This window comes from Panthera uncia, chromosome C2 (assembly GCF_023721935.1).
Source record: "Panthera uncia isolate 11264 chromosome C2, Puncia_PCG_1.0, whole genome shotgun sequence".
Lineage (NCBI taxonomy): Eukaryota > Metazoa > Chordata > Mammalia > Carnivora > Felidae > Panthera > Panthera uncia.
Window position 1 is genome coordinate 42,491,006 of NC_064810.1, and position 144,179 is coordinate 42,635,184.

Here is a 144,179-nt window from a genome sequence, read left to right on the forward strand (position 1 = left end):
CCTGAACGGCTTGTTAAAACACAGATCCTGGGTCCCACCTGCAATCTCTAATTTCTTATGTCTTGGGTGGGCCTTAAGTACTTGCATTTCTAGAAAGTTCCCAGATAAAGCTGATGCTGCTTTTATTAACTCCTTTGAGAGCCATTGCTTCAAATTGTGATTCCATCTTCAAAACTTTATTTTTATACACAACTTTACCTAGAATATTAACAATGGGAATTTGTGGACAATCTAGCACAGCATTCTAGATGTACCCTGTAGTGATACCTTTTAGAGATTAGGGAACTGAGGCACAAGAGTATCAAGTGACTGACTGTATAACTCCTGGCACTTTACACTGAAAATGAATTTGAAGATGTGTGGGAAGATTCATGACTTTACGTGCTTATAACAGCGGCAAGATTTAGTAGAAGATATGAGATTCTGTGAGAAAAAAAAAAAATTCAACGTACCAGAGTGACCACAGATGATTAGCAAATGCATCCTAAATTCACACAAAAAATATCACTGGAAACCAACTTCAGTTCTAGCTTCTACATGTTAAGGAGATTGGAAGCAGTCATCTCCATCTTTACTAAATAAAAGCTGAACAAACTCAGGCTTTGACAATCTCCACCCATTAGAGAACTGAAGTCGATGCAAACCACTGGCTAGGACTCTGGAGAGACAGACACAGACAAAAAAAAAAAAAAAAAAAAAAAAATCAGAGCTGAGATCAGCTGCTGTGGACCAACAGCCACTGAAGTCATATACTGACAGGAATACTTCAGTGATGAGGATTGTGGACTAACAAAGTGAGAAATTTCTAGAGACCTCAGTCTGTCTTAGGGAGCCCTCACACTCTCATGAGTTTACTTACAGGAACCCCACCAGGTTTTCAAGGTAAAGAGCCAAGAAAAATCAGAGGCACAAAGATGGAAACAGTAACCTTTGTGAAATACAGTCAGTATGTTTTCCTTAACAAAGGCCTACTCTTTATTGTAAAAGATTTTATAAGAGCCTTCTCTCACAGAGACTGAGAACAATTATTCTGCCTATCATACTAACAATACCAGTTGCTGGAGAAAATTAGCTCAGTGTTGGCGGGAATGCAAAATGGCCCAGCCACTTTGGAATACAGTATGTAATTTTTTACAAAAGTAAAGAAAGTCTTATCATAAGTCTTGTAATTATAGTCCCAGGTATTCACTTAAATAATTTGAAAACTTATATTCACACAACACCTGTACAAGAATGTGTATGGAATCTTTACTCTTAAACACCATAATTAAAAGCAACACGAATGTTCATCAACAGGAGAATGAAGAAATATAGTGTGATATATCTGTTCTACAGCATATTATTCAATGATGAAAAATATGAACTACCAAGCCATGAAGACACAGATGTACCTAAATACATATTTCAAAATGTAAAAGCCAGTCTTAAAAGTCTATGTACTGTATGATTCCCATCATATCACATTCTGAAAAGGAAAACTATCGAGACACTAAAAATTTATGGTCACTGGAGGCTCTGGAGAAGGGAAGGAGGGTGACTACGTGAAGCACAGGGGGTTTCTAGGTGACGGAACTTTATTATACGATACTGGGATGGTGGATATGTGGTATGCATATATCAAAACCCATAGAACTTTACAAGATATGCCCTACTATGTGTAAATTTGTTAAAAATCATTTAAGAGATGGGAGATCACCGGATGGAGTGCAGAATGTGACAAAACAAGCCAACTGTATCACAAATGCATGAAACAGTTTCACTAAAGGGGATGGACGGAAAGATGCAGCCTTAGAGAAACTTTGGAAATGAGTGCACACGGTGAGATTAAAGGCAAAGGATGGCAGATAAGCATTGTACTATGGTTGAAAACACGGTTTATTGGATCCGCAGGTTAATTCTGATACTGCTGTGTGTACATACTGGAAATGAGCAAGTGAGTAATGGACGGTAGGTTGTGAGCCAGGTTTCTCACAGTTTGCAGATAAGGAAGGGGAGGAGGCTAGAACGATTCATAGGTAATGAATTATAGGTGGAGACAGTATAAACTTACAGCTTAATAGATACATATATACATATTTGAATATAAATTATACTTCCATTGGGGCCCCTGGGTGGCTCAGTCGGTTAAGCGTCCGACTTCAGCTCAGGTCACGATCTCGCGGTCCGCGAGTTCGAGCCCCGTGTTGGGCTCTGGGCTGATGGCTCAGAGCCTGGAGCCTGCTTCCGGTTCTGTGTCTCCCTCTCTCTCTGCCCCTCCCCTGTTCATGCTGTGTCTCTCTCTGTCTCAAAAATAAATGTTAAAAAAAAAATTAAAAAAAAAATAAATTATAGTTCCGTGTATATACATATGGAGTAGTGTATATTTTCTTGCTACTTAAGCTAAAAGAGCTTGGAAATATCAACACTCCAGTTGCAGTGTGGACACCAATGCACATATCTTGGTTTTGAGTACGATTATCTAAAACACAAAACAAAACAAAAAAGGAGTCAGAGCTTCTTGGAGAAACGTCTGATTTTAGAAATATAGAATGGACATATGGAGCATAAACTATACAAAATGAACTTGGAGCATCTTGCGTTGCCAGAAATAACAGAAACGTTCAAAAATAATAATAATAAGGAGCGCCTGGGTGGCTCAGTGGGTAAAGCGTCCGACTTCGGCTCAGGTCACGGTCTCGCGGTCCATGAGTTCGAGCCCCGCGTCAGGCTCTGGGCTGATGGCTCAGAGCCTGGAGCCTGCTTCCGATTCTGTGTCTCCCTCTCTCTGCCCCTCCCCCGTTCATGCTCTGTCTCTCTCTGTCTCAAAAATAAATAAATGTTAAAATAATAATAATAATAATAATAATAAAATACCTACATGCATGGGATTATATCCAGGAGCCAACTGGAACTCCCAATTGCCAAAACTGGAACAATTTAAACAATAAAGTACTCTTGGGTTATAACCCAAAGTGTAAGAATTTCATATGATACAAATAAATACTTTTTGTAAACAAATAACTGGAAAACATGATCCTCTCTTATAGGATAATTCCATGTAATTTATGTAAATACTTCACCCTCTTTAAGTGTGAGCTGTGTGTGGTGACTCTTTTTTCAAAGAGTACAATATGGAGACATGGGAGGAAAAGGTGACTTTGCAGTAGAGTGGAGAAACCTGGCAAACACTATCCCAACCAAGTAATCAAGGTCAACATCAACAATGATAACTCATACTGATAGTATGTAATGTACCCTTGATACGATGAGAAAAAATGACACGTTAACAGCTATAGTCTTCTCCCCAGTAAATCATAACCTCAGTTTGATTATGAGAAAAACATCAAAGAAATTTCAATAGAGGGAATCCTGCAAAGTCCTATAAAATCACATGCAGAAATAAATTCTGAGAAACTCACAGGCATGAAAAACCCACGGAAACATAACAAGTAAATGTAATGTTGTAGTCCGGAACAGAAAAAAGACTTTAGATAAAAACTAAGGAGATCTGAGTAAAGTATGTAGCAGTACTGTATCAATATTTGGTTACTAAATGCAACAAACATTCCATCCTAATGTAAGATAGTGATTACAGGGAAACTCAGTGAAGGAGTATATGCCAGTTCTTTGTACCATCTTCTGATTTTGTCTGCAATTTTGAAACGACTTAAAAATAAAGTCTAGGGGAGCCTGGGTAGCTCAGCGGGTTACGTGTACAACTTCCCTTCAGGTCATGATTTCACGGTTTGTGAGTTCGAGCCCCACATCAGGCTCTGTGCTGACAGCTCAGAGCCTGGAGCCTGCTTCAAATTCTGGGTGTTCCTGTGTCTCTGCCCCTCCCTGCTTGCACTCTGTCTCTCTGTCTCTCAGAACTAAATAAACATTAAAAAAGTGTTTTTAAACAAAGTCTATTAAAAAACATTTGAAGCCTTTATTAAACAGTTACATTACATAAAAGATGCATTTCCATATCTGAAAAATCTTATTATTCATGTGATTGTTACATCAGAATCAGAATCTTACCCTTTCCCTAAACACCTGCCGTAAATGATAGCAAAATCTACACCCAGATTCTTTAATGCATCTTTAAATTCTGCTGTGTGCGGGAATGAATGGTTAATGGCTTTGCATTGTGTGTCTCTGAGTTTTAAAATCTTTTTCTCCTTCATACCGAGTCCTCTAACCCTTTTAGAAGCTAAATTTTGTCGTTCTAATATGACTGTAATTGCTGTATGCTACTCTACTCAGTATCCTACAGTATCGCCTCAGGGAAAGAAAGAGGTAAGTGCCCTATTGAGTTTAAATAGATTTATTCTGCAGATATGCCAAACTACATTTTATTTAAAAAAAAACTGTAAAATGAATCTGAATGTGTTTCAATTGCTCCATTTTTCTGATGGTGAGACTTTTGAATGTGATTGTGTGTGTGTGTCTGTGTGTGTGTGTGTGTTATATGGAATATCGCGAAAAACAAATAACCTTTTGGTAAGAACTATACACATCTGTCTCTGATTGTACTGAAAAGTTTATTTAATTAGGCAGCAGCTCTGCAATGCTTTCCCAGGAATAAATTGTGATATCCACAAGAGAAACAGCTATATGACGATCTGTAGCACCTTCTTGTCTAAAGAAGTAAACCACACATTTTAACAGTACATGGGTTGCGATCATTCAAATTTTATAATACATTATTTTAATTTTACCCATAAAGCAGATATATGTTCTTTGAATAGTTGAAAATAGTATGAACAAGGACATGTAATCAATTGAATATATCATTTTCTTTCTTTTTTTTTTTTTAATTGGCTAAGATTTTTGGAAAAAATCTAATTCGAAGCTTTCAAATTTAATTCCAGGGTGCTTCCATCGAATAGGATCTTTGAAATGTATAAATAGCAAACTGTTCAGGTGAGAAGGAATGGAGGAAATGGAGAAGAAAAGCCCTTTATTCTTGTTTCTGACCGCTCCATCTCCTCCATCACAGGATCTGTGTTAAAATCAGAGCATGGACTTGAAATTAATGATAGATCCGGTGACTTCATTTATCAATATGCTTGTAAGGGGATCCTTTTGAAGAAAAAGGAACGTCTGAAGGGAGGAAGAAATTCTAAGCTGTTGAGGGACTTATTGGCGGTCTTATGGTGGATGGCAGAAGTAAGCTTGATAAATATCCAGAAATACTCGGAGAGAATAGAAACCTTGAGTCCATGGCTGCTTCTCTTTCCACTACGCCACACATCTTCAATCATAATTATGATTATGAAGGAAAAAACTAAAAACTTATTTAAAATATATGACCTCACTTAAAGGAACTGAATTGCATAGATACGTTTGGGAAAGTAAGTCTTCAATTCAAAACCTCAAACTGTTCGATTACTTTATGTTAAACTTCCCAAACCTCAACTAATATCACAATGCCTTTGTTACTTTACCAAATCTCTGTATCAGACCCACCTATTCTGTTATTTAACATTGTTCTTACGTTAATAACTTACATCAATGACTTTTTACAGTTCAATAAATTTATTTTAAAAGAAACATGTATTCAATACCAATTGTCAATAATAGAAGTTAACTGTCAAAATAAAACTCATTGAAATCAAGAAAATTCTCTCTAGAAACTATTATCTGTCAAAAGCTGCCCTTGCTTTGTTAAAAGCAAGATCAATATAGTCATCATTCAAGATTTTTTAAAGCAGCTTTGAACCAAGCTGAAATTTCATTTTGGATGATTGGAATAGAAGATTAGACAGTGATCTTTCTAAGGTATAACGTGCTAATTTTCTTTCCCAGTCTTCGGTTTTTCCACTTTTTTCAACTCCTCTAATACTCTAGCCACACGCTGTTCCCTGAAAACATGTATCTTCACTGTACCTTCTTCCAGGTTCCAGGAAGAATGACAACATTTCCTTCTCTCTGAAGCTGCTTCTTTTTCTTCTTTTCTTCTTCTTCTTCTTCTTCTTCTTCTTCTTCTTCTTCTTTCTTCTTCTTCTTCCAACATTCATTTATTTTTGAGAGATAGAGACAGAGCACAAGCAGAGGAAGGGCAAACAGAGAGGGAGTCAGAATCCAAAGCAGGCTCCAGGCCCTGAGCTGTCAGCACAGAGCCTGATGCGGGGCTCAAACTCACGAACTGCGAGATCATGACCTGAGCCAAAATCGGATGCTTAACCAACTGAGACACTCAGGTGCCCCTGAAGCTTCTTCTTTACTCCAGACAGAGAACAAAATTGCAATTGGGTTGTGGCATTGACTTAGTTTTGTAAAATTTATTTTTTCCTTAGTTTAAAGCAATTTATATTTAATATGAAAAACAAAAAAAAAACCTAATAATATGATTTTTTAAAAATTATCTCAGTGTGTTTAGGTGACTCAGTTGTTAAGCATCTGAGTCTAGTATTTGGTTCAGGTCATGATCTCGCCATTCATGGGTTCAAGCCCCACATCAGGCTCTGCACTAACAGTGCAGATCCTGCTTGAGATTCTGTCTCATGTCCACGCTGTCAGGGCAGAACCTTTTGAGATTCTCTCTCTCCCCCTCTCTCTCTGCTCCTGCCCCACTCTCCTCCTCCTCTCTCTCAAAATAAATAAATAAACTTAAAAAAATATATTCTATGCAAATATTGTTTCAATTTTGTAATGCAGCACCTCGGTATATGTACAAAAATGTTCACACATGTCTTTTACATACTATGAGCCTATGTACATTAGCATTTATCCTAAAACATGCAGTGAACATTTTGCTATATCAGTGTTGATCTTATTTATTTTTTCGATGAATGAATGAATGTGTAAATAAATACATAAGAAAATTCATGATCCTGGACTTTGATACCTTTCAGAATTAAGAGCAATCATTGATCCAGGGACAAGGCAATTTAGCCACTCTGTCAATAACTACTTCTATTGCTATGATCAGAGGTTTTAAACTTTTGTTACCTCAGATGGTAATCTTGAGGTCCTGAAGGAAATGAGTTGGCCAATAAAGGTTCTTGGTGGCAAGCAATAGAAAGCAGTACTGATAATTAAGCAGAAACTTAATTTTAACTGGAAGGATAGCAAGAAGCTCTGAGAAGTCACGGATAACTGGAGTGGTCTAGAAAAATGGACCAGGACTAATGAAAACTTGTTAGCAAGAATTGTAGTTAAGATCACACAACTGAAATTTTGTGTTCGGGATCCACTCCAACCACTGTCACTATCACTGGATTCTTGCTACCCCTGGACTCTCTCAGTGCTGCCTCTGTGAATAATTGCTCTATTTTGACAGTATCTTTGTGTTAGCTCAAGAGAATTTTATGTCATAGGAGAGAACGTATGATTGGCCAAGCTTGCATGCCCATACTCAAGAACTAGGAAAACAGAATGTAGTATATTCATGTAATGGGATACTACTCAGCAATGAAAAGGAAGGGAAAAGAAAAAAGAGAAGAAAAAAATAGGGGAAAAAAGGGAAGAAATACTAACATACAAGAAACATAGATGAAACTCAAAAATATTATATTAGGTAAAAGAAGCCAGACACAAGACAATAAGTACTATATGGTATATTTTTATGTGAAATTCAAGAACAGGTAAAACTAATCTGTTAGTACTAGAAATCAAAGCAATGGTTTCGTATGAGAGGCGGATATTGCCTGGAAGGGGTCATAAAGAAACTGTGGCATTGTAGATATAGTCTATATTTGGTTGCAGTGGTGGTTATAAATACTGGTAGTTACTAGGAACAACAACAAAACTTGATGTGTGTTCAGTTTTTTATCCAGTTGTTTTCCACACTTTGCATTATTATTTTATCCTGATATGACATATTTACCAATACCAAGAGGGTTGAAATGGGGACTTATTGCAAAGCATTACTAAATTCTTTAATTTCCAAAGATCTTGACAAAGTTCTTTTGATCCCTTTTAAATAATTATACACAATTATTCATCTCCATAGTGTAGAAGAAGTGAGGGATGGGGATTCTGCCTCAAACTATCTGGGTTAGAACTCAAGCTCTGCTACTGACCAACCAGGCAATGTGCCTGAGTGTCTTAACTTTTTTAGTCCAGGCTCTTCATTCACAAAAGAGGCAATAATAATAGTACCTACCTTTTATAATAAAGTTAATACCTGAAATGTGGTTAACTGCTCCATGTGTATTAGCTATTATTATTTGAAACTCATCAGTCAATTTCTAAAATGTCTTTGACCCTTTTTATATTGCCATCTGATTTGACCATAAAAATGGAAAGAAAATGAATGAATTTATGAGGGGTAAGTCATTGTAAATCTCTTCCAAATGAGGAGCCCAAGGTAAAAACTGATTTTAGAAGAACAGCCAGTTTGACCTTGGCCTGAATTTCCTTTTAGAATCACTTCTCAATGGGTGCTGCTGGGAAAAACTATCCAGGAAATATTGACTGGTGTTTTGGAGAGATTTTGTAGTTGAATGTACTTTAGCAGGGCAGAGAATGAAAGCTTGTCAGGGGAATTCCTGACACAAATTAGCAAGATCGTCAGAAGCAATAGCAACAATATTTACTTACTTGTTAAGTAAGAAGTGTATTTACTCATTAGCAGGCATTTTGATCAACATACATAATAAACACCTTATTGGAAATTGGAGATTTGAGTTTTACATATAAATAAGGAAGAATAAAGGCACTGACATTTCATTTTTGGTTGATGAGTAGAAGGAGATTTTCAACAAACAGCATTTTCTATAAATGCAATCCAAAAAAAAAAAAACATTTAAAATTAAAGCTGTAGTTAAAAACCCTAGAGTAGCTGAAACGTCATTAAAACTTTCTTCCTTTCTTGAGTTATTTTAGTTCTTCTCATCAGTGATACACCATTTTTATTTTTACTTCCTATCTCCCATCTTCATGTATATATACTTCGTCACCTAGACACCTTATATATTTATAGTGTAGTCCATTGTGTTCCTTTCCTTCGGGGAAATGTAATTCTGAGTGGTCCCTGACACCACAGAGAGATTTTAAATAATACATGCTGGCTTTTTTAATATTAGGTTTGTGACCTTGGACAACTTAACATCTTGGTATTCCAGCTTTTGTGTCTGTAAAATTGGGAATTTAATAGTATCTCCTCCTATTTATTGCCATGATTAAGTGAATTCATATATGCAAAGTGCTTACGACAGTGCCTAGCACATAGTAAACATTATAAAGGTGTTAGCCATGTCATCAGTCATCACTGTTTGCACCACAAGCAATAAGTATTATTATTATTGTAAAAATTCCTATGAGTATTTATGTTTTATGGGAGACTCTCATGGAAGGGAACTTACAGGATCCCATGGATAGCATCAGGACTTGAACACAATATTTGGTAGGCATTGACCTGGCACAGAATCCCTCAACTCCTATCACCTAGTCCATCCATTCACGAAGCCAGACCTTCACATAATAAATGTGTTCTTTATTCTGCATACAATGGATAGGATAAAAGAAGGTGATCTTTATAGCCCTGCATCGGTAAAGTCAGCTATCGCTATTTGTTGTTTCTTTCAGGTTACCTCAAAGAATATTTTAAAAATTCATATTTTAGACTTCTTTCAATCGTGTATTCAGAAGCCATAGGGAGGCTATAAGATTACGTCAAAAATGTTACTGTACAATATTTAAATTTCTTTTTGTTCTACTTTATTTTATCCTATTGTAGAGACTATACAAATAGTGGTAAATTTTGAGGCAAGTGAAGATTAATTTATATCCACTAGGAAAAGGGTATTCGTATGTTTTGAGCGTCTCCTTTGGTTCACACATTGTGATAACAGCAAAAGTATCATCCAAAGTGATCATCACTTTTGATCATCAGGTAAAAAATTTCAGGAGTCTGAATGTCTGGCATGTTTAATGGTCAAGGATACGAGATGACAATTAATGTAAGAATCATGGCTTACCCTGTATTCAGGACCAGTGATGTTTTAAGACCAGCCACTGAAAACCCAGAAGTAAAGTCTTTATTATGAGATAAATGGCCCATATTCTGTAGCATCTGACTTTTAATGTTGTAGCATCACAGATTGAAAATACACAAATGGACAAGCAAACACCAACTTACCTCTCATCCTCCCTTCCTATCTAATCCTATCATCCTAGTATGATTCTTCCCAGACACTATACCTTATAGTACACCTGCCTCCAGTCTTTTCAAATTAAGTGTAGGGTTCTCAGATAAGACCATCTGGTTACATTTCCAGATTTCAAAATATGAAAGTGCCTTCATGATCAGCAGATTCATCCTATTCACATCTCCAATTTTCCTAAGACTACTGACTATATCTTTCTCTTTCTATTCTGATCCAAAAGTTGCCACAGTGGATAGCCTGTGTTATAACAGGCCCCAATTTCATGTTTGACATTCATTTGTTCACTCATACAGTCATTCATCCCTTTCATAAATAAAGATTTATTGAAAGCCTACTCCATACCAGGTATTGTTCTAAGTATTAGAATATAAGAACAGTCCGAGTTACTTGCATATAATAATGCATGCAAGAGAGAGGAGAGAGGAGAGAGAGGGAGAGAGAGAGAGAGAGAGAGAAAGAAAGAGAAAATAGAAAGAAAGAAAGAAAGAGAAAGAAAGAAAGAAAGAAAGAAAAAGAAAGAGAAAGAAAGAAAGGGAGAGATGTTGTATTTGTTTTGAGGGGCTGGAACAAACTTTTTAGGATTAGACATATGAGAGAATGTAGGGTGGTGTGAGATGGTAGAAGTAATTGGTAAAGAATCTTAGGGGTCAATTTCAGGTTTGATAAAGCAAGAAATTTTGGAACCAATTGTCAAACTAGTTCGCAGGCATCTACTCTACAGGACAAAGATGCTCTAAGATAGATGATGTAGATATGATGACAGCATTCTAAAAATTAGAAGGTGGGGTCTTTGAGAGGTTATGAGGGCAGAGCCCTCAAAAAGGGAATTAGTGCTCTTATAAAAGAGGGCCCAGAGAGCTCCGGCTCCCCTTACTCCATGTGAGGGTACAGGAGTCTGCAATCTAGGACTCTCACAGAACCATACTGATACCCTGATCTTGGACTTATAGCCTCCAGAACTGTGAGAAATAAATTTCTATCATTTACAAGCTACCCAACTTGTGCTATCTTATTATAGCGGCCTTGACAGACTAAGACATATGATAAACTTTTTGTCCTCATATTTTTCTTTTTCCATTTAAACAGGGTACAGGTAAAAGTATGAGATATAGAGTTAAAAAAAGAGGCATGTGAATACTTGATAATTGTTTTTTCCAAAAGTTTAGGCCCTCCATATTAAAAGGCTATAACATGGAGGGGGTTTGGGCACAGACAATACGTTGCAAAACACATTAAGGGAGAATAGTTTTGCTTTGTCTGGAGTGAGAGTCTTAGCAGTAAAATGGCAATGAGTGTTCTGTGCATATTTACCAGTGTTGAAACTCCAGAGCAGAGTATGATGAATCTAGAGAGATGAAATCACGGGCCTCCTAAAAGTTTACTAGGCAGTAACCAAAGCAGAAATAAAATATATATGTATACAAAAATATTTGAGCCTCAAGCATACTCATTTACATTAGTATCGAAGGTAATGTAAATTTTGTCTTATTTGATAGAAAACTCTAATTTCATAGCCTACATTGTGTGACTCTACAATATTAATATTTCCGTTTCTCAATTAGTTACTTCTTTCCTTTTCTCTCTTTTTCTTTTTTTCTCTTTTTGCCTTTCTCCCTTCCTACCTCTACCTTCCACTCTTTCTTTCTGTGAGGACTTTTGCAATGCTTTGAAATCAGTACCTCTAATACTGTTATTTTGGGAAATACTAATGTAGAACAAAAGCTTAACAAGGAGACATTGTTCTTTTCCATTTGTTATAACAATAGTTATATTGTTTTATATCACAGTACAAATTTTGTTTGAATGTCATTAGTATTTGAAAATAGTATTTGATCTAATTTCTGAGTCGTAGTCTGGCCATTAACATTGAATCATTCTTTTTCTACTTAATAAGTCAATAATCCCACTTTAGACAAATTTCACTTTAGACAACATTGAAAGCCAGTTTTTATTTTCTGTTCTTAATAAAACATCCCTTTCTAGTTCAGGAATCTGAAAGCCTGCACAGCGCCAAACACCGAGAGCAATATTATAGCATAGAGGGTAATATTTCTTTTTTTCATCCTTTGGAAGGGAAGCCACACAAAAGCACAGTGGGAGAGCCCTTTTCTGCATACACAGAGTGCTGCAATCCTGGTAGCCTCCCATTTACAGTAACTGATGAAGGACTGAAAAGAGGATCTTGCTGAGATCACCTCCTTCGTGCTCACCTGATTGATTAACTGTAATGTGTTTGGTTTAATTGCTCAATAATAAAAGCAAAGTATGTCATTACACATTTTGCACTTTCTGATTAGTAATTTTCTCAAAAAAAATCGGGAAATAAAGTTTTCTTTTTCTAAAGCATTGTCAATATGCTTCAAGCAGGTGAAATCTGAGCTTCAAGTGGGTGAAATGTGAACACCAAGAAGCATTTAAGCTAAAGGCGGATTAAATTTATGTTTCATATATTATATATATGAATGTATGTATGTATAATTTTCTTCTATCGTCCATTTTAGAAATTGAAGACCTGTTTCATGTGGATTTACCTTCTCTCTCAAATACAAGGTTCATAAAGGCAGAGACTACACTGTGTGTTTTTAGCGTATTTGTAAAAGAAGTTAGTGTAATGGACCAGGCTCATAACCGTTTCTTCAAATAATCTGAATCTGTCTCTCTGTCCCTACCCTAAATCCTCAGTTTTCTGAGGATATTTTTTCCACCCGAGAAAGGACTGTAATTTTTTTTTTTTTTTTTTTGTCCTTTGGTCTGATAACAGAAGGGGCCCTGATCCCCTTCTCCAGGCACTTGGGACTGCCACGTGACCATGTGGCAGCTGCCTTTCCTTCTGCCTGATGGTGTTCCACTATTCCGCGGGGAGGCAGAGACTGAAATGGTACTTACTTTTGGCTCTCAGACTCAGACATGCTTGTCCGGAGTCCTCCAATTAGAGAGCTTACACAGCCTGTGGAATTTTCCACAACTTGAATTTAGACCACTCTTCTCTAAACGTGTAGAAGTCTGACTCCTTATTTACATAAAATTCTACATCAGTCTTTCCACATTCTAAATCGAGTGACAGATTATTTATTTCCTTAGTGAAAGAGATAGAAAGGTATTTGGAAGAAATCAGGTCTCATGATATAAATTCATGTTTTCTGTTTTGTGTTACCCAGTACTTTTCTTTTTCAATTTGATTTTTTAAATGATAAATTGTATGTCTCCCAAATCTGTTTTCTTCCTTTACCCTTTTGCTTTTAGTTTTATACACCTGCAAAATTATTAGCTTTGTGAAAAAGGAGAATTATAGTTTTAAATGCATGCGATCATTCATATTTTCATGTATTCATATTTAATTATCTACTGAAGACGGATTAAAAAATGTGATAGAAACACAAAAGTTCCCTTTACAAAATATTAGTATGTTTAGACAAAGTCCTGTTATATTTTCATTTAAGATAACTTTCAGTGACATTAGATATTTCAGCAGGGTTTTGTGTTCATAATGCATTTGCTATCATTTTAAAATATAGCCTTTAACAGTTAAAAATTATGATAGGGGCGCCTGGGTGGCTCAGTCGGTTAAGCATCCAACTTTGGCTCAGGTCATGATCTCACAGTCCGTGGGTTCGAGCCCCGCATCGAGCTCTGTGCTGACAGCTCAGAGCCTGGAGCCTGCTTCGGAGTCTGTGTCTCCCTCTCTCTCTGCCCCTCCCTTGCTCATGCTCTGCCTCTCTCTGTCTCAAAAGTAAATAAAAACATTAAAAAAAAATTTTAAAAATATGATATAAATTCAAGTATAAATCCCCTGCTAATAATTGTGAAATAAAAACATATTATTGAAAATAAATCTCAATTCTGTGATCAAGGTAATCTCAGAAATATCAGTTTGCCATCAGCATGTTTTTATTAAAACACACTAAGTCAGTAGTGCAGAACAGATTCCCTGGCCTAAAGAATTAATCTAAATGGGCAGAAGCTGCTACAGGTGATCGAGAGGAATAAAAAGAAGCAAGAGCACAATAAAGCCCCCGGCACAAAAGGAATGTAAAATGTTGTAATCGCTGATCCTTATGTGCAGAGTCTTGTTATCTACAGAAACATAGAGATCAAAATTTGCTACTAGTGAGTGGGAAGTTTACTGCAGTGTCAGCAAAGCATGCCACAGTTGCCAGAGGAAATGGGGTATGAGCAAAAGATTATGGTTAATTACTCTTGCTAATAAGAGGTTGTCTATGTTGTAACGTATTTCATATTTCATAGGGGACCGACTTGAATCCCTGGTACCAACATTCTTGTCTACATTGTTGTTGCCTCTTACACCTGCCTGGATAGAGGTAAAAAGATGTGTTTGTGTGGGAGGAAGGAGGTCAAGAGACAGACTCTCCAGAGTGAATCTCCCCATTTGTAACTAATTGTGAAACTTACGTTTTGCATGTAAATGAAAAACAGGTGGAAATCTGTCTAATTATTTTTCTTACAAAGATTCTCCCTTGCACAATCCTTGTGATTCTTTGTCAAATCAGTAATTTAAAATACTATTATACAGATACAATGAGACTTCATTCTAGGAAGAAGACTAGAAGCTATGAGTTTGGAGAAATATATATATATTTCAAAATACTCCTTTATACAGGGTCATAATAAAATATTAAAATGCTATGAATTTATAATCAAGTCAGGTACCAAAGAAAATCACTGAGGAAAATACTTCTGTTTGGCTTAAAATATAAGGCACAAAATATTGGTATTTAACTCTGTTATTTTATTTTTATTTTTGTTTTTTTAAATGTTTACTTTTGAGACAGAGGGACAGAGCATGGGTGAGGGAGGGGCAGAAAGAGAGGAAGACACAGAATCTGAAACAGGCTCCAGGCTCTGAGCTGTCAGCACAGAACCTGACACGGGGCTCGAACCCACAAATTGTGAGATCATGACCTGATCTGAAGTCAGACTCTTAACTGACTGGGCTACCAGATACCCCTAACTCTATTATTTTAGATACTAACATAATCACTATCTATTCGATTAAGACATCCAATTGATCTTGTCTTTTTATGATTTGTGTATCAACAGAACTGACTGGTTAACCCTATCCACCAAATAATTCTTTCTTAATATTCTATGCTATTTTATCTCGTATAAGTATTATCTTCGTCTATTGACATTAATAACACTAATCTTTTGGGGGGTGACTACTGTATTGGGAAACACACTTTCCAGAAATGTTCTCTAATTCTTAGAGTAGTCTTGTAATGTAAGATATATTAGCATTCGCATTTTTCAGTTGAAAAAATGTGATGAGGGTTGCCTGGGTGGCTCAGTCGGTTGAGCGTCCGACTTCGGCTCAGGTAGTGATCTCGCGGTCCGTGAGTTCCAGCCCCGCGTCAGGCTCTGTGCTGACAGCTCAGAGCCTGGAGCCTGTTTCAGATTCTGTGTCTCCCTCTCTCTGACCCTCCCCCGTTCATGCTCTGTCTCTCTCTGTCTCAAAAATAAATAAACATTAAAAAAAAAGTTTTAAAGAAAAATGTGATGAAAATAGTTTGCAGGTAAAGATAGTTCAATTAAGTTTCTCAATATTTCATATTACAGTTTCTAAATGGTAAAGAGAAGATAGAAACCCACCTGTGTCAGATTCTAAAAGTCTTATTTTTTCTTTACACCAGACTGCATTAGTTATTGAACTTCATGGTTTTAATTCTTGACTAAACAAGATGACAATGTCTTTCACCTCTTCAATTTTTTAAAAAAAGTTGAAAAAAGATACTAATCAGTTAATTTTATATCTTGACACCATTTTCCATCCAGAAATATCTGAATAAAATTTTGTTGGAAGAATCGAGGAAGGCTTCAATGGAGCCTAGAACCAGCAAAAGGTGTCATGGCTATATATATGTGAATGATATGCATTATACTTTCATGGTCTAGACTCAAAGATATTTGAATTCACTAGTACAGTCTTAATCTAGTGTTGTAGATATTTGGATTTGAAAATCATTAATTATAAGTTACTGCCCTGCATTGGTAATACCAAGATTGCTGACTTATGGAAAGAAGGGTAAGACAAGTTAAGGACTGGAGTTATACATTTAGCAAAAAAGAGCCTGCATGAAGAAGAATCCAGCTAAATATCAAGCAAGGTTCAGCCCAATTTGTGAAATTTTTAGTATGTCTGCCAATTCAATCATGGGTATCCTTGAAAACATTAGGCACATTCATTGTTTTCTAACCCTAATATTCCAATGTCCAGCTAGACTAGTGGGGTTCTAATGAACCCCACTTCCCACTTAGGAGCTTTGATGGCTTCTATACTTAAAGTCACCAAAATGAACTCCAAATTGGAATTGGCTCTAAGTAGACATATAAAAAGATTAACAAAAGGCAGTTATTTAAGAATTCTCACTGGTACATTCTAAATGGTTCGCAAGGTTTTAAATGTGCTTGCAACCAGAACTCATACAGACTGAACCCTTTGGTAGAAATTAAATACCACTATCCATCCAAAATTTCTTGCATTTTGAGCTCTAAAATCGCCATTCACAGCAAATTCTATAGCTTATTTGAGAGACAATTTCCAATTTGTTACTGGGTGTTGAAAGAGTAACAACTGTTCACTGCCACAGAAATGTATCAGATAATTTTGAGAACTTTTAGCTATCATGTCTCAGGTAATGTTGGAGACATTCCATACAGAGAGCAGTGTAGCAATGTTCACAGATCAAGTGGAGTTGATAGATCCAGAACCATGATCAGGAAAGCGTCATTATGAGTTCATGCAGACCTGGTTTCTTCACTGCCTGCAGAGTCCTATGATAGAGCCCTTGATGGATCTCCCTTTCCCCATCTCAGTACGGTCTAAACCCTATGTTTCCCTTTCAGCGAAGCCCATTATGCTGTTTGGTCCACAATTAGTGTTCTAGAACTTAGGGTTGAATGGCGGTTTTGGAAATTGGTTGCAATATAGTTGAGAGACAGTATAAAACCCTGGGGGGGAAGGAGAAGAAACAGTTCACACTAGGTGAAGCTGGGAGCAAGTCATTTAACAGACACAGGTGGAATTAGGCTCACACACAGAGAATACCCTTGGACATTTGCAGACCTTGTGCTATAGCCAATGGCCTTAGAGTATAATGAGACAGAGAAATTCTAGCTAACTAGATGACAAACTCCACTGCTGTTTAAGTTACTCAGTTATGGATGTCTCCTTGGGAATTTACAGAAAGATTCAAGGTAATTCGTGTAGAAATCCTTGAAAAAAAATTTTTTTTTTTTTTTTTTTGCCTGCCGAGAAGAGATGCTGAGAACAGATTGGAAATCATCAGAGATACCTTAATCAGATCCCTAGAATTAGTATCCTGAGTTCATGAAATGAGCATGCATAGGTATGATCAGGCTGTGCAAAGTAAAACCTCAAATCAAGTAAAACCACTAATGTGGTAAGAGACTCCGCTTTTTTGCTGGTACCAACAGGAAAGAAATCTCCTTAAGATGGCTCTAGATAATATTCTTATTACTCAGAGGCCTGCACTTCGCTGGAATTTCTGGACTCCTGCCAGTAGCCACAGGGAGCTAAACATGGGTATTGTTTAGAATTTAGAGTTGTTTTGTTTTTGCTTTTCATGTGTTTCTTCAGTTTCAGAAGCAACTGTAGAAAATACAATTGAAGTTTGCCATAGCAAACAGGCTATCAATTTGGACTGCCAGTTTCTTCTGATCAACATACACACTTTACAAATGTATGGCTGTAAGCAGGAAAATATTTTAAGCAAGATATGTCATGTTCCTTAATACCCTCTGAGTAGAGGTTTCACTGAATACATAACACAATTATGCAACTTTTTATCTCTCCAACCTTGCAAAATTTTTCTTTTCATCTACTTGACTTGGTGACCCTAAAACAACAGCTGCATTTGCCTATGGCCAGACAGAGAATGATATTGATACATAAGATACAATACCTATTAGATAAATTTTTCAGCGAAAATTTCTAAATGAACTCTAGAGTGGGTAACATTTTGGCCCTGGTAGCTAATTTCGACATAATTATGATTATGTCCTCATTACCAAGTGGCAAGGACAGTCTTATAACTTTTTACCTATCAGGTCCTAAGACTTCTTCCTGGAAACAGGATAAAGACAGGGCCTATGAGACAGATATTGATGTTTTGTCTGTCTATACGTAAGAATTATGAACAAACAGAGCACCCAACCAAGGAAGGAAGGATATGTTAAAACAGGTAATACAATGAAGTTTATAGCAATGAAGTTATAGCAAATGAAGTTTATAGCAAATGGGAAGGGCACCTAATATTTGTTTTGTAATTCCAGGGAAAGATGCAGTAATTTTATTCCCATAAGGGTATTTCAGAGCAAGAGAATAATATTCAGCTATCTAAGATCCAGTATTAACTAATGGAAAATATGGGAAAAGTCATCTGACCTGTTTCATACAAAGAATGAAAATTGACTTATGCTGATTTATGGGTTCTGCCTAAAAACTTGATCTGGATTATCTGGGGAGAAAAGATAACAATGCACACCTAAGATTCAACCAGTTAGAAGTAACATCGGGTGCATGATTTGTGGACTATATTTACTCCATTGGTTATTTTTAAATATATCTTGAGAGGCGCCTGGGTGGCTCAGTCGGTTGAGCGTCTGACTTTGGCTCTGGTCATGAGCTCACGGTTTGTGGGTTCGAGCCCCGTGTCGGGCTCTGGGCTGACAGGTCAGAGCCTGGAGCCTGTTTCGGATTCTGTGTCTCCCTCTCTCTCTGCCCCTCACCACGCTCTGTCTCTCTTTCTCTCTCAAAAATAAATAAACATTAAAATACATCTTGAGATGATTATTACACTTGAATTATGCTGCTTAGCTTCTGCACATGGTATTAATTTGAAATGTGATGACAAATAAATGCAGCTGCCTCAATGTGATAGGAAGCCAATTGCTACTACCCTTCCGGAAGGTCAGCACTTGACTTGCCTCATTGAATATACTAAAATGTGAATGTAGATTAAGTACCTTTAAGAAAACTGGCATGGAAACAGGGTAACCTCAGGAGAAGGGGATACAGGTTTATATGGCAGTCACACATCACAAATAACTCTATTTTGAGGTGCAGATGTGGCATTTATGACAACCCATCCTGAGCTGTTTTCAGAGTTAGACTCTGCCCAGTGGAGAGTTTAATGGGCTACACAGTTCTTCCGTCTCATGCCAAAACACCCCATGGTAACAACATGTGGTGACTTCATGACAACTGGACACGTTAGGCAGGATGCGATATGGGAATTTTAGTTGACTTATGATTCTGGGATTTAATGGACCCTCTATTTGAGGAGAATGGCATCAGCAGTCATTTGGGAATGATGAATAATTTGTGAGTTGGCTAGTCATGTCATTAAACTGATGAAACACCAAACTCATTAAAAGGACAGTATGGGTTCTGGTATATTTAGAGATCTATAGTCAGTAAGGTTAATGACCTAGGATAAGGTGGTATGTATTAGGGGATGCTATGGATAACATCAACTATGATGATGCCCCAGCAGAGTAAGGCATGATTGTCACTCCCTAATATCTCAGATTCCAAAGATGAAAAAAGAAACTCCTCCTGTGATTCAACTGGGACTGGGCACATAAAGGATCAACACCATTTTGTTCTTATGTGGGGAGAAATGGGTAATGTCATATAATATCTGGGAAACTATATCTGTAAAAGCTTATATTATGATATCCTGGACATGCACATACCCATAAACCAGATAGAATCTGCAATTTTACTGACTAGTGGCTTCGGATAGCTATCCTAGTCACTGAAAGCATGGGAACAGGTAATTTCTACTGGGAATGAACAGAACATGATAGTGTAACTTTTAAATCTCTAATGTCACGGCAGTATGATGTAATGAAGAATTTGCATATCCATTAATAGAATTAAATAGAATGAAACCTATTTATATGGTACCCTCTATCCCCCCACCACCAAATGAGAAAACATTAGGCAGACTGATTTGAAATCCACCAATGATATACAATTATTGGCCAGGAAAAAAAATAAAAAGTGAACTTGGCCTCAAGAAACTGACAATACCACTACTACCTTTCTCAGTGCTAAGGTGTGAAAGATCGATCTAGGGTTCTACTTCCTTATAAATACACTGCGATGTTTACTATGGAAGGACAAGGGTGGTATTCTCTACTGAGAAAGAAATGGCTTTTTATTAGGATCTGCCTGTATGCCTAGGTTGCTACTTGTATACACTTGAGACTTTATGGATTCTTTTGGAGAATAGCTGCCTGGAGAATAGGAGGCAGGAATGTAAACATCTTTTATATGCAAAGCTGAGGAGCCCCAAAAGCAAATGACTTCTTTGGGAATGTTTCCACACACATTGTTTATACCTTGTTCATTAATCCTCAACCACAATGCATAGTAAAGTGGGAGTGATGATTTTTCCTTTTCTGAATCCATGTCTGAAAGATCTGGGTTATTTCACATGGACTGTATTTAATCCAATCAATAGAATCTTTGTCTTTGCTGATGGCTAAAAATGGTGATTTTTATGAGTCTTTGATAATCAGTCTTCTGTGTTATCACATGATGAATTTAAATATCTTTATATATTGAATAATCTCACTTTTTTCCCAGTGGATACCTATGTTCTGAGCTGCAGACTCATAAATTTGTTTAATTGATATATCCACTTAAATCTCTCACTTATCTCAAAATTGTATCATTTGATTGGTATCTCCCCAATCCATGTCAAATCAGATAGTTTCTCTTTCTTCCCATTTTATGATGATTCACCCTCTCATTTATTTTTCCCTTGCCATTACCCAGAGAACATAAAATCCCATAGAATCTCCATTAAATTATTTTTATCATGTCTATTTTTTTAATATCTCAGTTTCCTATACCATAAGTGCAAATATGAGTTTCTCTCACATAGATGATCACAGATCACCAAGTTGGGCTTTTCTGAGTTTTCATTTGTCCCTATGTCTATACATTGTAATAAACATCATTGGAAAATGTAAAAGGTGTTTAACAATTTGGTAACTATGGCTGACCTGAAATAGCAACCACCATATCTCTGCGATTGAAGTGGCATCATTAATCTTAGGTGAAGGTAATAAAGAGGGTAAAAATTCAAGATGAGGAAAGCCAGTATGAGAACAAGAGCTTTAAACTTTTTATCTTAGTCCTCGCCACACTCAATCCTATTAAATACTATTATTATCACTATTTTGTAGATCATGAGACTGAGGCACCTAAAGATCAATGGTACCAGAATTCAAAATCATAGCAAAGGCTACTGCAGGGCATGACGATGAATGGAAGATGGAAAGAACAAGAGAAAGGGAGGCAGAGAGACTCAAGAGTCTAAAGTAGGAAATTGAGTAACAGAGAAGCAACAAATGGAAATATATGGAACAACAGTTTACAAGACAATGGGCATCAGAGAATGACCCCTGAAGATGGGAAACAAATGAGGTGAATCCTGTGATTGTCCTGGCTAATAACTGCCTCGAGAGAAAATAGGTTACAGTACAGGGAGGGGAAACTCAGGCGGAGCACAATGGACTCCCCGATTTGAAGAAGTGATGGTCTAGGAAGACAAAGACAACTAGAATTTGCAGCATAGAATACAAGATAGGCGAGAGATACATTGCTAGAGAACTCCAGTGTATTCTCCGTAGATCATTTTTTGGTGCCTTATTGAAGAAATCTTTGCCTAACTGAGGTCACAAAGATTTCTCCTATGTTTTCTTAAGGAAATTAACTAGTTTTAAATGTTACAATTAAGTCTGTAATCCATTTTAAATTAAGTAATTGTGTGTGGTGGGAGGTATAGATTGAAGTTTGTCTCACATATGAATATCAACTGTTCTAGTACCATTTGGTAAAAGATTACACTTTGTCTACTGAATTCCTTTTTTATCTTTGTCAAAATCTGTTGTCCATACGTATGTGAGTATATTTCTGGACTCTGTTCTGTTACACTGATCTATTTGTCTATCTTTAAACTACACCGTCTTTTTTTTTTAACATTTACTGAGATATTTTGACAAATAAAATCGTAAGATATTTAAAGTGATTTATTTAATGTGATTATTTTATATGCAGATAAATTGTGAGAGGATTTCCTACATTGAATTATTTAACCCATCCATCAACTCACATATTTATCTTGAATGTGAGCACAAATGTGATATATCACTCCTGTGATAAATTATAGTTTGAAAGGAATTTTTGCCAATATAATTAAGGTTACTAATCAATTGGCTTTAGGTTAATCAGAGGTAGATTAGTAGGGTAGTTTTTACCTAATCACATGGTCTACAGGTCGGAGAAAGAGCAAGTCTAAGTTTGAAAACAACAGAAATACTCTCTTGCTGACCTTGAAGGAACAGATGCTATATTATAGAGAAGGTCACATGGCAAGAATAGTGGGTACCCACTGGGACCCCAAACCAATCCTTGTTTATATCCAAACAGAAAACAGGGGCCTCAGTCCTACATCTGTAAGGAACTGAATTATGCCAACCCTCTAAAAGAGCGTGGAAGAGGATCTTGAACTTCAGATGAAACAGAAGCCCAGATGACACCTCAATTTCAATCATATGAGACCCTAAGCACAGAACTCAGCCATGACATGCCAGACTCCTGACCCATGGAAACTGGGGGATAATAAATTTGTTATTATTTTGAGCTGTTAAGATTGTGGTAATTTTTATGTAGCAATAGAAAACTAATATATATCTATATATATCTATATATATCTATATATGAATGATGGGTAAAGTAAAATAGTTATAACTTGTGATCATAGGGCCCATCAGAAGGTAATATCACATGCTAAGTGTCCCCTTGGACTGTCCCAGGTATAAAAAAACTAAATTCTCAAAATGTTCAAAATATGATTTTTATATAAATACTTACTATATGGCTAAATTCTACTAAACCTGTTAAGCATGGAATCAGAATGGCAAAAACCTTGGTTCAAAAAAGATATAAATAAAAAGCAAAGGATGACAGAATAAGATTGCTCACTGACATACAAAACTGGTCTGTATCCTCAAAGAGAATTAAATCGTAACCTTTGGAAATAACTTCGCCAGATGAGGAATCATTTTCACATGATTGATTGTCTACAAATTAACCACTAGAGTTTGGTTTCCAATCAATAGCAAATACAAGTCAAACAAAATTAGGTTCTTCTAGACGATTAACTCTGAGGTGATTTTGTTAGGTGATGTTCTAGATGATTTTGAAGGGAAATGCAATCATTTTCCCCCTTTATTCCCAAGTTTTGCATTTTTTTTTTAATTAATAGGTATTATTGAATGTGGGATAAGGTGATGACTGAGGGCCTACTTATTAACAACTTATGGATCTGACCATTAAAATGATTTCAGAATAGTGCAGGCTAGATGAAGTCTAGGAGTATTCAGACCTGCAATAATCAATAAAAGCCACCATATTAAATAAATGTATTTGTAATACTTAAATATAAATGTCACTAAAATAAAATTTCTTCTGAAATTTGTTTATCTGTTTATTTATATTATATGCATATGTATTAGAAAAATAACAAGGAACAATTTCTTTTTTTTTTTAATGCTTGTTTATTTATTTTTAAATTTTTTTTTCAACGTTTTTTATTTATTTTTGGGACAGAGAGAGACAGAGCATGAACGGGGGAGGGGCAGAGAGAGAGGGAGACACAGAATCGGAAACAGGCTCCAGGCTCCGAGCCATCAGCCCAGAGCCTGACGCGGGGCTCGAACTCACGGACCGCGAGATCGTGACCTGGCTGAAGTCGGATGCTTAACCGACTGCGCCACCCAGGCGCCCCAATGTTTATTTTTGAGAGAGAGACAGAGCACTTGCAGGTGAGGGGCAGAGGGAGAGAGAGGGAGACACAGAATCCGAAGCAGGCTCCAGGTTTTGAGCTGTCAGGACAGAGCCCGATGTGGCCCAGGAACCTTGAGATAATGACCTGAGTGGAAGTCCAATGCTTAACCAACTGAGCCACCCAGGAGCTCCGATGAACATTTCTCTTTAAACTCTTAACTAGTTGAATGAGAATTTATGCAAAAGGTTTTTTTCCCCCAAAACTATTTGCCTTAGCATTACAATGAGAACTTTTGGTCCCTTTAGGATTTTAAGATTTCTGCCAATTAACTCATTATTCCCTCCTGGGACAGTCTCATTTTTATCTCATTTCTTTCAATGTCTTGGTTATCTCAACCTGCTCCACTTAATATAATCTAAGGTTGGGTCCAGCAATTCAGCGACAATTCTCTGGTCAAGTTGCCAACAATCAATTGCTAAACCCCACCAAAAGAGAAAAGAAACAAAACAAAACACTTCTTAACCTACTTTTCCTTTTTACTATCATACTATGTTGTACTTACCTCCAAGAGGATGCAAAAATACTTGCAGGTTTCCTGGAGAATATTTCTTGGAAGGAAGGAAATATTCATTACTTTTTGTCATTATCTCAATCTAACACAAAACTGTTACCTTAGTTGGCATTTATTCAATGAATATAGGTAATTTTAAGAGATAGGTTAGTTAAGGATGAAAGCTTATATCTTGTGGGTTATTATTGGCCACAGGTATGAAGGAAACAGTTTCTTGAGAAGATTGGAACACTCTGCATTTGAACTAACTAGCTTTAGCATTCTAATTTAAGATTTTTTAAACTTCTGGAAGCTCTCTAGTGTTCTCTGTTAAGTCTATCATTTCAATTATAAGTTTTTCTATGGTCTTGGCACTCTGTTTGGAAATCAAATGCATATAATTAAATGGAGATTGTGGAAGGAAAAACATTACACTTCCCTTTATTTCTTTTTTTTTTTTAAGATTTTATTTTTAAGTAATCTCAACACGCAACATGCGGCTTGAATTCACAACCCCTGAAATCAACAGATGCCTGCTCCACCAACTGACCAAGTCAGATGCCCCTAACTTTTGTTTCTTAATCAAAATTTGTCATTGTAACTCATACTAATACCAACTGAAGTGTATTTTATAGTCGTGGTTTAAATATTATAAATGAACAATATATGCCTGTGTATTCTAATAGAAATCTCAAACGTGATATAAATTAGTCACTTGCTCAATATGTGACCAGTTACCACAAAGAACGTAAGGTAGAAATTGTGGAGTTTTGTCTTTGTTTACAAGTAAATTAATATAAAAAATTTATTCTGGGGTAATTTGAACCAGTGTCAATTTTTAAACCTCTTTTCGTCTTATCCTAAATGAGAACATCGTCCCTAATATTGCTTTGCTACTCTCTATTTTCTGTTGGTTGAATAAGCCTACCCTTTTTCAAATATGATTACCCTCTTCTTCAATTTTACTATTCCTGTGGAATTAGATCACCTTATCAAGTACAGCAGTTCAATAATAGCCTTCCTTAAATAGGTACATGAAGGTCAACTTGAGACTTCCTTCTCTACAGGGATCAAAAAGAGGTATGAAACGCCATTACAGCCTAAATTCTGATTGTCTCTAACCAAGCAGAAGGTGTTTTTCTAAATAAATCTAAGTTTATAACAGATGGCTTAGTGCAAGCAGAAAGAAAATCAATAAGAAATGTGAAAACAACTATAAACCAATGAATATTAACAGCTTAATATTAAAAGGACCATATTAATACATGGCAATTGTATATATTATTATTTCAGAACTCTTATTTTTAATAAAGGGTATATTATTGTCATGCGATGAAGTTTGTTCTTTCAGTACCTACTAATCTCTAACATCTGTTTTCATATAATTGTACACTAAAGCAAATTACAGTATGACTATAAATAAACGGCATGCTTATATTTCTGCATGTTTTCTAAGCCCTGTGAATATACCATTTATTGCTCTTATAACTATCAGAATGTCAAGAGTTTTCAGCTCAACCACCTGCAATAGAATTTGTGTAAAATGATCTTTATAATTTCCCAGATGGTAGGATAGAGAAGTCTTTTTGCACATGTTTATGAATTTTTATACCCTCTGATGTTTTTTTTTAAATGAATTGAATTTTTCTCTTTTTATTCAAAATCTTATTGCCAGCAAAGTGCTTAATGATAGAAAATCTCCCCTGAAAGTGAATTAGAATTCAACCATTTTCAATCTCATTTTAACGTGTAGATTATGCTAAGCTTTAGGTAAAAATATGACTTGTGAGGTGATCATATGTTTCCTTTGAACCGAATTTTATATTGGACTGACTTCTTTTGTCATCTGTGAAGACAGTTGCAGACATACTCTCGTTCCTATTCTCTCTGTTTGCCTCACATAATAAACTAGTGAAAGTTGACTCTATCTCTGAAAATGTCTGTGACATGATAACTCCACAGCAAACTACATGCAACTGTGGACTATGGAGCCATAGTTAAATGACTGGCCAGATCCACTAAGCCTATTCTCAACAATGCAGCCTGAGTAACACATTTCAAATAGATCGTTATCCTACTTTTCCCCTCAGAAACAACAACGGTGTCCTACATCATTCAAGCATAAATATTCAAAGAGGCTCTCTATGATTGAGTGTTCATTACCTCTCCAAACTCGTCTCCTATTCCCCACCTTGCTCCTTTAGTTCCGGCCACATTGGCCTTCATACTCTTCCTGGGTTAAACAAGACATGCCCTGCTTCAGAGTTTTTGCCCTTTGTCATTTTCTTTACCTGGAACGCTTGTCTCCAGTACACAGCTAAGCACATGGCTGGATGCATCTCCTCTTTTCAGATCTTATGTCAAATATTACCTCCTCAGTGAGCCCTTTCCTGTCCACCATCCTACCTAAAAAGGTAACTTTTCTTCTCACCCTGTTATTTAGTTCTTTGTTGCTTTAAGTTTTCTTATCACTTATTATCTAACAGTGTGTGCTGTGTGTATATGTGTTACTACAAGTAAAGGAATGTATACCTTCCATTTCTTATTCTCATTCTCTCTCTCCCTTCTGTCTCTCTCTCTCTTCGTCTCTCTCCCTAATTTTCACTTTCCTAAAACTATGTTCCAGTCCATTAATCATTCCTGGTTTACTTCACAAGTATAGCAAGGTCCTAGGCATCCTTTAACACTGTCTGATACACTAGATAAATTTTAGTTTTTTTCATTTCCCTGTTCTAGTGTGGGATACCAGGGTGTTGCTTCACAACCTTGGGAGCTTTCTGGATGTAATCTGAAACCAGCAGGGGAGACTGAAGAAAGATGCAGACCACTTTAGATTGATAGGGGGCAGTTTTAATAAGGAAGGGACCTTACTTGGGTGACCACAAGACAAGTAGCTCTCCAAATCTACCTGCCATAATCTTAAAAGTTTACATAGAGGCCTTTAACTAGGTTCAGTCACAGACATTGTCCAGATAGTCTCATCATCACATTACTATCTCAAGGCTGCATCTTTGGAGCCCAGAAGGCAAGTGGAATGCTCATTCCAAGAACCAGGGAAGGAGTGAGGAACCTTCAATTTCCTGGGTCCAACCTGAGGGACAACTGGTGACCATGTCTTCCTGATGGCCTCCCCCAACACAGGGCTTTATATATTTCCTGAATTTGGTAGTTTCAACATTCCCTTCAGATGGATGCCACATGGAGCCTGCCTCTCTGCCGTTCACTGTGGTTTCCTCTCAAAACACCGCCTCTTGCACGCTTGCAGATGACTCAGATTCTACCAGCTCCACCCTGAATCCCACCTGTGTATTCTTAGTTTATCATAAGTGTGTTTGAACGTTAGATGAGGGGGTGTCAGATTATTGGCTAATATGCTGAAACGGAGTGGGGCAAGGATAGTGCTTTTCTGAAAGACGTGCGGGTTGAGCCTGTAATCAGTTACTGGTAGTGAAGACACGTGCCTCTACACAGCAGGCAGCTGAGACAGCAGCCTTCGGTATCCTCAGGATACCCTAGTAGTGTGTCAGAACCACTTGTGATAGAGACATGGGAAGTAATATTTCGTTTTATTTTTATTTGGTTACCCCCAACAAATATTTTACAGAGGTAATATTTCTTCGGTCATTCAGGTACGTGATTCCCATTTTCAATGGATTCAGTCCTTCAATTAATCTTTAAGACATGACATTGACTTTAAGCTTCAGAAACACTAGAAAAAATGTATTGTGGGGAAAAAAAGTATCACTTTAAGATGTTCAGATTTGCCTAATATTTTTTTTTAAAGTTGTAAGCCTCACTTTTCATTATTTAGATTTTGGCATTATTTGAACACATTAATCAGGGTAATACACGTTACCTGAGACCAAAATATAATTTATATGTAGTTTAAAGTATTTCACCTGCATATTTGGTCAAGTGATTTTGAACGAGAGTGCTGAGACTACTCAATGGAGAAAAAAACTTCAACAAATAGTGTTGGGTAAACTGGATCTTCACATGCAAAAAAAAAAAAAAACGAAGTTGGACCCTTACCTTACATTATATACAAAATAAATTAAAAATGTATCAAAAATCTCAACATTTCTGGTAATTTCTTTTTGGTGGAGTCTATCAGGTTTGCACATGATAGTGTCATATCATGTGCAAATAGTGAAAGTTTTACTTCTTCCTAACCAATTTGGACACCTTTTATTCTTTTTTGTTGTTTGATGGTCATAGCTAGGACTGCCAGTATTAGGTTGAATAAAAGTGGGAGAGTGGACATCCTTATTTAGTTCCTGACCGTAGGGGAAAGTTGAGTATGATGTTTGCTGTGCGTTTTTCATACATGCCCTTTATTAGGTAGAGGTATGTTCCTTGTAAAACTAATTTGTTGAGGGATTTTATAACAAATGGATGCTTTAATTTGTCAAATGCTTTCTCTGCATTTATTGAAATCATCATACGTCTTTTATCCTTTCTCTTATTGATGTTATATATAATGTGGTTTGCTTAGTGAATATCAAACCACCTTTGCAACTCAGGAATAAATCCCACTTGATCATAGTGAATAATTTCTTTAAATGTATTGTTGGATTTAGTTTGCTAGTATTTTTCAAGCAGTTTTACACCTATATTCATCAGCTACATTGGCCTGTATTTCTCTTTTTTGTGGTGTCTTTATATGATTTTAGTATCAGGCTAATGCATGCTTCATAGAATGAATTTGGAATCTCTTCTATTTTTTGGAATAGTTTGAGGAGAATAGGTATTAACTCTTCTTTAAATGTTTGGTAGAATTCACCTGAGAAGCCAGCTGGTCCTGCACTTTTGTTTGTTGGAAGTTTTTAAATTATTTATTTAGTCTCCTTGCTCATAATGTCTGTTTGAATTTTCTATTTCTTCCTGCTTCAGTTTTTATAGGTTATATGTTTCTAGGAATTTATCTATTTCTTCCAGGTTGTCTAATTTGTTGACATATAGTTTGTCAGAGTATTCTCTTACAATTGTTTGTATTTCTGTGGTGTTGGTTATTATTTCTCCTCTTTCATTTGTGATTTTGAGTCCTTTCTCTCTCTCTCTCTCTCTCTCTCTCTCTGTCTCTTTTTGATGAGTCTAGCTAGAGGCTTATCAGTTTTGTTGAAACTGATTATATATCACTTCACACCTATTACAATGGCTAAAATAAAAAAAAACATAAGAAACAACAAGTATTGATGAGGATGTGGAGAAATAGGAACGCTTATACACTATTGGTCTGAATGCAAACTGGTGCAGCCACTCTGGAAAACATTATGGAGGTTTCTCAAAAAGTTAAAAATAGTATTATTCTATGCAGTAATTGCACTTCTGGGCATTTACCCCAAAAATACGAAACACTAATTCAAAGGGATACATGCCCCCCTATGTTTATAGTAGTATTATTCATAATAGTGAAATTATGAAAGCAGCCCAAGTGTCCAACAGATGAGTAGATAAAGAAGAGGTGGGAGTGCCTGGGTTGCTCAGTTGGTTGAGTGTCCAACTCTTGATTTTGGCTCAGGTCATGATCTCACTGTTCGGGAGATTGAGCCCCATGTCAATGTCTGTGCTGTCAGCACAGAGCCTGCTTGAGATTCTCTCTCTGTCTCTGCCCTTTCCCTGCTCATGCTCTCTTTCTCTCAAAATAAATAAATAAATAAACATTTAAAAAAAAAGAAGAGGTGATATATATATATATATATATATATATATATCGAGAGAGAGAAACCAAGCAACAGACTTGTAAGTATAGACAAGATCATCAGAGGGGAGGTGGGTGGGATGATGAGTGAAATGGGTGATGGGGATTAAGGAGGGCACTTATCATAATGAGCCCTGGGTGATGTATGGAATTGTTGAATCATTATATTACACACCAGAAACTAATATAATATTGTACGCTAACTATATTGGAATTAAAATTAAAAAAAAAACTAAACATAAGATCTAAAACTATAAAACTCATAGGAAACAAAGAACAGGGAAAGGCTTTATAATGATTTCTTGGCTATGACAGCAAAAGCACAGGCAAGAAAAAAATTGATAAAGTAGACTACATCAAAATTTAAAACTTCTGTGCATTAAGAATACAACTAACAGGTTGAATAGGCAACCCACTGAAAGAGAATATTTGTAAATCATTTACCTGTTAAGGTTATAAATCTAATAACATGATAAGGGGTTAGTATCCATAGTATATAAAAGTCAGCAACACAAAACAACCCAATTAAATAATGAGCAAAAGATTTGAATAAACATTTCTGAATAAACATTTCTCCTAACAAGACATACAAATGACCAATAAGTACATGAAGAGATACTCAACATCACTAATAATTAGTGAAATACAAATCAAAATCACAATGAGATATCACATCACATCCATTAGGATGACTACAGATAACAATAGAAATAACGAATGTTGTCAAAAATGTGTAGAAATAGGAATCTTGTGCACTTTTGGTAGGGATAAAAATGGAAAACAGCATGGTAGTTCCTCAAAAAATTAAAAATAGTAGTATCATGTAACATAGCAATTTCACTTTCGGGTATATACCCAAAAGAATTGAAAGCAGGGTCTTGAAGAGACGTGAGTTTATATGTTTATAGCAGCATTATTCACAATAGACAAAAGGTGGTGGCCACCAGGTGTCCATAAGTGCACAAATGGATAAGTAAAATGTAGTATATACATACAACGGAATATTATTCAGCTTAAAAAAAACAAAATCTGACACATGCTACAGCATGTATGAACCATCAGAAAAAATGCTAACTGAAATATACCAGTCACAGAAAGACACGCACTGTATGATTTCACTTATATGAAGTACCTGGAACTGTCAGATTCATAGAGACAGAAAGAACAATGGTTGCCAGGGGCCAGAGGAAGGAGTTGTTTAATGAATATAAAGTTTTGATTTGCAAGTTGAAAATATTCTGGAGACTGGCTGTGCAACAATTTAAACGTCTTTAACATTACTGAATCATATGCTTAAAAATGGTTAAGATGGTCACTTTTTTGCTATATTTATTTTACCACAATTAAAAATAAAAAAAAATATTTCACTGGGTTGCACACTTGAGATGAGACTGCTGGCAAATTTCACAAATTCTTTTACTTAAGAGAAACATCAGTTTTACATTTACTAATGTGAGAGAAATCTCTACCCTGATTATCTAGTAATTCCAAGGAGTCAGCACTAGAGAAAACAGGGATAAGTAAATCAGAGAATACTGCTCAACTTGGGAATCATGGTGTATTTCCTAGCGTGTTCTTATTTGCACGGAAAGCTAATGCTTGGGATATTTTAATGCAAATAGGTATGTTTATAATCTAGAGAAGCTAAATGAGAAAAATGCATAAACAGGGATGTTCAAGGTACATTGATAAATGTTTTGCCAGTTGTTTTCCTTAGAAAGGTGATTAAATATCCAAAATAAGAGCGGAGCAATTAATTCAGCATTACTTGGTAACACACTTTGATAATTAATGAAAAATTTGGTGCCTCTTGTTCCACTGCTCTATTCAAATAAGCTATGTTTCATGGTGATTTTTACCCTTCTTTCCTGTGGCTTAGATTTTAGGTAATGGATGAAAGTTTTCTTTTTTTATTTTGTTGTTGTTTTAAGAATTTTACTTAAGTTTAATGGTACTATTACATTTGGTATGTGGCTAAACATAAATGTATCTTGAAAAGATTTGTCCCTTCTTTAACTAAATATATCATTCTTGTAAATGCATTTTTACTGATTTTTACTGATATTTTCTAGAATGTGGACGTTTTTCCTGATGCCTTATGAACTCCTGCAGATTTAAGCTACTAGGGAATCCTGAAGATATATGCCCCTCTCGCCTGAGGCAAAAAGGTAATGAGAGGTACTATAATCCCATGTGAAAAGTCTAAAATCAGTTGTACCCATCCAGGAAACCTAAGGCAGCTTATAATGAAAGAGAAATCTGATGGGAGGTAATATTCCTGGGGCCATTTTAGCATATATTCAATTCTTAAAATGTGAACAGGATCCCACTCAGACCTTATTCACTTGTTTTTCTTCCTTGATTGTTACTAGATATCCCTAAAGCTGACCCCTTTTTATCATTCAGGTCACAGGTTACATGCACCTCCTCTGAGGGCCTGTTCATCTTCTCTAGTGAATAACTTGTCAAAGGACTTTGTTTTATTTTTCTCATGACATTTATCACTTTCTGAGGTTATTTTATATTTGAATTTATCCCCCTCCCCATCTCTCTCAATGGAATAGAGTTTCATGAATTCTGTCCTCTTGAATGTTGTATCCCTCATGTTTATTCACTTCCTGGAACAGAGGAAGTGATGCTGTATGTGTGTGTGTGTAAAATCTATAAATTACTACAGGGCAATTGGATGTCAGTAAATGCCACATGGTAAAAATTATTTTAAATCATTCTAAATTATTCTTAATTAATTAAGTTTTGAGAGAGAGAGAGATGGAGGGCATAAGAGAAGCAGGACCCACCCGAAGCTGGGCTCCAGATCACCCAAAGCAAAACTTGTGCTCACCCAATGTGGGACTCAAACTCACAAACCATGAGATCGTGAGCTGAGTGAAGTCAGATGCTTAATGACTGAGGCACCCTGCCGCCCTCTAAATTATTTGAAATTCTTACCAATATTGGCAATAATCTAGTATTTGTCATTGACAGGATCTCTGTCTCTATCCATTGTGAAATACCAGAACCAGAGGCTTATGTAGCCCTAGGAAAACGGTGGAGAATCTACTTTTACATATGTAATATTAGAAGTGTGGTGCCTTCTTGCCCTGATCTGGATGATCCATTTCGAGATGATCATCTCCACACTGGCTCTGCAAAGCTCAGACACATGGAACCTCATGAAAACTGTACAATCACTACACCAAGTGCCTCCTTTTCCCCTTTGAGGTGTCACCTCCTACTGGCACTCACTTTCGGGTCCTCATCACTTTCAGGATCTCCAACCTTTCTCAATTTTCAGAGATCCAAACTTGGCCATTAATATTGACTGTTTTCAATTCTCTAAACATAAAGGTTTATTTTTTTTAACCCCTCTGGGTAAACCGGTGGCTCTTCTGAAGGCCCGGATGTTCTATGCAACAAAACCAATGTTTTAACTCATAGATTATCTGCTCTAGAGCTGAAAAACAACCAACCAACCAAACAAAAAACAAGCAACCAGACAAAACATATTTACCTTATCCATAAGAGTATGAGAATATCTTAATCACTTTTATGAATTATGTTACATTGTCTCATATATAATCAAGAAGAAACGCAGTGAGATGGTGTGGTGACACCAACTCATTCTAAAAATATGCTCTTTGGAAATTTCTTAACAAAATACTCCTTTCTCTGGTAAATCATTAACATCTTTGAACCTGAATAAGATTTCTGTTTAAAGTTGTTGCTAATCATTAAAAAAAGCAAAGACACATTGTATATGAGGATTTAGAATACAAGTTTTAGCTAACGTGGTCAATTCATAAATGAGAGAAAAGATAACATTTTCCAATGTCTTTCTTTAGAGAAAGTGCAAGATTTAACAGAAAAAAAAATGCTGTGTATAGTTTCTACTTCCTTCTTTCTACCCCTTAGAGAAAGATTATAATCTGACATGCATGAGCAGAGGAGAAATAATGAAGACTCTATACATAGAATTTTAAAGATGAGGGAGTCTCTAGATAAAAATCTAGTTTGGCATCCTTTATGCAAGTGACAACAATCTGAAGCTTCTGAGCAATAAAGCTAGTGAGTACCAGGTGCAGGTCTAAAATTCAACTACCCAGACAGCTTGGTCTTAACATTTTTTTTTTAAATCTGATAAAGATAAAATAAAGGAGCTAAAGAAACAATTCCCTAACTCAACAGTGAAAAAGTAACAGGTTATACATTTTTTGTTTGTTTGTTTGTTTGTTACTGTTGGCTGGAGGCCCTAGAACGGAGTCAAAGTCATTGAAGGTTTCGGAAAATAAACTAATTGGGGACACAACAAAGAATTCTATTGGATGGAGAGCCATCTTCCAAAGTACAACAAAAAGCAATGATAGGGAAGTATAGCATTTATCTTATTGATTTTATATTTTTCTTTCTCTTTTTGTTAAAAATAGTATTCATTCTTTGCTTGGTGTGAGTTTTATTTTAGGACTTTAACAAGTGTGTAATGTGATTTTTTTTAACCTGTGTAAATATGGATCTAGAATCAATACACAAACCTGTTCCAGGTACAGCCAATGAGTAAATTGCAATTCCATCACAGAATTACACCAGGCACCAATTTGACTATCAAATTTTAAAGCTGTATGAATTATTGTAAAGGTAGAATCTGTGAAACAAATTTTGATATAAAAGTCAATGTCCCAGATGTAATTTTACCTATTTAATTATTTCAAGTTTTTATTTAAATTCTAATTGGCTAAAAGCATAAGAGACTGTTAAAAACTGAGAACAAACTGAGGGTTGATGGGGGGTGGGAGGGAGGGCAGGGTGGGAGGGAGGGCAGGGTGGGTGATGGGTAGTGAGGAGGGCACCTTTTGGGATGAGCACTGGGTGTTGTATGGAAACCAATTTGACAGTAAATTTCATATATTAAAAAATAAATAAATAAAAAATATATATTAAAAAATAAATAAATAAATAAATAAATAAAAAAAATTAAAAAAAAGAAAAAAAAAAAGTGCTTAGCTGGAGAAACTAGGAGGAAATATGGACAGCATGGAGATCAGATTAATCTGGCCTTTTAAACACAAGGAAAGAATTTGGCTGAGTGTTGAAAAAAGTTGTAAAAACAGATTCCCTTTGAACAAGAACAATTTAATCACTACCCAAAGCAGAATAGTCTGTATTTGGGCATCCATGGCTTTCAGTGAACTCATGAAGAACTGTGTATTTTGTAGATTGTGTGTCTTACCTCAAGTCTGAACTGGCAAATAAAAAGTCCTGCACCTTCAAAAAAAAAAAAATAAATTCTAATTGGCTAACGTATTTCCCAGATGTAATTTTAAATTTTTAAAGTTTTTATTTATTTATTTTGAAGGAGAGGGAGAGACAGAGAGCAAAAGCAGGGAAGGGGCAGAGAGAGAAGAAGAGAGAATCTCAAGCAGGCTTCTCACTGTCAGCATGGAGCCTGATGTGGGCTCGAACTCACAAACCATGAGATCATGACCTGAGCCCAAAGCAAGAGTCGGACACTTAACCAACTGAGCCACCAAGGTGTCCCCCACTCCGGATGTAATTTTAAATGGAAAATAAAAAGTAGATCAAAATCCATTTACAAGTTTATTTAAAACAGAACAGAATAGTTTTAGTCAATATGGAAGGGGGGAAATTGGTTAGAAGAAGTATTAATTATGTAGATCTTCACATGACAAGTCATAAAAACGACTATATTATTTTAATTTATTTTCAATATAAAACTGTCCTATAGATTCTAATACCTTTTAAATGAAGAAACTAATACATGAAAGATTTATATCAATTATACAAATTTATACATCTAATCACAACAAAGATAAGAAAAATATTTCACTATGGATCCTATTTTGATGAATTCTCATATAAAACTATGCAGATGTATAATTTCACATCCAAGATTTAGAAATTAAAAAAAAACACAAAATTTAGAAATTTCTAGGCTTTTGTATATCTGATAAATTAAATTTTATCTTTCTCAATAACTTTTTGAAAACCTTAATAATTTCTGACAGCGACCTACCTAGTCAATTATTTGAACTCTTTTGGTAATTAAGTTATAGATTTATTTAAATCCATTTACGAGTCTTCTTTTTCTGTAAAACAGGGAGTAGGTGACAGAATGTGTAGTTCATTCATGTGGTTACTATTACAAATCTAAATGTGGATTTGTTTCACGTAGAATAATATATCTACATACTTTTCTTGGCTCACTTCAAAAGTTCACACCAAACATGTGTACATGGCCATTCTTTTAAATTTATATCTCAAGTGCTAAAATGACAGGAAATCTGGACAATGAGATCTGTTTTAGGTGAATTCATAGCACTTCTTGGGTAACCTTGCTAGAAGAACGACTTCTATTTTTCCAGGTACTTGGGACTTTCTACTTTTGTGATTTAGCATTGCCATTTAAACACAGGGAAATGGCACCGCTCTTTAAGTATTTTGTAGTCACCCATGGAGGTAGGCTCCTTCCCAATTAACAAGTTGAATGTTGGAGTCTGATGATACTCCGCGCAGCAAGATAATTTGTTACTCCTACAAGGGAAACCTGGGGAGAGCATGGCAGGCTCAAGATGGTCCCAGCTGAGTGAGCCAGAGAGTGAGTTTGGCGAGAGAGTACACCTGGGAGAAGTTCCCCCTGGTCAGCCAGGCATTGTCAGGTTTGAATTTGTTTTCAGAGGCGAAACAGGGAGCTCATGGGCTTTCTTATCAGCTCACCCAGACCTGAGGTAGAAGAGTGTCTTGGTTCATTTGAGCTGCTGTAACAAAGCGCCACAGACCGGGTGGGTTATAAACAACAGGAACTTACTTCCCACAGTTGCGGAGGCTGGAAGTTCCAGATAAGGTGCCCACATGGTCAGGTGAGTGCCTGCTTACTGGTTCTTGGGCGGCGGCTTCTCACTGGGTCTGCCTGTATTATGGAAGTAGCTAGGTTGCTGAGTGGGGTTTCTTTTATAAAGCACTAATCCCATCCCTGAGGGCTCCGCTCTCATGACTTTAGCATGTCTTAATGGCAGCACGTCCTAAAGCCATCATCTTTGGGGTTAAAAATTTCATCATAATGAATTTCAGGGAACACAAACATTCAGACCATAGCAAGGAGAGAGGCGAGGTGGGGCTGGGAGGCCATCAGCTGTCAAATAGTAAAAAATGAAGTCAGACTATGTCATAGATATTAATATTTTAGGATAAATATGCCTCATAAAGGCATAGGAGGTAGACAACCGTTATTTTGTAGGAACTTTCCTATGTCTGCCAATAAAGCAATAAGTGTGTTTTGCAAAATAAATAAAAAACATATTCAAGATCTCTAACTTGCTGAAAAATTACTCATGTACCTCATTCTAAGTCCAAATATATCATGATGCCCAGAAACAAATAGAGAGGTTGGAGAAAAAATGTTACAGATGTTGAAAGGCAAGAGGCCATCTGCATGGCATCTAAAAAGAGTAAAAGGTGAATGCAGTAGGCCAGTCAGGAGAAAATTGAATCTAACTGAAAGTAACACAAGAGGCTTAAAGTTTATTCAAGAAACTCTAAGAACTGTTGATTAAAATTGGGACAGAGAGTATATGCAAAAATTCGGGAATAAAAGAAATTAGGAAATAAAATAAAATAAATGAGGTGCCGTAATATTTAATCATGGCTTTCTGAAGGTTGGAAGCTCATAGGTTCTATGAAAAGAGTGAAGAAAGAAAACGGTTTATTCTTTATGCAGCAAAATTCAAATGCTAAGTTTTTTCTAATGGCAAATGACTATTGCAGTGTTTTTCTTTTGTTTCGTGTTTTAAAATCATGATTGAAAATCTGCAGTTGTGTTTGCTTCATGTTTAAAGCAATCAGCTGACGTATGAATTTACTTCCTGAGTAGAGCTAACAGAGGGATGTGTAAGTACCTAACAAAGTGATTCTTGACCCAGGCTTATGAATAAATTTGCTATGAAACAGTTCAATTTCATGTGATTTTCAGTAGCAGAAACACATTCTCTAGAACCTGACCATCACTAGATGAGGAAACTGTAAGATTCTGGATTTCCTGGTTGAAAGCCTATGTCCTACTCTATGGTGACCTTACTGAGCTGTGTCAGCCTTCAAAACTGGGCATCACAAGGGGTGCCTGAATCCTCAGTCGGTTAAGCATACGACTCTTGGTTTTAGCTCAGGTCATGATCTCACAGTTTCATGGGTTCAAGCCCCACATCTGGCTCCATGCTGACAGTGTGGAGCCTGCTTGGGATTCCCTCTCTTTTTCTCTCTCTTTGCCCCTTCTCTGCTCGCACTGTCTCTCTCTCAAAAATTAAATAAATTTTTAAAAAAGTTTAAAAACAAAAACTGAACATCAAAAATATCATAATGTATTTTTATATTAACTTGCTTTAAACATACTAAATATAGTCCAGGATTAGACCAGGTCTACTTGAATAATTACTGTTAACTTTTTTTTTTTAATAGAAATGACCAGTAAAATCAGGGAAAAACTGAAGTTTTATAGTTACTTACCATGATTTAGGAACAAAACCTTGTCATTTAGTCAGTAGAAAATAAATGGAAGCCATGAAATGAAAACAAGAGGACATTCTAGCTTTCATAAATTAGATTGCTATAATGAGACAATAGATAAAATGCTATATTATGTTTCAAGCATTTGGCTTTTGAGCTAGTAAGGTGTCAAAACTGCTCCATGATTTTCATGCAATGCACACGAGTCCAGGTTCCCCAGCTCTCATTTCAATAATATGTAACTGATGTTATCTGAGTCCCCAAACTTGAGTAAATGCAGAATTTTCAGTTTTTGTCCTATCCTTCTTTAGCATAGCTGATATCCCTAAGAGATTGTTCACAAGTTGCAGAAATGTATCACGGTTTCTCCTTTGTCACATCCTGCTAGGGACCCCTGCTTCACATTTCTCACTTCACCTCTTGCCTTCTAATAACTAGGCTCTTTGCTCTATTTTCCTCCAACCTCACCCCCTAATGCTCAGCTAACTCCACACTGAAGCATCATGCAGAAAGAAGCATGCAGAACAGTTTAGGAAAACTGTAAAAAACATACACTACTGTTACAAAGTCCAGAGTATTTACATGCACACACACCTGCACCATTGGCATTGTTATCTCTAAAATTTGAATTCTTTATCTCTTTAACAACATACTGTCAACACTTCCCAACCAGTAAATATGATTCAAAACCGTGATTTAATGCCTATGAATTATTTCATGATATGGAAAAATCATAATCTTCTTAACCATTTTCTTTTTTTTTAATTTTTTTTTAACATTTATTCATTTTTGAGACAGAGAGAGACAGAGCATGAACGGGGGAAGGTCAGAGAGAGAGGGAGACACAGAATCCGAAACAGGCTCCAGGCTCTGAGCTGTCAGCACAGAGCCCGACGCGGGGCTCGAACTCACAGACCTGCGAGATCATGACCTGAGCCGAAGTCGGACGTCCAACCGACTGAGCCACCCAGGCGCCCCTTTAACCATTTTCTAATAGGAAGACCAATTCCTTTTTGTTATTATAACTAACACTGAGATGTGTATTGCATACTTTAGCCATTTATTGTTTCACCTCTGATGATTTCAGAAAATCTACTTGGGGTAGAGATTAGATAAACGATACATGGTGGGAAACGTGTTTTGGTCAGCTATGGTAAAATATTTCATTTACTACATTTGAGATCACCAGTTTCAATCCTAAAAGTAACTACAATTAGAAGTCAAGGTAAGCGTGAATTTTTTTTTTTTTTTTTTTTTTTTTTTTTTTTTTTTTTTTTTTTTTTAGAGACTAATTGGTGTACCGGCTCTAGTTCATTTGTGTAGGAAGAATAGTAAGTGGCAGGAAATGTTTCTATGTTGACAAGCATCCACACGCAAAAGCAATAGCTCACAAAAACAAATGTGCATTTAGAATCCCTGTTCATTTCTCTGGCTATACTTATGTACATAATATGTAAATGCAGAATTTCACAGAAAGTTAGAAATGACAGATATCTGATAGGCAGACGAAATTGAGCCCTGCTGTCCCATTAGTGGCAGAATCAGCTTTCCTAGCTCCCGGTCTAGAATTTTTGTCATTATACCACCGTTAGGATATCAAAATTTTGGTTACATGTGCCTATGTTTGATCAACATCTAATAATTCAGAGTATCTGGGGATTTGCCTCAGTTTTTAAGGATATGTTGTTTTTATGAAAACCATCCATTAATCTAATTTTTCTTATCCAAAAGATTGTCTCTGAGTTTCATTCTGTTGCAAGAGCCACAACAACTTAGCAGGGAAGATTCCATGACCGATTTGATGCAGAACTGATTTTCATGTGGAGATTTCTCTAGGCATATTTTTTTTAATTATCATTTTTTTCATAAGTGCATTTATTTCAAATATGAGCTTTTGTTCTGAGGAATAATGTTGGCTGGTCAATGTTGTTTTGGAGTCATTATACTGGATTTTATTTCTTGTAAAATTATTTATCATATGTTATTGCTTATTACTATCAAGAAGTTTGTCAAAAGACAGGATAAAATTGAGTAAATGACTGTTTACAATTTTAAGATATCTAAGCTTACTTGAAGCAAAAAAAAAAAAAAATATAAAATCCCACTGTGGTTACTAGGATGAGATGAGACTTGGTGTGAAAGTCATTTAAGAAAAGTGAAAAAGCAATAAATTTCCAGCTGTTTGGTTAGGAAGGGTTTTTTTCAGAACTGCTTCAAACCCAGCCAAATAGTCAGGGTTCTTCATGGAGCTAACTGTGGCTGATAATTGAAAGATTATTTCCGATGTATATTGTCCATTTGAAAAGTATATGTGAAGCCAACATCAATATTCCCCATCCTCCATGTGATGGTATATAAAACATAAAGACTTCCAATATTCTTAAATATTAAACATACTGTATTTTTTTATCCTCACTTTTTCAGAATTGCATTTAACCACGCAAATGCTGCTTAAGAGAGTACATAGTATAGAGTCCATTATTTTGCACCCTGCACTTGGAATTGGAGAGAAAGTTGCAGTTTTGAGTGGGAGAGAACATGGCTGGGTATAACAAAAGCCAAAAGAGTGACGGCAGACCTGTCTACACGGTAGAAAACACAGATTTTTAAAAACTGCTGTTGTTCTGGTTTCAAAAGAAAAAAAAAAAGACACATATTTATTGTTAATAAACACTTTAGAGAATAAAATACTTTAGAGAAGAAATTTTATCAATTTTTGCTCAGAAACTCCCTATATTCTTTGATGTGGAGAAATGGGAGATTTCTTGCAGTATCAAGTATTTTGAACAGAGGAAGACTAAGCAAGGATTGGGAAGGAGAAACAATTGATAAAGGAGTTATTGGGTGGGAGTCTTGGTTTCTTATGCTCTCAGGTAAGGCGATCCAGTTTGCACTGATGTTTTCACTGATTAGGAAGTATCCTTTGAATGTGACACCAAAGTTCACATTCACTATGTACATAGTGACAAAGTCTGTAAGGAATCGTTTCTGTCATCTATACTTGTTCAAAGGTACACAAATCCAACTGATCATAATCGGATCAATCAGTGATCAAAAGAGAAAAACAGCAATATTAAAATCACATACCATAAACACACCGATGCAGGGTTCAAAAGAGAGTTTTGGTTTTTTTTGTTTTTTTGGTTTTTTTTTTTGGATTGTCAGGTGCAGACGAAGAAAATAAAATAAAACTTTAATACCAATTTGCTTTAGTGAATGCATTAATTTGCATTCATTTTCAGGACCTAAAGGAGACATAATCTATCACTCAGCTGGAATTATTGAAAAACTCCGAAGTCAATGTGTTGTATGCATATTAAGATTGAATTCTAAAGTTCTCAAAGTCATTTATTTAAACCAGTGTGTGTGTGTCCATGTGTATGTGTCTGTGTGTGTGTATGTGTGTTTGAATTTTTCTGTGTAATTGGAGACATCTGCTACTCAATGATTTAAGAACAGGGAATGTCACAATAAATCTATATACTATTCACACAATTGTATAACATTTCATTTGATTGCACCTTACAAAATAAATAAACCATTACTTATAATCTAATGTCATCTGAACTACCAACAATTAGCTAACATACATATTTTCACATTATCGGAGGTGAACAGTACATTATGTTCTGCACTGAGTTATCTTCTGTGGTTGGTCAAAGGCAGATATTTAGAAGCATGCATATATGAAAACAACTACAACAACTAGAAGAAGCATGCATATCTAAACCTCAACCAGCAATTGGTTTAACTTATACAGAAAAATAAATCATTTTAGGTGGTGTACAAAGAGATGAATTATACTGCTTAATTCTTACATAGAAAAGTCAATGACAATAAATTTTTCAGGTGAGGGAGTCAAGCACAGGTTTTTATTTCAAATACCAAAAGGAAGACATTAAGAGCAAGAAAGACCAGGGGGTCATTTTTTAATGAACCATGTATTATGGTTGACATCTCTAAAACAAGGGAGTAACTTTGTTATCAATTCAAGAATCACCTTAAAAGTGAAACACGGTGCACTTAACCTTTACAAAAAGTATATAACGGAGAGGACATCTTTTTTAAAAGATATTTTTGTGAAATATCAGCTTTAAAGTATTAGCTGTGCAAAATGCCAACCTGAAGTGTTGGGTTAAATGACTTAGCCAAACAGTGTATCTCAACAGCATTTCCCTTTGCAACACCAGATGCACAGCTAAGCATTAAAATCTCTAAACAGGATCAAAAGAGTAATGAAATATGAACTCTTTCCTCAGGGTTATTTACTTCTGGACAAGTAACATCAACGTTACATTGAAAACTAAATTGATTTATTGGAATATTATGTATGTTAGCAGTTTTAGAAAATTAGTAGCAGAAACCTTTCTTGAAAAGACCTATGCAATACCCCGATACATGGTTGAGGTAGAATTTCAAAAGACCCACTGGCTCTTTCCTCTGCCCAGTTACTTTTCTCTTCAAACACCAATGGAACATACTTGGGAACCCCTGAGACTCTACTGATACCAATGAGAGTTAACTCTGATTTTAAAACTTCCTCAATGTCCCCAGCCCCCAAGTCTTTTTCTATATTTCTATGAAAGAAAATACACTTCAGTTCATATTGATGTTAGATCCATGAAAGCCATTCAAGACACTGTAGTAAAGATTATTGGGGAGGTTGGAGGGAGACTGAGGATCCTGGTGGATGTCTCTTGCAAGATGTGATAATGATGGAAAAGAGACTCTGGACTTGAAAGGGAAGGCAATGCTTCGTTCTGAGCCTAATGGTCTCTGGCAAAAAGTCTAAGGTGCTGAAGCTGAGAGAAGCATTGACCACCGTGCACCCTCTTCCAACTGACTTAGAAAAGAAAGTAGATAGTTTACTACTAAGTTTAAGACTCAATTTGGAGGAATAGAGTCTTAAGTGACTCTTCTCCATGAATCCAGCTATAAAAGGCAAATAACTATTAGGAGCCTCTTAAAAAGCTTCATCTGGAGGAATTAAAATATGGTGTAAGAAGAAGGAATATTTTAAGATCTTGGAGAGATCACATATAGGCACTCTGCTTGATAGCCTGGTTGAACTGCCAGTTCAGAATAAATCATCTTGAAAGTCCAACCAAAGCAAACTTTCAGATGGCAGAACCATTTACAACAGATAACAATCCTATACAGTCTTGCCCACTTTCCTTAAGTTCTGCTCTATACAGTTTTGAGCTAAATAAAGTGGTTATAAGGCACTGAGTTTTTAGGTAATTTGTTTTACAACATGAACCATTGGAATAGCATTTTCCATAGTTACATCTGCTTATATAAGCATAAAATCAAAATAATAATGATATATACATATAAAACAAGGTAAATAATGAGGAAATATTTGATCATGAACTTAAGTTAATACATACCTTGAATTTCATGATTACATTTCATTTTAAACCCCTTGGTTGATAAGAAAAAATGATGTTATGATGTCAAACTTAGTTTATATTGCTTGATTTATGGGAACATACCTTTAATTCAAGAGGGACAAAAATCTCCTTGTTCTATATTCTGAGGGAAATTGACTTTACATCAATCCATAAATAATAGAATTTTAATAATGTACATACACTTATTAAGCGAACATTTTAGATGCCTATTAAAAGCCAGACATTATTCTAGTAACTTTGTTTCTTTCCATTGAAGTTTACAATCTTGGGGTTATGGAAGTAGGAATTCAGTTCTCCCATCCCTTATTTTAAAATAATTTATATGTACTAAAAAATTGAAAGTATGGTTCGGTGTGCTTGCATGTATTTACTTACCTCCTTTACCTAGGTCTAGAATTAGTATTTTGTCCAGTGTTTTCTTCTTTTCCTTCTCTTCTTTTTCTTTCCCTTCCCTCAATCCTGCCCCCCACCCTGCTTTTGAGGATATGGAAGTGCCTTCTAAATAGGCTGCTTATATCAATTAACAGGATAGACATTTAAAAGTAATATCAAATATTAAAATATGTCTACAAAGTACATTAATTTTCAGTATATTAACAAGAATATAAAATGAGAAGCTAATTCAAATTGTGTGATCAGGGGAGCCCTGTCTGGGAAATCGGAAAAATACCAACATAACTGAGCAGGCATCCAGGAAGAAGAGGCAAGGGGGGGATATGAAGCATGCCATAATGAAAGATTAAGAAGGTAATTTCAAACATAAAGAGCAAAATGGAAGAATGGCTTGATATATTGGAAAGTTAGGTTGAAGTCAGATCATATATGGCTCTAATAATTATTTTATGAAGATTGTATTCCCTTCTAGATGTCACTAGAAGTCATTGAAATGTTTTAAGCATCAATGTGATGTGATTTAATTAAAATTTATTTAGGGGCGCTGGGTGGCTCAGTCAGCTAAGCTTCTGACTTCAGTTCAGGTCATGATCTCGGGGTCTGTGAGTTCGAGCTCTTCGGCAGGCTCTGTGCTGACAACTCAGAGCCTGGAGCCTGCTTCGGATTCTGTGTCTCCCTCTCTCTCTGACCCTCCCAGTTCATGCCCTGTGTCTCTCTGTCTCAAAAATGAATAAACATTTTTAAAAATTTTAATTAAAATTTATTTAAAATGCACTCTTCTGTGTAGTGAGATCATTGGGGTAGGCAAAATATAAGTAAAAGAAGATGTTACAGGGATAATACAGTTTTAAGTAAGATAGGATAGTGGCATGGATTGTGCTGTGGATAGAAATGTAGATATATTTAATATGTATTTTTAGCAAATTTATTGAGATACAATTTGCATACTTATAATTTACCAATTTAAAATGTACAATTTAATTGTTTCTAGCATATTTGCAGATATGTGCAACCATTACCAAAGGTAATTTTTTCCAAATATTTTCTCCTATTTGGTAGTTTACCATTTCTTTCTTTTTTTATTTACCCCTCCCCATCTCTTAAAAATAATTGGAAGTGGGACACCTGGGTGGCTCAGTCGGTTGAGTGCCCGATGTCGACTCAGGTCATGATTTCGCGGTTCGTGGGTTCGGGCCCCACATCAGGCCCTGTGCTGACAGCTCAGAGCCTGGAGCCTGCTTTGGATTCTGTGTCTCCTTCTCTCTCTGCCTCTCTCTCTCTCTCTCTCTCTCTCTCTCTCTTAAAAATAAATAAACATTAACAAACTTGTTTAAAAAATAAAATAATAATTGGAAGCTTGTATTTCTTAATCCCTTTCACTTTTTTTTGCCCATCCTTGCCCTCTCTTCCTGCCCAGTAACCACCAGTTTGTTCTCTGGCCTTATGAATATGTTTCTGTTTGTTATTGTTTATTTTGTCATTTATTCATTTGTTCTGTTTCTTAGATTCCATATATAAAGGAAATAATACTTTATATTTTTCTATTCTTCTAAGCTTATTGAAGTTTATTTTATGACCTCATCTGAGACTTGGTACATCTAGCTGGAGGCTGGATCAGAAACACTGACACCTTATTGCTCCCAGGAAAAAATCCCTCTAAGATCTGGGAAGAGATAGATCATTGTGGTCTTGGCCATGTGGAGGCTGGAGTGGAGCTGGCACATCATTGAGATGAGGGGGAGGGAGAAGAAAAGAGGAAGTAGTGTTGGTTCAAAATCACAGACTCTCACCTTTATTAAGCAATTTTTGAAGATGTTCTTTGAGTATATATTTCTTTTTTTTTTAATTTTTTTTTTTAATGTTTATTTATTTTTGAGACAGAGAGAGACCGAGCATGAACGGGGGAGGGTCAGAGAGAGGGAGACACAGAATCTGAAACAGGCTCCAAGCTCTGAGCTGTCAGCACAGAGCCCGACGCGGGGCTCGAACTCATGGACCATAAGATCATGACCTGAGCCGAAGTTGGCCACTTAACCAACTGAGTCACCCAGGCGCTCCGAGTATATATTTCTTTATTGGCTTTTAATCCTTAGGAACATTTCCAGGGGCTTTATATGGCTGATTTGTATAAGTTTCACTAGTTTCAATGGGAAGAGATCAACGGAGGTCCTCACACTGTCATGCCAGAAGTTGATCTAGTAAGATATATTTTTAAAGTAGAATCCACTAGTAAGTTTTTGTGTTATACATGGTAATTAAGTGAAAGTAACAGGTAAAGTATGATTCCCAGGTTTCTGACTTGAATAAATTAGTAAATAGTGGTTTTGATTAAAAAATGACAAGGTCTAGGACATATCAAAATAAGAGACAGATAACAATGGTCCAGTGTCACCAAAAAAAGACATTTTGGAGGCATAGATTTCAAGTGTTCTATTTTTATAGAGATAGTGGTAGATATGCAAAGGGACATGTCTATCTTATTCTTATTTACCTGTTTGTTTTTACTTTGGGAGATATGAGAATAAATTGGCCTCTTACTGGCTGAGTTTGCCCTTCAAGTATGTTTGGTAGGTAGCAGCATGTTCAAAGAATGAAATATGTCTTCTTGAGTTTGCATTGAGCTCTATCACTGCCTATCCTGCATCTGGCTTTGTCACAATTAGAAAATAACTTACTTGTCCCTTAAGACATTTTATTCTTCATCTCTGTACTGGAGTTTGTCTGAATGAATATGGATATGATTCTGTTAAGAAGCGGAAAGATTCAGAAGACAGACTCAGAAGACTCTTTCTCACTAAAGAGTTGAATTTCCTAATCGAGAACATAATGGGAATAATGAGAAATAAACAGAATAAACAAGTGAAGAAATGGAGGAAAAAGAATACATATACTTACAACTATGGATGAGTTATAAATTTGATGGCAGAAAGATACCTTCTCTTTTTTTTCAGACACACCAGTTGAAAATGAGATGGGAGCCAGAGATTGAGGAATGTTGTAGTAGAATGAAATTGACTCCATCCTGTTGGAAAAGCATAGTTGCCAAGGGGAAAAAATAAGTAAATAAAATGAAAGATGCTTTGGGTGGTATCGAGTGCCCATGAGAGGAAAGTGATCCTTAAATAAATTAAGAACAGAAAGAATGATAAAATGATAGTGAAGATTAGAAAGTTATCATAACATTAATAATAGTGATTGCTAATATTTAATGCACATTTACTATCTTCCAGGAATTGCTGAAGCATTTTATCTGGATGGATTAATTTATTCCTTACATCAAATCCATCAGAAAAGTAATATTGTTATGTTCATCCAACAGATGAGGGAACAAAGACATACAGAACTTAAATAACTTGCTGAAAGTCACATAGCAATATTTGCAAGATCAATACATTTGACTTCTTACTGATGTTGGGAAAATGTTATAGTAGGAAGTCTGAATTGGTTCAAAAGATAGTTCATCTTATGATAATGACAACATGCACATATAATAGTGTAATATAATAGTGTAAAATAAAGGAAACTTCTTTAGAATTGAATATGTGAGGATCTTCAGGAGAAAGATGAGGTCCACAGAGCATTGAAATACCCTAGAGAGGAATGGAGTGGAAGTTAAGTGCTCTGGGCTATCTGATAAGGTCTGTAACTAAGGGGATAATGCCTGAGACTGTGGTTGAGGATCACTAAGGGCAAGTATAGAGCAGGTATGTGGCTAAATATTGAGAATTCCAAAGACAGAGAAGAATTAATGATCCAGAAGCAACAATGAAGAGTAAGGAGAACACCAATTCTCTGCTCAAATTTAAGATATATGGCATGTGAAAAAACAAAACAAACAAACAAAAAACGTTCCAATTGAAAAGACTACAGGAAATGATATATTCCGAGGGGGTAAAACATGCCTTATTAAGGAATGGATGCAAAGGGGAAATTCAGAAATGTGTTTGAGGGTACATAGTACTTGGTGAACTGACATTCCAGGGAATAAACTGAGAGGAGAGGTTGGAGAGAGGAGAAGACTAATGAGCTGAGTTCACGAATTGGACAGATGGGAATAAGAGGTCAGAAGCTAATGAGTGTGCAGAGAGCTTTTTCAATTTCATATTGACAGAGATGAGTAAAGTGGAGGTGACATTTGGTGATTTTCATCTTGTTTGTCTACATTGTGGGTGGGCACTTCAAGTCCTATAGACAAAAGGGTATTTGCCTGGACAATAGGGATTATGGGTATAATTAGTTTTATCCTTTCAAATGGAAAAGAATATGTTAATGTGGTGAACAGTGGTTTTGTATGGAATAGCTCATTTTATCTTCTCTTTACCAATAATTCTGACTTTTACTCCTATTAAATTGTGGAAAGAATATCAATATTAGCATTTCCTGGGGAAACGGGGTTCTGAATCCTCGGCAGTTTCCAGGAGAATCAGAGGTGCCTCATAGTTCATCTTTAGAATTGTCTAATGGTGACCTAACAACTGACCCTAATACATATTAGAAATAGTGTAAATAGTTTCACAAAAAATCCTACATTTTGCATCTGAAGTCGTCCCTCTTTCTCTTCTTTTCTGCCTGGCTGCTTTTGACTGTTTTACACAGGCACTTCAGCCATTGAACCAGGAACTGCGTTGATTTGTTTTACCAATTAGTATGTAGACAGCTAATAAATTATGAAAAAAATAATGCCAAAGGAAGTTTTTTATACTCTGTATAAAAGGGACATATGGTCATTAGTAAATTAATTATTGGCTAAAACAGAATGTTGACTTTAGTAAAACCTTACAGGTAATGTCAGTCTTGCTAGGATCAAAGTGGGTTTTTTTATTATTATTAAAAATGAAGATTAAAAAGAGCAAGTGTTTCAAGAATATTTGAGAGAGTGCTTATTTATTTAAAAAATTGTATTTTTAAAACTTCCAAGCACAGCAATGAAGTGAGGTTCACATGGTGAGAAGCACTTCTCACAATGTACAAACTGTGAAAATAACACATTTCATTCAAATAGGCATCTCCGAGCTAAGTACCAAGTCATGCAAGCAAACATGAGATGAGGAAAAGAGTCTTTGGAAAAGCAGTTATTCCCTAGAGATCCCGAGTCAGCTCTTTTTACCTGGAAATACTCCATTCTTAATGTTTCATTACCCCCAACCCCCTTCACCTACCATTAGGTAATGACAGCAACTCTTGGAATTTTGAAAACAGACTTTTGAATTTGGAGTTATGTATATTTTGGGTACTGGGGCAAGTGGAGGTGGGGATCGAATCTCCTCTGGGATCCAATGATCAAAAGAGCAGAGGGATGATGAAGAGAATAATATTGATCTTCGACCAAGAACATTTCTGTCAGGGGCATAATAAGCGAGCCCTCTCGCCAACAGATTTAAGAATTCAAGCAGAAGGGACTTGAACAAAAATTAAGGGAGCAGATGAAGAAAATGACTTGTTTTTAAATATATTTGCAGGAATTATTCAAAGATGCAAATATGTTTTCTGCTTTTGTGAAATTAAAAAAAATGTCTCTTATTTAAATGTGTGCGGGAAGTTTAGAAAACTATATTACAAAAATAAAATGACCCCTAATCCTATACCAACTGATATAGATACTAATGTCAAGGTGTACTTATTTCAGGAATGTCAGTGTGTATTATTTATATAAGCTCATATTTCATATACATATAAATGATCATATATAATGGTGAATAACTATACCTATAAACACATATTTTATATACACTTTAAAACCTGCTTTAACTATTCAAATATAATTAGGGTTTTGCATATGTATATTGACTGTATCCTAGGTAAAATGCTTAACTTAGTAAGTTTAGTTTTCTGATTCTTTTCTTTGTCAGGTAATCTAATGCTGAATATTAAAACCTTCTATGTAATTTTTTTGTGTTTTGTAATCCTGTATATTATTCTATGTCTAACTCATTTCATTCAATATCTTTCATTGAATACTCATTTTCCCTACTTTTAGCTGCTTATTTTAATTAATATCGATTTCACCAGAGCATTATTTTTACTTATTTTGTAAGCATAAAAAAGATGCCATATTTTTGAAAATTATATATATATATATATATATAATTTTGATAACATATATAATTATTTTCCATTGTCTCCATCAGAAAAAAAGAAAAATCTTTTGGGCTTTAAAATGTGTGGGTAAGCCTTAATTTTTCACCTCTGGAAACTCAGTAGTCATTGCTTTATTGCTTCTAGCATTAGTGTTAAGAACAAGTCTCAAGACAATCTGCCTTCTTCTTTGTAGAGGAAATAACAGTTTTTTTTCTCTATAAGCAAGGTTGCAGAATTTTTCTTTTTACCTTTAGTTGGCAAGGTCTGTTTCCTTCTTCCCTCCTTCATCCTCAGATCTGAGTTAATAGCAGTCAACTGTGACATGTTCAGTGTAAGCCACTGGCCATGAAGTATCCACAGTTGACAACAGCCCAGGGACACTAAAATTTCCTATTCCATCCCACCCCTGAACTTTTCCTCCCTTGAAGATAAAACACACATTATCTGCAATATGAGCTTGTGTAGGGTCTAAATTTAATGTCAGTCACATGTGCTGCCTTGATATTTGGTAAAATCCGCAGGACCTTGAATGACCTAACCACAAGCTCTCCTCACCTCTCTGGTCCTATGGATGAAGTCCCAGAGCCAAGCAGCCCTCCTTACCAAAGAGACAAGGCAGAGTTTCTGCTTAGCCCTGAGAAGTGGGTTTCGAGTCTCTGGCCGCCCATGAAATTATTCAGACAAGCCAGTCACATCCTCCTGTGGGGACCAGGGAAGACGTCACTTTCTTGGTGGTACAAAACTTGTCCCCCACGGTCCCTGGTTGTTTACGTGGTTCCCGCGTATAACTTGTGTTGCCTAAGTGGTAGGCAGTGTCCCTTTCCCCTGGGATGGGAGAATATGGGACTAATAAACTGCTGTTGGTCAGGTATTTTGTGTTCCGCCATCTTATAGCCCCAAGGCAGGAAACCCTTCCTCGTCAGTGGAGTGAATCGGATGCAGTTAAAACCTGGTTGCTCTTATCATTGCAGTTTTCAAGATCAACTACTTGTAAATCTCTTTTTGGGGGGGATTTTAAGTATTACATTTAATTAATCAACTAATGAAAAATTTCCTTTAAAATTCCTTTGACTTATTTTTGTATGTCCTCTAAATCTACCCCCCTCCCCCGCCCCGTTCCAAAGCATTCATTCAACTTAAGTCTTTATTGAGGAGCTATTTTATACTAGACACTTTTCAAGGATGCCGATAAAATGGCAGTGGATAAAAAAGAGACAAAAATATTGTGTTTATAGAGCTTTTATGCTAGAGACAGACAATAACAAATAACAATAAAAATAGTACATATGCAGTAAATAGTAAAAATGAGTGTTTCAGAAGAGGGAGATAAAAACTGTGGGGGTGACAGCTCCGATTTTAGCAGAGTGATGTTAGAGCTCTAACCTGGAAGGTGAAGGAAAGAAGGAACCACACGGGCATCTGAGGAAGAATTATTCCAGGTGGAGGTAATACTAAGTACGAAGTCCTAGAAGTGAAAGATCTGCTCTTCATCATGAGCACGTTAAATTATTAGTTTGATTTTCATATTCTGTGTGTCAAAACTTGAGGCATAGGTACAATGTTTTCTCACTACTATTAAATGTGAGCTTTTTTTTTTTTTTTTTCAGGTGTGTGGATAGGTTCTTGACATGACCGAAGGTTATCAAGGCTAGAGAAGTATCTTTAAGAGTAAATTCCTTTACTCTCTCTTCTTCCATTACCTTCCTGAGAGGCAAGCATGCATTCTATTCAGGTATCTTACATAGTTTATATGCTTAATCATGTTTGTTTGATGAGCAAATAATCTTTGAATTAATTAACAACTCCGTGTCTTTGCACAGTGGCTTAATAGAACTTAATAGAAGATATGTGGACTTAGAGGTTTGTTCCTACAGCATTCTTTATTCTTTATGCTCATTTACATGACAATGTTCCTCTAATGCAGAGGTTATGAAAGACCCAGATTTCAATCTGGTTAAATCTAGCATTTAGACCCTGGAATCTATACTTAGTGTGTTCAGGGACGTCTGAGTAAACTTAGGTATTTTATTTTATTTTATTTCATTTTATTTTATTTTATTTTATTTTATTTATTTTATTTTATTTTATTTTATTTTATTTTATTTTATTTTATTTTTTTATTAAAGAATTCTTTTAATGTGTATTTTTGAGATACAGAGACAGAGTGCGAGCAGGGGAGGGATAGAGAGAGAGGGAGACACAGACCCTGAAGCAGGCTCCAGGCTCTGAGCTATCCCCCACAGAGCCTGATGTGGGACTCAAACCCATGAAGCGCGAGATCATGACCCTAGCCGAAGTTGGACGCCCAACTGACCAAGCCACCCAGGTGCTGCATAAACTTAGGTATTTTAAATTCCCTAAATTCAATTTTGATTTCTTCTGTGTGACTTTGGGGAAGTCATTTAAACTGTGATAGTTTCTCATCTGAATATAATATCAAATACTATTCTTTCTTGTTACAATACAATAATGATACCTTGTATTAACTACCCCAAATGTTAACATTTATTAAATCTTATATCTTATACTTTATGCCTTTATAACTTTCCTACATTCATTTGCCACTTGTGGAAACTATGCAGAGCATTAAAGTGTGAGAGAGAGAAAAGGATTTTATTGCATATATATTTTCAAGTGGAGAGAGAGGAAGATGGGAATTTCATGCTTGTGTATTTTCTCAGTAAGTTGGAAGGAGCATTCACTTGTTGATGCATCAGGGCAGGTTGGGATTTGGAAGTATAATAGTGAGGAAAACAATTAGAAAATATGCCATAGGAAATTGAAAAGTGCATAAAAATAAATGAACTAAAAAAAAACTGCTATAAAGGAGGTAAAGTCTTTAAGGAATTCTCATTTCTTGAGAATATAGGAAAAAATTCCTTAACAGTATGCTCAAGAATAGATTTCATGATCAGAGTGGTTCATGAATTTTCATTTTAACATCTCTTGCAAAGTGTGGCACCATAAAGAGAAACTAATTTTTATGGACTAACCTAAATGTCCTTCGAGTACAAAATTGTTTGATACACAGTGTCTTTACTTAACAGACTAAAGGAAACCCACAACTTTGTGACTTAGCATAGCTGATGAAAACAAATCAGTTAAACTGTCCACCAACTAAGTCAACTTATTTCATGCCAGTTCTTCCGGTAATTAACACACTATAACCTTACAGAAAGTGCTTTTACTTCTGCCCATTCATCCTCATGCTAGGCTGTATGCTCCCTCACTTCAGTCTCTGAGTGTCAAATTAGAGTGTGCTTCAGAACTTGTTCCTGTTTATACCAAAGCATATTTAAACAACCCGCAAATGAGGTAAGACTTGGCATGAGATATCAATATAATGCTGTTTGCTTTATTAGACACACTAAACTTTTTTTTCCATAGGGTCTTCCTGACAAGTTATTGATCCTTAAAGTCTTGGAAGTCCTACTATATTCTTCACAGTGGCATTTTTATTCTCTATTATTCAGGTTGATTAACTGTCAGCTTTTTCTGATTTTTTCTATTTAAATATAAATTGACTGGGAAATAACCACTTGTTTGCTCTGAACAGCATATATTCCTGGCTGTAGGGAGGGGGTAGGTTTGCCAAATGAAATGTAGGACACTTAGTTACATTTAAGTTTCAGTTAAACAAAATACAGTTTAAAATTTAAGTATGTCCCAATTAAGGGCGCCTGGGTGGCTTAGTTGGTTAAGCACCTGACTCTTGATAATGGTTCAGGTCATGATCTTATGGTGGTGAGAAGGAACCCCACATCAGAGATGGGGCATCAGGGGAGGGGAGTCAGTGTGTGGGGGGAATTCTCTCCCTTCCTCTTCCTCTGCCCTTCCCCTGTTCAAAAAAAATAAGTATGTCCCAATTATTTCATGAAATTCAAATTTGTCTGCATATGCGACATTTGTTAGTTTGTTTCTTTGCCAAATCTGGAAGCCTAGGAGAGAGATAAGCCAAACTGGGATATACTAATTATGTAAATCAATTTTTTTAATTTAAATAAAAGAACACAGCTTTTAAAACAATGCCAATAAGGTGTACCGATGTACATAACTTATTTCTATTTTATTTGCAATATGTATATTTGATGTGAGTTATGCCAAGATTGACCCCACCCCCCACCAAAAAGCTGGTTTAGTATCACATCATAAATAAAGTTGGAAGCGTGCTATCTTTTACTTTTATAAAATTTTCCATCTTTCTGAAAGGTAGGATTTTGTTGACAGTTAATGTATATATAACATGATGCATAAAACAGTGTTGTGTTGCAAGCCTTAAGAGGCCAAGTCATAATGAGGTGAAATGAGTTCAAACTTGTTGAAAATTGGACTTCCGCTTTTAGGCTGCATGGACTAACTAAAGGAAACCATAATTCACATTTAAAGGAACTTAAAAAGCCAAAACTTCTCCACAAAAGTTACCTATTTAGAGACATTTAAAACTAATAAAGCAAGATGGACCAGAAGGGCTAAAATTCTGGAGAGAAGAGACCTACAAAAAGATGAGCTGGAGCTTTGTGGCTGGTTATCCATGAATGTATTAACAATTACAAGAAAGTCATTGTTTGAATTTGTTTGAATACACAAGATTAGAAGCTGGAATTTCAGATTTTAGGTGATTACTGCTGGGGAGGAGAGAAAACAAGTATTTTGGTGGTTTCTGGGGCATTTAATGGTACATGGGACATGGTTGTGTTATGGAGCGTTCTTTTATATAACCGCAAAACAATCATCAAAACCTGAAAATTAGTATTGATATATTACTATCATCCAATCAAGAATAACTCAATTCTAAACATATTAGGTGAGGCCATACAAGGTAGCTGACCGTGCTTGGTTGTAGAGAAACGTGAGGTCCCAAGATTCCTATGTCCACACTGGAGAAGACTAAGAAAGGTATTTACAAATGGCAACCTTATCCAGTAGAGGAAAGCAAGCCCCAAGGAGAGTGAAAACACTTGTGTCCACTTGGGGAGACAGCTTGGGATATGGGGGTCAGTCATGAAGTGAAGTAAAAATGTCTTCCACATGACTAGCCCGGCTAAGGATGGCAAATAATTTACCAATGAGGGGATAGGGGTAAGGGGTAGGCTACAATAAATGTCAGAGGCTGACTGAACTGAAAATGGTACCCACATGGAGGAGGGTGGACTACTGCATGGAGTTAGAGAGCTGGGTGAGAGAACTTTTCCATGGGGTGGGATATCAGAGTCAGAGCAGAGCAGAGTAAGGAAGATGGCCCCACAGAGCAAGAGCCTAGGATGAGTCATGCTAGGGGAGTCAGCATGGTGGTTTATTTTATAATTGGGCTGAACTCACATGACATGTGAGTGAGTTGGAGTATCTTCTTCTCAATGTTGATATTTTCTTCTATGTTTTGTTTCTTTAGTTTGTTTCACTTGGTATGGGGTAGATATTTTGGTAAGCCAATAGTTAAGGTTCTTATTCTCACAATGGTGATTATAAATTTTTTATGCACTTTGTAATCTAAATTTTTTTATTTAGTCATTTTTGAGGAAATATTTTACATTTCATTTCAAAAAGTGTGTATCATACATTTCTGTGATAAAAGTTTTATATGATTGAAAATGTGTAATACTTTGAAAATTGTCTCATCAATAAATAATAAGAACTTGAAAGGGCAGACTGATCACATCACACCCAAAATAGATTGTAGACTGCAGTTGCTGTTAGAGGTATATAAATAACATATGTTCATGCAGGAAATGGATTATAATGATATATTTTAATGTTTATTTTCAGATATCTTTAAATTTAATCAAAAATTGGAAGATATTGAATATTATAAACTAGAAGATCGGAGGATCAAAGCCATCATATTTATAGAATGCTATCTATAAAATTATTTTATTGTCTAATGCAGATATGCAACAGAAATCTTAAAGTATTTAAAAAAAGACTAGTGTTTAGTAACAAATATGTATTATCTCATATACTTTTGTTTGATTATGTGGGTATTTCATATGAGCAATGCTAATACTCAGCTCACTTAATTAGTGTGCAGTATTAATTTTCTAATTCAGCATAGAGCATTGCAGATGGTTTTATAACTGCATTTGAATCTTTTAAACTTTGACAATCAAAAGAAATATGTGATACTTTTAGTATTTTCAGCAAGATGAAGATAACAGTCACTTAAATGTCTGTCTTTTACACAAGAAGATTAATAAATTTTAAGCAATTAAAAATTCAGTAAAAATAAAAATATAAAACCTTTGGAAATGTTTATAAAGAACTATTCACAGGCATTTCAAACACCAAGTTTATAGTATTATACACAATTATAGGCATACATTGTTTTATTGCACTTCACTTTATTACACTTTGCAGATATCACATGTTTACAAATAGAAGGTTTGTAGCTATCCCATGTCAAGCAAGTCCCTCAGTGCCATTTTTTTCCAAGAGCATTTGCTTACTTTTTATCTCTAGGTATCATTTTGGCAATTCTCATGATATTTCAAACTTCATTATTAGACTTGTTATATTGAGTTCCAATCAGTGATCATTGGTGTTACTTCTGTACTTGTTTTGGGGTACCACAAACCACATCAAGACAGTGAACTTAATAAATGTGTGTGTTCTGACTCTTCCACCAACTGGCTGTTCCCCCATTTCTCTCCCTCTGCTTGGTGCTCTCCATTCCCTGAGACACAACAATATTGAAATTAGGTCAATTTCAATGGCCTCAAGTGTTCAAGTGAAAGGGTCATTCATTAGGCAAAATTCATTGCTGTCTTTCTTAAGGAAATTGCTACAGCCACTTCAACCTTCAGCAACCATCATTGTGGTCAGTCAGCAGCCAAAGCAGCCGGTAACATCCAGGCAAGACCCTCCACCAGCAAAAAGATTATGACTCACTGAAGGCTCAGATAATGATTAGCATTTTTCAGCGATAAAGTATTATTTTAAAGTTATTTATTTGGGGAGAGAGAGAGAGAGAGCAAGTGTGAGTGGGGGAGAGTCAGATAGAAAGTGAGAGAGAGAGAATCCTAAGTAAGCCTAGAGCCTGATGCGGACTTGATCTCATGAACCGTGAGATCATGACCTGAGCCAAAATCAAGAGTTCGATGCTTAACTGACTGAGCCATCCAGGCACCCTTTGTGATAAAGTGTTTTTGATTAAAGTATGTACATTGATTTTTGGACATAATGCTATTGAGCAATTAATAGACTACAGGATAGTGTAAACGTAACTTTCATGTGTACTGGGAAACCAAAACAATTCATTTGACTTGCTTTATTAGGGTATCTGCTTTATTGTGATGGTCTGGAACCAAACCTGCAAGATTTCCAAGCTATGCCTGTAATCATAATCTATTAAGGAAAAGCAAAATCAAGGAAAATTATTTCTAAGGTGAGATTTATTTAGAAATAAATTGTGTGAGGGGCACCTGAGTGGCTCAGTCACTTAAGCATCTGAATCTTGATTTCAGCTCAGGTCATGAACTCATGGTTCAGAAGTTCAAGCCCTACATCTGTCTCTGCCATAACAATGTGCAGCCTGCTTGGGATTCTCTCTCTTCCCTCTCTCTGTCCCTACCCTGCTTGTGCTCGCTCTCTTTCAAAATAAATAAACTTAAAAAAAAATAAGTTTTGTGATATTATAACAAAAAAAGTAACAGTTAAAATAAAGACTCACATTCTGGCAGGGGGAGAGTAACATGAGAGATGGAAACAAAGAAAACAATGAGCCCATGGACATCATTGTATGTCTGACATCTAAATGTGAGTTTTTAACCCAAGAAGACACTGTTCTGAGTTAATATGAAGTAATTAAAAATACATAAAACTTACATTTATACGGTACACAAAAGAATCCTAATATAAGCAGAGAACAAAAAAGTATGAAAAGTACAGAAAGGAATGTAAAGATATATGGGGCATGGGACTAACATACATGTAATTGGAAGCTCAGAAGAATAGAGGTAACAGGGCAAAATAAATATTTATAAAAGTACTGGGTATAAAGATTTTCAAATGCTGGTAGAATACATCAAATCATAGATTCAATAAATTTTTCCTACCACAAAAAAGTGCACATATAAAGCAATCCACATATAGGTCCCTCATAATTACACTGCTGATAAAGACAAAAAAAAAAAAAAGAAGCCTAAAAAGGTATTAGAAAAATCATTTGTTTCAATAGTACTGGAAAACAATATGCTAGCCTAGAATTCTATACCTAGCAAATATATTTTTCTTAAAAAAAAGTAACTTCTTCAGGAAAACAAAAACTAAGAGTACAGATATGTATTAATGAACAAGTAAAGAGAGTTCTGGCAGAAGAAAAATGATCTGAAGTGGCTCAATAGAAAATATTTGAAAGAAGGGTAAAGAAACGGTGAACTAGAATGGTGTTTAAGTAAATGATGATAAAGTCTTACGGACTTTAAGACATATGTGGACATATGTGCAAATAAAAGATAGGGCAATTGTTTCAGGGTGCCCCAAATTGCCTGTATCTCTGGCAATTCACTACAAGGATTCAGACTTAGGATACAGGTGGCCCCACAGCTCAGATTTATTATAGACACAGCAACATAGGAACACAATAACACCATACACTCTTGGTTCAGTAAGGGGGAGAGACATAGGCAGAGTCCGAAGCAATCCACGTGCAGGCTCCCTACCCTCTCTTCCCGCCATGAGAGATTCCCCAGAGTGCACCATCTTTACAGCAGAGAAAATAGAGCAGCGTCGTGCAGTGTTTTTACTCAAAGAGGCCCTTTGGAGACTCGGAATTTAGGATTTTGATCAAAAGCTTTTCACGGGGGCACACCTTTTTCAACTCCCAGAGTCTTGGAAAGAAAGCAGATGTTCACTATAAATCACAGTGTAGGCACAGAGAAACAACTTAGGGAGCAGTTCAGAATAAAGTTTCCAGATGCTGGGCAGCAGGCCCTTCGAAAGACAGCAGCCTTAAGCCTGCTTTGTTCACTCTTTTCTGCATAGTAACAATAGCATAAAAACTCCGAAGAAGACAAGTTAAACTTGAAAGTTACTTTCCTTGCTCAGAAGGTGATAAAAAACTGTAATCTCTAGAATAACAACTAAAGAAATAACAACAAAAAATAACTAAAGATTGTGAACCCTCGAGATAATATATGAAAAAAGTCAAATGATATGAAAATGCCCAAATGATGCAAAAGAAGGCAATAAGTAAGAAATAGAGGGGGAAAGGTGGTACCATAAATAGATAACACAGATTTTGGTACATATAACCCCCAAGATACCACACTAATGTAATAGTGTACCTAAAAACAAAGATGATCCCAGACTGGAAAAATAAACAAAAAGATAAAACAATTTAAAGCCCGATTGTATGGTGTTTCTGAGAGATACACTTTGGGGCACCTGGGTGGCTCAGTTGTTTGAGCGTCGACTCCTGATTTCGGCTCAGGGCATGATCCCAGGGTCATGGGATCAAGCCCCACCTCGGTCACTGCACTGAGCAGTGCTAATTTATAGGGAGCCTGTTTGATTTTCTCTCTCGTTCTGCCTCTCTTCCCCTCTACTCTGCTTGTGCTCTCTCTCTCTCTGTCTAAAATTAAATGTGTATATATATATATATATATATATACACACACACATATACACATACATATAATGTGTGTGTGTGTATATATATATATATATACATATATATATATTTAAGATACACTTTAAATAAAAGATACAAAAACTTTGAAAGCAAAGGAATAGAAAAGATATGCTATATAAACGTACAAACTAAAAAACAAAACAAAACAAATCCCCAAATTGTTAATGTTGATACCAAGCAATAGGGTGCATCCAATAGGAGTAAATAAAAGTCCTAAATTTGAATACATCAGACAGTAGATATATAGAAGGTCCAATAGAAATACAATAGTAAAATAATATAATTTACAACTGCAAACACCAAGAGATAAATTTAATGAAATATTAGTATTATTTTGACACTGAAAACCAGAAAACATGAATTTCACTATTTTAGTTTATACACACACACACACACACACATATATATATATATATATATATATATATATATATACACACATATATGTATATGTATATCCATTCCCCCATAATTGTTGCTGGGGAATGGGAGCAATGGAGAGTTGTTTTTCTAAAGGTGTAATGTTTCCTTTATGCTAGGTGAATACATTCTAGATATCTACTGTACAACATAGTTCCTCTAGATATAAATACAATATTGTGCACTTCAAAATTTGTTAATCAGGTAGATCTCATGTTAAGTGTTCTTATCACCCACACTCACACACAGGAACACAAAGAAAATTTAGGGAGTGTTGACTATACGTAATACCTTGATAGTGGTGATAGCATCATAGGTATTTGCATATGCCCAAACTCGTAGAATTGTACAAATTAAATATGTGCAGTTCTTTGTAAATCAATATACTCAATAAAGCTGTTAAAAATATAAATCCAAGAAAAACAGGAATAAATTCAAGAGAAGATGTCCAAAAACTTCCATGTTGAAATCAATCAGACAAATTAGGAAATAATTAGGAAGAGCTACACACTTCTTCAGATATAGCATAATCATTGTTTGATTCTTTACAGTAAAAAAAATGTCTATTTACTGAAAATTGGTCAGTGATTTCAATGCAATCCAGTTGGAAGCTCTAATGGTTTTTTGTTTTTAGTAATTTGGTATATTTGTTTTATAGAAATTGAAAAGCAGATTCTAATTTATAGGGAAGTATAAAGGCCAAGTATAAGCATGACACTTTCCACAAAAAAAGGTGGAGACTTGTTCTTTTGCAATCAAACCCTTTTGTACAGCTTCAGTAATTAAGACAGTGTGGTGCGTGTGGTTTTGGGCAAGGATACACAGATCAAGGAAACAGAACAGAGGGCCCAGAAAAAAATTAGTTATGGCCACTTGATTTATGATTAAGTATAATTTAACCAGTTATGTGAAATCATGCCCACCTTCATTAATAAAGACGGAAATGTACTCAGTTTTCTTGTAAGTGGCAAAACCCCATTAATTCCCTTTAACCCTTCATTTTCTGCCTTTCTGATTACTTATGGCTTATTTATATAGCTAAGCCATGAATCAGCTGTCAATTGACATGACTTTTAATTTAAGATTTACTCAAATTGGCGGTTTACCCACATTTTAGTAATCCAGTTTCAGTTTTGTGAGATTGTATTTACTGTATATCATCAATATTACAATGAGAAAGAAATAAGAAGAAAAATGTATTGACTGCCTATTATGTTGCACTTATGATTTTAAATGCTTCACTACGATCATTTTGCAACTTTCATTCCTTCTAATTTTTTGAAAAAAGATAAAAAAATTCTAGGTCCATGGCCTTTACACTGCAAGTTTGTTCTTCAGGCATCTGTGACTAATTTGCTGACAACATATCTAAAATTCAAAAGTCAATATTTTGAGTTGCATTTTTATTAGTCTCACCTGACCAAAAAAAGCTTCTGACAATTTAGTCTATTGATCTATCTATTAACTGAATTTACTTTATAGACACATGTGGAATTTAGTTGTGTTCAGGGGGAGCTACCGTCAGGATAAATACCCTCTCATTTTGATTAGTGCTAGGGCTGAAAATTGAAATTGTACACTCCCTTAGCATGATAACTAAATGCTAAAACACATACTTCTGGGAGACATTTGAATTATTGTCATGTTTTAACATCTATATTTCCACAATATTTAAGTGTTGTATATTTTCCAGTAGAGAAAAAAATGAAGAAGAAAGAATAAGAAATCCTTTGCCCTTTCTTTTTTAAAATCACTATTTGTGAAACTTCAACAATAAGTATTTGTCATTTTCACATGTGTTGTTTTCAAATACTGGGTTCAGAGAAGCAGGCATTTCAAAATCATGTTCACAGAGAGTGGACTTCATGGGGAGCCTGGCTGGCTCAGTTCATAGAGATTGTGATTCTTGATCTCAAAGTTGTGAGTTCAAGCCCCATGTTGGGTGTGTGGAGCCTACTTAAACAAATAAATAAATAAAACCAAAACGAAAGACATTTGACTTCACAAAATAATTTCTAAAATGGGAATTTTTCCATTTGAATATTTCCCCATCTTCATTCTAATTTCTCTAGACCATCTCCTTGTCAAAACATGTTGACAAGATCATTTATGATGAATTCTGATTCTTATACTTTTCTGCTATTTGTGTAATGTGAATTATTTAATCTACCTGAGTCTAGTGAAAACTCTATATACAGGCAATACTTTAATCTACTTCTGAGTGAGGCAATGGAGATGAAATGAGGTAGTACATGAAAAACACTTACTAATGTGACTACTGCACGTAACTTAGGTTACACTGTTGGGATTCTCACATTTACAACTCCTTGGCTTGCTTTAATGCCTTTAATACTCACTCAAAAGACTAGAATTTGGGCCTTCCTATGTTTTTACAACCCTGACATAGTATACTATACATTTTCAATACTTATGATCTTTGGACAGAAATCCTGAATAAAAATAATCATAACTTTATTTCCACGAGTGTTTAAAAGAGACTAGAAAATATTTTTAAATGTTTAAAACTAAGATATAATTTTAATTTCATTTTAGTAAAGTCTTGCAGAAATTGATTTGATTAAAGATTAAAATAACAAAATGTATAAAATTTTGGATTTCTGCATTCCTTATTCACCAGAAGCTTTTCCACTTTAACATTTATATTGCTTTCAGGCAAATAAGAATTCAGTATTTAATAATAGATTAAAATAACCCATTATAGAGATTTAGTAAAATCCTCATATTCAAATAATTTTAGAATTATTTACTTAACTTTGCTTTAAAGGGTTTCTAATTATATTTTTCCTAAATTTGCAATAATATCTGTGCTAAAGTGGATTCGACCTTATTCTTTTGATCACTTGCTTTCGTCAGGTGAGCACAATTAATAAATTAACAATTTTACACGTTTTAAAGCTGAGTTAACTCACCTACTATAAGTTTTGTTTCTGGAATACTATTGTTTAATTTTCATTCTTCTTTGACAATATTTTACATTTTGAAAAATTGTACCTAATAGAAATAATTAGACAACCTATTACAATACCATCCGCTGTGCATCACAGTCATGTTTTACTCTGGCTCACTGAAAAAAAAAATGCATGAAACTGACATGCTCTGCTTTGATAGTCACATTCTGAAAATGACAAATTACCTGAAATGATATCATATAAAGCTCAGCATCTCTTTTAAACCCATTTACTTCTCTTCCCACTATGTTACTATTTTTTTTTAATCAAGTTAAAATTGACTGTGGTGATTATATAATAGCTTGGAATGACTTTTTTAATTTAAATATTGATAGGTTAAGCAAAGGGAACACTCAAGTTTTGATGTTTAAAAATTCCTTTCTATTCTTTGCTATGTTTTACTTGGAATATGTTTGTTGTATCTTACATAAGAAATCTCTCTTATGATAGAGATTTCTCTATGAATTAAAAAAAAAGTCTTATTTACTAATTCTTTTTCCTTTAAGTTACAGGACTTATCTTTGTAATTGAATATTTTAGTGTGATATAGTCCCATTTGTTTACTTTTGCTTTTGTTGCCTGTGCTTTTGGTGTCATATCAAAAAAAAAAAAATTATTGCCAAGACCAAAATCAAGGAACATTTCCTCTATTTTTTCTTCTAGGAGATTTATAGTTTCAAGTCTCAAAGTCTAATCCATTTTGGGTTACTCTTTGTGAATGATATAAGATAGGAGTTCAAATTCATTCTTTTGCATGTAGATTTCCAGTTTCCCCAACATCATTTATTGAAGAGAAAAAGCTACAACTCACAATAACGACCAAACATAAAATATCCAAGAATATGAGTGAGAAATATGTCAGATTTATCAGAGAAAAAAACTATGGGCCCTTCATTAAGTATTATGAAATAATGCAACAAATACAAAAAGAACACTATATCCTACCTAAAAGGGAAATATAAGAAAGTTTTCAAAGTTTTTTTTTTTTTTTTTTACTGAGAACTTAAATTATTTTTATCACAATGGTACTTTGAAATATACATGGAATTAGAAATAATCTTTTATTTTAAAATCAGTTTTATTGAGGCCTATTTATATAGTATAAAGTCACCAAATTTAGGTAAACAACGATTGTATTTTGACAAATGTACACAGTGCATTTTACTATTACTGTAATAAAAATAAACATTTCCATCAACCCAACGTATTCCTTCATACAGCTTCCGAATCAATCCTTGTCCCAACACCAGCAAACAGCGATCACTGATCTTTCTGTCTCTAAGTTTTGCCTATTTTTGAAATTTCAAGTAAATGAATTTACATAGTATGAAAGAAGAAAATAAAAGAAAGAAAGTATTGCTACTGGATCTTAAGAACAGTCTGTCCTTGCAGATGTCACACAAAGGACTTGACATTTATTCTCCAGTGATAGGCCCTACCAGTGCCATAACAAACGTTTACTCTATCATATCTAAGCAGTGGGTTCAGTGTCTGCTTAATTTAATATTTTTAGTAGCTTAAAAATAATGACCAATCATAAGAATGTTCTGTATCTCCCTCTAAAAGATAGGGTCTCAAATAGGAAGGTAGTCTAACAACTTAGTAATATAATACAGGAAACACTACTCTTGGAGCCAGGAAACCTGCGTTCCAGTGCCACCATTTTATTACCCAGCTATGTTATCCAAATCCATTATTAAACTCCTCTGGGACTCAGGTTCTCAAAACAAGGCTACTCTATGATCCAAGTCTTCTAGCTACTGTAGAAATACAAGAAAACTCTCAGGCATGCAAATATTTTTAGGTCCAATCCTTATAAATTTTCCCATTTTTTCCTCTTTCTTTCTTTCTTTCTTTCTTTCTTTCTTTCTTTCTTTCTTTCTTTCTTTCTTTCTATTTATTTATTATTTTTGAGAGAGAGCAAGAGCACATCTATGTGCTAGTTGGGGGGGGGGGGAGGAGCAGAGAGAGAGGGAGAGAGAATCCCAAATATGCTCTGCGCTGTCGGCGAGGAGCCCGATCTGGGACTTGAGCTCATGAATTGTGAGGTCATTACCTGAGTGGAAATCAAGACTCAGATGCTTAACTGACTGAGCCACCCAGGCGCCCCTGTCCATGTTCTAAAAGTCAGAAAATCTGCCACACCTTAACCAGACCCACTGTTACTAATTAATAGGTTCTATTACTCATTGAGTGAGATATTGTCTGTATGTGTGTGCATACACACATTTATATTCAGACATATACATAAATTACACATACATGTAAAATACACAATATACAGAAACATATACACTTAATCATTTACAGTAATATCCTAATTAGCTATGAAGAGCATCACAATAAAAACTATTTGCCTAATTAAATATGATCCTATCTTAAAGACTCTTATTTGGCAGGAATGTAGAGATATTATGTTTTTCACTTTTTAATGAAAAATCATGCTGTTTCTTTATCCTTGTTTGAGATTCATTCTTCTTTTGTTTAAAAATCCACAACTGTGGCCATCTTCAGTGTTCTTTCATCTCCTTTGTCTTAGAAGTGTCATAATTTTGACAACTAAGCAAATATATTCAACATCTTGCAAAATTTACCAAGGGATGATGGTTTCACACAGCTGTATTCAAAGCACTAGAAAAAAAAATAAGTTGCCATTTTTCGTGTGTCTAAGTAATTGAACTGCAACAATACCATGAATTACTTGTTAATTATAATATAGAATGGTTTATACAATCTGTGTTGTCCCAAAATGCATGTTTTTAGAGCAGCTGTTAGGAGGACACCTTAGACTCCCTCTAACCTTTCATCTTGTAAATGGATTTCATACAACATTCTGGCATATGCCCTCTTTTTACATTTGAATGAACATTCGAGTGAAGAAAAATGTTTACAAACAAAAAAATATTTTAGAGGGGGAAAAGTGTGGATTTTTAAAAATAAAATGCATTTTCCAAGTCTAAACAAATTAAAACATACTATTCTAATTATCAATAATTTTTGTAACTCTCAAGTACTGCTTAACAAGTCATTTTATCAATTTGTCATCAGTTTTTTTTTCCATAAAGGAGGACCCTATTCCAAATATTCTCCAAATTTCCTTCAAACTCTATATTTTGCATATAGGTCATATATAACTAAGTTTAAACATATGATCCGGCATTATAATTTTGTTTTGTAATAATGACAAAATATGGGTAATAAAATAATTTTTTGAAAAGGAATTTTATTATTTTTTTAAGTTTATTAATTTATTCTGAGAGAGACAACATGAACGGGAGAGGGGCAAATAGAAAGGGAGAGAGAGAATCCCAAGCAGGCTCTGTACTGACAGCAGAGAGATCCATGCAGGAGTCAATCTCTGCAACAGTGAGATCATGACCTGAGCCAAAATCAAAAGTCGGATGCTTACCTGACTGAGCCACCCAGGCGCCTCATAATTTAATAGTAGATTAAAAGATCAGGAAAGTATGTTTTAAATCTAATTTATCTAATAAAATATCTTAAAAATCTTCCTTTAATAATTATACCGATGGTTAATAGCCATATTGTTAGTGTAAAGTTTGCTTTAGTAGCCTACATTCGAAAAGCATGGTATAAATCAGGGATCAGTTGCTATCTGCTTTTGCAAATAAAGTTTTATCAGGTAATAGCCTCATCCTGTCATTTACATATTTTCTGTAGCTGCTTTCATGCTAAGACAGCAGAGCTAATTAGTTGTGGGCGAGACATTATGAACAAAAATATTCACTATCTGTCCCTTACTAGGAAATGTTTGTCAAACCCTGGGTATTTAAAAATAATCTGTTATCACACCACAGTAATATTATAACCACTTTAAAGTGGCAAGGTCAAATTTTAGTTAAGTGGCACAAAATCACAGGGAGGCAACCAGCAAATCCTGGGTAAGGGAAATCTTAATGAACCCTGTCTACAATGCAGGGGGTGGGGGAGGTGGGGAAACCTAAGATTTAATAGAGATTTAAGAGGCAAAGTAGCCTGGGACACCTGGGTCGCTTGGTTGGTTAAGCAACTGACTTCGGCTCAGGTCACCATGTCACAGTTTGTGAGTTTGAGCCCCAAGTCAGGTTCTGTGCTGACAGCTCAGGGCCTGCAGCCTGCTTCGGATTGTGTGTCTCCCTCTCTCTCTGCCCCTCCCCTGCTTGTGCTCTCTCTCTTTCTCTCTCTCTCTCTCACACACACACACACACACACACACACACACACACGCACACACACACACATACATACACACACACACACAAAGAGGCAAAGTAACCAATTACAGAGCATGGACATAGATTGAATCCCAATTCAATGAGGGTTTTTTGGCTAGTTGGTTGGTTGGTTGGACAGTCAGAGGAATGTTGAGGAAGATCAGAGAATACTTCCTTCATACTTCATTATATTTTAAAAATATTTGTGTGTGTGTGTGTGTGTGTGCGTGTGTAGAATGTTGGTACATTTGTTATAATTAAATTTTAGTTCTTATCTATGGAGATATATGCAAAAATATTTAAAGAAAAAATGAGGATATTTTATCTTTGCTTTAAAATAATTGTATGTTTGTTGGGGGAATGGAGTGGGTAGAACATAGAGAATATATGATTAGCCATGAAATGATCAGTTAATAACTAATGAACTATTGGGGACAATCCACTACTGCCTCTAATTTTGTATATGCTTGAAAACTTCTCTAAAAATTTTATAATAAACTTTTATATTATTGTAATATTGTTTAGAAACTTCTATTATTTTAATTTTTATGATAATGAAATCTTGTTAAAATTTATAAAATATTGGAGAATGGAGCTGAGGCTGGAGTAAGGTGGGTTGGGTTACAGGACTACTCTTCTCATGATAAAATTCTTAGCAATATTTGACTCTGTTTAATTATGTAACTACTAGAAACTAAAAGTCTGCAGAATAATCCAAATACTCGTGATGTTTAATGAACGATCAAAAGTCTTTCTCCTGCTCTCATAAAGCGTAAAGCCCAAATGGTCTTACTGATAAATTTACCAAATTTGTATGCTGAATTAAGTAAGGTTTACTTAAAAGGCATCACAATTGATTAACCAATTTAGTGAGAATAAAAGCTAAATTTGGAAGTATTTTTAAACTGCTACAAATTCTAATAAAAATAAGTTAGAGAAAATGTTAAGGAAAATATCATGAGCTAATCAAGTCTGTTAAGAGTAGGTGCCTACTCCATAAAACATACTCTTAACTATAGAGAACAAATTGAGGGTTGCTGGAGGGGACGTGGGCAGGGGATGGGCTAAATGGGTGATGGGTATTAAGGAGGGCACTTGTTGGGATGAGCACTAGGTGTTATGTGTGAGTGATGAACCACTAAATCCTACACCTAAAGCTGATATTACACTCTGTTAACTAACTGGAATTTAAGTAAAAACTTAAAGCAACAACAAAAAAGAGTAGGTATTTACTGTGATCCTTTTCCTAGCTTTATCATAATTCATTCTCTCACTCCATTTTGGTGACATTTCAATTTTCACTTTATGCGAGGCTCTCCTTGACCACTTTATATTAAATCCATGACTCACCCCAAAGCAGGTTGCATTTTTTCTTTCATCATGTAACTTTTCATAACATACTATATTTCTATTGGTGTTTACTATTTGACTCTTTCAATGACATAGCAGTTAGGAGGTAGATAGATGGATAGATGGATGGATGGATAAATAGATAGATAGATAGATAGATAGATAGAATAACATAGAATAACAGAATAAAAAGAAAAATTAAGTAGGTAGTTAGAGTTTATTCTATATGAGTCTAATTTTCAGTAGATACATAGAATATTTTTCCATAAAGTATATTTTTTACATTTACCTTACCTACTTAAATTGATTATTTGAATATGACCAAAAAGGCCATTAAATTCCATTTTGAAAATAAGCTTGTGGGTCCATCCAGACTTTCCCCCTGTAAGTCAACATTTATAGTTAACCAAATTCAGGATCATCCCTAAAAACATGTACATGATCAATAGTCAGAGAGAAACAATAGTGATTACTGTGAATGAAAGGAAATTAAAGACTTTTTGTTTGTTTGTTTTCCTGTTTATACTTGGGAGTATAAATAAGTACTTCTCATGTTATTCTTTGTTTTTCCATTTTCTTTTTCTTTAACTTTGTAGTTATTATTTTTTAGCAGTCAGACTAAAAAGAAATGGATACTCATGAAAATTAGATTCTGAAGGCTATACAGTAAATATTATTTTCTTTTCAGAGCAAATGAATATTATTTATCTTCCCAATACATTGTATATAATTTATGCCGTAAGCAATTATCTTTCTCTTATCAACATGTTCTAGTGAGCATTTATTTTTTAAAAGTTCAAAAAATGAGTTACAGAGTTTCAATGGTGCATGCTAGAGATTATTTCTGTTAGTTACTTCTTGAGCTCTCTAAAATGAATTAGTCCCATTTCCTTCTTTAAAAAAAATATTATTTGGGGTGCCTGATTGGCTCAGTTGGTAGAGCATGTGAGTCTTAATCTTGGGGTCAGGAATTTAAGCCCCACTTTGGGCATTGAGCTTACCTTTAAAAAATGATTTATAGTTTAGAATTGGCTAAAATAGGTGTTTGTTAATCTTTTTATAAGCATATTATACATATATGTTAGTGTATGTGTGTGTGTGTGTAAATTTATTTTATTATGTAAACAGACTGAAAATTATGTCTAATGACATGTCAGGTTTGATTATTTTGGCTGAAAATTATGGGTGACTGAAGTGGTTGAAGAGTTGAGCTGACTATAAGACAATTTTTTAAAGTTATTTCATCATTAGGTTACTTCTTTCATGTATAATCTTAGAACTAATTTCTGTTTCACTTACAATGATACCAGTGTCATGGGTTTCTTTATATGATGTATGTAAGTAAGAGTAGGTACCTGTTTGTAATGTTCTTGGTGCTGTATATAGATGGATGCAAAGAATTGCTAGAAGGAAAGGAAAAAAGAAGAGGGAATAGTGTAAGGCAAAAAAGGTAAGGAAAGAAAGAGAAAAGAAGGGAAGAAGGAAAGGATGGGAGGAAGAGAGGGAAGAAGGAGAGAGGAAGGGAGAAAGGAAGACAGGATATATTGTCATGGAGCTAACATTCTAGAACTGTTCATTTAAAAATGGGAATAAAAATGTAATTTTGGTTTATGAAAAGTTCCATGAGAAAAATAAAAATAATTTCAGAGTTTGATAGCGCTATGGTAGGCTGTTTTACACATAGGGTTTTCAAGGCAAGTCTACCTCAGAAGTTAACTTAAAAAAATTCACAGAAACCAAAACCAGTTAGCAACTGTGAGCCACACAGGCCTGGGAAATGAGTGCTCCCTATACAGGAGATAGCGACGGCAATGTTCTTGGGGTAGAAGGAAACTTTTCATGTTCTAGGGATAAGAGGAAGTCCTTGTAATATACCTAGCAAGGACTGGGAGAGGGTAGAATTCTAAGAGAAATTTTCAGAAAGAGGACAGGACAGTTCATTTATACTTTGTAATCTACCATAAAAAGTTGGATTTTATTCTAAATGTATGTCAAGGCATTTAAAGTTTGAAGCAAGGGAGTGACACAAATATTTAAAACATCACTGTAGGGGTGTACCTGGGTGGCTCAGGTGATTAGGTGACAGATTCTTGATATTGGCTCAGGTCATGCCGATGCTTACAATACAGAGCCTGCTTGGGAGTCTCTCTCTCTCCCTCTCTTGGCCCCTCCCCACTTGCTCTCTGTCTCAAAATAAATAAATAAATATCAAAAAAAATTTTTTTAAATACCACTCCAACTGTTTTCCTGAGAGTGGTTTGGCTATTAGGGGCAAAACAGAGCAGGAAATGAAGTCAAGTATTTCAACAGTTCGGTGAGAGACTTTAATCGATGATATCACAGGGAAGTTGTCAGGGTGGTGAGATGTGGTCAGATTTGATATAAACATTTTGAAATTGGAAAGGATAAGATTTGTAGCTATAATGGATGAGGTATGGAGAGAATTTTGGCCCCAATAGTTAGAAGACTCGTAATGTCATTTGGAGGAGATGAAGTAGGGAATATTTGGGGAAAAATTGTGTTCTGTTTTTATATTACATTTAACACACCAACTAGACAACCACATGAGAATCAAGCAAGCATTTAGATAAACACAGGACTGCAGCTGAAAAGACAGGTCACAAATTGTGTGCAGGACAGAGTTTATTAATTATATAATCATATCAGGTACAGAGTAGATTGTACATATATAGATGTTTGCAGAGTTGTAGTTTGGGTGAGGAGAAGGGATGATTGTGCTATCAATGTTTAATGATTAAAAGCAAAGATGGAAGAATTAATTTCTGAAAGAAAATTATTATTGTTCTGACTACTTCTTAATAAATTTTATATCAAAATATATTTGTATTTGCACTTAAAATATCAAACATTTGTATACATATACTTAGTTATATATGCATTAAGGCCAAGAAGCATTGATAAAATTTTATGGAAATTTAAAATTAGAAATAGAAATAATTATTCTTCTTGTAAAGCTTATGCAGTGTGTGTGTGTGTGTGTGTGTGTGTGTGTGTGTGTGTGTGTGGGTGTGTGTGGGTGTAATTATAATGATATTAATTCAGGGCCTTATCTCTCCTCTTTTCCTCTTTTTTTATTTTGGAACAGTTTTAGACTTCACAAAAAATTTATGAAGATGACATGAGATATTCCATAAACCAGAACCCAGTTCCCCTCTTTATTAATACCTTATGTTAGTAGGGTAAATTTGTTACATTTATTGGACAAATATTGTATATTATTATTTTATTCAGATTTTTCTACTTTTACCCAATGTCATTTATTCTGTTCCGTGTTCCCAGTGAGAGTATCATATAACATTTCATAGTCATGTCTGCTTGGATTCCTCTTGGCTGTGGCAATTTCTCAGAATTTCCTTATTTGGATGATTTTGTCAGGTTTAAGGACTGTTGATCAGGTATTTTTTAAAGCTTCCCTGAGTTGGAATTCATTGGTTTGCTTGTTTGTTTGTTTGCTTTCCCAGTATTGGGCTAGATCATAGGTTTTAGGGAGGAAAACTGCAGTGGTAAAGTGGTATTTTCATCTCATCGTTTCAAGAGTGCAGGCTGCCACTGTCACTTTGCTCTATTGATTTGATCTGGATCACCTGGCTGAAGTAAAGTTTGTCAGGTTTCTCCACTGCAGATTACTCTTTCTCTCTCCTTCTTTGTTTTACTCCTTGGAAGGAAGTCATTATGTGTAGCCCACGCTTAAGAAATCGATAACGTTCCACATTCTTATTGGTGTAGAGTCTGTACAAACCAATTTGAATTCTTATGTGTGATATATTTTATATTCTTCCTCATTTCTTCTTTAGTTTTTATTTTTAAGTTTATTCAGTTTGAGAGAGAAAGAGTACAAGCTGGGGAAGGACAGAGAGAGCAGAAGAGAAAGAATCCCAAGCAGGCTCCATGCTTTCAGCAAAGAGCCTGATAATGGGCTCAATCCCATGAACTGTGAGATCATGACCGAACCGAAATAAAGAGTCAGATGTTTAACCGACTGAGCCACCCAGGCACCCCTCATTTATTTATTAATACAGGCTCTAATTTACATCACCATGGCCTCATGTATCGTTTATATTTCAGCATATAATCTAATACTGTATTACTTACATCTTTTTAAATTTTTCCCAGCTTTGGAGATTGGAACATTTTCCATTTGGCTCCTGTGTGCAGTGTATTTTTGTTTGTTTTGTTTTGTTTTATTTTGTTTTGTTTTAGCACTTTACTTTCTGGCACCACAGGATGCTACCGGTTCATGTTGTATATTTTTCCTGCCTCAGTCCTAGGATCCTCCTTTTCTTCAAGGCACCTTCATTCCTTAGATTGGAGAATGACATTAGAAAACAGGATCTGTGCTCTAGGATTGCTCATTGCTACTGGGGTGTTATTGCTTCTCAGCCACCTCAGCTGACAGAGCAAAGAAATGTATGTGCGGATACTAACCTATGTGCTAAAACATACATCTATAAATATTTCTATACATAAACATCTGTATCTATATTAGCTAGACATGAGCTCATACTTAATGTCTCTGTCTTTAATTCATGACTGCATGGATCATTCTAGCCTTCTCCCCTTGCTTACCTGTAAATTCCAACTCTAACAATGATAAATCTGGCTCCCACCATCTGCTATCCATTTACTCAACTCTTGAATTATAGTATGCATATATAGTAGGTTCAAAGTTGTTAACCCATACCCTGGTGGGAAACAACACTAGCAGATTGAATAATATTTATATGTATTTTCTTTTGGGTTTACTTTTTTTTTTCTTTTTTTTTTTTTTCAACGTTTTTTTTTTATTTATTTTTGGGACAGAGAGAGAGACAGAGCATGAACGGGGGAGGGGCAGAGAGAGAGGGAGACACAGAATCAGAAACAGGCTACAGGCTCCGAGCCATCAGCCCAGAGCCTGACGCGGGGCTCGAACTCACGGACCGCGAGATCGTGACCTGGCTGAAGTCGGACGCTTAACCGACTGCGCCACCCAGGCGCCCCTACTTTTTTTTTTCAATATATAAAGTTTATTGTCAAATTGGTTTCCATACAACACCCAGTGCTCATCCCAAAAGGTGCCCTCCTCAATACCCATCACCCACCCTCCCCTCCCTCCCACCCCCCATCAACCCTCAGTTTGTTCTCAGTTTTTAAGAGTCTCTTATGCTTTGGCTCTCTCCCACTCTAACCTCTTTTTTTTTTTTTTTCCTTCCCCTCCTCCATGGGTTTCTGTTAAGTTTCTCAGGATCCACATAAGAGTGAAACCATATGGTATCTGTCTTTCTCTATATGGCTTATTTCACTTAGCATCACACTCTCCAGTTCCATCCACGTTGCTACAAAGGGCCATATTTCATTCTTTCTCATTGCCATGTAGTACTCCATTGTGTATATAAACCACAATTTTTTTATCCATTCATCAGTTGATGGACATTTAGGCTCTTTCCATAATTTGGCTATTGTTGAGAGTGCTGCTATAAACACTGGGGTACAAGTGCCCCTATGCATCAGTACTCCTGTATCCCTTGGGTAAATTCCTAGCAGTGCTATTGCTGGGTCATAGGGTAGGTCTATTTTTAATTTTCTGAGGAACCTCCACACTGCTTTCCAGAGTGGCTGCACCAATTTGCATTCCCACCAACAATGCAAGAGGGTTCCCGTTTCTCCACATCCTCTCCAGCATCTATAGTCTCCTGATTAGTTCATTTTGGCCACTCTGACTGGCATGAGGTGATATGTGATATCTGAGTGTGGTTTTGATTTGTATTTCCCTGATGAGGAGTGATGTTGAGCATCTTTTCATGTGCCTGTTGGCCATCTGGATGTCTTCTTTAGAGAAGTGTCTATTCATGTTTTCTGCCCATTTCTTCACTGGGTTATTTGTTTTTCGGGTGTGGAGTTTGGTGAGCTCTTTATAGATTTTGGATACTAGCCCTTTGTCCGATATGTCATTTGCAAATATCTTTTCCCATTCTGTTGGTTGCCTTTTAGTTTTGTTGGTTGTTTCCTTTGCTGTGCAGAAGCTTTTTATCTTCATAAGGTCCCAGTAGTTCATTTTTGCTTTTAATTCCCTTGCCTTTGGGGATGTGTCAAGTAAGAAATTGCTAGAGCTGAGGTCAGAAAGCTCTTTTCCTGCTTTCCCCTCTAGGGTTTTGATGGTTTCTTGTCTCACATTCAGGTCCTTTATCCATTTTGAGTTTATTTTTGTGAATGGTGTGAGAAAGTGGTCTAGTTTCAATCTTCTGCATGTTGCCGTCCAGTTCTCCCAGCACCATTTGTTAAAGAGACTGTCTTTTTTCCATTGGATGTTCTTTCCTGCTTTGTCAAAGATTAGTTGGCCATACGTTTGTGGGTCTAGTTCTGGGGTTTCTATTCTGTTCCATTGGTCTATGTGTCTGTTTTTTGCCAATACCATGCTGTCTTGATGATGACAGCTTTGTAGTAGAGGCTAAAGTCTGGGATTGTGATGCCTCCTGCTTTGGTCTTCTTCTTCAAAATTACTTTGGCTATTTGGGGCCTTTTGTGGTTCCATATGAATTTTAGGATTGCTTGTTCTAGTTTCGAGAAGAATGCTGATGCAATTTTGATTGGGATTGCACTGAATGTGTAGATAGCTTTCGGTAGTATTGACATTTTGACAATATTTATTCTTCCAATCCATGCGCACGGAATGTTTTTCCGTTTCTTTATAACTTCTTCAATTTCCTTCATAAGCTTTCTATAGTTTTCAGCATACAGATCTTTTACATCTTTGGTTAGATTTATTCCTAGGTATTTTATACTTCTTGGTGCAGTTATGAATGGGATCAGTTTCTTTATTTGTCTTTCTGTTGCTTCATTATTAGTGTATAAGAATACAACTGATTTCTGTACATTGATTTTGTATCCTGCAACTTTGCTAAATTCATGTATCAGTTCTAGCAGACTTCTGGTGGAGTCTATCGGATTTTCCATGTATAATATCATGTCATCTGCAAAAAGTGAAAGCTTAACTTCATCTTTGCCAATTTTGATGCCTTTGATTTCCTTTTGTTGTCTGATTGCTGATGTTAGAACTTCCAACACTATGTTAAACAACAGCGGTGAGAGTGGACATCCCTGTCGTGTTCCTGATCTCAGGGAAAAAGCTCTCAGTTTTTCCCCATTGAGGATGATGTTAGCTGTGGGCTTTTCAAAAATGGCTTTTATGATCTTTAAGTATGTTCCTTCTATCCCGACTTTCTCGAGGGTTTTTATTAAGAAAGTGTGCTGAATTTTGTCAAATGCCTTTTCTGCATCGATTGACAGGATCATATGGTTCTTATTTTTTCTTTTATTTATGTGATGCGTCACATTGATTGATTTGCGAATGTTGAAGCAGCCCTGCATCCCAGGAATGAATCCCACTTGATCATGGTGAATAATTCTTTTTATATGCTGTTGAATTTGATTTGCTAGTATCTTATTGAGAATTTTTGCATCCATATTCATCAGGGATATTGGCCTGTAGTTCTCTTTCTTTACTGGGTCTCTGTCTGATTTAGGAATCAAAGTAATACTGGCTTCATAGAATGAGTCTGGAAGTTTTCCTTCCCCTTCTATTTTTTGGAATAGCTTGAGAAGGATAGGTATTATCTCTGCTTTAAACGTCTAGTAGAACTCCCCTGGGAAGCCATCTGGTCCTGGACTCTTATTTGTTGGGAGATTTTTGATAACTGATTCAATTTCTTTGCTGGTTATGGGTCTGTTCAAGCTTTCTATTTCCTCCTGATTGAGTTTTGGAAGCGTGTGGGTGTTTAGGAATTTGTCCATTTGTTCCAGGTTGTCCAGTTTGTTGGCATATAATTTTTCATAGTATTCCCTGATAATTGCTTGTATCTCTGAGGGATTGGTTGTAATAATTCCATTTTCATTCATGATTTTATCTATTTGGGTCATCTCCCTTTTCTTTTTGAGAAGCCTGGCTAGAGGTTTATCAATTTTGTTTATTTTTTCAAAAATCCAACTCTTGGTTTCGTTGATCTGCTCTACCGTTTTTTTAGATTCTATATTGTTTATTTCTGCTCTGATCTTTATTATTTCTCTTCTTCTGCTGCATTTAGGCTGTCTTTGTTGTTCTGCTTCTATTTCCTTTAGGTGTGCTGTTAGATTTTGTATTTGGGATTTTTCTTATTTCTTGAGATAGGCCTGGGTTGCATGTATTTTCCTCTCAGGACTGCCTTCGCTGCATCCCAAAGCGTTTGGATTGTTGTTTTTTCATTTTCATTTGTTTCCATATATTCTTTAATTCCTTCTCTAATTGCCTGGTTGACCCATTCGTTCTTTAGTAGGGTGTTCTTTAACCTCCATGCTTTTGGAGGTTTTCCAGACTTTTTCCTGTGGTTGATTTCAAGCTTCATAGCATTGTGGTCCGAAAGTATGCATGGTATGATTTCAGTTCTTGTATACTTATGAAGGGCTGTTTTGTGACCCAGTATGTGATCTATCTTGGAGAATGTTCTATGTGCACTCGAGAAGAAAGTATATTCTGTTGCTTTGGGATGTAGAGTTCTAAATATATCTGTCAAGTCCATGTGATCCAATGTATCATTCAGGGCCCTTGTTTCTTTATTGACCATGTGTCTAGATGATCTATCCATTTCTGTAAGTGGAGTGTTAAAGTCCCCTGCAGTGACCACATTCTTATCAATAAGGTTGCTTATGTTTGTGAGTAATTGTTTTATATATTTGGGGGCTCCCGTATTCGGCACATAGACATTTATAATTGTTAGCTCTTCCTGATGGATAGACCCTGTGATTATTATATAATGCCCTTCTTCATCTCTTGTTACAGCCTTTAATTTAAAGTCTAGTTTGTCTGATATAAGTATGGTTATTCCAGCTTTCTTTTGACTTCCAGGAGCATGATAAATAGTTCTCCATCCCCTCACTCTCAATCTGAAGGTGTCCTCAGGTCTAAATGAGTCTCTTGTAGACAGCAAATAGATGGGTCTTGTTTTTTTTATCCATTCTGATACCCTATGTCTTTTGGTTGGCACATTTAGTCCATTTACATTCAGTGTTATTATGGAAAGATATGGGTTTAGAGTCATTGTGATGTCCATAGGTTTCATGCTTGTAGCGATGTCTCTGGTACTTTGTCTCACAGGATCCCCCTTAGGATCTTTTGTAGGGCTGGTTTAGTGGTAACGAATTCCTTCAGTTTTTGTTTGTTTGGGAAGACCTTTATCTCTCTTTCTATTCTAAATGACAGACTTGCTGGATAAAGGATTCTCGGCTGCATATTTTTTTTTTTGTTCGTCACATTGAAGATCTCTTGCCATTCCTTTCTGGCCTGCCAAGTTTCAGTAGAGAGATCAGTCACGAGTCTTATAGGTCTCCCTTTGTATGTTAGAGCACGTTTATCTCTAGCTGCTTTCAGAATTTTCTCTTTATCCTTGTATTTTGCCAGTTTCACTATGATATGTCGTGCAGAAGATCGATTCAAGTTACGTCTGAAGGGAGTTCTCCGTGCCTCTTGGATTTCAATGCCTTTTTCCTTCCCCAGATCTGGGAAGTTCTCAGCTATGATTTCTTCGAGTACACCTTCAGCACCTTTCCCTCTCTCTTCTTCCTCTGGAATACCAATTAGGCATAGATTATTTCTCTTTATTGCATCAGTTAGTTCTCTAATTTTCCCCTCATACTCATGGATTTTTTTAGCTCTCTTTTTCTCAGCTTCCTCTTTTTCCATAATTTTATCTTCTAGTTCCCCTATTCTCTCCTCTGCCTCTTCAATCTGAGCTGTGGTTGTCTCCATTTTATTTTGCAGCTCATTTATAGCATTTTTTAGCTCCTCCTGGCTGTTCCTTAGTCCCTTGATCTCTGTAGCAATAGATTCTCTGCTGTCCTGTATACTGTTTTCAAGCCCAGCAATTAATTTTATGACTATTATTCTAAATTCACTTTCTGTTATATTGTTTAAATCCTTTTTGATCAGTTCGTTAGCTGTCGTTATTTCCTGGAGATTCTTTGAGGGGAATTCTTCCATTTCGTCATTTTGGATAGTCCCTGGAGTGGTGTGGGACTGCGGGACACTTCCCTTGTGCTCTCTTGAATAACTGCGTTGGTGGGCGGGGCCGCAGTCAGACCTGATGTCTGCCCCCAGCCCACCACTGCGGCCACAGTGTGTGCCTTCTCTTCCCCTCTCCTAGGGGCGGGGTTCACTGTGCGGTGGTGTGGCCCATCTGGGCTACTTGCACACTGCCAGGCTTGTGGTGCTGGGGATCTGGCGTATTAGCTGGGGTGGATAGGCAAGGTGCACAGGGGCGGGAGGGGTAGGCTCAGCTTGCTTTTCCTTCGGAGATCCTCTTTGGGAGGGGCCCTGTGGCACCAAGAGGGAGTCAGATCCGCAGGAGGATCCGCAGAAGCACAGCGTTGGGTGTTTGCGTGGTGCAAGCAAGTTCCCTGGCAGGAACTGGTTCCTTTTGGGATTTTGGCTGGGGGATGGGCGAGGGAGATGGTGCTGGCGAGCGCCTTTGTTCCCCACCAAGCTGAGCTCTGTCGTCCGGGGCTCAACAACTCTCCCTCCCGTTGTCCTCTAGCCCTCCCATTCTCTGAGCAGAGCTGTTAGCTTATAACCTCCCAGATGTCAAGTCCCGCTTGCTGTCGGAACACACTCTGTCTGGCCCCTCTGCTTTTGCCAGCCAGACTTGGGTGCTCTGCTTGGCCGGTGGGCCGCCCCTCCACCCCAGCTCCCTCCCACCAGTCCGTGGAGCACGCACCACCTCACCGCCCTTCCTACCCTCTTCCGTGGGCCTCTAGTCTGCGCTTGGCTCTGGAGACTCCATTCTGCTAGTCTTCTGGCGGTTTTCTGGGTTATTTAGGCAGGTGTAGGTGGAATCTTAGTGATCAGCAGGACGCGTGGTGAGCCCAGCGTCCTCCTACGCTGCCATATTCCCAGGATCCTCCTGGGTTTACTTTTGAAGATTCTTCTTATTTCCCAAGTTGCTTGACTCAGCACATTTTCCCCCATTCAATTCACTGAGATTATCTCATACATATATTTTTTTAATGTTTTATTTATTTTTGACAGAGAGAGAGAGAGACAGAGCATGAGCGGGGGAGGGTCAGAGAGAGAGGGAGACACAGAATCCGAAGCAGGCTCCAGGCTCTGAGCTGTCAGCACAGAGCCCGACGCAGGGCTCAAACTCACAGACCGTGAGATCATGACCTGAGCCGAAGTTGGACGCTCAACCGACTGAGCCACCCAGGCGCCCCTCTCATACATATTTTAATAGACTTTACTTTTTAGCACAGTTTTAGGTTCACAGGAACACTGAGCCAGAGGGCACAGAGATTTACCCTATAGCCTCTACCCTCCTCCGTGGACAACTTCCACCAGTATCAACTCCCACATCAGTGTGGTACATTTATTATAACTGATGAACCTACACTGACACATCATCACCCAAAGTCCATATTTGTATTAGTTTCTTGTTGCATATTCTATGAATTTGGAAAAAGGAAAAGTGACATGTATCCACCATTATATTATCAGGTAGACTCGTTTCAATGCCCTAAAAATCCTCTGTTACTTACCTATTCATCCTCCCTCTTACCGACCACTGGCAACTACTGATCTTTTCACTGTCTGGATAGTTTTGCCTTTCCCAAACTGTCATATAGTTGGAAGCACATAGCATGTTGGTTTTTTAGACGGATGCTTTCACTTAGTAATATTCATTTAAGAATCCTCCATGTCTTTTTGTGGCATGTAGTTCATTTCTTTTTAAAGCATGATAATTTTTCATTGCCTGGATGTATCCCAGTTTATCCACTCACCTACTGAAGAACATCTTATTTGCTTCCAGCTTTGGGCAATCATGAATAAAGTTGCTATAAAACATGAGTGTACAGATTTTTGTGTGTATGTAAGTTTTCGACTCACTTGGGTAAATATCCATCTGCTGGATTATATAGTAAGAGTGGGTTTAGTTTTGTAAAAAAAAAAAAAAAAAAAAAAACTACCAAATTGTCTTCCACAGTGTCTGCACCATTGAGGATTCCCACCAGCAATGGATGAGAGTTTCTCTTGCTGCATATCCTCATTAGCATTTGCTGTCACCAGCGTTCTGGATTTTGGCCATTCTCATTGGTGTATAGTGGTATCTCATTGTTGTTTTAATTTGCGTTTTCCTGATGACATAGGATACAGAACATCTTTTCCTCTGCTTATTTGCCATCAAAAAACTTCTGTGGTGAGGTGTCTGTTAAGGTCTTTGGCCCATTTTTTTAATGAGGTGGCTTTTTTATTGTTAAGTTTCAAGAGTTCTTTATCAGCTGTGTCCTTTTCAAATACTTTTTTCCCAGTATGTGGCCTGGCTTCTCATTTTCTGATATACTTCCTTTCTTTGTGTAGATCTGAACTTCTGACCAGTATCTTTTTCCTCCTCCCCAAAGAAACTTAAGTTTTTCTTGTAGGGCATTTCTATTGACAATGATATTTGTTTGTTTGTTTGAGCTAGTCTTTTTTGTCTTTAAAAAATTTTTTTTAACATTTAGTATTTTTGAGAGACAGAGAGAGACAGAGCCCGAGCAGGGAAAGGGCAGAGGGAGAGGGAGACACAGAATCTGAAGCAGGCTCCAGGCTCTGAGTTGTCAGCCCAGAGCCAGAGGCAGGGCTCGAACCCATGAACAGAACCCATGAACTGAACCCATGAACCGTGAGATCATGACCTGAGCCGAAGTCAGAAGCTTAACCAACTGAGCCACCCAGGCGCCCCTTCATTTTTAAAGTATAATTTAACTGGATGTATAACTTGAGTTTGTTTTTGTTTTTGTTTTTGTTTTCTTTTAGCACTTTAAATATTGTACTTTATAACTTTTTGCTTGTTTGGTTCTGTTGAGAATTCCGCTGTAATGGTTTTTTTTTTTTGTTCTACACAGATAGATTTTAATTCTTGGTCTTCTTTAAGACTTTACATTTGCCTTGGTTTTCTTTAGTTTACATATGATATGGCTAAATGTAGAATTTTTGTTTTTATAATTCAAGATTTTGAATGTTACACCTTTTGAAACTGTCTCACAGTTCTTCAAAATTCTGTGGTTTTAAAAATGGATCTTCTTTCCCAGCTACTTTATTTTGGGAAGTTTCTAGTGACCTAACTTCAAGTTTGCTAATTTCCTTTTGTCTCTGTGAAGTCTGCTGATTAACCCATCAAAAGCATTCTTCCTTTCTGTCACACTGCTTTTGATTTCTATTATTTCCTCTGATATTTCTTAGAGTTTACATCTCTCTACTTACATTACCCATCTGTTGTGTGTTTTTCTCCTTTTTTTTTTCATTAGAGCCCATAATATATCAATGATAGTTTATTAAGTTCCCTGTCTGGTAATCCCAACATCTGTGTTATATCAGAGTCTGTTTTTTTTGTTTGTTTGTTATGTTTTGTTTTGTTTTGTTTTTCTGCTTGCTCTGTCTATTCAGAGGGAATGTTCTTACTTTTTAGCATGCCTTGTAATTTTTGTTGAAAACTTGAGTGTGTGGTTTTATGTTATTCTGGCTGTGTGTTCAGTGGTTCATTGTGTCAGATACCTGGAACTCCTCTGCTGGTCTTGTTTTGACTCCTCTGTTGTCTTTGACTTTATCTGAGAACTGTTCCTTCAATAGAGACTGTATGGTTCAGTTTGCTTAGCTATTACCCAGTGTGATTATACTGGAGCTTTGGTGGCTGGGGATGAGTTGTGAAGGATAAGAAGTCATCTGTAATCGTGACTAAATCAGTCTTTTAGTGGACATGTGTGTCTGCACTGGCTACGACCTTGAAACATGTTCTTTGCTACTCTCACTCTTTGTAGAAGTGGGAAGGTTAAAGGGATGTGTTGGGCAGAAATCTTCTTTCCTGAGGTTGGATAGAGTTTTGGCAAAGTCTTTCTCCCCGAAAAGTGGTTCTTGGCTGTATAAACTCCCCTGGGCACATTTCACAATGGATATTCTTCCTCCCAACCTCCAGAGCTGTGGTGGGATCTTTCTCAGCTCTTCACCATGTGAAATCTGGTACTATTCCTGCAGGGAAACCATGTAAGTATAAGGATGCTCTTATGACTCTGGCTTGCAGGACTTTCTCATTTTTGCTGTGGTCCACACTCAGACACTAGCTCAAGAACTACCATTTAAGCATCCCTGCCAGCTTACCATTCCAATAGGTTCTGTTCCAGGGAAGCTGGTCTCAGCTATGACCCTGGATTTGCTTCTCTCTTTAGATTTTAGGGTAGCAATTTGCTGTACAAATTAAGATGGGTCACGACAAGTCATAGATTTTGTTCGTCCATGTTTTTCTTATTGTAACCATGCTGTGACGACTTTCAAGCTCTTTACATGTGGGAGCCAAAGCAGAATGTTTCATAATATTTATCGCAGAATAATTAATAGCTATCACTATTGGGAATAATAATTTTGAGGATGTAACAGGCTTAAACTGTTATAAAATTTTATAGTTTTGATGATTTCTTCTGAATGGAGTTAAATTAAAACTTGTGAAAATTCACCGTAACATGCTGTGAGATTATTTAAAAGCACATTCAATGGAGACTACTGTAAGCAATTATGAAGAAAGCACAACAAAACAGTAAGGACAGGCAATTGAAATAGGCCTCTGCTATTAACCACAGTATTTTTCTTTGGGTTAAAGATTAAGATAGATAGAAGTGAACTCACTTTTTCCTAAGGGTGATCTCAAATTTCTGCTTCTTAAATTAGTTTCCTGAAAGGGAGCAAATATCAATTATGAACTTCTTTCTTCATTGGCAGTCCCCCAAATTCAAACCAGGAACCTAGTAGTGGGAACTGAGAAATGTCCAAATATAAAAGTACAGGTATGTTTTCAAATGGAGTAAAGAAGACCATAGTAAATACAAAATAAGGAAAGTTTATAGATGTATAAAACAAACAAAAGCTTTCAAAATGAGAGAGTCTTGGGATAGACATTTTATTATGAGAGTCTTGGGATAGATAATATTTGCTCTCTATTAGCACTAAATTTGCAAAGCTATTTCAAAAAGAAAGAAACTAGATATTTCCTGGGGGAAAGAAGAAATAAAGATGAAATATGACATATTAAGCTTAATCTCTCTGATTATTTGGTAATAATTTACTGTTGTAAAAATTTGTCTACTTAGTGAAAAACCATTATACATCTACCAATTCAACCACAATTTCAAATAGAATAAGAGGCAGAAACAAGACTTATTTAAACAAACTTATTTTTTTTCAGGTTCTTGCAATGTACAAAGGGTTTAAGGATGTGTACCAATATAAAAAGATGTCAAAAATTTAATATTTTTCCATAAAATGTTTTACTGGCCTACATAATAGGCATGAACTTGTGCATTTAATACCAAGCTAATAATATGTATCTTTCCTTTGACTATGAAAAGATATCCTACAAAGCTTACCATAAACTTAGGGAAAAGTGTGATAAAGTGATTTCAGCTTGCAGACATCATTAGAATTTTTGACGTTTTTGTTTAAATTAGTTTTAATCGTACCACAAGCTTTAACCCCAAAAATAGAAAAAGATAAATTTATTCTTTTTACCAGAGATTTGTATACTTTCACAATGACCCCAGGAAACTAGGATTCTAAGATATTTACATGGAATACCAAAAAATATCAATGAGGGCTTTAAAACATAAAATTACACACTGGAAAACTAATACCCACCCTTGTATGCACATTTTAACAAACTCTTGTTTGTATTTTCATTGGGAAAAATAGATTCCCCTAAGTGAAAAGAAATACATAAAATCCTACATGATTATTGTTAAAACTTTTAACTGAAACTCTTTTATTATCTTTAAAACATTTATGTTTTAATTAGGTGTGCTCATATACTCAATAGTCAGATAAAAATAAAACCATTATAATGAAATTCTTCTCTGGTTAGCATTTATTCCTTCATTTGTAATTGCCCATGTCCTCTTACAGTATTTGTTTAAACTACTTCATTTTAATATATTTGGGGGGGGGGGAATTTACACCTAATAAGAAACAACCTTAATATAAAATACTTTATGAACTAATTTGTTTACTAGAAATAGACTTCATTCAAAAATATTTCCTCTTATTTATAATTTTAGAAGACATAATGGTAGCTTATGCCTGAAAATGTAATTTCAGAATATGTTTGTAAAAAAAAAATACCATTACCAATAGTGGCTTATTTATTTTGAAGAATGTTTAGGTATAATCAAATGTTCATATATGTTTATTTATATACATATTATTGTATAGATTTTTAAACATTATATGCCTTTTTTATTGTACATAAATTATTTCCCGAAAGGCTTCTGGTCTCCCATTTGAGCAAAGGTATAAAGGAAAAGTATGACTTTTGTTACAAAGTTGACACTATTCACCATAAGCTAAATAATTGCCACCAAAAACAACGAGGCTGGGAGAAAAAGGGCAGAATTTTTTTTTTTGCCTTAATTTAGTTGTCTGTATTTTTGTTTCTGCTAAAAGATATCAGTGTGATTAGACATTCAATCAAATCCACAAATGCAATTTTAAATTATTATGCAGCTGAAATACTGTATGTTCAAAAACCATATTTTTTTCAATTTTTTATAGTGCAGTGCACTAAATTAAATAACTCTATGTAAGGTAGCAGGAGAATCTAGTTAGATTATCTCTTTTTCTGTGAAATAAGAAATTTTATCTATGGAGAAATGGGTTTGTATTTCAAAATAAGTATTTTCCAATGAGTACTGCCATGTAAATATTTGAAGATATTATAAATATTTGAAGATGTATTTTTTCATATTTGATAAGCCATACTTCTTATTTGATCTTTTTCTCCATTTAATGCATTTTTTTCCATCTATATTATTTATTGTGTACTAAGTGGGCATCCAGTAGTGCAAAACACAGACAGAACTTCTCAAAATTATGGAAAGATTGGAACAAATGAAAGATAGCTTGGGAGAGAGAAAATAGAAAAGATTTGCATTTGCAGGTAGAAAATATTGTATGTTAAATACATGGAGAAAAGGTTAAATACATGGAGAAAAGGCAAGTCCATGTGCATGCGCCTGGGGCAGAGACACAAGTTCACTATAGGTGACTCACTGACTACAGATGGGATGGGGAGTGGCCACAAATGGAAAAGACAGAAAAAAATCCAGGTAATAGGTGCCTGGAAATCTTGTTGAGATGTTACAGTAATATATGGAGAATAATGTAGACAGTGAATTGAAGGGGATGTAAAGGTAAAGAAATCGACATTTCATGTAGTCACTTCAAGAATTTTGGCCAGTATCTCAAGACCAGAAGTAAAGATTTCAACACAGTAGAGTCTGAGGTTACTTGCACTGAAAAGATAATCTATCATGGAGAGAATGAGGGAAAGCACTAGACTAAAAGATATTACATTAGCTCAGGTGAAAAATAATAATAGCTTAGAACAAGAAAATGGCTATTGAGACATACAAATATTTACAAATATTTGAACTATATTTAAGTGGGAGAATAGATATATATAGAGGTAGAATGGCCACCTGCAGGAAAATGAGTCAAATGGCATCTCCATAGATTTCTGGATTGATCAACTGGGTGATAGAGATACTGTAATATCAGGTGGGATATAATCATGCATACACCTTGATTGGAAAAGGAGGCTGACATGTTTTTTTCTGTTCTTCATTGTGGTTCTCTTGTTGTGGGAGTAATTTTGAGGGGAAGATTATTGAAGGAATTGGAATTTCAATTGGATCTAGAACCTAAGGATATGTTTTTGATGGGCAAAAAGATGGCATAGTAAACATTGGATGCACTTTTTTTTTTTTTTTTTTTTGGATGCACTTTAAAGCAAACGTATGTGGGAATGATGTGTGAGGCGAGAGCCAGTAATCCATTTTGGGCAAACAAAATTAATTCGAGGTTAGTGTGATTGTTTATATGGCTGAAATGTATTTTGTAATAAAATAGATAAGAACTTTACTGAGAAAGGAATTCTGATATTATTTGTTAGGCTATGGAGGATAATCAATGAAGGAAGAGGAGGGGAAGAAGAAGGACACAATGCACTTGGAGTCTTCACCTGTTGGCAGTTAGTATTTTTGATGCAACATAGAGCAGATCGTCTGGAAAGCTGTAATAATAGCACAGACTATGTATAGTGACTCTGATAAGGGTATCAACCAAAATGGCTTCATTTTTTCTTCATTTTAGCCATTAACTGATGTTCTTGCACACCTGCTAAAAGGAGGTATTGAGATTAGAAATGGAGGGCAAAGCTTTTTTCTCTGAAGTAGATGATTGGGGCATGCACAGGAGGGACAGTTTACTAAGACTGGATGATGAACCTGAGGAAACTGTTAAGCAAAGGAAAAGAAAAGAAAGGTGATTATGATGCCCAAAATTAATTTGTCTAAACTTATGGCTCCACTGTTAGTAGGAAAAGCATATTTGGACAGAGATAACTTTTGTTCTAGACAGATGGATCTGGATATTTCAGTTAGCCTTTTTAATTCTAATCTAGAATTTTAGAGAAAATTGAAAGCAGAAATAATTCCTCTATTTGCTCTTGTCCTCAGTATTGTGACCTTTTAGTTAATTGCCTTGCCTGGGTTTTTACACATGATGCATGGAATAATTCTATTTCTATATAAATTAACCTTTGGAAGCTCCTTATCATTGCTGTCATTTTCTGTTATAAATCTAATATTTGGTTACATTTATTTAGCAACAAATGGACATCAGACATTTAGCATTTATAGAATTTACATAAATCTTTTAACCCCTCTGGATTATTTTATATATGTCATTATTTTACCTATGTTATTATTGTATGTTACAAAATAGAAATTTTATTTTATTTTCCAGTGGACATCAGAATAAGTTCCTAACATAGACTTACCTGAAATGACCCTAAGTGGGTGTGATTTCTAACAGACTCTGCAGATAATGCTAAGAAACACTCTACTACGTAATCACGATTAAGTATGCATACAGTATGATGATTATTGCCAGTAAGAGAGGTATAAATATGAGTTTCGTTGATGGAACAATTGTTTAGTGCTAACTGTGAATACTAATCAAGGTACCATGGCTAATATAAAAGTGAATGCAAAGATATTTGATTTTAAATTACACAGAGCTTTCTTCCTTTTTTTCCTTTTTGTAAGTTATGGAAATGTTTGCTGCACCTTAAATCCTAAAAGAGCATTAATATATATTTTTTAAAAATTGAGGAACAGAATAGGATTATGTTAAATTGTTGTTCTGCTCTATGGTCCCATCCTCTAGTGCATGAAGAAGAGACTGAAGTACTATTGAAAAGCCCAAATAACCTTGATTTCAGAGAATCTTCTGAGTGTCGTAACTGCCTCATTAGGCAAACTGTTCACCAGCTGATTGTCATTGCTCTAGGGCAATACAGAATAAGAATTTATTCTTTGTCTTTTTTGATTGCAATATCCACTAAAATTATCCTGGAGACAGAAGCAAGTTTAAAAAAAAATGTAATTATCTCAAATGCCTTCTTCCTAAATATAAGAATGCATCTATGAATTATCTACATAACTTTAACTTTGCCCTTCTGATAAATGTAATACAACCACAGAATCTAGACAGGAGATTGTGAAAAACCATGTTGTTTTTGACAAAGTCAGTTGGTGGTTTAGATGCAAATGACTTAAATAGAAGAAAATGTACCTAGCTTTATTCACAATGTGAATATTTTATATTTTATTTGAGTTTTCAAGTTAATAAATACTGGAGAAATTGTGTATAATCTCAAGTATTAGATTCCATTTCACTCATCATATTTGAGTCATATTTAATATATGTCAAAGCTGATACTTCTGAGAAAATTTAGTTCCAACATCTTGGAAATGTGATATTGCACTGTTAAGTTTATACACATTTAGTATTGTGTCTTATTGGAGAACTGATTATTCAATGCCCTCCTTTACCGGATAATCTTCCTTGTTCTGAAATCTGCTTTGTTTGAAGTTAATATAGCTACTCCAGCTTTCTTTTAAGTACTATTGAGTATGTCCTATCCTTTACCCTGAATCTATCAGAGTCTGTATTTAAAATGGGTTTCTGTTAGAGAATAGTTATCTTTTTTGAGTTATCTTTTTTTTAATCCACTCTGACAAACTCTGTATTTTAATCGGGGTGTGTAGATCCTTCACATTTATATATAATCTCCTAGAGAACCCAGACTAATATAGTCATCAGTAAGCAAACTGGACTTGCCTGCCACCAGGGGAGTTTTAGACTTTAAGCGAACGTGATAAATCATTAATCAATTAGTTAGCCCACTTGCCTCTTTAGTGGCCAAAAGTCAAAGTCAGACTTCCATGGATTCCTGGAGATAAACATAGAGCTTTCTCAATCCAGTTCATCTTCTCTCTACTCTATACGTCCATGTATAAAATTTCAAGAATGTGATCAATTAAACAATACATTTTTTATATATACCACACAATGGATACATATGTGCATGATAAAAGTATAAATAAAAGCAAGCAAATGATGAAGAGCAGTTATTAGCTCTTGGGGAAAAAAGGAAGAGAATAGGATTTGGGGCAAGCACATAGGAGTTTTCTAAGATATTGTTTACGATTAATTTCTTAAACTGTATGGTAGACACAGGTGTGTTTTGTTTTTTAGCAGTCATCACACTCTACACATATGTTAGAACTATTCTAATACCTTTGGATTTATTTTCAGTGTATCATTCTAAATGTTTTTTTGTATATTAACTGCTTATATCCTCATAATGATAGTGTGAGGTATCCTCATTTTACCCATGTGAATACTGAAGTCTAGCGAGGTTAAGTAAACTTCCTAATTCTACATGATTTAAGTGGCTGAGCCTAGAATCAAATGCAGGCAATCTGTCTCCAGACTGAACTATGAAGTCATATATATGGATTAAAGAATGTTTCAAAGTAAACAAAGAAGAATCTAACTAATCAACAAATACCTAGCTTTACATTATATGTCAGGATGTCTTCAGGGGTTGTGAGCGTACCAAGGTCAGTAGTAGCCTAGTGAGAACCTCTGCCATTTCTTCACATGGCATTTATTCCACGCAGTTTCCCATGGTTGCTCTGGAGATGGTTCGCCATATGTGATTTAAAACAAGCAAACATACCATATGAGTTCACTCATATAGGGAATTTAAGAACCAAAGCAGATGAACATAGGGGAAGGGGGGAAAAAAAGAGACGGAGCAAACCGTAAGAGACTCTTAACTATAGAGAACCGATTGAGGGTTGCCGGAGGGGAGGTGGGTGGTGGATGGGCTAATTAGGTGATGGGCATTAAGGAGGGCACTTGTGATGAGCACTGGGTGTTATATATAAGTGATGAATTACTAAAATCTACTCCCGAAACCAATACTACACTATATGTTAACTAAATACATTGTATGTCAACTAACCAGAATTTAAATAAACACTTGAAACAAATAAAAGCTGAAAACAATTGGAAAATAAAATCATAAAACAAACAAATATAGATATACTTGTTCTTAGCTTTCTGGAAGATACTAGACAAATAGCATAGCCTTGAGAGGGCAGTACTCTATGTTAATATATATCAAAAGCAAAATGAACAGAAGAAAGTTCCTTCTACCACCTGATGGTCCTACCTTCATCTGATTAAAGATTTGGTCATATTTAATCAGGGGAGTGACCCACTGTTCTTCTGTCTATGACAATGGAAACTACTGCTTTATGTACAGACTTTGTGTCTAGTGTATATACATATGTTTGTATCTTGTAAATGTGTGTGTTTATAAGCCTATATACAGTACATATGAAAACATATGGACGTGTATATATTTTGTTCAGTTTTGTTGAAAAAGTGCAACAAATTTATGTATTTAGATGATCTATTTCATCTTTTTTTTAATAGGAAAGCAGTTTTTCAGTTTACAAAAGGAAAAATGCATCCGTACCATGTTAGTCTCTAGAATCAGTTAGATCTGAGTTGTAAAAATGCTACCATGGGTGGGTCACCTTGAGCAAATTATCTAAATTCTTGGACATTTATGGGGCGCCTGGGTGGCTCAGTTGGTTAAGCGTCTGACTCCAGCTCAGGTCATGATCTCACAGTTTGCGGGTTCGAGCCCCACGTCGGGCTCTGAGCTGACAGCTCAGAGCCTGCTTTGGATTCTGTGTCTCCCTCTCACTGTCCCTCCCCTGCTCCTGCTCTCTTTCTCTCTCTCTCTCTCAAAAATAAATAAACATTGAAAAAAAATTTAATTCTTGAACACTTATATTTCATCTCTAAAATAAACATGTAACTACACCATTGGTGATGTGAGGATTAAAAGAGATGATCGAAGTGTATTATCCAATAAGCCCTCAATTAAACCCTTGAAGTTAATTCCAATCAGTATATCCTGATTCCACTGAGTTATCACTTCCAACAATATTTAAATGCTTTCGTACTTTTGTCTCCTTGCTGTGAATACTTAGAGTACCAAATTATAGTAATTTCCTGAGATTTCACACCATGTGTCAATGAATAAGATTAAAGTCCTAAAGAGCAAACAACCTTCAGTTTGGAGATTCAGGTGATTGACTATTATGAGTTCAGATTTTGAGTTACCAAATGTCATACCTCACCTTTACAAAATGGGATAAATGTTAAACTTTACTAAATTGTATGGGCACTTTCAAACACTGAGTTTATAACTAAACCAATTAGATTGAAAAAAACATAGAGAAAGTAAGATCTTAAAAAGCAGTAAAATCGTAGTGGGGTACTGGGATAATCCTAAGTAATAAGCACTTGTATGTTAGCCTAATGGAGAAAATAAACTTATAAAAGGTAATTTAGTAAACTGAATTTTTATCCACAAATATGCTATGGGTGAGTGGTGCCCAAATGTTTGGGAAAGAAAAAAAGTTGTTTCATTTATCACTTGGAAAAATGCCTTTGTCACTCAACTCTAACATATGCTGAGAGAGAGAAAAACCACGAAGACGATTTTTTTTAACTCCATTTATATATGAGAACCTGCTTGCAAGTCAGTTTTGCAGAAGGGTAAGTGCTAAAAACAACTGTGAAAAACCACCATGGATTGTCATGTTTGGGGACGATTGTCACATCACTTACACTTTACAAGCTGTTTTTCTTCACACTTTATTAAGAGTGTTGGATAAAGGAAAGTTATCATATCGCCTTCTAACTTCACCCATTTTCACATGATATTAATTTATAATAATATAAAAGTTTATATTTAAGTATAGCTATATCTATTTGTTATTAACAGTCTCAGTGCAAAGATGGCTAGAACTTTGGAGCCATGTGGAAGGAAGTTCATATTTTAAAGTTTATTTTTAAATGACTGTTTTTATGCGTATTGACTTATCTCAAACTAAAAGCATTGCACCAAATGACAAAGATACTAACAAAATATATAAACTACATAAAACATTTTGCTTGTCCACTTTATGTAATGATTTAAGAAAAAAGGATTCACTGATTCTTATGAAGTGCCTTGTATTAAAGGTAATAGTCTGAAATATTTTGGTTAATTAAATCCACTTATAAATGGATAAGGTCTTAGCATAACTGTATATAATTTACCATCTGAACAAAATCCAAATTTCATCTGCAATATCAGAAAACAATTTACACTTCCCATATACTACATGTTCATGAGGAGGGGACATTCAGACAATATCACTACACTAAAGCTGCTAATTAAGGATGTGGTTAGGTAAAGCAAAATATCTTTCAGAGAAGGTCTATTATAAACTTTAGCAAGCAACTAATTTTTTGACAATAAAATGAGAGGAAGATTTTAGAGTGATAATTAGTTAATAATTTGAAATACTACATAGGTAATATGAGGTTATTATCATCTAATGAAACTAATAACTTGAAATTTTGAATACATTATATTTATTGCATCAATTTTGTTAAGATAAAAATTTTATGAATTCTAATGGCCGCTTCTAAACTATTGAAAAAGTACAATGACAAGAACTTTATATTACTATGTTCAGTCTTCATGGCAGTTGTCTGAGTTAAACATTAAAAGTTGTAATTTTCAGATAACAGTATCAAAACAGAAGTGAAGTCTAAGATGTTCAGGAAATCACCTACATTCCCATAGATGGTAAGTGCATAAACAGTGTTCAAACCCAGACCTGTAGGATTACAAGAACCCTGGCTGCCACATCTTGGCCGGAGGCTTGATTGGGGCATCAATGAATTAGAGGTGGGAGTAGCATGGGTGTCCTTCAGCTTTTTCAGAGGCACCCAGAAGCCAAACTCATCCCACTGATAGCCAAAAGCTAAAGGTTCATTTTATATTTCTTTTGTAAACTGGCCTCCATTACTTATTAAAAATGTTCACTCTGAACTTACATATAGACACATCATTTTCAAAACCTTATGGCTCTATCAACTAACTGGCTGCCTTCATTGCTCCGGGATCCAAGGGCACAAATTAACCCTAGCATAAGGTTCCCATGACCCTTCTCAATGTAAAATGCTTTCAGATTCATAGTCTTAGGCAACATGATAAATTCAATAAATGGGTACACTTTGGTAGTTAAATCAGTTTTATCTCTTTGAGTACTGATCTAAAATCCAACTCCTGCAAAATTTCATAATCACTCAAAATTATTGGCAATTTCATTAAAGGGTACTTTCTTTGCTGTCATAATATTTATGTGTACAAGTCACATGAGTTTTTATTCTACCATGGTGATCAGTCTATGGCAGGATTGATTGATGCTAGGGTTTCTCATAAAAAAAACAAAAACAAAAACAAAAGCAAAAAAACTATACCTAATTATTTGTAAAATTCAGGCAATAGTAGAATCCTGTAATTCTATATTAAGATAATTTAAACTCAATGATGAAAGTTGTCAGAGCAGTAGAAGAATATATTTAAGTAATGAATTAATTTTTTACTTTCATATGTATTACACAAAAATTAGTATGATCATATACATGTAAGAAATATGCATATTAAAGTTAAAATACCAAATATGTTGTTTTCCTTTACATATAAAAATGTCTTTATATCATGTATAACATGTCAAATAATGCATCATTTTGCATGGTCTGATTTGGCCAATATTATTTTAGAAAAAAAGAGATAAAAAATTATTTGGGCAATACAGGTAGTGTTTACTTTTTCCCAGTAATCTTTATGCTCCCTACCCTCTTGTATTTAAAAATTATGACCTTAAGAAAGCCGAGAGGGTGCTCACTGGAATTTTCAACTTCACAGAACCACTCAATTAGTTATGTGTTGATCACTGTCTTAAAGTAAGTTGAAATGTGTCCTAGCAAATTGTCGAACAAATGTTCCAAATGACTAAAGCATTCATCTGTTCCACATTAGACTATTCAATCCTTTTATATTGAGAACCTTATCAAGCCCTTTGCCTCTAGAAAATCACACAAGCTCTCCTTGAAATGCCCTAAAATAAAATTTTTATAAAGGGAAGATCATAGACACTAAAAATGAAAAGGCATGTTACATTAGAATTAAAAAGGAATTGCAAATGCACGGAAAGAACCTTGATGAACTCATTAGTTGTAAAGGTTGATAGTAAGCACTGTCCCTCCCAGCTGTTATAGTTTAGAGTGAGTGTAAATTTTGCATGTGTTTTATTTAAAACACGAGGAACAAGAGACATTCATGTTCTTCCTCTTAATTTTATAACCGCAAAACCTGTACAGCCATCTAATTTTGACCTGGTATTTATTTTTGAAAACATTTTTTGGTAAGTGATTTTGCTTTTCTGCCATTTCCCTTCCCTCTTGCATATTTTTCTTTTTAATGGAGAGCATTGTGTTGATAGGATAGCTCATTCATAGAAGAGTGCCTTGAAATTACTGCTCAGTTGCTTTAACAAAGAAAAAATTCAAAATAAGTGCACCATATTTGTAATGCTGATACTAACACTTCCTAGAATGTATACTTACTTGTTGGCACTCGAATTGAGTACGATCTTAGACTCCCTTCCTTGAGGTAGAGGAAAAAAAAAAGACTAAACAAAAGGAAAAAAGAGAGCTGGACCCATGTATTTTCTGATTTTTCTCTGGACTAGAATAAAAGTGAAATTTAAATATATTTCTGATGATAGCCTTCTCACAAGAACTGACAAGAATGATCACAACACTTACTTCTTCCTAAAATTTAAAACTTATTTACAAATGGATACAGTAATAAAGAATAACAAGAAATAAAGTGAGATCAAAGATACTGAAACTCACTTTCCAACAGTATATTCAACAATAATTTTGAATATATCTTTTCTTAAAAGTATTTGATGAATCTTTATGTAAACAGTGACTGTGCCAGATGTTTTAGTAGATAAAATATATTCAAAAAGTAGCCATTTTAAATTTCCTCTTTTTGATGTCTCTTTAGTCACAGGTTAATACTCCTTCGTCTTTAACTAGAAGTAATTTTTGTTTATAGCTTGTAATTTGGTTTTGTTACTATTAAGATCTTTAGAGTGCCTTTTAGGCTTTTAATAATTTTTTCTTTAGCAAATTTTAGATTTACAGAATGATTGTCAATGTAATCCAGGGAGTTTCTATATACCCCATACTGACTTTCCCATTACTAACATGGTGTACGTCATATCTGTCACAATTAATGAGCCAATAATGATTATTATCTCGAGTTCTACTTTATTCAAATTTCTTCAGTGTTTCTCTTAAAGAGATGTCTCTTCTGCCCTATTTATTTATTCAGTCATTTACTTATATCGGTATGCATTCTATTTGTAAATTTTTATTTTATATTTTGTGTTATAATACAATACTACCTTCTTTTACTCAAATTATTTTAGCTTTGGCCACTGGGAGCTCATTTATTTGGCTCCATATCCCTTTGACATTCCCATCATTGAAGTATTTTTGTTTCATTTGTTTTAGCACTTTCTTACTTTCCGGTACTACTAGGTAATCCGGGTCGTCTTGTGTATTTTGGACTTGCCAATTTTTTTTTTTTTTTTTTTTTTTGCAGATAGTTAGCTTGAGTATGAATATGAGAATTAGTTCAAAGTTAATATAAGCATTTAGTTATATATAGATAAGACTTCTAAAAAGTATAATACAGTGGGGTGCCTTGGTGGCTCAGTCGGTTGAGCACCTGACTCTTGGTTTCAACTTGGGTCATGATCCTAGGATTGTGGGATCAAGCCCTGTGCATGGAGCCTCCTTAAGACTCTTTCTCTCTCTCTCTCTCTCTCTCTGCCTCTTTCCCCCCTCATGCTCTCTCTCTCTCTCAGGGAAAAAAAAAGTATAATATACCAAAATTAAGACAGTATCACAATATACAGATTAAAATGTGTAGGAAATTAAAAAAAAATAGCATATATTACTGTTATAGGTTGAATTTTGTCTCCAAAATAGATATGCTAAAGACCTCCTCCCCAATACTATGGATGTGATGTCATTTGGAAATTTCTACACTATACTTTTGTTTTTTTTTAATTTCTGTTTTGGTTTATCTGTTTCTACAGAACAGTTATAAAGAGCTCCTGGAAAGAGGAAGAAACAAAACTTAAAAGTTTAGATGACAGAAAATCACCAAATAGTGACTATTAAAACCTATAATAAATGCCTAGGGATGTTCTTAGAGAAAAAGTTGTAGCTTTAAATACTATTATTTTTTTTTTTAACAATCACAAAATAACTAGTGTTCAGCTCAATTACTAGTTACAGTGGAAAATAATAGTTTATCCCTGAAACAGATCAGGATACGGATTTTTTACAATTGACACATTATTTTTTTATGAGGATTTATTATAAAAGGAATATTTAAAGGTGTGTGTGCCTAGTTGCACTACACAAAGGATGATACCTTAACCTGGAGATTATAAATAGGCAAGCTCTCAACCATCCTTGGCCAAAAAAAAAAAAAAAAAAATAGGAGGGAAAGGAGTGGTAGCAGAATTGTGTCAGAAAGAGGGGTGGAGATAAGCCATGAGGCCATCATACAAGAGTGATTCTGCAGGGAGGGAGATAAACAAATAAGAACGTCGACCTCACTCTCTCTTTACTTTCTCTGACACTCTACCTGGGATGCGCACGGGCCCAACCCAACCCAAAGTGACAACATGAAACTCATTGATGCGGCCATTACAAGTGAGCCACTAGGAGAGAGAGGAGGTGTCAACAGATGGGCAGTGGACCGAAGGGGAAAAGTGACTGAATTGTGATATATACTGAATGAATAGCTTCTCTAATTGAATTCTGACTGCTGTCCACCTAGTGGTCACACTGGCAGAGCTTAGAGGGTTAAACTGCTAGGGCTCTCACTGTTCAGTACATATCAGCTTTCACTTAATCTCAGTATTTTTAATGAAACTCTTTCCACCCCACAGCAAGCTTCATTTCTGGAGTTCATGCTCCCAGTTTCCCCCTCCCAGTAAAAGAAATATGCAATATTTTGTAGGAGCAAGAGATGGGAATCATCAGACAGTGCAAAAAGATACAGAATACTCCCATCCTACCTTTTCAGCCCCACATCTACCTTTTAATGAAAGACCTAATTCCCATGCCCTTCTGGGGTTCTGAGGCACAATCAGTTTGATTCTGGCTGAAATTTCATTTTGGAATTTCAATTTGGGTCTGCAAAATTTTACATGCTCTTAACCCACTTCCAAACTATAGTTTATGTTTTCATTATTCGTTTTAATTTTCCTTGTAATTTAAAGTCCCTTTAGGGGCACCTGGGTGGCTCAGTTGGTTAAGCGTCCGACTTCGGCTCAGGTCATGATCTCGCGGTTCGTGGGTTCGAGCCCCACGTCGGGCTCTGTGCTGACAGCTCAGAGCCTGGAGCCTGTTTCAGGTTCTGTGTCTCCCTCTCTCTCTGCCCCTCCCCTGTTCATGCTCTGTCTCTCTCTGTCTCAAAAATAAATAAAAACATTAAAAAAAAAACATTTTAAAGTCCCTTTAGTAAAATTTTAATGCAGCCTCAAGAGAGGTAGATATAAAAATGTATGTCAACACTGGCATCTTTAAGAGCATATTTTAAAAGTCTAATATTTTAGATGGGCACTCATAAAAGAAAAAGCATAAGTCTCTATTTTCATTATTACTTGTTTAATTCTAGAATAATTCACATACAGTGTTATATTAGTTTCAGGTATACAATATAGTGACTCAACAGTTCTATACATTACTAAGTGCTCAACATGATAAGTGTAATCTTAATCCCCTTCACCTTTTCACCCAATCCCTATCCACCTCCCTCTGGTAACTAGAGTTTGTTCCCTATATTTAAGAGTCTATTTTAGTGTCTCTATTATAAATTATATAAAATTAGTATCACTTTTTGGAGGTGAGATTATTACTGTGTTAGTCAGGAATACTCTGATGTAAGGAATAATTATGTCACTACAAAGGGTGGGCTTTTTTGATGATTAATCAGGTACAAAGATAGAATCACATCATGGAAAGTCTTATGGCAGCGGAAGAGATTTACTATGGCACAGATCTAGAAGAGGAGGGCACGGTGTGCCAAGGAGGGGCAGCTGGAGTGACTCAGCAAGGAAGGTGCGGATCCCAGAGAGAAAGGAGAGAAAAATTAAGAATCTGTGGGCAGGGTCTTTACTGGCAGGGTGGTCACCATTCAATATACCAACAAGAGATAGGAGGAGATTTCACTGACATGTTTGAGTATCACCAGGTCACAGGCAGGGAGGGGCAAGAAGGGGAACTTGTGGCAGGGACCAGCCTTATCACACTGGTGCACCTGATCACCTGGGCAGGGTCTTCACAGCCTGTTTGTGGGACTGTTGAGACATTAGGAAAATAGGAAGTTTTGAAAATTTGCACTGTAAATACCTAGGCTATTCAAGGCAGAGGCTCACACATAGAAGATGATGTCTCTGATTTGACTGAGAACAAAATGATCTGATCCGAACAAAAGGTAAAAAGAGCATAAAGGGAGGAGAGGACCTAAACTCTGAGAAAAGTGAATAAATACAGCCTTGATAAAAGTTATGCACATCTTTAAGAATCAGAGCATTTAACATAATAACTAGATCATAATAAAAAAGATTAAACTGAACTTCAGTTTAATGTTGCAATCCAAAAAGAGTATGTATGTTGATAGCAAATTGCTTTGGACTACCTTCAGATAAGACAAATAACATAGATTTCCACTTGAATATGTAGTATGTTTATCCTGAGTTTTTTCTTTAATGAGTTTTTTTAAATTGGTTTATTCTCTAGGGGTTTAATTGTCACCTACATTGAACTAATCTCTAGAAGGATTTTGTGGCAACAATATGGGAATCTATTCACTTAAAGCAAGTATTCTATGATTTATGTTGTGATAATGTCCATAAATTAATTTTAAGGCCAAATAAAAGGTGAAAATTCTTTGACTACATACAGAAATAGAAAACAAATAATCTTAACATTTTCCAGAAAAAAATACCTACGTTCTTTAATGCTGTCTATTATTATTTTTTCTTTTCCCCTAAAAGTAATTTTTGTTTTTGCAATTTTAACTTTGTTGAGAAATTTTATCATGCTATGATTTTCTTTCTTATTACCTTAGCTCTTTTTTCAGTCTTTGTGTATTAGATTTCACTCTATGGAAATACACATGCTCTGTAATTGTTTTTCATCACTGTTGTTAGAGGCTACTGGCTTCACTCTGTCCTAAAGTATCAGTGGAGCTGTCTTCCACATCTTTCTTTGCCAGGTTTGCATTGTTATAAACGATGATGTAGGTGACATGAGAAGTGTTTCATGCCTGTTGATAGTTCCCCCTAAAACTCTAAATAAGTTTTTAAATAAGACATGCTCTAAATAAGTTTTTTTTTCAGCATTTGTATCCCTCCACACAACTACTCTGCGTTTAGGGATGAGCCAACTTTCTTACAAAATTATTCGGAAATCCACACAGTAAATTCCCTCCTTTGAAGTCAAACCTTAGTCCTCCTCTTAAATACTGGGAACAGAGTGTCACAGGAGTCAGAGATGATACTCTTTGTATTTTTGTATCAAGAATCTACTCTTATAAGGCAACCCCGGGTGACTCAGTCAGTCAAGCATCTGACTCTTGATTTGGACTCAGGGCATGATCTCCCTGTTTGTGAGTTCGAGTCCTGTGGCAGGCTCTGTGCTGACAGTGCAGAGCCTGCTTGGGATTCTCTTTCCCCCTCTCGGTCTGCTCCTGCCCGGCTTGCTCACTCTCTCAAAAATAAAGAAACTTAAAAAAAAATCTACTTTTATTATTTACTGTTGTCATGTAGTTTAACACTTTTCTTTGAGTAAAATTCTATTGTTTTTGTTTTTCAGTTAAAAATTCCCAATTCCAACACAAAAATATTAAGGCAGGATAAGTTGATTCTTATTCACTTGTAGGAAATAATGTTAATATTTGTATTTTGTACTTTAAAAAAACCAAAGGAAGTTATACAGAAATATAATTCTCTATAGTTGTGGAATTAATATAATTTAATATAATATTTAACAAAATGTTTAATTAATAGAGAGTTTTGAATTACAAACTGAATATCTGTAACCTTGGGCAATTTATTTAACTATTTGAAAACATTTGAAATTTACTTATAAAATGGTAAAAATGACTATCTTGAGGTTTTGTAAATATTGAATGAGATAATATATGAGAAGCAATTAGCAAAGTTCTAGGCATGGGTATTCAATAAATGAAAAATGGTATTAGGTTTAGGGATTATAATGATTTTATAAATTTTATGTCTAATTCTGATGATTAATAATTATTTTAATGTCCTTTCCATCGTGTATACTAGGGAGTATTTCTGATTTCCAAATTGAAATGTTAATAAAACACTGAAATTGGATCTAAATAATAAACAGACATAACAGGAAAATGCATTAAATCTTATCTCTTATGCAAATTAGGACAATAAAATATAAGAAAAGGAAATATGGATGAAGTATGTATATGAGCAGAATGAAATGAATTACTGCAAAATATAAATTATCCACACTGATGTTTGCTTTACTACAAGACCTCAGGAAAAAACTTTAATCTTCCACAAGCCTAGGATTGTAAAAGACAACGCTGGACCTTTAGATTCAGGAAATAAAAACCCTGGCTCTCTCTTTAAAGTGTAGATAAAGCAGAAGGATGGTTATATGAATGATTAATATAATCATTGGTGTGATCAGGAAAATGATGCAATTATATGTTTAACTTAAATTCTCATTTTATAATGGATATCAAGTCAGACACATAATTGACAGATCTTTGCTGTTTCCCTCTTCTGCATATAGAATTAGAGTAAATAATGCAAATTATGTTGTTTTTCTCTCAATATACATCCTGCTTTAGTTACTTTTAAAGAACATGCACAGTGTCCACAATACTGGCGGTTAGAATTTTATAACACGTTGCTGATAAATACAACTGGATCGTATATTTGAAAGATATCAAAGTGGCAAGCAAAGGAAAATCATTGCTAGTATGGCTTTTAAGTAAACAGTGGTATTCTTAGCATTGATCAGAAAGGACTTCCAATATGTTACATGCCCCAGAGAGTTGTAAATTAGTGATATTCTGAGTGATGTATTATTGGACTGAAATGCTACACAGAAAAGGCATTTTGCAATTGATTTCATAGTTTGAAATTTTGCAAATACGTCTTACTCATTGAAACTAAAGTCTTTCTCTCTATTAGTAGATTCTCAGCAGCATAGATATTTCCTTTCTCAGTAATGGTCGTATTGTCAAACAATTCACCAAACTTTTTATTTTTATTTACCTAATTAATGCCTGTGGATCCAGGTAGTTAGCACGTGGTCAGCATTCTGTAATGGCAAGTCAAAATTTACTTTTAAAAAATCAGTACCAATGTTTTACAATTGCACTCGGGGTTTTCTAGTAAAGTTCAGTGTACCCTAAAGGGCATAGTATCTAAGCACTACTTCTCAATTACAGGGAAAGCTGAGGAGGGGCTCCTGGGTGGCTCAGTGGGTAAGCAGCCAACTTTGGCTCAGGTTATGATCTCAAAGTTATGAGTTTGAGCCCTGTGTTGGGCTCTGTGCTGACAGCTCAGAGCCTGGAGCCTGCTTCGGATTGTGTCTCCCTCTTTCTGCCTCTCCCCCACTCACACTCTGTCTCTCTCTCACAAATAAATAAACATTAAAAAAAATTTACAAGGAAAGCTGAGAAATCATGATTTTCAAATGATTTGTTATTTGTTTGACCTGATTTGACCTGATTGTAGTCATATTAATTATAGTCATTTGCAGTTGTGAATATATTGAAAAAATACAATGTGGGAAAGAGATCAGACATTTGATTTTCTAACGTTTTCGTTTGCAAAAAAAAAATGTGTTCATCACTTGGTCTTCATTATCAGCATTTTCATGTGTGATAAACATTTATCATATGGAGAGTTATGAAATATTCTGTTCTCGGATCATTGTAATGGCGCTGAATTTTTCTAACCACTACAGGTTAAATTTACTATTAGGAAAAGCAAGCAGGCTGAGAAATTCAAATTGAACACCCATTTTAAAATAAAGGCATATAAAGAAAACACTCTAGGGAATAGAAGGCAAGCATAATTAGGTAATATTCCCCAAAAGTTAACTTAAAATGGATATCAGATTTAACAACGAGGCTAAAACTATAAAACAAATTAGAGGAAAACATAGGAATGCTCCATTATGACCTTGAGATTACAAACAATTTTTAGGTAGAACATAAAAAGCACTAATTCTAAAATTGAAAGGAATTACAAAAACTTGAAAATATAAATTGGGTTCTAAGCAAGTCACAAACTAAAAGAAAACAGCAAATATACCCTTACATATCTACCTGACAAAAAACTGATAAGAATATATGAAAAGCATTTACAATTCCATAATAGGAAAACAATCCAGATTTTGTAATTGGCCATAGATGTGGACAGTTTTCCAAATCTGATCTACAAATTTCCAGCAAGCATTTAAATAGCTACTCTACATTTTAGTCATCAGAGAAATAAAAATAAGAACACAATGAACGGTTGTAACACACTCCCCATAATGGCCAAAATTAAACGACCAATATTAGTAACCCTTAGTGACAGTGTGGAGAAACTGGACTCCTTATACTTTGTTGGTGGGAGAATAAGACGACACAGCCACTTTGGAAAACAGTTTGGCAATTTCTTACAAAGATTAATGTACACTCACCATAAAACCCAGTAATTTTTCCCCTAGGTACTTCTCTAGAGAAATGAAAACGTGTTCACACAGAATCTTGTATACTATACACACAGCAGGCTTATTCACAGGAGCCCAAAACTGAAACAATTAAATATTCATCAACATAAATGTATAAACAAATTGTGGTATATACTTAGTAATATAAATGATGCACACAAAAATATGGATGAACCATAGATGGAACATAGATAGCATCTTAATAAGGAAAGATGCCAGACCCCAAAGGATATACCTATATAATTTCATTTATATGAAATTTTAGAAGAAACAAAATTAATCTATAGTGACAAAGAAGATCAGTGTTTACCTGGATTTGCAGATGGTTAGGGAACTACAAAATATTTGAATCAATTTGGGGCACCTGGGTGGCTCAAATTAAGCTTCCGAATCTTGATTTAGGCTCAGGTCATGATCTCCTAGTCATGAGATCAAGCCTTCTGATGAGATTCACTTGGGGCTCTGAATGGAGTCTGTTTAAGATTCTCTGTCTCTGTCTCTGTCTCTCTCCCTCTGCCCCTCTACCCTGCTTGTGCTCTCTCTCTCTCTCTCTCTACAACAAAACAAAAATAAATATTTGATCCAATTAAAATATTGTATATCTTGATTAAGATAGTGCTTACACGATTGTATATATTTTTCAAAACTCATCAAACATCACACAAAATGACTATTTTAATATATATTTATGAATTATACGTTAATATTTTAAAGTTAAAATGTAACTTCATAGAATTAATTATGTTAATATATATTATAGATACACTTTGTTTAAGGTAAAATTTGTGATAAAACATGGAGTTGCAATGTAATATATTGAGTATATATATATATATATATATTGAATATATTTTATTAGAGAGAGGGAGAGAGCACTTGCAAGTCGGGGAGAGGGGCAGAGAGAGAGAGAGAGAGAGAGAGAGAGAGAGAATCTTAAGCAGGGTCCACACTCAGCATGGAACCCAATGCTGGGCTCAGTCCCATGACGCTGTGATCATGACCTGAGCCAAAATCATGCGTTGGATGCTCAATCTACTGAGCCACCCAGGAGCCCCATATTGAATAAATTTTGAGTGTATATTAGGGCTACATTTCATCATATTCAACATTTATCAGACATATACTGAATATCAGAAGGTGCATATTTCAAGGTTTGGAATATAATTTTACTGTTTATTATTATATATTATTTTAATTTCTATACTTTATTTTACACCACCATCAGGCCTAAGTCAGGAATTGCACCTCTAATTGTTGAAAGTTTTCCCATTGGAAAATATGATCCATACTGCACTGTTTTTTTTTTTTTTTTTTTGGTTAAAAAAAAATGTTAATGTTCTTATTTCTTCCTGGTTCTTTTCCTTAGTATACCTAGTAATTTTTGTGGAATGCCAAATATTCTACAATGACGACAGAAGCTCTGGATGATTGATATGTTTTTCTTTTTCATAATGTTCTCTGTCAGGCAGCTACAGTAGGAAGAGATCTCCTCAATCCATTCAGGAACTAAGATGACCTCAGTCAAGGTGTCAACCATTATAAGGTTTGTTCTACCTCTGACTTTAGCTCAATTTCAGGGTGTAGATCTTGAGAGGTCCCATCTGAGAGCTGGTGAATTTTACTAGGACCATTATTTTACTTGTCCATTTTTTTTTCTTCCACACTATAAGATCAGCAAAAGCTCCACTCAGGCTTTCTGTCACTTTCTGCTGGTCTTTTTAGGTTTTCATCATGAGCAACTTAGGAATCACAAATATTTGTGAGGAAATAAATGCAGAGAATTGGGTTTAATGGTCTGTGCCTCCTATTCACTAGAATCTTGACCCTAAAAATCCTGTTTGCCTCTAAGTAGGTGTCATGGCTGTGAAACAACAAGAGATATATATTTGGTCTCCGCTCCTGGTTTCTGCTAATACTTGGTCTTTGACCTGGGTTCCTGTTATGGATGTTCAAAAACCCTTGGAATTTCTTGGGTGATAGGAATACCTTTTTTTTTTTTTTCCTAATAAGACAACTATTGAATGGAGCTGCTCACTAGAAAGATCAAGCTGCAACTGTAGGGCTATAACCTTCAGCCCTACCCCATCCTCCAGGAGGGGAGAGGGGCTGTAAAATGAATTAACAATGCATCATGCCTACATGGTAAAGCCTCCATAAAAATCCTCAGGTATGGTGTTCAGAGAGTTACTGGGACAGTAATGCAACCCAAATCCACAGGGACAGAAGCTCCTGTGTTTGGAACCTTTCCAGATCTCGCCCTATGTATCTCTTCATCTGATTTTTCACCTGTATTTTTTATCATATCCTTTGTAATAAATTGGCAATAGTAAGTAAACTGTTTTCCTCGGTTCTGTGAGCTCTGTGAGCTACTCCAGCAGGTTATAGAGCCTGAGGAGGAGGTTGTGGGAACCTCTGACCTGTAAACATGTGGGACAGAAGTTGTGCATAACCTGGAGACAAATTACTTTCAACTGGATCTGAGGTGGAGCTAATAGTCTGGTGGGACTGAGTTTTTTAACTCTTGGGTTCAAACTAACTCTGGTTAGTGTCACAATTGAGCTGAATTATGGGACACCCAGCTGGTGTTGCAGAATTGGTCAGTGTGGGAAAACACACACACACACACACACACACACACACACACACACACACAATCAAGTGTCAGAAGTGGAATGTGAGAGTAAAAGAAAAACAGTGTGCTTTTCTTTTTATTACCATCCCACGTTAGAGTTGCTAAATTACTCCAGGAATATACATGCATGTACAATGTTTGGGTTTATCTCCATGAACTTTCCTTTCTTCAAGGATCATGATCTCTCAAAATCTGTCACACAAATTCTCAGATGCCTTCAAAAATATTTCCCCCACTTTATCTAGCTATAGTTGTTCTCAGAGGGTAAATGATTTTATTATAAGCTGTACCAAAAATACCACAAGTGAAACTTTAGAGTGCTTATGAGTTAAACATGGTACCCAGAAGCCATCTTTCTAGAAGAAAGAGTGATAGCAAATTTGTCATAAAATGCCTAAAAACTAATAACATACATGATAATAGGAAGATATCTGACAGGAAAGGCTTAGGAAGAAATGTGTAATTAATTTCTCCTCCCAAAAGGTTTTACTTTCATTTTATAATGTCAGATCATATGAACAAGAATTTTAACACAGGGCAAAGGAAATTTTGTTTTAATTTTCCGTACACTATAACCCTGTTAGACTTTTGAAAAAGTTTCACACCATCATAAATTACCATTTTAGCTTCTTTCCTCCTGTGAATATAATTAGAAGACTTGAGTGAGCTAGGATAACGGACTTGTATGAACTAATCTGAAAAAAAAATAGAAAATTAACTCAACAGTGGCATTCTTTTTATTCTACCTGGCATTGCTGGATAGGGCTCCCCCTTTCTTTCAGTTGTCTATTCTCTGGACCAGTTCTATGCTAATTTCTCTGAATGACTTTACATAGATTACATTCAGACAGACCTTATTCCTACTTATTTCAATGGAGCATATGGTGTTTCCCTCATAGGAGCAAGCTTCTTATTAATAGGGCATAGGCATTATTTTCTATCCCTTAAAGACTTTTTTGAAGTCTTAGATCCACCATCCATTACCTTAAAGACACATAGTTTTCAGAAATTTACAGGGCAATTTCCTAATCACCACCAAATAACCACATTTTTCAGTCAACCCACCTCAAATCCATGCCAAGTAATTAAAACTCTATGCTTTGCAAAGTACAAATGTAGCATAACTATTTTTTTAACTGGTAAACTCTTTATGGCATTCATTTCTTTCTTAAAACTATAAATCAAATGGCATTACAATGTCTATTGAAAAGCAGCTCACATTGTTTTGTTTTAATGGGTTTTGTTTTATAAATTGCTTTTCACAAAAAAAAAATCAGTTAAGTGGTACTTGAAATTTATTTATTTATTTATTTATTTATTTATTTATTTATTTATTTTTAATAGATATGTTCTTGCTATTAGTGTGTTTAAGGAGACTTGAACTGTATGAGATTTCAGAGGTGTGAAAAAACATGTCACATGAATACCATCAACAAAGAGCTAATGGGGAATACTTCCACAAATGTCCATTTCTCTTTCTTGCATGAAGAATTTAAATTCTAGTTAAAGTTATTTAAGTTTCAATATTAGACAATACACCTTCACCTCATTTATGTTCCTCTATAGTGTGCAGTATGAAACAGCATTAATATTTATACAATCATTAAGTATGTGATGTTCACCTACGTAGATTTCCATTTTTAAATAAGTATCAGTGAAATATAACTTCTTGCTCATGAAGTTAGTTATTTTAATCCAGTAATAAGTAAATCATAGAAGAGTTGTAGAATGTCCTGTAAGGATAAGAATTATTATTAAGCATCATCTTCCTTTAAAAGTAGAGTCATATAGTATGACTTTCTGTCCATAAAGTTATTTGTGGGCCCACATACCTAAATATGCATTTGTTTTTAAAAATTAATTTCCATAATATTTTTATGTTTCTAGTAGTGCCTGGTATATGGTAGGATATGTTATTTATGGTATAAAATATGATACCAGTTATCCATAAATTAACATGTTATGCAGTACACATTTTTTCTATCCTTTTTGATAACATAAGTTTGTGGAATTCTCCATAAAATAAATTTCAATTTTTAAACTTTTTAATGTTTATTTTATTTTTGAGAGAGAGAGACAGACAGACAGAGGGCATGTAGGGGAAGGACAGAGAGAGGGAGACAAAGAATCGGAAGCAGACTCCAGACTCTGAGCTGTCAGCACAGAGCCCAATGGGGGGCTTGAACTCACGAACTGTAAAATCATGACCTGAGCTGAAGTTGGGTGCTTAGCCAACTCAGCCACCCAAGTGCCTCAATAAATTGCAATTTTTAAAATGGCATTTAGCATAAGCTTTCAGTCCTTACCTCTAAATTAGTTTATAAAAAAATATTTTGCTGTAAGCATATTTGTATTCATCATTGATCTTTCTATCCAATTGCTTATATTACCAACTTTAGGCTCTAATTACAAAGTTTGGGATTTTGCAGTTTTTTTTCTTTGTTTTTTGAGATCAACATTTTGTTTAGGTAGACTGTAAATTAAATATAATGGAGGTCAAGGGTATCTCTGATTTTCTTTCGTCACTTTTTTCCCCCTGAAAATGCTCTTGTCTTTAACCAGAGCTAAAAAGAATCTAGGATCGACCCTGAATATTAGGGAACTATGTTATAAATTATAGTTCATTGATTATCGCTGAAATAAATTCTCTCACTCAGAACTAATTTTATATTGTAACTACGCAGTATTTAATAAACATTCTGAAATATAGTTTTCTTTAAGACTGTATCACTGTACATCAGAAAAAAAACCTCTTGTTTATACTGTGAAGCACAATATAAGAAACAAGAGATAGGTTAATGTAACTAACAACCACAGGCCCTCCTCCTTCTCCTTCCAGTCATTATCCTTTCCCTCCTTCCCACAGATACACTCCCCTGTTATGCAATAACACTGTATTGAAAACTGAAAAGAAAAAAGAATGTTACTTGAGAAATATAATTTTAAGGTTAAAAATGTTTCTACTACAAGAAATCACATGATGTGCTTTTAATATCTAATTTCTTTTAAGTAACGTTTGTTTAATTAATTGGAGATTCATACATAATATTGTAGGTAGAGTGGTGCATTTATTTTGCTGTGTGCTGACCTTTTATCTCAATTTATGAATTTATTCTTGTTTTTATTGTTTTGGCTAATGCAAAGATGCTGATATTAACTTTCTTCTAAGTGTCTTTTAACACAGATTTACACAATGCTGTTGGGTATGAAGTTTGAAATTGCTGAATCACATATTGTGTATATGTTCAACATTAGTGGACATTTATAAACAACCTTTAAAAGTGATTTTAAAAATTTACATTAATAGATTTGAATAAGTTCTGTATAGCCTCCAACGTCACTGACAGTTTTCTCACAACTGATCGATAGATTCAATAAATTCAAAGTCCGAATATTTACACAATTTCGTAAAAATTCTAAATCTAATTCTAGATTTCTTCTGGAAATCAAAAAAGCCAAAATTCTGAGACAGAATAAGATTGGAGGACTTAACGTTATCTTAAGACTATTTTAAAGCTACAGTAATCACTTATTGGGGAATTGTCATAAAGGAAAATACATTGATGATTGAATAGAATCTAGAAATAAACCCAAAAGTACATAGATAACTGATTTGTGACAAACACGCAAAGCAACTGAAGTGAAGAAAGTTTTTTTTTCAAGCAATGGTACTGGAATGATCAGATATCCATTTCTAACAACAGCAACAAAAATATTTGATACATACTTCACACCATAGGCAAATTTAGCTTAAAATGGATCACAGATCGAAATGTAAAACTTAAAACTATAAAACTTCTAGAAGTTTGGAAACTACTTTTACCCACGGGTTTGGAAAATACTTTTTAGATATGATACATAAGGTATGGTGGTTAAAAGAACAATTTAGTCTTTATCAAGATTAAAACCACAGAATGGAAAAAAAATATTTGCAGGTCATATATCTGACAAAGGACTTGACTCTGGAATTGATTATAAAAAACAACTGCTAATCAATTTGCTAAAAAAGGCAGTAGCCTTCCCAGTATAGACAATTGCCCACAATCAGGGCGATTAGCTGAATAATTTAGGTTTAAAAAAACTCTTTGGTGGGGTGCCTTGGTGGCTCAGTGAGTTAAGCACCTGACTCTTGCTTTGGGCTCATGTCATGATCTCACAGTGAGATGGATCCCACACTGGGCTCTGGATTGACAACACGGAGCCTGCTTGGGATTCTCTCTCTCTGCCTCTCCATGCTCACTCTCTCTCACTAGATAAATAAATGAACAAACAAACAACAAACTCTTTGGTCCCACACTTTAAATATTTTGTTCGGTAATTTTTTTTCCTGAATTTATAAAATGATTTCCTTAATACCCTTATCTTTTTATCCATTTATATTCCCTAATGTTGCATTGGCAATCCCACACTCAGACATTACAAGTATTAATTATAGTTCCACACACAGAGGGAGAGAGAATTGACTGGAAGACTGCAAGCCTAATTGCCATTTCTGGAGTATTTCCATTTTATATTTCTCTGAGGACTCTATTTTCAGTGCCAATAAGTCACATCAGATAATGTTGGTGAAGTAATTGATTGCACTGCTTTTGATGGGCTCTGCTTTACATTTTGAGGGATTAATAACGTTTTCTGTAACAACTGAGGTTTATCAGTACACTTACTCATTTAGAACCGTTTGGCGAGACATTGAAAATTTTGGATAAATCTTGCAACGCAAATCACTTTGGGAGACTAATTTCTCCTTTAAAAGCCATGTTCTATCTTTCAGGATAAATGAAATATTTTTATGGGAAGAAATGAAATCTATTCAGCTGAATAATAGCAGTTGATTTGATTTCCGTGCTGATTTGAATTATCGGATATCAGATGAACAATATCGATTCACTAGTTTACCTGATATTATAAGTAGCCAAAAACCATAAACACCGTAAAAGAAAAAAAGCAAGTCTAAATAAATAACTTCAGAGACCTTCTGTTAGAGTTGAACAATTTGTCTTTGTTGGTTGAATGCCCTAGGATTCTGGGCACTCTCTCAAACCAAGAATTTCAGGTGGTTATGGTAATGCTGCCACCTCTTTACTACCTTACAATCACAGTTAATTAGTTGCAGCAGGTGGTAGTAGCTGGCACAGTTGAATAGCTCTACTCTCGCCACCGACAATTGGCTATTTGTTCAGCAAATGTAAAGGACTCAGCATGAGGAATGAACAGAGAAGACCTATGCAGTAGCTGTTGTTCTACCAACTCACTTATCCTTTTTTTTTTTCTTTTTTCCACTACAAAATGTGTCCTTTTTTAAAAGATAAAATAATGGGTTACCTTTTTCAGGTAAACAAACAGTGTGTGTGTGTATGTGTGTGTGTGTGTGTGTGTGTGTATTCACATATTCAGTGTATATACATATATTCAGTAATTATCTTTTCAAATGAATTGAACTTAGAATATTTTTTCTTGGCTAGTAAAATCCTTTTCTTTCAGATGCCTATTTTAATGAAAACATATATATATATATATATATATATATATATATATATATTAAAAGAATGAAGACCTTTGCTATATAACACTGTGTTCTAGACATAAGAGACGTAAGGACTTCTGGAAAGCTTTCATTGAAGTAATTTAATAAACATCTCATATATATAAGTATATATACTACTAGTTTACCTGATATAAAAACAGAATCAGGACTATTACTGTGAGTTTGAAATACTGTTTATTTTCATTTAGAAACAATGACAGAGGCGCCTGGGTGGCACAGTCAGTTAAGCATCTGACTCTTGATTTTGGCTTAGGTCACGATCTTATGGTTTGTGAGATAGCCCTGCTTCCCCGCTTCGGGATCTGGGCTGATAGTGTGGAGGCTGCTTGGGATTCTCTTCCTCTCTCTCTCTCTCAAAACAAATAAATAAATATAAAAAAATAAATAAACAATGACAATCTGTCTATCTATGTCTCATTATCTCAAAATGACCACACATTTGCTTTTTTCCCCTTTGGAATCATTGAAATAATTATTTTTATACTCAGAAGGTGTTTTAAGACAATTATATACTATAACTATTATTCTGTATTGATTAGTTTTATAGTAAGCCTCATTTTATTCTTTCAAGGTGTCTTTTAATATATTAGTTAATATTATTTTACAACATAGAGCTTTGGTCTAGGTTAGGGAAACATTTTTTTTTAATCTCTAGGCAATTTTGGAATAGCAACATGGTAAAAATAAGTTCTATGGCTGCTGATTGAAGGGAGTAAGGAGGTATCTTACATAGGCTAAAAGCAAACTTATAAACAAATTTATTATAAGCAAATAATATTATTGTGAAAAATTTGATTAATGCCTAAATCCATGTATTAAATTTGCTAACTTCTCTTTTCTGGGATTTTTTCTCAGAACAATCTTTCTTTGTTTCTAGGCATAATCAATTCTCCACTCCACCCCCACCCCCCCAAAAAAAACCCCAACTAAGTCAGATAAGGAAAATAGAATGATTAATATATTTTAACAGAGTAAAAACAAATGTGATTTATTTGGTCATCTTTGAATTTGAGTAAGTTATTTTTTTAAGCAATACTTAATATATTCATATATAATAGATCAAAGCATTTATGTTGTTAAAATATGTGCTGATGCAACTTATAAACATTTTCGCTTCAGTAAATTAAGTCCATGTGCTAGTAATACATAGTTTGGGTTTTGAATATTTAAATAAAATATTCTTGCAATCTTTCAAATTTTATAATTAGCATTTTATTTGTTAAAACGGAAACTGTCACCAGCAAACTCAAATACTAGAACTTTACGAATGCCTATGCTTATATATGTGTATTCCCCCAATTCCCTATCCCTCTGCTACACGGATGTAACAAATATCCTGAATTTTGTATTTATCACCGCTTTAAAAAAAAAGAAAACTATATTTACTATTGTTGTGCAGCATATCTTTTTACAACACAGCATCAACTTTATCTTCTCATATATTGCCTGCCTCATCAGAAAGAAGCCTAGAACCATGTTTCTTGCCACAACGGCCAACAGAATTTTTGGTTAGACTGTGATATTGAGAAGCATGCATATTTAGAAGGCAGAAGGAAACCCCATCAATGTCCAAAGAGGAGGATTTTGAACTGCATATAAGTATTCTAATATTAATCATCTCCTTGGTATGGCTACCAGCCAATGAGAATACTAAGTATTTTCCAGAATTTTCTTCAGCCCCCTGATATTCTGGTCAATACAGTTTTTCCTGCCCTTTGCTTCCCCACCCTTTAAGGCATTCTGTCAGCTTTTAATCCCCTATGTGAATCTCTTTCTGCCCTTACAAAGAGAGATGTTTCTGTTTCTGTCTGCACCTCAATGACAAATATATATGAATCTAAAACAAAAAGTAGTTTTTCTTTTTTTTTTTTTTTTTGAGCCTCAGGAAATGGTATCTAAGTCTAAACTATCCTATGTGACTTGCTTTTTTTAGTCAACATTAAATGTCTATTATTCATCTATGATGTTTTATATAGATGTGGATCATCAATATTTAATTTTGTAAAGTCCCCCATTATATGAGTATAGCATTATTTCTTATCCATCTTTTGATAAAGTCTTGAGTTGCTTCCATTTTCATGTTTCCTTTTAGTTGTTGTTTGGTAGTTTAAGCAGGATGGCCAGGTGCATTCTTAAAAGGATAACATGTCTGTAAGAGTTTCTCTATGGTACAGACACAGAAATGCAATTGCTAAGGTGGGAGGGGATCTGCATTTTCAATTTTAAGCAGTGATGTTATATTGTTTTCTGAACTGATTCCAATGCAAGTATACCAAAAGTACCCATCTCCTATGTTTTTGTCTAATCATCACATTGCAGTCTTAACTGGTTATTGCCAATTAATGGATTTAAACTGGTATCCTATTGTAGTCTTTGTCAAATTCTCCAATACATTATTTTTCTATTACATATGAATTTGTTGGAGTTTCTTATATTCTTAGGATGTAATCTCATTGCAAATACATTTATTTCAAGTAATTTCTCCCTTTTTGTCATTTGTCTTTTCACTTCCTTTTTGATGTCCTTTGAAGAAAAGAAATTTTTACAAGTCAGCTTTGTGTATCTTAAGAAAACCTCTAATTCCATTGACATAAAGATATTCTCTATTCTTACAAAAGGTTTATATGATGATTTTCATTTCTTTGATGTAATGTAGACCTCCACATCTCTCCTCCGTGTCTTTTGCCCTCTCTTTAATATTTTCAATCTGTTTATCTCTCTGTGGTGCTTTACAGATTCATGATTCTCTCATCAGCTATTTATTTATAGTCTTATTTTAATCCCATCAATTAATTTTTGTTTTCCATGATTATATTATTCATCTCTAAATATATGAGTATTTAATACATACAATCCTCATTATTTTAATGACATATTGTTACTCCATTACTTATATTTCTTCTTTTATTTCTTTATGTGTATTAAGCATACTTTTTTAATGTTGTAAATTAAAATTTCAGATAGCTAAAATTCCGATGATCTAAATATTTTCTGTCTTTTTTTCTGACCCTTACTCATGGTGGCATTTTTTCTTGTTTGTTTTATTTTGTTGGATTTAATCTGTGGGTATTCTGAGGGTCTAAACTGAGAAATCTCAACCCTGAATAGGAAGGATTTAAAATAGCAATAAGTAGGAACCAAACTGTTCCTAAGGAGCTGAGACAAATATAGTTCTCTTCATGGTTTTTGACTTAATATAGAAAACCAAACTTTAGTTTCTCTCACTCGTGATGTTTTCGAAGGGTCAGTTTTCTGATCCCACAGAATTGAAAACATTTGTTTCAAGAGTTCCATTATTCTTGGTACCACTCACTATTTCTTCCCCCTTCATTTTCCCCTTCCTCTTTCTTGCTTTCCCCCCCCCCATTTCCTCTCTCCTTTCCTTCCTTTCTTCCTTTATGAGGACTCTTGATCTCTCCTTTACTGTGAACTTAGCAATGCAATAAAATGATGCTTATTTCAATTTATCTAGGAGCTGTTCGTATTAGAATCATCTTCAGATCTTTTCCATCATACTGCTAGGAACACAGTTTTTCAATTGCTTTATGATAAAAATATGATATTACTTTTATTGCACACTTTACATTTCAAACAGAAAATACACAAAACTACTAAATTTACATTATTAATGATGACATTATTGAGCCTTGCTGTTTGTAAACATTCAACTAGAAGTTGAATGTGGGAGGAAAATGACTGACAACTGGTTCTGTGACCTATCCTTCAGTCACAGAGATGAGGTCTAAGAAATTGATTTTACATTCTACATTCTCTTTGAAACGATAACTCATGAAATTGTTAAGAATTTGCCTATACAGGATCTAACATGGTTGATAACTGGGCCAAGTTTTATGTCAGACAAACACTTGTATCTCCTGGATAATCACGCCATGACGAGTTGGTATTACTGGGTTACAGTTATACTGGAGAATGGGAAGTAGCACATACTCTAAAGGGTTGCATGTCTGTTTAATTACATAATCCTGAGAGAAACATTGAAGTCAACTCTAGTGATGACTGCTTCTCTGATTTGAAGTTGTTTCGCGACTCAGCGTCATATGCAGTGACCTTGCAGGCAATACAAAATAAGTGAGTCATGGGAATTTATGCTTGGAAGTTATGATACTTTTCTATGCTGTTGCTATGTATGCTGTGCTGTTTCCTGTCTTATGTCTTCACAAAAGCTAAGAAAAACATGGAGCTGGGTGAAACTGTATATAGACAGTGAAGTTGTTGTTAATCAGAATCATGATCAATGCCGGGCATCAGGCATGCACTAGCTAATTTTAAATACCAAACAACCAAATGGCATTGTAATCTTTATTAATATAATTTGTATGAGGAAACTAAAGATCGCAAAAATCAACTTATTTAAATTAAGTGCTTAGAATATAACAAATTAGCATTTAAAGTTTTCTTTTCATTTATCCCAAGTTATAGGATAGTTTTTAGTGCAGTTGACACACAATGTTACATTACTTTCAGATAAACAACATAGCGATTCCACATCTCTATAGTTTATGTTGTGCTCACCACAAATGTAGCTATTGTCCATTATCATACAACTCTATAACAATATCATGGAATTTATAGGAAATTTGAGGAAACTACTTTAGGATAACTATTCTTTCTGTTGTGTCAGATAAAGACCAAAATATTGGAAATATCCTACGCACTTGACTAAAGCAAAATAAAACAATTAATGTAGAAGTAATATAATTGGGGTATAAGAAAGTTAAGAAATGAATCACAAAAACACAATAAAACTAAACTGAACTTTAAAAAAATTCATCAGTTTAAGTACCGGTACCAGATATTAGTACTTAATATATTAAGAGAGATTAAGAGAGAGAGTAACAAAGGGAAAGATGATATAGCAAATGATTAGAAGCAAGGAATATGTATTAAACCACCAAAGAGATCCATATATAGGAAACAACTACTGGCAAATCTTGACTTGCAACCTGGGAAAGACAAATTATTCATTCAATGATTTTTGAAGTTTTTGGAAAAAATAGTAAGACATGAGTTTTAAACTGAACTATATGCAAAAATAAATCTGAAATGCATTAAAGAATAAATGTAAAGGGAGAAAAGTATAACTATTTAGAGAAATATGCATATATATATGTATAAATAGGCTTATGGATATATGATATAAAAATTTCTTTAAAAGTATTAAAAATGTACTGACCATAAGGGAAGATTGTTTTAAATTCAACTATATTTAATTAGTTATATTTTAATTAGTTCATCACGTGGCATTATGAAGAAAGTGAAAGTCTAAACTTCAGAGTAGATATTTACAGCATATACAACTTAGCAACAGCCACCTAAGCTACCTAAGAATGCCTAAGTATTTACAGAACTCCTAAAAATTAAAAAAAGAAAGAAAGAACAAAGCATAAGTAAAAAGAAAAACAGTTTAATATTTTTTTGGTAAATACATCTAATACAACTATGTACATTTCACAAGAGAGGAAACACAAATGACAAGCATACAAATATTGGTGCATCTTTCTTAGTAAAGGTTGTGGTACAAATTGAAATGACAATACAATAATATTTAAACCTATCAGTGTAGCAAGAAGAATTTGTCAGTATTAAGTATCGGAGAAATTATGAACTAATCAGAAGTCTTATATTTTAGCAAATCAGTAAATATGTACACATGATTAAAAATACAGTAGAGTTGAAGAAGCTCCAACTCAATGACCAAGTCAATTCACTCCTAGGTCTAGACATTGGAGTGTGTATAGACCTCTCTCTCTCTCTCTCTCTCTCTCACACACACACTCATGACTAAAACAAAGTTTAATAAGTGTGTAGACCTTACTACTGACATTACATTCTCATATTTTCTGTCTTATTATGTTTTATTTTCTCTGTTCCATTTTACTGTTTTAAGTGATGTTTATGGCCATTAAATTGATTGAGTAATCCACAAATTAGCCACAACATCAACCTCATAAAGCATTTCCTGAGAGATTATTGCATCTGTAAAAACTCTTAACTGCAATGTTTTAATAGCAAAATCCTTTGGGCTGTGGAGGTGGTAAACATTCAATGGTAGGTTAGTGAATAAAGAAATTGTGTTTTGTTCATACAATCAAATTACATTCAATAATAAAAAACTAATGACCTGCGACTACATATGTCCACATACATGAATTCCAAGAAAACTAAGAGTGAGTGGAAAAAAAGAACAGTAAGTGTCCATACACAAAAAGTTCAAATATTATCAATACATGAAAGTATGTTTTTTAACAATAAGTAAATACGACGTAAAACTAAGAAAAACCAATTAGATGACAAATGCAGCATGGAGTTTGTAGTTTTGTGGCGGCAAGGACAGAAAGGAAAGGAGAGATGTGTAGAGAGATGTGTTACACTTGCTAACAGCACAAAGGATGTTCAAGAGACTGCAGAATTCTGGCATTAATCTGGGTGGTGAGAACATGAGTGTTCAATTCTTATTGAATTAATTAACTTAATTATAACGAAAATAAGATTATTAAATGAATTAGTTACCACTTAAAATTAATGTTACTGGGAAAAAGCCAGAAATAAAGGGGGACATATGTAAGAAAAAATACTTCATGGCATATGTCATCAGGGAAATGTAAATTAAAAACACAAAGAGATACCACTACTCATCTATTCTAATGGTCAAAATCCAGAGCTCTGACAACACCAAATGCTTACAAGGATGTGAAGCAACAGGAATTTGAATTCATTGTTGGTAGGAATGCCAAATGGAAAACAGCTTGGTGGTTTCTTATAAAACTAAACCTATTCTTATCATACAATCCAGCAATTGTGCTTCTTCTTTTTTTTTTTTTTTAATGTTTATTTATTTTTGACAGAGAGAGAGAGAGAGAGAGACAGAGCACGAGCAGGGGAGAGGCAGAAAGAAAGGGGCACATGGAATCTGAAGCAGGCTCCAGGCTCTGAGCTGTCAGCACAGAACCTGATGCGGGGCTTGAACTCACAAACTGTGAGATCATGACCTGAGCCGAAGTCGGACACTCAACCGACTGAGCCACCCAGGCGCCCCAAGCAATTGTGCTTCTTGATATTTACCTAAAGGATTTCAAAACTTATGTGCATAAAAAACGTGCACATATATGTTTATAGCAGCTTTATTTATAATAAAACCTGAAATTAAACTGTTCTATGTTTTTCTACAGATGGGAGAATCGGGTTACTCTCTGATCTATTCACAACGGGTTTGAGAAACTGGTTGTGATTCTTTGCTTTTTTCCCCCTTAAAATCCATCTTTGTATCAGGTAGGCTCCAGTTTTAAATATTGGTCAGATTAGGTAAGTTTCCTTAGCACATTATATCATAATTTTTATATTTTTGGATCAAGGTAGATGTTGCTATCTTTTGATTCCTTGCCAATGTAAATCGTTTTTGTTCCTTGCCAATTTGTCAAGTTAGTTAGAAATTATAGGATGCCTGAAATTATAAAAATAGACAAATTATGAGAAAATAGCTTATACTATATTATTTGTTAATATCATTAAATATTACGTACAGAAGTTTATGCTAATTAAATGTTTCCATGTGTTTGTCACTTGATTTGTGTGTTATTTTATTATATATGTACATGTAGACTGTTCTCAGGACCACTAGGAATACTCAAAGATAGTCAATGATTTTACGGATTACCCAAAAGCAAGACCGGAAGTCCATAAAATTTGGTCTGTGAGATTAGGATTGGGATAACCCTAGATTTAGGATACATTGTGTGCATGGAATTGCTTTGAGAACTTTTGGGTAAATTTTAGTGGGATAAGAAGACAAAGCTGAAAATTACATATAGTTAGAGGTCTATATGACAGCTGATTAGGAAAGACAAATTAGATATATTAAACTGAAGTAGAAAAACAAAGTAATGTCTTCAAATATGACTATGCTCTGCAAAACAGAACAGCAGAATTTATAAATCTAACTATGAAGAGGTATTCTTCCAACAATACTAAGTATTAACAATGTCACTTGTTAATAAAATCGCAATTCTTGTTTCTAAAAGACTTTTTTGTTCGGTAAAATCTGAGAAAGTTTCTAAGTCCACTTGGAATAAAACCCAAAGTTGTCAGTAACCACCTTACGTTAGGAAATGTTTAAAAAACAACAGATTATTAAAGTTGGAATAATGCCTCTCTCAGGTATTAAAATATATCATGACATTGCATGAGTACAGTGTGTAGTTTTAAGGAATGTGAAAACAAGTTAAAAGGATAAAACAAGAAAATTAGAAAATATATAGACAGATTTTCTTTGTGTATAATCAAATGCAATAATATCTGGTAGTTAACTCACAGATAAGAACCTCCTGGTTATTTTAAAGCATGTTAGATTTTGTAAAAACGGGAACTTCCAGGAAAAGGCAGGTGCTAAACGTCCTGCCTGTCTCCTACCTACGTTGATCTGCTTAATGGAGTAAGCATTGTCTGCCAACAACCACAAATTTGCTTTTGGCATAGTTCAAGGCTCTCTTATATTTCTTATGGTAAATGACAAGTTTAGTTCATTCTTAAGCAACCCCAGGTCATAAGTATGTAAATTCCTAATCTGTTGTAGAAGTAGAATATAATTCAAGTAATTTCAAGGTTTTGGCGGATTATTTGAATAAGTAAACAAGAAATATTTTTTTCTAGCATTGCCCAATGTCACTTGAGATTGAAATTTTGCCCCTCATCTGAAAATTACTTAATTTCTTTCATGCTCCCAGTAACTGACTGTCATTTTTCTGTTTTTATACATTTGAAAATCATCCTAATTTTCTTTTCATCTTAAGCTATCTTTTGCATTAGAAGGGACACACCTTAGGATGTTTTAGTATTTTAATATTACTTTTAACTTTCAAATTTTAATCATCTGTATGTAAAACTAAAGTTTGTTAAATTTTATGTTACTGACTTTTAAAATATGAAATCCATTATTTTCTCTAAAATACTGGGTTTTTCTTTCTGACCTTGTCATTTTTCCTTTCCCAGAGAAAACAATTAATTATTTTAAATAATATTAGCCATCCCATTTATGTTAATTTTATCTATATATTTATACTTATATCTATTTATATCTACCTATGAACTTTGCCTACTTTTAATTTGTGTAAAAAACTAAAAGCATTTCAAGAAACCAAGTCCCACAGTTAGAAACAAGAACAAAAGCTTATTTCACCATGTAGACCAAGAATGTGAAACGAGGTTTAATCATTGCTTTGAAAATAAGGACAGACATACGTAATGGTAACTGTTTATAATTATTAAGTCTATAAAAGAAAAATGAAGTAATATTAATGAGTGATAATTTGAAAATAAGGCTTTATTTTTACTGAAGTTTGTAAAGCAATGTGGTAGCTTGTAAAGCCTAGCTGGAGTTGCTTCCCATGTGGAAAAAGATAATGTATGTAATGTTGGTCATTTATAAAATTAAGAAATGTGCAAGTATTTAACAATTTAAGAACTGAGGAGAATTTTCAGTATTACTTTCCTACTCTCATTAAAGTATTTAGTTCATGACGAACATATTCAATATAAGTGGAAATTACTGATTTATTTCTGGTTTATGTTAGACTTAGTTTTAAGATATCAACAAGCATGAATTTAATGTCTGAACTGTTTTATAAACTTATAAATAAACCTGCCACTTGGTGTGTTTCTAGCAGCTATCACTAGGGATATACCTGTGGACAAAACCCACAGACATCCAGTGGTGGACTGGAGTTGGCAAATCTCAGTTTATGAGAGCAGACTGTTAGTTATTTAGGATGTTTGTGAGCCAGTCATTGACTGCAATTGCCGATGGTGGGAATATTTGACACCACGAAATTCATGCAAACAATTCAGATCAGGTCTTTTTTTTTTTTTTTTTAGAGCCAATTTACCAGCATAGCATTTCAAATATCTCTTTTCTAGCACAGAAAAGCAGATAATAATATGGATGCACAATAAATAAATATACAATATAGTGTGTTAGAGGATGATTAAGAGGTAAGGTTAATAAAAATAGAAAACAGTAGTGGAATTGTGAGTGTGGCAGGTGAGTGGTTTGCTGTGTAAAATAGGTTAGTGAGGGTAAGCCTCATCAAAGAAAGACATGAAGTTTTTTAGGGGGTTAGCCATACAAAATGTCTGAAAATAAGTGTTCTGGGCACAGCGAACAGGTAGAAAAAAGGCCTTGGTTCAAAATATCGCCCGGTGCATGTGAAGAATAGTACATAAGCTCTAACTGGAGCAGAGTGGACAGGGCAGAGTGGGAGAAAAAGCTATCAGAGGGTAACAAGGTCAGATCCAGCCATCTGCTAGAAGCTAGAAACAAGTTTTGACTTTTCCCTTTTAATGGAATAGAACCTGCAGGGTTTGAGACTGACAGGACCTAATATGTTTTTAAAGATAACACCAGCTCCTGTGATGAATGGAAATTAGCATGTGTGAGGCATGTAGACAAAACCAGAAGAGCAGCGCGTTAGGATACATCCCATTAATCAACATGAAAAAGGATAGCCGTTTCATGAGAAAGGATAACACCTTACAACAGAGTAGGAACAAGAAGACGTGACAAGATGTCCTTGGATTCTAGTTTTATCTTAGAACTAGAGCCAAAAAGGATTTCGTGGTGGCAATTGCACATGCCTTCCTCACTATTAACTAATCACTTAAAAGGGGATACTCTGAAAAATTAAGCTTCCATCATGACCAATGAGTTGCCCTTGATGCAAAAGTTTTAAATGTATGATTTCTTATGATTGTGGCGATCTAGGCTTCTCACTTTCACTGCAAGCTTACTTTGAGAATTTTACAATTTTTGAAAAATTAGGTTAATTTAGTTTTCAACAATTTTGAAGAGTTAACAATATCATTTTGACTGTGAGCTAATTTAAGGCTTTGTTACAGTTGTGTTATCACATGCCATGAGATGGTCTTGTTCACCCAGAGTGTCACCAGCACCATAATTAACATGCCACCAACCTGAGGCCATTAACCTGCATTTTGCTTCACATTGGATGTCTATGCTTTATTCATCTTAAAAGTCAACATATGTTTTTTACTAATGAATTGAAGTAGTATGGGAGTTCTAATTTACTTAAAACTGAGATCTATTTCCCTTCAAGTCTCTGGCTCTACTAATAGAAACCTACTTGAGGGCACATTTCAAGGTACATTAGACACCATCAACTTTATTCACACAATGCTTCCATTGTTGAAACATGAAATGACCCCCCTCCTCAACCTGAGCACAGCAGCCAGTCACTGTAGAAATTAGCAGTTAGCAGTAATCTTTCCTAAAGATGTAATAAATGAACTGTGTCTGAGTTAAATAATTATTATTTCATATGTAAAATGTTAGTTCAACCTTCAGAGGACCTCTGCATTCAGGTAGTAACTTGTTGTACATACTTGAGAAAAACCGAACTCTGTAAGAATAACAGATAAAAGGAAACATCTTAGAGAATCTTTCTTTTTAAGTTGATTTATTTATTTTGAGAGGGGTGGGGAGGGGCAGAGAGAGAGGGAGAGTAAGAATCCCAAGCAGGCTCTACCCTGTCAGCACAGAGCCGGCTATGAAGATCAAACTCACAGAACAATGAGATCATGATGGGAGCTGAAATCAAGAGCTAGATACTGAACCAATTGGGCCACCCAGGTGCCCCTTAGCGTATCTTTGTCAAACAACATTCATATATGATTATCTATGATATTGGCTGTAATTTGCTTAATGGTACCTCGATGGCATATTATAATTATATATCACACGAGAGCTACTACTGTCTTGTGTTTTACAATAAATTTTAATTGTCATAAAACGAATCTAAATACCCAAATTCAAATATTTTTTTCTTGAGATTTGTCTTTGAAATGAGGTATAATTAGTACAGAGCTTTTATTTTATTTTTTTAACGTTTATTTATTTTTGAGACAGAGAGAGACAGAGCATGAACAGGGGAGGGGCAGAGAGAGGGAGACACAGAATCTGAAACAGGCTCCAGGCTCTGAGAGGTCAGCACAGAGCCCAACGCGGGGCTCGAACTCACGGACCGTGAGATCATGACCTGAGCCGAAGTCGGACGCTTAACCGACCGAGCCACCCAGGCGCCCCAGTACAGAGCTTTTTAAAAAAGGTTTTATTTAAAGTCTCGTCAGTTAATAGTGAATAGTGTAATATTGATTTCAGGTGTACAATATGACCCCCCACACTTCCATACAACACCCAGGGTTCATCACAGTAAGTGCACTTCTTAATCCCATCACCTATTTAACACCTTCCCTTTGGTAACCCACCTTCCCTTTGGTAACCATCGGTTTATTTTCTATAATTAAAAGTTTATGTCTGGGGCGCCTGGGTGGCTCAGTTGGTTGAGCGTCCGAATTCGGCTCAGGTCATGACCTCATGGTTCCTGAGTTCGAGCCCTGCGGCGGGCTCTGTGCTGACAGCTAGGATTCTGGAGCCTGCTTTGGATTCTGTGTCTCCCTCTCTGCTCCTCCCCTGCACTCTCTCTCTCTCTCTCTCTCTCTCTCTCAAAAATAATTAAATATTTTAAAAATTTTTTAAAAAAAGTCTGTGTCTCAGTTTGCCACCCCCCTTTCTTTTCTCTCTCATTTGTTTTGTTTCTTTAATATCACATATGACTGAAGTCATATGGTATTTGTCTTTTTCTGATTGGGTTACTGAACTTTAATTTTAGAAATGATCACCATAGAGTGTATATATGAGATCACTACAACTGAAAGGGGCGTTAGATGTCACATCAAAACTCTTACCTCAGGGATGTGATAGCTAGGACCAAAGGGGGTGATATAACTTACCCTAGGCCAGGCACACAGCAATAGTATTGGAATTAAGTCCATCTTTCCAGAGTCCATATTCTGTGCCACTTAAGCCATAGTGTACCTTCTGGACTTCACTATCATTTCTCAATTAGTCTGAGGCATCACGTAACAAATTTCTATTCTGTGGTTCAACATCAAAATATTATTTAATATTGATGAAAATATTAAGAATTTCAATAAAACATTTCTAATAAGCACACTAATGCTTTTGAAAAGTATTTTAATAATTCCAAAGAAAATACAAGGTTGAGGATTATATTACATGTGTTAATAAATACATTTTTAATTATCCCTTTGTACAATTACATGCTTTACTAATGATGAATTGTGTTATATGTAAATTATTTTTTTTAAAAAGAAGGATATTTATTTTTTAGCATACCCCCTGCCCCCACACCTGAAGGATTCTTAAATCTAATAGCAATGGTTTTCAGTAAAGTGAATATCTGGGGGTATTTGACCAAGTTAATTGGTTATGTAATGTCATAAATCAAAAACAATATCATTCAGATAAAAACTTTTCAGAGAGCGTATGCAGTGGTGTTGAACTGGACAATTAAATACATATTCTTTGTATGTCACAAATAGTGACAAGCTAGAGGATGTTGATGAAAGCCCAGATACAACAAGCCCACAGCTAATATCATGCTCAACAGTGAAAATCTGGAAGCTTTTCCTCTAAGATCAGGAATAAGAGAAGGATGCCCACTCTTGCCACTTTTATTCAACGTTGTGTTGCCTAGAAGTCCTAGGCAGAGCAATTAGGCAAGAAAAATAAATAAAGGGCATCCAAATCAGAAAATAAGAAGTAAAACTGTCACTATTGCAGATGACATAATATTATACATAGAAAATCCTAGGGGCGCCTGGGTGACTCAGTCAGTTAGGCGTCCAACTTCGGCTCAGATCATGATCTCGCAGTTGTATGTTCAAGTCCAGGGTCAGGGTCTGTGCTGATGGCTCAGAGCCTGGAACCTGCTGCAGATTCTGTGTCTCCTTCTCTCTCTCTCTTCCCCTCCCCTGCTCTCACTCTCTCTGTCTCAAAAAAGAAATAAGCATTAAAAGATAATAAAAATAAAAATAAAAAAATAGAAGATTCTACAGATTCCAAGAAACTGTTAAGCTAATAAATGAATTGGGTAAAATTGCAGGATACAAAGTCAATATATAAAAATCTGCTGTGTCTCTATACACTAATAATGAGCTATCAGAGAAATTAAGAAAACAACCCCATGTACAACTGCATAGAAAAGAATAAAATGCATAGGAATAAATTTAACCCTAAGAGGGTGAATGACCCACACACTGAAAACTACAAGTCATTGACGTAAGATATTGAAGAAGACACAAGTAAATGGAAAGATACTTTGTGCTGGGGCGCCTAGGGACTCAGTTGACTAAGTGTGCAACCTCAGCTCAGGTCAAGAACTCATGGTTCATGGGTTTAAGCCCATGTCAGGCTGGCTCTGTGCTGACAGCTCAGAGCCTGGAGCCTGCTTTGGTTTCTGTGTCTCCCTCTCTTTCTACCCCTCCCCTGCTTGTGCTGTCTCTCTCTCAAAGACAAATAAACGTTAAAAAACATTTTAAAAAAGAAAGATATTTTGTGCTTATGGATTAGAAGAATTAATATTATTAAAATATTAAAATATTACCCAAAAGCGATCTATAGATTCAATGCAATTCCTATGAAGAGTCTAGTGGCATTTTTACAAACTAAGACAATCCTAAAATTTGTGCGCAAACCATAAGAGACCTTAAACAGTCAAAGCAATCTTGAGAAAGAACAAAGCTGGAGACATCATGCACCCTGATTTCAAACCTGATTTCAAGCTATAGTAATGCCTTAAAAACAAATGCATAGATGAATGGAACACAATAGACAGCTCAGAAATAAAGCCACATATGTATGATCAATAAATTTAGAACAAAGGAGCCAAGAATACAATGGGGAAAGGACAGTCTGTTCAATAACAAGTATTGATAAATACAGCTACATGCTACAGAATGAAATTGGACCAATATGTGATACCATATTCAAAAGATGGAGCGCCTAGGTGGCTCAGCTGGTTGAGCATTCATCTTCAGCTTAGGACATGATCTCATGGTTCATGGCTTCGAGCCCCACATCAGGCTCTGTGTTGACAGCTCAGAACCTGGAGACTGCTTTGAGTTCTGTGTCTCCCTCTCTGTTCCTCCCCCAATGGCACTCTGTCTCTGTCTCTGTCTCTCTCTCAAAAATGAATAAACATTAAAAGTTCTTTTTAAAATTCAACTCAAAAAATAATTAAAAATTAAAATGTAAGACCTGAAACTCTTAGAAGAAAACACAGGCAGCAAGCTCCTTGAGATTTGTTTTGGCAATGATGTTTTGGATTTGACACCAAAAGCAAAGGCAACAAAAGCAAAAACACACAAGTGGGACTATGTAAAACTAAAAAGCAAGGAAAAACAACAAAATTGAAAGGCAACCTACTGAATGGGAGAAAATATCTGCAAATCATATAACTGGTTAAAAGGTTCATATCTAAAACATAAAGAACACATGAAAATCATGAACAACAAAAACAACAAAAGGACCTGAATAGATATTTTCCCCAAAAAGGAAAATATGTCCAACATGTACATGAAAAGATGCTCAAATCACTAATCATCAGGAAAATGCAAATCAAAACCACAATGAGCTATCACCACACACCTATTAAAATGACCAGAACTAAAAAGACAAGAAATAATAGGTGTTGGCAAAGATGGGGAGAAAAAGGAATCTTTCTGCACTGTTGGTGGGAATGTAAATTTGCACAGCTACTACAGAAAATATGGAGATACCTCAAGTAATTAAAAATAGAATTACCATATGTTCCATCAATGCCACTTCTGGGTATTTGTCCAGAGGAAAGGAAAACACTAATTCAAAAAGATTTCTGCATTCCTGTGTTCACTGGAGTATTATTTACAGTAGCCAAAACATGGAAGCAACCTAAGTGGCCATCAATGGGTGAATGGATACACACACACACACACACACACACACACACACACACACAGATGAGTATTATTCAGCCATAAGAAAGAATAAAATCTTGTCATTTGAGACAACATGGACTGAGGGCATTACACTAAGTAAAATAAGACAGAGAAAGACAAATATATAATCTCGCGTCTATGTGGAATCTAAAAGAAAAATTAAAATAGAAACAAAAAACCCAAACTCATCAATACAGAGAACAGATTTGTGGTTATGGGGTGGGGGGTGGGGAATGAGAGAAGAGGGTTAAAAATTATAAGCTCTAGCTACAAAATAAATAAGTCATGACGATGTAATGTACAGCATAGAGGCAACAGTTAATAATACTTTATTGTGTATTTGAAAGGTTCTAAGAGGGTAAACCCTAAGTTTTCATCACAAGGGGAAAAAATACAACTATGTATGGTAATGGATGATAACTAGACTTCTTTTGATCCTTTCACAATACATGCCAACATCAAATAATTATGTTGTACACCTGGTAGTATATAATGTTATATTTTAATTGTACGTAAATTTGTTAAAAAAATTTTGCTGAAGTACAAATTAATAAAGTGAGGTCTTTGATTATGGTTTAACCTATAATTTATTTAGGAAGACAAAAAAAATCCCACATTGTAGAGCCATCAAGAGTCTTGGAGGTATTAATACATACCGGCTCGAAAAGTACAGATTTGGGTACTTTAGACAGTACAATATTTCCCACAGTTGAAGAAAGCGATTTAAATGAAATTATAAACTAAGCCTCCTCAGAAAAACAAAGTTGATATTGGTGCCCAGACACCGCTCTCTTCCCAATCCTACACTGCTTGATTTTCAGATAGTTAATTCCAAATGGGATCAAACTTCTTAGTGCAGGTTGATAGTATTTAGGCCTTGGCATAATGTACAATCTGCTCAGAAGACACACGCTCAGAAGACGTCTTCAAAAAGAGTCAGCATTTAAAGAAAGTAAAAATCCGCAGAATCAGATGTTACTAACAAATCTTAAATAGTAATAATAAATTTCTGTCTTTACATTCCTTGTCATCTTTCTGTGAATGTAAAACATTTTGTTCTTCAGAAGCCTAGGGGTGCTAACAAGTAGCCAGGCTTGGACCTGGGCAGGACATGGGAATCAACTGAAACCTTCTGGTAGGATCCAGGAAGACGAGTCTCGTGCACCTTGCTATCAACATAAAGCTTCTTGCTGGAGGGTGTTTTGCTGCTTGGAAGAGAGCAATGAGCCCTGAGTGGGTTCCACCGAACAGGTAGGACTAAGCATTCCCAGGTTCCATTCTGGTCCCGGTGAGGGGGTTGCACAGGGAACGTGATAAGGAAGATGAGGCGGGGGAGACTTTCAGCCCAGACCACTGACAGGCCTTTGCCTCACTCCCCTGTATCTGGAGTAAAGAAAGTCCTAATGAGAAAGGTGAAGCACGGTGGGGGGGTGGGGGGGGCAGAGTAGTGCAATGAGTTACAAAGAAAACAAAGTAACAAAACAAAATTCAGAAAGTGCATGCGTTTCCTTAGCCTCCCAAGCCCCTTAGGGCGCAAAGGGCTCCCAGGCTCCCTGTGTTGAGGAAGGACAGGTGGCGACACTCAACTTTCTTGGGATTTCACAATCTATGGAGTAAAGCCACTGCCCAGGTTGGATAGATACTTCAGGCGAGTGTTTGTTTCTTATGTGAAAAGTTCAGAAATAACAGAAGTAAAACCAATGAATTACAGAAGTAGTAATTAGTGAAAGTTTATTGTGCATACACCAAGAAGACAGTCTGTGTCATGGGAGCGCTCAAACCAAAGCATAGGAATATTGTTCTAATTATACAGTGAGGAGACGATGGATGCTTATTCCTCGTAGTGATTTGTTATAATATTAGAATGTTCATAAATAATAGAGAGTTGGTTACCGCAGGTCAACCTTGGGAAGCAGTTCAGGTTTTGCTAATGATTTTTAGAGTCGTGAACATGATTACTTAATCATGCAGGTCAAGCTAGTCTTGCAAAATAAGCTAAATTAAGTTTTGTGAGACTAAACTGGTTTTGCCTGCTCAGGGAATTTTCAAGCCTGGTCTCCATTTGTCTCTGATAGTAACACTTATTAGGTAACAGGTGGGGCAAACGAGTAGAAAAGAGGCAGTTGTTGCCCCATCGCTATTAGCAGGCTTCCTGTAACAGCCATCGTGTTCGAGAAACGGAGCTGCTCTTAAAAGCCAACGGGTTCCTCCCCCCTGCAGATCCGGGATGCCAGTGTGAGAAATACCAGCTGGTGGAGGCTCCCTGGCAGAACGTTTTGCTGAGGATTCAGAGCGTCTGAGGTGAGGGGGGAAGGGGCACTGCCGCAGTGTGGAACCGGTGGCTGCAAGGTAGGAACAGTGTCCTAAAATTCCTGATAAAATGCGTATCCTAAGTGCTCAATGAATGCTTGGTAACTTCGTCTTTGTTCTCACTAACAAATAGAACCTTGAAAAACAATATTAAATTGAATATCACAATTTTATTTTTTATTTTTCTAAAGTATTTTTTGAGAGAGAGAGAGACACAGAGTGCGAGTGGGGGAGGGGCAGCGGGAGAGAGAGTCTTGAGCAGGCTCCTTGCTCTGTGTGGAGCCCATGCGGGACTCACTCTCAGACTGTGAGATCATGACCTGAGCTGAAATCAAGAGTCGGACACTTAACTGACTGAGCCATCCTGGTGCCCCTAAATCTACTATTACAATGTTAAATATTTATATAGCAATTTGTTGATTCCTGATAATTTTTCTACTAAAACAAAATAGTCATATTTTTCCTTTTACTTCGATATCCGTTTAAACGTTAATGCTGCAAAGATAGCACCTTTTCTTTCATGAATCATTTGAGATGGTTTCTTACATAATGTCTTACCTCCCATGAATACTTTAGTATGAATTTCTTACAAACAAATATGCTTGTATCCATAATAAAGTCATAAAACATCAGGAAATTAACCATGATCCATGCCTATCATGTGATCTTCAAGGCCCTTGCAAATTTCAGTTGTTACCTTACTGTTCCCACCATTCTATTTAGTTGTCATGTCTCATTATTTTCTGTAAAGTTTATCAGTTTTTTGATGTCTATGATTGTGATGCTTTTGGAAATCAGAGGCCAATTATTTTATAGAATGTTCCTTGATTTGGGTTAATTTAATACTTTTAGATTCCTTTTATGCATTCTTGCCAGAAATATGGCAGATGTGATACTGTGTTGTTTCTGGTCTTGCTTTTGATTTGTTCCAATATTGATGATGTTCAGTTCAACCACATAATTAAAAGGTGGTGCCTGACAATTCCTTTATTACAAAGTTACTTATTTTCCCTCTGCAGAAAAAGTATTAATGTCCTTATTACAGTAAAATTTACTGTAAAATGCCATAAAATTTACCCACTTTAAATGTACCATTTAATGACTTTTACTAAATTTACAGGATTGTGAAAGCATCAAAATAATCACTTTTAGAATATTTTCATCGCCTCCAAAAAAGATTGATATGCACATTTGTAGCCAATTGTCATTCTACCCCTAGCTGGAGGCAATTGCTAATCTACTTTGTTCCCTGAAGTTTTGCTTTTCAAATATTTTTATGAAATCAAAGAAGATGTAGTCTTTGAGGGAAAGCACTTTGAGACTTCTAAATATCCTATTCATCAAACTTTCACTCACAATTTAAGAACTCGTTGATGTTTAGTGACTAACGTATCTTGTTTCAGTATGCCTTCCCCTAATGGCAGATAATGAGCATGTTTTTGTATGCTTAAATGCCATCCATATATCTTCTTTGATGTGGTGTATGTTTAGGTATTTTGTCTATAATTGAACTTTTGTATCCTTCTATTTAATCTTGAGTTCTTTGTATATTTTGGATTCAAGTCCTTTTTTTTATTTTTAAAATATTTATTTATTTTTGAGAGACAGCGAGAGACAGAGCACAAGCAGGGGAGGGGCAGAGAGAGAGAGGAGACACAGAATCTGAAGCAGGCACCAGGTTCTGAGCAGTCAGCAGAGCCTGACACAGGGCTTGAACTCACTGTGAGATCATGAAGTGAGCTGAGGTCAGACGCTTAACCAACGGAGCCACCCAGGCGCCCCTCAAGTCCTTAATCAGATAAAAAAAATTGCAAATAATTTCTATCCTGTGACTTGTCCACATTTTAAACAGTAAATTTAGTAGAGCAAGTTTGTTATATTAATAAATCAAATTTGTCCTCTTTTCTTCTTCGTGGATCATGCTTTTGCTGGTATATCTAAAAACCTCCCCAAACCCAAGGTCCTATAGATTTTCTTGTAGGTTTTATTCTAGATGTTTTATATTTTCCTTTTATATTTAAGACTTAGATATAATTGAGCAAGTTTTTGTATATAGTATAAGGTCTGTTTCTATGTTCTCTTTTTTTTGCATATGAATGTCTAATTGTACCAGCACATGTTTTTGAAATGACTGTTTTTTTTTCTCCATTGAATTACCTTTGCTGTTATGTCAAAGTTCAGCTGACTATATTTGTGTAGATCTGTTTCTTTGTTCTTTATTCTGTTCCATTTGATCTATATGTATATTCTTTCACCAGCGTTTTGCTGTCATGAGTACTACTCTTTATAGTGGGTCTTGAAAGTAGATACTGGGTGTCTTCCAACTTTGTTCTTCAATGTTGTGTTGACTATTCTCAGTCCTTTGCGTATCTACATCAATTGTAAAATCGCCTTCCAATATCTACAAAATAGCTCACTGGGATTTTGATTATGGTTGCATTGAATCTATAGATCAAGTTGAGAAGTGACCTTTCAATAACATTTTGTCTTCCAATCTATGGACAAAAAAAATAATGTTCCATTTATTTAGACGTTCCTTTATTTCTTCCTTTGATGTTTTATAGCTTTCTGCTTAAAGAATCTGTAGTTCTTTATATGGCTTTTTTTTTAATTTCTACCTAAGTGTTTCATTTTTTGATGTTATTTTAAATGATACTTCAAAAAATTTCCAATTCTAGTTGTTCATTGCTGGCATATTAAAAAGGAATTGGCTTTCATATATTTTCCTTGTATCCATTGACCTTTGCCAACTCGCTGCTTATGCTTAGTTCCAGGATTTTTTTTTTTTTTTGGCTTTTCTACATAGACAACCTTGCCATCTATAAGACAGTTTATGTATTTATTTCCTAGCTGTATACGATCCATTATTTCATATCTTACTACTTTAGCTAAGATTTCCGTTATGTTGAAAAGCAGTGTTGAGAGAGCACTTCCTTGCCTTGTTCCAAATTGTTAGGGAAGAAATGTTTAATTTCTCACTGTTAACTATAATTGTTTTATTTTGCTTTTCATATTCCCCTTACTATCTTAAGGAAGTTCCCCTTTACTCTTGTTTTTTTCAGATTTTTCGTAAGAGTTTGGATTTATCAAATATTTTTTTCCTACATGTATTGATATAAATGTTTTTTGTTATTCAGTCTGATAATATGATAACTTAGAATGATTGCTTCACAAATGTTGAGTGAGACTTGCACTTGTGAAATAAATATAATCTTGTTTTGATATATTATTATTTTTATATATTTCTCGATTTGATTGGCTAATATTTGTTAAAGACTTTCATGTCAATGTTCATGAGAAACATTGGACTGTAGTCTTCCTTTCTTGTTATATCTTCCTATGTTTCTATTATAAAGTCTGGCCTCATAAAATGAGTTAGAAAGTATTCTCTCCTACTTTCTGGATAATGTAGGGAAGAAAGGCTGTTAATTCTATCAGTTTTTGGTAGATTTCATCTGTAAAACCTAGAGTGTAGTACTTTTTTTGGAGAAGGGAAGGGCTTAAATTATTGATTGAATATATTTAATAAAGAGCTACTCAGGTTAACCATTTCTCTTAATATAACTTTTAATAGTTTTTATTCTTCAAGAAATAAAAAATCTCATCTATGTTATCAAATTTGTGGACATAGAGTTGCTCATAGAATTTACATATTTTTCTTTTAATGTCCATTATATCAATAAGGATGACTCCAATTCATTTTTAATCATAATTGAAATATTCTATTAGTTTCATGTGTACGACATTGATTTGATTTTGTATACATTGCAAACTGATCACCACAATGACTCTATTTACCATCTGTCACCATACCAAGTTAATACAGTATTATTGACCATATTGTTTATGCTGTATATTATATCCCCATGACTTTATTTTATAACTTGAAGTTTGTACCTCTTTGTACCTCTTGATCCCTGGCACCCATTTCACCCCATGACACTCCATTCCCCTATGAAACTGGTTTTGGTTTTGTTTGGTTTGGTTTTGTTTTTTAGATGCCACTTCAAAATGAAATCATGTGACATTTTCTTTTCTGACTGACTTTATTTAGCATAATACTTTCAAGTTTCAACCAAGTTGTCACAAATGATAAGATTTCATTTTTTTTATGGCTAAATGGCATCTTCTTTGTGTGTCTGTGTGCATACACACAAACTACATCTTCTTATCCGTTCAGACGTCATTCTACAGTTGTTTTCATATCTTGACTATTGTAAATGTTGCAATAAACATAGAGATGCATGTGTGTCTTTTTTTCTCCATACCATACTGTTTTTGATTACTATATCTTTAGTTTGAAATCTGAGGGCATGTTATCTCCAGCTATGTTCTTCTTTCTCAAATTCCTTTAGTTAGAGTCTTTTGAAGTTGTGTACAAATTTTAGTATTTTTTCTAGTTCTGTGAAAAATGCCTTTGAAATTTTGATAAGTGATTTCATTGATTTATAGATTGCTTTGGATAGTATATTTTAACAATATTAATTGTTTTAATCCATGGACACAAAGTCTATTTATTTCTATCTTCTTCAATGTCTTATATCAGTGTCTTATAGTTTTCATTGTCTTTCATCTCCTTGCTTAAATTTATTTCTAGGTATTTTATTCTTTTTGATGTAATTGTAAATGGGATTGTTTTCTTAATTTTTCCTTGCTGGTAGTTTGTTATCAGTGCATAGAAACAGCAGATTTTTGTATATTGATTTAACTTTATTGAATTCATTTATTCTAATAGTTTCTTATTTTTTTAACATTCATTTATTTTTGAGAGAGGGAGAAAGAGAGAGAGACTGAGAAGGGGCAGAGGGAGAGGGAGACACAGAATCCAAAGCAGGCGCCAGGTTCTGAGCCATCAGCACAGAGCCTGATGCAGGGCTTGAACCCATGAATCGTGAAGTGAGATGATGACCTGAGCTGAAGTCTGGCACTCAACCAACTAAGCCACCCAGGTGCCCCTATTCTAACAGTTTTTAATGCAGTTGTTAAGGTTTTGTATATATAATATCATACCATCTGCAATAATGACAGTTTTACTTCTTCCTTTCCAATTTGGAAGATTTTTATTTATTTTACTTTCCTAAATGCTATGGCCAGGACTTTGAATAACTTGTTGAATGAAAGTGGTGATAGTAGGCATCCTTGTATTTTTCCTGATCTTAGAGGAGGTTCCAGCCTTTCACCATTGAGTATATTAGCTCTTGGCTTATCATAAATGGGATTTATTATTTTGAGGTATTTTCCCTCTATAACCACTTTTTGAGAATTTTTATTTTGATTGATGTTGAATTTTAAACAATGCTTTTTCTGGATCTCTTTAGGTGATTGTATGATTTTTATCTTTCATTTTGTTAATGTGCTGTGTATAGCTGATTTGCAGATGTTGAACTATCCTTGAATCCCTAGAATAAATCCCACTTGATCATGGTGTATGATTTTTTTAATGTATTTTAATTAATTTTGCTAATTTTTTTTGAGGATTTTTGCATTTATGTTTATCATTGATTTACCTATAATTTTCTTTTTTTAAATTTTTTTAAATGTTTATTTTTGAGAGAGAGAGAGACAGAGCGTGAGTGGGGGGGGGGCAGAGAGAGAGAGGGAGACACAGATTCTGAAACAGGCTCCAGGCTCTGAGCTGTCAGCACAGAGCCCGATGTGGGGCTTGAACTCACGGACCATGAGATCATGACCTGAGCCAAAGTTGGACACTTAACCGACTGAACCACTCAGGAGCCCTGACTTGGATTTTTATACTAGTTTTGTAAGTGATTAATCCACTAGTTTTACTATATATTTACCTTTTTTAGTAAGATTTTCTTTTCCTTTCATATGTTTTCTGATTGCCAATTATTGTCATTTTTTTTTTTCAGCTTAAAGAAATTCCTTTAACACTTATAAGTCTGGTTTAGTGGTGATTGACTGCCTTAGCTTTTCCTTATCTGGAAAATTATTAATCTCTCCTTTTGTTCTGAATGATAACCTTACTAAGTAGAATATTCTTGACTGGAAATTTTTTTTTCCTTCAGCACTTTTTTTTTTCCCTTAATAGATATTTTTGAGAGACATGCAGAGACTATGTCTGGGAGAGGTTCAGAGAGGGGGACAAGAGGATCTGAAGTGGGCTCCACACTGACAGAGAGCCCGATGTGGGGCTCAAATTCATGAACTGTGAGATCATGACCTGAACCAAAGTTGGACACTCAGATGACTGAGCGACCCAGGTGCCCCTCCTTCAGCACTTTGAATATGTCATGCCACTCCCTTCTGGTCTGCAGTTTCTGCTGAAAAATCTTCTGATGGACTTACTGGATTACCTTTGTATGTAATAAGTTGTTTTGTTTCTCTTGTTGATTTTAAGATTCACTATCTTTAACTTTGAAATTTTAATTATAATGTGTCTTGACATATATCTCTTTGGCTTCATCTTATTTTGAACTCTCTGTGCTTCCTTAACCTGGATGTCTGGCTCCTTCCCCAGATTTAGACATTTTCAGCCATTGTTTATTCAAATATGTTTTCTGCCTCTTCTTGCTCTTCCTTCTGGCACTCTTATAATGTAGGTTATTCTGATTAACGTTGACCCATTGATTCCTTAAGGTATCTTCCCTTTTTAAATTCCTTTTCCTTTTGTTGCTATTGTTTGAGTGAGTTTCATTGCTTTGTCTCCCATTTCATTTATCCATTCTGCTTCATCCAGTCTGCTGTAGGACCCTCTAATATATTTTTTTCAGTTCCACTATTGCATTTGTCAGTTCTATGACTTCTATTTGTTATTTTCTTATATGTTCTTTGTCAAAATTCTCCCTGCTTTCATTCATTTTGCTCTTAAGTTTGATGAGCATCTTTATTGACCATCACTTTGAACTCTTTATCGGGTAGCCTACTTATTTCCATTTTATTAAGGTGTTTTCTAGGGTTTTGTTTTTTTCTTTTGTTTGAAACCTATTTCTGTGCCTCCCAATTTTGACTAATTATCAGTGTTTGTTTCTATGTTATTAGGTGAAACACTTAACTCTGCTAGTCTTGAAGTAGTGGCCTTGTGTAGGAGAAATCCCATGAAGGCTAGAAGGGTAATCTTCCCTGGCCTCCAGAGTCAGGCACTCAATTAGGCTGTATTGTAGGGCAGCAACTGAGGCATAGTGGGAGTAGGGTGTTTGCTTAGCTGTGATGTTTCTGTGGCTGGGAGGTCACTCACTTGGCTGTGCTGCATCTGTGGCACAAGGAGTGAAATGTGTACCCAGAGGTCCTAGTAAGTTAGAGGGAAATGCCAAAATGGCACCTGCTAATTCCAGCATTAACAAAGTAGAATGATATTGCAAAAGTATTACCTGCTAACACTTCTGTCCCCAGAGAGAGTCCCAAAAGATTCTGTCTCTCAGGAGGTTACTTGAAGATTGGTAAGTGGGTCTTTTTTACATAAGGTCTAAAATTTTTTCAAACTGCTGATTTTGTGCTGTGCCCCAGGGTGAGTGAGTCTGTGCACAAGCCCTTTAAGAGCAGATTCTCGTTCTCTATTGTTCTCCTGGATGTGCTCTTTATTGTTTTTCAGAGCCAAATGTTTTGGTCATTTCCTTCTCTGAAGCAAGACCCAAGGGTTGGGATGCCTAATTTGTAGTATAAAACCCTCTCTGCTCAGGGTAAAGTTTCATAGTTTCTATATCTCTCCCATGGGATTTTTGGAAAACGCATGTTTGTATTTCCTCTCCAATTTGATGTAACTCTTATCCTTTATTGTAAACGTATTGCTCATCTAGTGTTCAGGACTTTTTCAGAGGAAGTTATTCCATATATAGCTATAGATTTGTTGTGTGCATGGGAAGAGTAAGTTCAGGATCTTTCTATATCACCCCCTTGAAACCAAAACCTCCCACTTTTGTCTTCTTTCTCCCTCCCCCCTCCTTAGTTTACCTGATTAGAAGTTTATCATTTTTAGTCTATTAAAAGAAACTGTGTTTTGGGGTGCCTGGGTGGCTCAGTCGGTTAAGCATCTGACTTCAGCTCAGGTCATTATCTCGCAGTTTGTGGGTTCGAGCCCCGCATAGGGCTCTGTGCTTGGAAGCTCGGAGCCTGGAGCCTGCTTCCGATTCTGTGTCTCCATCTCTCTCTGCCCCTCCCCTGCTCTCTCTCCCTCTCTCTGTCTTTCTTTCAAAAGTAAATTAACATAAAAGAATTAAAAAAAAAGAAACTGTGTTTGGTTTTACTTTTCTGTATTATTTCTTTTAATTTAGTGGATCTCTTCTCATTACTATTCTGCTATTTGATGTAAATTTAAGTTTTTCTTCTTTGTCTACTTTTAAAAATGTTGGCTCCTTATTTTTTTTAACTTTCTTCTTTCCTAATATATACATTTAATACTACAAATTTCCTCCTAAGTGTTTTTTGTGCATTCTCAAATGTTGATAAAAATGCATTTTCATGTAGTTCAAAATATCTTCTGAATTCTCTTGCAACTTATTTTTTGGTTCACAGATTATTTGGAAGTACATTTGCTTACTTACAAAATATTTAGGAAATTTTTACCATTCTTTGTGTTACTGTAGTTTAATGCTACTATAAGCTGAGATTTTAATTATTTTAAGTAAGGTGTATTTTATGTCATAGAATGTGTTCTATCTTAGTGGGTGTCCCATGTGAACTTCACTAGAATGTGTTCTGGTTTTGAATGGAATATTTTATAAATGTCAATTATGTCAGTAATTGACGGTACTCTATAGGTCATCCATACCCTTGTTAAATGTCTGCCTAATTGATTTATCAATTGTTGGCCAAACTAGTGGGTTTATTTCTCCTTTTAATTATTAGTTTTGCCTCAAGTATTTTGATGTTCTGTTGTTACATTCAAACATTTTTAGAACTTCTGTCTTTTGTTATATTATTCCTGGTTATCTATTAATGTTAGCATGTTATATATTCTTCCCTTTATTTTGCAACTATTTAAATCTGTACACTTACAGTTTTGTTAATAAAACATATAGTTGGGTATTTTATTAATCAACATGAGCCAGCTGTATTTTAATAGGTGTGTTTGTTTTGGTGTGTTTAGATCATTTACATGTAAGTTATTACTGCTATAGGTGGATTAATATCTACCACATTTATAACTTTTCTGTTTTTGTTTTTTTAAATTTTTTATTTTTGTTTTTCCTTTATTGCCACATAGTTTATTTCACTTGATAATATTACATGCTTTATTTTCTCTCTTCCTATAGTTTATTAATTTTTATTGCAAGGTATTTAATTAGGACTTTAATATTAACATAAAATTTCATATGTTTGGGATTTGGATTAGGCTTAATGACTGTTGTAGATAAATGTTTCAGAGATTTCAAATTCTTCCAGTGTCTCTTTTGTCTCTCCCTCTACATTGGGAATTCCCTATGTGCTCTTTATCAGAAAGTCTGTTTCTTGAAAATTTCAGCTGAAATCTTTTATTATACTCTTACTATAAATCATAAATATTTTTCTGGTGTGGTGGTAATGCCTGGGAATGGTGTGTGCTATAATCTTCCATACACTTGTGTCTTGGTGTTTGACTTTCACCAATGTTGCTATCCAATCTTAAGGGTATATATTTTTTAATTTTTCCTCTTGTCTATATTCCCTTCTTGGATTCAGCATTCCCAATCGATTTCCTGTTGATTTTCCCTTCACTTTTTATTTAGATGATATAGGAAGGCTGGAGGGGTCTAGAGTGGGAAGGAATTCCTTTCTTGAAGCTGAATAAGGTTTTAGAATTTCATTGAGGCAAAAATCTTTGCTCTAAAGAATGTCTTTATGGAGAAGGCTTTGTGCATGTTTCACAGTAGTTATTTCTCCCCTCCCCTTGCCATAATCTTTATCCAGTTTCCATATTGAGAGGAGGCCCAGTGGAAACTCCATGAAAGTGTGGAAATTATCTCAAGACTGAAACCACCAAGGGTTTCTTACTATTATGTTAGTTCACATTTGGGCTCCAGCAGTTCTTTAAAACTGCTGTGTTTAAATGTTCTTATAAGTTTAAGATGCCAGTATCTTTTGTTCCAGGTAAGCAAACTTGGTTGCTGTATTTCTCTGGATGTACCTTCTTTCTTCATATTTTGTGGTGATGGTTTGCCTGAGAATGACTTCTTGGATTGGTTTAAGAAAAGTGCTTGGTTTTCAGTTTGCCCATCTTTCTTGTTATAAGGAGAGAAATGAAAATTTCAAGTGAGAGCTGACACAAGATATTTTTATTACATTATTTTTAATGTAACAATTTTATAGTATATTTTTGTTGGGGTTAAATAATAAATTATTATATGTTGACATTTTTCTCTATCTAACTCTGGAGATATAGTGTGAGGGCAAAGTATATGGATCTAAAAGACTAATGAAAAGCTGTGAGAAATTCTTTGATAGACAAAAGCCTCTGGACATAAATAGAGAGACCAGCCAGAAAAGACAAAAGATTCTGTAGGGAACAGTTTTTATTGGAATTCTTATCTCTGGTAGATTTCCTGTAATAGATTATTGCATTTCTCATCACCACAGTAGGACAGAATGCCTGCTTCTTTAAAATCGTGCTAGAGGACCAAATCCTTTAGAAAGAAATAAGGTTTACAAAGATTTGAATGGGATGAAGCCTATGATTATTTACCAATAATGTGACTGTCTACATGAAGATCTAATAGATCAACCAATCACACGAATAATCTTAGAATTCAGCAAGTTTGGCTAAAAGATCAACTTTCAAGAAGGTGTAGAATTTGCTGACTGCAGCAATAACCCAGTAGAAAATAATATGTGTTTAGAAATTGACATTTGAAAGTGTATACTTATAAACCTTGGATCCATTATATACCTGCCTGAGATCACATTTTCCTTGAGATACTCTTACTAGTGTTTGAGTATAGTAGGAAATCTTAGTAGCTTTGGTTTGAGGACTATCCATCATCTCTCAAAGACTTTCTCAAAACAGTGCCAAGGTATATTTTCCCTATACAATCTTTTCTTTCTTTTTTTTATCTTTCACCTATCTCAGACCAGTCTTACCTGAGAGTTCTCCTTGCCTACTTCTGCTTCTGAGGTTAGTCAATGGGATGCATTGAGAACATTGGATATTCTTGATCTTGGCAATGTTTTTCTCTCATTAGGCCAACTGTATTTCCTAATTGGTTCCCAGTGAATTAAGCTCCTGTCTTTCCACAGAGACTGGGAGGTAGGGATTCTATTTTCCATAATGTTTATATTTAAAACATGGAATCTGAGTTTCTTAAGACAACTCCTGGGTTGTAAAACTAGCAAAAGAGTTTTTGAAAGGGGGTTAAAAAATGTGTGATTACGCATATTCTAATATAATTTTTCTAGGAAAAGGAAGGTCAGGGCCATAGAGTCAAGAAAAAGCCTATCTGGGGTGCCTGGGTGGCTCAGTTGGTTAAGTGTCCCACTTTGGCTGAGGTCATGATCTCACACACAGTTCACGAGTTCAAGTCCTGTGTCAGGCTCTGCGCTGACAGCATGGGGCCTGCTTTGGATTCTCTGTCTCCCTCCCTCTCTGTCCCTTACTCATTATCTCTCTCTCTCTCTCTGTCTCAAAAATAAATTAATTAATTAACTAATAACACCAATAAATAAAATAAAATACATCCTTTTAACTTACTTTGAGAAACACAAATTTAACGAATGAGAATATTTTTAATGAGTTATAATGATCCATAAAATATTAACTTTAAAAAAAAGGAAGGAAGGAAGAAAAAGCCTATCTAAAACTTAGTCCTACTGAGGGGAACTTTAAGGCCATCTTAGACCCCTGTAAATAAAAATTGTGTTTAAGAACATTTTAAGACTGCATTTTTAAGAAGATAAACCCATTAATTATGTGCAAACATAAAAGTTTAAATAATACCAGTTGGGTTAGCTTTGATAACTCCCCTCTTGTTTCAGGCCAAAAAACCTTCTCAAAAATTTGATATAATTTTTAAAATCTATTATTTTTTATGGAAGTATAGTTAACACCCAATGCTGCATTAGATTCAGATTTACAGCATAGTGATTTGGCAACTCTATACATTATGTGATGCTCACCACAAATGTAGCTACCATCTATCTGTATATAGATAAAATCATATGGTATTTGTCTCTCTCTGACATTTCACTTAGCATGATGAGTCTAGGTCCATAACAAATGGCAAAATTTCCTTTTTATGGCCAAGTAATATTCAGTCGTATATAGATACCACCTCTTTATCCATTCATCTATCAGTGGACATTGAGGTGGCTTCCATAGCTTAACTGTTGTTAATAGTGCTGCAATGAACATCAGCATGCATATCTTCTTGAATTGATGTTGTCTTTTTTTCTTAATAAATACCTAGCAGTAGAATTACTGCATCATATGGTATTTCTATTTTTATTTATTTTAGAGACCGAGAGCATGAAGGGAGAGGGGCAGAAGGAAAGAGAGAGAATCTTAAGCAGGCTCCATACTCAGAGTGGAGCCAGATGCTGCGCTTAATCCCACAAACCTGGGATCATGACCTGAGCCAAAGTCGGGAGTCGAACACTTAACCAATTGAGCCACCCAGGTGCCCTGGTATTTCTATTTTTAATTTTTAAAGGAATCTCCATACTGTTTTCCAAAGTGGCTGAACCAATTTACATTCCCATCAATAGTGCATAGGCTTCCTTTTTGTCTACATCTTCACCAACACTTACTTCTTGTCTTTTTGATTTTAGCCATTCTGAAAAGTACAACACAATAGCTTATGGTGGTTTTGATTTGTATTTTCCGGATGATTAGTGATGTTGAGTATCTTTTCATGTGTCTCTTGGTCATCTGTATGTCTTTTGAAAAGTGTCTATTCAGTTTCTCTGCCCATTTTTTAACCAGATGATGATGTATATATTCTTTGTATATTTTAGATAGCAATCCCTTGTTGGATATATCATTTGCAAAAATCTTCTCCTGTTTGGTAGATTTCTTCTTTGTTTTGTTGGTGGTATTCTTCACTGTGTAAGAGCTGTTTATTTCACTGAAGTTTGATATAATTTTGAGGATCTATAATTTTGACTCTGTAATATAAAAGGTTATTCCTGGAGTATTTTTTGAGCTACATGGTTTCCTTCCTTCCTGGCTTTTGAAAAGCTAGACAAGGACAGGGCACATTATATTATCGACATCCTTCTTAATCTGTATTCAGGAATCTTAAGTTTTATAGTGTGTCTCCCTACTTACCTCATCTCACTTAAAATTCATTACCAATTTATATTTTGCTAAGATCTAAGCCATAGAAAATATGACCAAAATATTAGTGTTCAGAAATTTCAACTTACTTTGAGAAACACAGACTTAACAAATGAGAATTTTTTTAATGAGTTCTAATGATCCGTAAAATACTAACTTGTGATTAACGGTATGTTATAGCATAACAACTACAGTCTAAATAGAGGAATAATCAGTCAGCAACTAGAAGTTGTGATACACATAAAAAATATACTTCACTTTTTAAAAGGCTTTTGAGATCAGGTTCCATAGTTGGAGCTGGTGTGCAGGAGTGTCCCTGGGACTAATGACTATGGAAAAGAAAGGAAGGTAGGACTGGGTAGATAGAACAGTCAAAGTCTAATATAGGCACCAGACAACACAAGGAGCTCCACGGGTAGAATGACTCTTTATGGTTGTCAAAAGGTAGGTTGAGATTTCCAGGCTTTTATAACCCTGTGTCAATTGGTCAGAGGATGCAACCTGCCCTGGAAAGGAATTCAAACTTGGTCAAAGTAAATTTCTCCAGTTGAGGTCAGCCCTAAAGAGGCTGACAGAAAAAAGGGTGTGTGCTAACAGTACCTTTACCAACTGACACAGGGCTTTGATTGAAAGGATGTCTTAGTCAGGTAAAGCTGTTATCATAAATATCTTAGACTGGGCAGTTTATTATTTTTTTATTTTATTTTTTTTAGTTTTCAATATATGAAATTTATTGTCAAATTGGTTTCCATACAACACCCAGTGCTCATACCAAAAGGTGCCCTCCTCAATACCCATCACCCACCCTCCCCTCCCTCCCTCCCCCCCATCAACCCTCAGTTTGTTCTCAGTTTTTAACAGTCTCTTATGTTTTGGCTCTCTCCCACTCTAACCTCTTTTTTTTTTTTTCCCCCTTCCCCTCCCCCATGGGTTTCTGTTAAGTTTCTCAGGATCCACATAAGAGTGAAACCATGTGGTATCTCTCTTTCTCTGTATGGCTTATTTCACTTAGCATAACACTCTCTAGTTCCATCCACGTTGCTACAAAGGGCCATATTTCATTCTTTCCCATTGCCACGTAGTACTCCATTGTGTATATAAACCACAATTTCTTTATCCATTCATCAGTTGATGGACATTTAGGCTCTTTGCATAATTTGGCTATTGTTGAGAGTGCTGCTATAAACATTGGGGTACAAGTGCCCCTATGCATCAGTACTCCCGTATCCCTTGGGTAAATTCCTAGCAGTGCTATTGCTGGGTCATAGGGTAGGTCTATTTGTAATTTTCTGA